Raw genomic sequence first — 144,179 nt, 5'->3', positions numbered from 1 at the left:
GATGCAGCATGGCTAAGTGCAATGCGTAATGCCAGCTACTACAGTATGTCAGGGTGTGTATGGGCAGCAGATTATTATTTTTAATAATCTGCTCATTAAAGTAAAGGTACAGCAGTTGGAGGCGATTCACCGCTGTGAACTTGCACAATGGTTCTCTTCATCAATATTCATAGATCTGCTGACTGTCTGAAGAAAAGAAAGATAGCAGTAGCACTGTCATACACTCAAGGGAATAAAAGGAAAGGGGGGAAATTGTTTTGGATTTCAGTACTTTAATGCAGAGACGAGGTTGAACACTGTAATATCTTTGCTGAAATGCCATTACTTTTAGGAACCAAACTCCCATGCACTATCAGCAGCATTACACTTTGAAAACTCATTACTTTGGTCCCATGATCCAAATATTGACTTACATCTATTCTCTCTATGGGCTAATCCCTCATCATTTTTTAATCCTCATTCACATATCAGGTAGACATGAATCATGCTCTTTGTGTGGAAGTATATTAAAAAATATGTCAAGTCAAGATAGTTTGCAGTCTTGTTGTAGCCATGTTGGTCCCAGGATATGAGAGAGATAAGGTGGGTGAAGTAATATCTTTTATTGGACCAATTTCGGTTGGTGAAGGACACATGACCTGAAGAAGAGCTCTCTGGAGCTTGAAAGTTGTCTCTTTCACCAGCTTAAATTGGTCCAATAAAAGATATTACCTCATCCATCTTGTCTCTCTCAAGTCAAGATAGATAAGCCTTTCTGACAGCTGGAAACCTCTGTCACCTTGTCTGGAGCGGTTCATGACTATGAATGCCTACTTCAGAGCAGACTGTCAAAAACAGAGCAGACCCCCCAATCTGGTGATATGTTCTATAACTAGATCCCACCAACCCAGTAACAGATGTGAACTCCTGGATCCCGGTAACAGTCTTACCATGGAGTCATAGACAGTCCCCTTGGATTTAGTCATAAATGGTAACTTACACCCAAAAAATTTAGGTTTCTCCCAGGCCCAAGAGACCAATCATAGAATATCAGGGTTGGAAGGGACCTCAGGAGGTCATCTAGTCCAACCCCCTGCTCAAAGCAGGACCAACCCCAACTAAACCCCTAAATTGCCCCCTCAATGATTGAACTCATAACCCTGGGTTTAGCAGGCCAGTGCTCAAACCATTGAGCTATCCCTCCCCCCAATCACTTACCCCAGATCAATTTGTGCCTTAAAACTTACACCAAAGACAACGTTGGTAGTCAATCCTACAGTAAACTAACCAAGGATTTGTTAAATGGGCAAAAGAAATGAAAGTGATTTACAAGTTAAAGCAGGCAAAATACAGTCACAAATTAATTACAATATATGGTTCCAAAAGGTGACACAGATGTTGTAATTTGCCCACTAAATTAATTTTTAGGGCTAACCCAGGTTGACGCTGGGGATCACTGTTTTTGTTTCTTATCTCCAGTTCTTGAGAGAGTCCAAACAGCAAAGAAATAATCATTTCTTCTTGTAAGCATCTTTATATGCCCTTCCCACAAAATTTAAGCCAATGGGACGGGCCCTCTGGCATGTAACTTCTTCATGGGTGGATGGGGCAATCAACAAAGTTTTTGTCCTATAATGGCCCATTTAGTCTTGATAGTCCTTCTTGATTGATGGGGGAACCACACTTGCTTAGGTTCACAAGTTCAGAGCAGGCATTTTCACAATTATAAAGAAAAAGTTTCATAATACATTATTGCATAAGACATAACAACTAAGATTAATGCATGCAGCAACTTACAAGCATTTTATAGTCTAAACACATCCTTACAAGTCTATCACCCATCTTGAACCCATGGTTTCCAGCTATGAATTTGTCAATGCTCAGCTAATGCCTACAGCCTTGGCAAGAGCTGGCAGCTGATTTACCAGCATCAGAACCTGTTGCCTCAGAACATAAGCATATTTCAAATTGGCCAGCTGTCTATCAAAAAAAACCCCGAAATCCAGTGATAAGCTTTATCTTTATTCTGAGTTTCTTAGATTGTTTCACTTCTTAAAAGAACAATTGCAACACCCCATGTACAAAAACATATCATAGCTGTTATATGGTCAGCCCTGGATTGCTATCAATTAATGTCAATATACATTACATAAGGCCATAAAGACAAATGTTAACACATGTTGGGAAGACTCCTGCCTTTGCCTCAGTTGTGTGAACTATTTAGTTTGGAGTGCAAGCAACATATATAGTTAAGGCTATCTAAGGGTTTCCATTCTAACCTCATTCTGTTTTGCTCATAACTTTCTGAAATTTTCAGCTGTCAAGTCTTGTGTCTGCCCCAAAAGTGATTTGATTTTTTTGTAAATGTGAGCAAGATTAGTTCAACTAATATTGAATGTGTGTTTAAACTAAATCTCGCAACATTTTTTTAAAGTTTGAAAGCCATAACTGCCATGGATGGAAAGCTGAAAGCTGAGGAAAAGTGCCTTTATTATGTGCTTTGGCAGAAGCTGTTTTGGAATAGGCTAAGTTATGAGCTGTTGAAAATCACATTTCATGAATGCACAAAACACCTTTTTAATGGATAACATTTTATGAATCAGAGTATGTCAAGCTAAGAGCACTATGAGCACTGATGAAGGAGGGTTAGAGCTCGTCAGGAATTTTTTGACAAAACTTTTTTGTCGTTGAAAAATGCTTGAAACCTAAACTTTTCACAGTAATGTATTGTTTTGACAAAACTTGCATTGGGAATGGTATCTCAGGTCCAGGATGGGATTTCTGGTCAAAACAATAGAGAGAAACCCACCCCAGAATAGCCAATATCCCATGTTCAAGTTCCCACTCGGCCTTATTCACACCGGGACTTGAACCTATGTTTCCAATATAAGTGCCCTAACCACCAGACTATTTGATTTTTATTTTTTTCTCACTCTTATATCTCTTTTTTGTCCCAGTAGAGAATGGGAACATTCTTGAAGTCATGAAAAGTTACCCAGCTCTAGGCAGGAACTCCTAGGTTTCCTGCCTTATTCCATGCAAACTCTAAAGCTCACACTGAATGCTGAGCCTTGCTTCATTTAAATGTGCATCTGGTAAACTGTATATGAGGGTACAATCTAACACCCACTGAAATCAATGAAAATCCCCCTTTAACCCTCCCTCCCCGAAGTGAGGTCAATGGGGATTGGATCAGGTCCTGAATGAAGCAGTATTCCATTTAGTCCTTGACTAATGTGATCTTCTAAGCTAAGACATGCTCTGAATAGGGCAGGGTTACTTAGGCTTGTGGGATCTTTATATGTAATTAAGGACTCTGTGACACTGCGTCCCATATTCTTCATAGAGATATTATGATATGATTATGGCATAACTATGATGTATTTTATATAAGATAGGCCATGTGAGATATCATTGAAAAGGTTATGATTTACTGAATATGATTATCCTATATGTATAGTTGTATCATTTTTGTATCTGAAGTTAGGAATATTGACTATATACGGTATCTGTATTACAAATGTGTTTACACCTGGGGAATGTCCAATAGGCAGAATGCAATCATTCTAGGTGGCTGGCTGGGAAGGGACATTAGGAGAAAACAGTAGGCCTTAGAAGAAGTTTATCTCCCACCGGGGTGCCTTCCTGAGGATGCTACAAACAGCCTCTGAGTCATGGCTGCTATGACATAACAGGTGCATGTGACCTGGTACTGTACTCCATCTTTGAATACCAGTGTTTTTCCACTGAAAGGCATGGGAACCAATCTTGGAGACAAAGGGTCCCTGACATATGCAAAAGCTATTTAAGGAAGGGGCGTAACATCATTGTGGCTCTTCACTGACTCCCTGCCCAAAAGGAGACTCCTGTAAATACCTGAAGAACAAGGACTGAACTGGGGAGAAGTGCTGGACCCAGGCTAAAGGGGTTTCTAGCCTGTGAAAGGAACATCTGGGGGTTTTAAGCTGCAAGCAAGGGCAGCTGGCCCCTAAGAATCTCTGCAACCAGCTTAAATCATCATTTAGGGTGAGAAGTTGCTACTCATATCCAATCTCTTTAGTATATTATACTTAGATTGCATTTTTGTTTATTTGCTAGGTAATATGATTTGATCTGTTTGCTAGCGCTTATAATCACTTAAAATCTATCTTTTGTAGTTAATACACTGTTTTTTGGTTTGTCTAAAACCAGTGTGTGTGTGAGTTATAACTTGAGGCAGAAAGCTGTTGTATATTCCTCTCCACATTGGGGGAGGGGGCGAATTTCATGAACTTATGCTTTACAGTTCTCTGTGCAGTGCAAGATGGTATAATTTTGGGTTTTCTCTCCAGAGGAGGGTGTGCACTTGAGTAGCTAGTCAGTTCCTTAGCTGAAGTCTTCCCATGCAGAGATGATCTCAGTGTTTGTATATAGCTGCAGCTGAATGTGTGCTGGAGGGGGCTTGAGGACCTGACACAGCAGTACAGCATAAAGGGAACTTAGGCTGGTGGGTCAGGCGGTATCAATGGTACCCAGTTCCAGTCGGCACCCCGGGGGGAACCCATCACAGACTCAGTTAAATGTGCATACATAAGGAGTTAGAGTGAAGGTTGCATTGCAACTTCAACTCTGTGGCAGTTCCTGACTTGAATGCTGAACTACTCAGTCTTAAATTTTCTTATCATACATGTTTGGATCCTCAGCTAGTGTACGTCAGCATAGCACCATTTATGGTTTTGTAAAGGGACTGCTTAATGCACAAGAAACACTGTTTACTTACAGCACTGAACATGCTGCTTCATTCAATAATATACAAAGAGTGCATGGGGGAAACATACACTAACTAACAAGGAAGTATGGAAAGGGTGAAACATGACTCCAACTCATAATACTCTGAGTAACCTAGTTAACCCCTTGATGACCACTTTATTGCAGATGCAGTTACACCAATTTACACCAGCTGAGGCCGTAGCCTACTGAAGATGCTTCTTGTTAGGGTTTTTTGGTGTTATTTGAGCAATGCTCATATATACTGTAATGCAGGAACAATTTGTATAGTGGGGGTACTGAGAGCCATTGAACCAAACTGTAAGCCCTGTATATGATGGAAACCACTTCAAGGCAGGGGGTGTGGCAGCACCTCAGCACCCCTAGTTCTAGCACCTATGCTGTAATGAGAGATGTTACTGAAATTATCGATACTATATTCACATTCTCATAGAGATTATTAAAGTTCTCCCTAGTGAGAAAATGCCTAAAGGACATATTTTGGTTTCATCTGAACCTTGCAAGAAGGATGCTGGGCCAAATTCTCTGCTAGTCTGAATAGATGCAGTTCTGCTGAAGTCAACAGAACTGCACTGATTTACAACAGCAGAGAATTTGGCCTGTTAAAGGCAAACCACTGCCAGTAGTGTGGGAGTGTACACTAACCCTTTGTCTTATTATGTCAAATAATCCACAAACAGCCACAACATAAAATAATGGCCTGAAGTTTTGTCTTTGAAACAAAGCAGGGACTTTAAATCTTGCATCTTAAAACAAACAAACAAACAAACAAATAATAAAAAGAATTAATGCTGGGACTGAGCTATGTGATCTTGGTGTGACACACCCTTGGGATGAGAGGAGTGGAAATTCTACTAGAATGGCTCCAAAAGCATCAGATGGAAGAAAGCAGAATCAATGCCACATAGTCATCCCCTCCCCCTGAAAACCATGGAAGTCCTCCATGCAAATGTAATATGGGAAGGATATTGTTACTTAACCTAATAGTGCTGGATAAAAGGATTATGGCACATCATCTGATGCAATACTTACACTGCTTGCTCCATAACTCCAGTACTTCTGACTTAGATCAACTGGAGCAACTCAAACGAAGAAGTGGCTACTACCTTTGTAGCTGGAAAGCACCAATACTCAAGTATTGTATTTCAGAACAGCACTGGAAAAAGACTTTATTGGTTAGGTCAGACTGGAGGGATTGGAGATAGGGGGATGCTGTTCTCTGTCAATTTCACAGCTGGAGTTAATGCTACTCATTACAGCTTTAAGTCCTGCTGTATTCATTCTTCCTGGGGAGGGATTTTGTGTAACTGCAAGCCATTGGCAGGAGGGCTCTTCAGTAACTGTCCTACCATGGACAAGGGGGCCAGGGAGTAGGATAGAAGGACTGTCTCTTCAGAGAACTTCCCCAGATCTGGGGGACAGGATTCTCTGCAGGTTCCTTTGAACTGTGCCATAGTGAGGCCATTCCACTCCATCCCCTCCATGGTCTCATCAAGTGGCTGATAGCCACGTGAAGTTTTACACTCATTTCATCCACAAGATGGGATGATCAGACCCACTGTCTTAAACCTACTATATTGTAGGTACATATTCCAAGGCTTTCCAAACTACCCAAGTCACTGCAGTAATTTGCTCTTGTCTGTAATTAACATACCATATATTCTGCACCAAGATAGAAGAGAGTTAGGTTCTGTGTTTCCTTTGTTTTTCTTGGTGCAAGGAACACCATTAACATTGTCACCTTTGTCATCTTCATCCAGCTTGTCCTCGTCCATTCCTCCATGAATGCAAGTCAATGCCACACCATTCTATTTTGTTGTGAGCATGTTCTTTCCATTTCTGGCCAAAAAGTTTTGTCATGGGATCGGCCTAGTGCGTTTTTGGTCTGTCCAGTGATTGCTTGTGGTCTCTGGGGATCCAGTCACTGATGTGGGTTGTCCACCTATTGTCTTGCCTGTAGACTACATGACCCACCCATCTTTGCTTTGCATCATACATCACCTGCACTACATCGGTCACCTCTATACGCCTTCTGATCTCCTTATTCAGTATATGATCACGGAGCAATATCTTACACATTCGCCTTTCCATTGCTATCTGGGTGACAGCAAATTTTTCTTCCTCCACTTTTGTTGTTGACCAGCTTTCTGCTCCCTATATCATTGCTGGCAGAACAGTGGAGTTAAACATTTCTTTCCTTTTCTTCCTGGGTAGTTCATCATCCATTAGAGACATCTTTATTTTGTTGAAACTTGCCCACCTGGCCTTTCACCTCCTATGGCATTCCCCTTCGAATGAGTTGTCTCTGATCAACTGCTGACCCAGGTAAATATATTTGTCGACCTCCTCAATTTCTTTCCCATTTACAGTGATGATTCCTTCTGCACAATGCTCATTCCACATCCACTTCATCTTCAACATGTTCACTTCCAACCCAATATCATGAGAAAGTGTTTGAAGTTGCTGCAATTTGTTTTCCAGTTTTGCTGTGTCCTTTGCCAGTATTACACAGTCATCAGCAAAGAGAAGATGCATTAACTGTTCTCTGTCAGTTCTGATTCCTTCTGCCCAGTTCAATTTCTTGAACAGCAACTCCAGTGTTGCTGCAAACAGCTTCACTGAGATTGTGTTGCCCGGTCTGACTCCTCTGCGTATAGTAATAATGCAGGGGACATTGAATAATGTTATCTCTGTCGAGCAATTGTGGTTAATTTTTTCCAGCAGGTTGATGTACCTAGGGTCGATTCCGATTTCATTGAGCATGTTGAGTACAGCGTTAATCTCTACCGAGTCAAATGCCTTTTTGTAGTCGACAAATGCAATACGCAGTGGTACTTTGTATTCCTTGCATTTTCTGATGAGCTGCTGAACTGAGTGGATGTGATCAGTTGTTGAATACTCTGAGTGAAAACCAGCTTGTTCTCTGCTTTCATGCATTTCAAGATCCTTCTTAATCCAATTGAGTCTGATGTGGGTGAAGACTTTATACACTTGTGAGAGGAGTGTGATCAGACAGTAGTTGCTCAGTTCTTCTGGATCGCCTTTCTGCATCAATAGTATTGTTCTTGATTTCTTCCATGCATCTGGAACACGCTTGTTATTGATGTAGATGGTGAACTGTTGTACAAATGCTTTGAAGAGAGTGTCTTCCCCTACTTTGAGATATTCCTGCCAAACATCATCAACTCCCGGACTCTTCCCTCTCTTTATGTTATGAACTGCATATTCAATTTCTTCCCACATAACGTCGGGAACTTCTTCAGTAACCTGCTGCCTCGATGGTGTTTGCTGTACATTGACATGCGAGGAATAGAGGTCATTGTAGAATTTTGTACATATTTCATTCATCTTGCTCCTTTCCGATGTCCTTTCACCATTTTCATTTTTCAGCACTGCCGGGATAATCTGTTTTAGCCTAACAACTCTTTCTACCTTCTTCAGACTCTCGTTCTTTTCAGCCGCCTATCTCAATTTCTTCTTTCTAAAGTCCATTAACATTATCTCAAGATATTGCTGATCAAATTGACATTCAATAAATTGGAAGCAAGCAGTGCTACATAAGTCCCCGATGATTTTGTCCCTTTAACTTTATGGTAAGCACCTCATGAAAATAAAAAATTGCTATATATTAGCAATTTTCTCCTCTTAAAATCTTCTGATATTATTAGTTACTTTGGCTCCATTCCTTCACCTCCTGAAAAGCTAGACCTACTCAGCAATCTCCAGAAAATTTGCCACTGTTAACTCACTTTGATCTGTTTATGTCTTTGTATTCAGTACTCACATTGCAACACTGTGAGACTGTTTAAGTAATTCATGTATGGATTAATGAACACTAACATAACCAAAGCTTCTGAAGTTACCAAACTGCATGTGAGGACTGGCTTCTGTCCTATTAATAAAATGCTGGAACAGCTATTTTCAAAGTTTTTTCCTTTCCAGCCCCTTGAAATGTAAAAAAGAGATTCATACTGCTAGTGTCTTACAGAAGGAGAGTTTCCCTAGCAGTGCCTTAAATTTTGTTATAGTGAAACACGTGATATTGATGGTGTCATTCAGGCCTGGTCTACACTACCCGCCGGAATCGGCGGGTAGAAATCGACCTCTCGGGGATCGATTTATCGCGTCCCGTCAGGACGCGACAATCGATCCCCGAATCGACGCTCTTACTCCACCAGCGAAGGTGGTAGTAAGAGCCGTCGATGGGAAGCCGCGGAGGCCGATTTTGCCGCCGTCCTCACAGCGGGGTAAGTCGGCTGCGATACGCCGAATTCAGCTACGCTATTCGCGTAGCTGAATTTGCGTATCTAAAATCGACCCCCCCCTGTAGTGTAGATGTAGCCTCAGATTGTTGTCATTATTCAAAGGCTTTGTACCACTAAAGTGAGTATTGTATTTTACATGCAGGTACAGTATAGAGGTTTTCTTCCTCCCACTAAAGTCAATTTAGCGTTCAATAAAGTTCCCTGATTGACAGTCATGGAGTCCATCCATCCACAAAACACATACAGCAAAAGCAGCAGCAATGCAAGCCCCCTTCATGCTGTCCTGTCAAGTACATAGTTAAGCCTTAGGCAAGTTCATATCTCAAATTCCTTTCACCATAGGCTCTATATAGCATAGTTCAGATGAAGGGCCTGATTCTCATATCTCATACACTGGTGTAACTCCATTGACTTCATTGTAATTATTCCTGTCAGTAAAAGGAGAAACAAAACTCAAATATTCATAGATATTAATACTAGCAAATTGGTGCACAGAGCACCACAGTTACTTTGTTTCATTTCCTAGCGTTAGAATTTTACCTAAAGCATAACCAATGATTTCAGTCTATTTAATCAAAACTAAGTCTAACCTTTAAGCTCCTTTAATGTATACACATCTTAGTCAGAAAATACAGGAGTTCATTTGCAAGAGCTAACATTCAATCCCGGGAAGGAAAAAGGAAGCCAATTTGTTCTCTCATCATCTGCTTACAGAGCAGGACAATAAATTACCCACATTTAATTACTTTCATAAAGCTACTGGCTAAGCTTTATATTTGGATGTAACTAATAAATAGCTGACACTGTGGCTGTCACCGAAGTACTAACATTTCAAAACCATTTTCAAAGGTAATAAAAAAAAATCCTTTGACTAACCTCTAATTACGAAAAGTCAAGTTATTTTGAATAACTGTGGCCAAATCTCTGCACAGGTCCACTGAACTTTTAAATTTTATAAAGATTAGTCCAGGGTTGAAATGCATTTTCTTCTTTTGCTCGCACCAAGGTTTTTTACATGATGCAGTTGAGGAATTTGAAGCTGATGCCTATGTGCTGGCCTTGAGTTGAAATAATTTGTTTCAGGCTTAAGAAAGACTAGCTGAACCAATGTAGCTATTTAGGGTCCTCTACATGTCAATGGGACTAGAGGTTCATAGGAGACACATACGCATAAAGTCAGGCTAGCTAATTTAAATACATTTTCAGTTACTCAGCTTTGCATTTCAAATTTGTCAGATATATACAATGCAATGACTTCTGTGTGCACTCCTTTTAGGCCAAAATGAATTTATTGTTTCAGTATCAGCCATTCTCACCGTGATACTTCACCTTGTTATGTGAGCCCACATTTAAATTATGAAGTTATTTCACAATTCAAAGGTAAGTGCCTAGAGCTAGTTTGTGCTTTTGAAAGCTACACTGTGATTTTAATGTGGGATAATGCCTGTATTGTTTTCAGAGCATGGTTATAGACAGTTGTGCTCACTACCACCTGCAGGCTGTGAAAATTAGAAGTAGTACATACTTAATCATTTACTAGGGAAATGGAATTGCTATAAAAAGGGTTTTCATCAGATTAAAATGATGCTATGAATAATGCAATAACGCAATGCTACAACAAAGTCAAACAACAGTGCCCTCTGACCAAACTCATCCCAAGCAATCACCCAAACAACCCCCCCTCATTCATTAGCAGAGACTTCTTTGCATCCTGTGTGCTCTTACAAGCAGCTGAGAACATTTAGAGTGCAAATCGAATTTCACTGGAAACTCCACTTTCACAAGTATAATTTAAATGAATTTTGTTTAGGGTAGTGTGCTCACTTATGGTGTTTTTTCTATATGAAAGTGGTAGGTAATTATTTTGCTTTGATTTAGTAGAGTGATTGAACTGGTTAAGTATAATAGATGAGATACACCAACACCAGTTGTACCCCATTCATTACTTGTTGCCTAGTAATGTCCAGCGAGGGTCCTTCTGATCCTGGTTGCAAATGCTTGCAGTGACGGCCTGTTTTATTCTATGGTATATGTCTGTTGCTTCATACAACTGCTGGCTGAAAATAATAGTACATGGAGAGGGAGATCAGAACATGACTAAAGTTTTCTTTTTGAGGACTTTTGGCATAGATAAGATTAGGGGTAAGAGCTGAATAGAACTTGTGAAAACCCATATGACTGATGATGAGCAAGTTTGGTGGATTAAAAATGTCTCAAACATTACCCTGTGTGTGGGCCTGTGGGCTGAGATATTAATTAAAAGCAACAGAAACTTAAAATGAAGAATAAACAAACAATTAAAAATACGACTGTGAATATATACTGTGAGTTTATTTGCTCCGTCTCCCAATTCTCCTTAAGTAACTGAAACATGACATGTATCTGACGTTTTCGGTATATAGGTCACTCGTGACATATATATAAATTGCTGTGCTTATACTGCCAACCACAGTGAGGGAGAGTTTTTTCAGCTAAACATAATTTTGGGACATGGCCAGTGGTCCCTCTAATTTTTCCCACCTATGGGTGGAATGAATTTTGTTATGTGCACCAATATGTGGGTGATATGTGACACATCACTTTCATATTGGTGCACATAACAAAATTAATGTGGTGGGGCTGGGGCCAAGGGGTTCGGAGTGTGGGAGGGGGCTGAGGGCTGGGGGTGCAGGCTCTGGGGTGGGGCCGGTGATGAGGGCTCAGGGCTGAGGCAGAGGGTTAGGGTGCAGGGGTGTGAGGGCTCTGGCTGGGGGTGTGCGCTCTGGGGTGGGGCTGGGCATGAGGGGTTTGGGGTGCAGGAGGGTGCTCCAGGGCTACGGCGGGGAGAGAGGACTGCCCCCAGCTCTCTCTCCCCACAGCAGCACCTGGGCTGGGGGAGAGAGGCACCTCTCCCTGCTGCAGCAGGTCCAGGCCAGGGCTGGGGGAGGAGTGCCGTGGCAGGCCTAGGCCAGGGCTGGGTTCAGTTTGGTTTTGGGCTGGGCTGCTCCTGCCGCAGCTGGGTTCGGGCTGGGGTAGGGGCGTTCAGGCCGTGACAGGCTGGGGGCTGGGCTAGGTTGGGGCTGGGGTAGGAGTGCACCTCCCCTGGCCATGGCAGGTCCCCGGGCAGGTTCCCTGAGCACCTGCACGACGCTACATGCAGCTTATAGGAAACTTAGGACATGGCCTCCACCTTCCTTTTTCTTAGCAGATTAATGTGTGCAGTGTGTGCCATTAGAAACACAGTATGACTACCCAACTGTAATTATGGAATCAGGTAGCCCCTATTCTAGGAATAGGAAGGCATAGATGTTCTTGCACTACCTGGGACATTGAATGTTTGGTTTTTAATGTTACCCACATTAGCTTCAGAAGCTGTTATTCCTCCAAGACTTCCTTGAATGTGTGTGCATTGTTTCTCATTGCTGTGGTCCATTCCTCTTTAAATTAGGGTCTCTGTCCTATGTGCAGTACATCTCATTGCTCCATACGTGAGTGTGGGAAACTGTACCTTTAAAAGGCTCTGTAAAGAGCTAGCTGGAACTGTTTTTTATGTTATGCAGAGGCTCATGTTATGCAATGCTGATCAGTTAGAACTCAGACACTGAATGAAGCAGCGCTCTGTCAGACTCGTTGGCCCAGTGATTATTGAATACCACAATGATCTTCTTAGGAGCAGTCAAAACTAATGATGACTAATGATTGTAACACCCTGAACATACTAGGTAAAATTCACCCTAGTGTAGAAGGGTGATGCAAGCCCAACTCAACAGAAAACTGTCTTTGGGTTGGGCATGGACAATCACCTACATGCTACAGAGGGTTTCTCTGCACAGGCCCTAAATTGAGAGTGCCATTGAGAACATAAGAATGGCCATACTGAGCCAGACCAATGGTCTACCTAGCTCAGTATCCTGTCTTCCGAGAGTGGCCAATGCCATACACATCAAAGAGAATGAACAGAACAGGGCAATTATCAAGTGTTTCATCCCCTGTCCACTCCCAGCTTAGGGACACCTACACCACGGGGTAGAATCCCTGACTACCTTGGCTAATAGCCATTGATGGTCCTAACCTCTGTGGAAGCAGAAAAAGAACTGTCAGAAAAGAACTCCATGGAGTTATCTAGTTCTTTTTTGAACCCAGTTATACTTTTGGCCTTCACAAAATCCCCTGGCAAAGAGTTCCACTGATTGACTGTGTGTTCTATGAAGAATTACTTCCTTATGTTTGTTTTAAACCTGCTGCCTATTAATTTCATTGGGTGATCCCTTGTTCTTGTGTTATGTGAAGGGGTAAATAGCACTTCCTTATTTACTTTCTCCATACCATTTATAATTTTATAAACCTCTATCATATCCCCCCTTAGTCATCCCTTTTCCAAGATGAACAGTCCCATTCTTTTAAATTTCTCCTCATGTGGAAGCAGTTCCATACCCTTAATCATTTTTGTTGCCCATTGCTGTACTTTTTCCAATTCTAATATATCGTTTTTGAGATGGGGCAACCAGAACTGCATGCATAACTATCTTGAGTAATTTTGTATCATCTGCAATCTTTGCTACCTTACTGTTTATCCCTTTTTCCAGAGCATTTATGAATATGTTGAACAGCATTGGTCCCAGTACAGATCCCTGGGGGACACCACTATTTATCTCTCTCTATTGTTGAAACCGATAATTTATTCCTACCCTTTGCTTCCTATCTTTTAACCAATTACAGACCCATGAGAGGACCTTCCCTCTTATCCCATGACAGTTTACTTTGCTTAAGAGACTTTGGTGTGGGACCTTTCGGAAAGTCCAAGTACCTATATCCACTGGTTAACCCTTGTCCACATGCCTTTTGACCTTCCCAAAGAATGCTAATAGATTGGTGGAGTATGATTTCCCTTTACAAAATCTGTCTTGATTCTTCCCCAACAAACCATGTTCATCTATGTATCTGATAATTCTGTTTATTACTATAGTTTCAATCAATTTGCTTGGTACTGAAGTTAAGCTTACTGGCCTGAAATTGCCAGGATTGTCACTAGAGCCTTTTTAAAAAATTGGCATCACATTAGCTGTCTTTCAGTCATCTGGTACAGAAGCTGATTTAAGTGATAGGTACATACCGCAGGCAGAGGCCAAGTTAAGGGAGGGGCTACTAACTCAGCACTTACACAGATCCTGTGACTCAACCCCCTGAGAGGATAAATGGAAAACACACTTTTCAACATTTTTTTCAACAAATATCATCTCACCAGCCTCATCCTGGGTCAGCAATGGCCATGAATTAGATAAATAACAAAGTAAGATTAGTCTTAGTGAATTAGGGTCATTTGCATACATTATATACCTGTCAAGTTTATGGGGCTAGCTGCACCTCTGTCCCCCTTCTGGTCCCTCTGAGAGCACCCATCTCAGGTCTTGACACTACCTTTCTCAGGGTGCAATCTCATTCTTGGACCAGGAGCTGGTTACAATGCCCTGTGTGTATCAACTGCTTATCATCCTGCAGGCCTGACTGGGTTTTGGGTACCTGTGTTTCCTCGCTTTGGGAACCTGTGACCAGTGATATTAGTGACCAACACATACTTCTTGGAACCAAGCATTCAAGAAAACAACAACCATCCTACACATATATTTGCCTCATCTAAGCTTACATGTCACTACAAGGTAAGTTAGACAGTTGTCCTCTTAAATGGCAGGAATACAACAGAAACTGCAAAGTGTCTGAAAGAAACTGAATGTCTGTGGGTCTCTCAGTTTGGTTCCCTCTGACTCACCCTGAAAAAACTGGTTTCCATGCTCCCTAGTACAGAAGGCTAATGCTATCAAGGCTACTTGCTCTGGTACCTCTCTTTACAATCCATAGGTGTAAGCTGTTAGGAGACTAAGAAAGGGCCTCCTCCCTCTTGCCCTGTGCTCTGCAGTCAGACCCCCATATAGTACAGACACACCATATTAATGACAGACTCAGATTCAGTATCAATTATAATTAAACCCCCATATTTTTCCTAATACCTTTACGAACAGGTTTTTATTACTTAGGTAAAGGAATCAACATTTCAGCCCAATGGCCTTTTTAATCATACTAATAATTGCATTGTTGCTCACTCTGTTGCGTCCATAGGATGAGTGCATTGCACACACACCAATGGCTCCTTCCATTCCTCCATTTCCCCTCCAAGCTCCCTGCATGCCACCCTCCCATCCCTCTCTTTATCAGGGACTCCCTGCAACTCTCCCATCCCTACCTTCATACCAGGAGCTCTCGGTGTCCCCCATTCCAGAGGCTCTGAGCCTCCCATTCACTCCTATCACATGCCAGGTGCTCAGGTGCATCCCCAGGCTTCCCATTCCCCACACATATCAGGTTCTGTGTGTCGCCATGCCTTTGCTTCCCTCCACCCAAGAGTCCTCCATACCTTCCATACAAGGATCCCCCATTCTCCCAACCAGGGTTCTGTGCCCCTCTTTTACCCCCCCCCCCATTATTCTCCATCCCTTGCCCCTTTCTTTCTTCCTTCATGGTGTCAATATTTCAAACACCATCAGGAGGATCTGCAGAGCTGAGATGGGGGCGGGGATATTGTTATGCTAGAAAGTGTTAATGGCTGCCATCAACTAGTACTTTGATCTATAAATAATTACAGAGATGACTGAAGCTGCTGGCTCTGCTAACCAGATGCAAGCAGTACCGGATTTACCATGGGTCCTGCACCCCCCACTTCCTGCGATTCACCATGACTCTCAGCCAGCCAGTAAAACAGAAGGTTTATTAGACGACAGGAACACAGTTAAAGAAGAGCTTGTAGATATGGAAAACAGGACCCCCTCAGTCTTGTGGGGTAGGGAGCCCAGACACCAGTGCTGGAGCTCCCTCCGCTTCTCCAGCCAGCTCCAAACTGCAACCCCCTCCAGCCCCTCCTCTGTCCTTTGTCTCTTTCCCCAGTCCAGGAGGTCACCTGATCTCTTTGTTCTCCAACACCTTAGTTGGCACCTTGCAGGGGAGGGGCCCAGGCCATCAGTTGCCAGGAGACAGTGTGTTAGCCATTCTCTGTGCAGACAGCATCACACCTGCCCTCTAGGGCTCTGCAACAATCACACACCCTTATCCCACCACTGAGATACTTAAGAAATGTATAGGGGAAACTGAGGCACTCACACCGTATTCAGAGAAAACATTAAGAACATTCCCACTTTGTCACACTGGAGGAGGGGCAGCTCAGTGCAGAGAGAGACGAAGAGAATGGGCTAGAACCAGGGAGAAGGTAGGTACCCGCTATATGTGGGCGGGGCGGGGGGGGGAATCTTGTTTGCTCCCTCCCCAGCCCTGCTGCACTTGCAGTTTACCCCTGGCCCCTCCCTTGCTCCAGGGACCAACCCTAGCTCCCGCCCCACTGTGCTTTTGCCCCCGGCCCCTTTTACAATCATTCCCCGGGGGGGGGCACAAATATGTTTGGAGCCAGGCCCACAAAAAGTTAATCCAGCCCTGGATGCAAGAGGCTCGTTTATCCCCCATTTCCTCATTCTTGTTTTCCAATTTTCACCAAAGTCAATAGGGCTCCACCCACTCATGCCTAGAACAGTCCCTGAAATTTTGAAATTGAGCAGATGCAGCATTCTAAAATTAACATGTTACCGTCAAACGTGTTACAGACAGACAAATGCCATTGAGTGGAGTGTAAGGTCTTGCAGACAACTATCAGCATTCACCCAAAATGAATCCCAGAGTCCATGCCAGATATTGACTGTGCATTCTCCTAGCTTACCGTCTTGTAAGTTAAGGTGAGTGCCCTTAACTTCCACTGAACTCAATGGGCCTAGCACCTCAGCATCAGGAACTCTTCCACTTCTGCAACATTTACTCCGCTAGAACTATTTGAATTGGTTTTGAAAAATATGATTTTGCTATTTTGCATCACAAATGTACCTCATGAATACTTTTCTTGTGGCATTTACCAGCTATGTAGTTGGTTGAACACTCTCATATAAACTAGTTAATGTATAGTGGTAATATTAGTTGAATAATTTATTAGAAACATGTTTTTTTGGTTTATTCAGGATAATTGTGTAATAACCTGCAGTGCAAAAGCAGTTTGACGTTTTGTTTGTTTGTTTTGTTTTTAAATTTTGAAGAAAAATTCTCCTTGGCCTTCAGAGTAACTAAATCTGGCAATTTTTAGAACAGAGCTATTTTGCTAGCCAACGTAATAGGAGAGCCAGAAACAGGGCTTACAAAATCTTGCAAGGTGTACAAGATTTTAAACACATTTCATCACAAATTTTGGGTGCCTAACACAATACAAGTTAAAGGGGCCTGGTTTTAGAGGATGTGTGCTCAGCGTAATATTTAATGTGTGTATGTATGTGTGGGCATCCTCTAAAAACAGGCCAGTTTAAATTGTCTTATGTTAGGCACCCAAAAATTGTGCTACCCAAAGTCACTAGTGACTTTGGAAAATCTTGTACACGTTCACACAATCGGGCATACATGTACATAATTGATACATATTGCCTAGGGCAGTGTTTTTCAACCTTTTTTTGGGCAAAGGCACACTTGTTTCATGAAAAAAATCACGAGGCACACCACCATTAGAAAATGTTAAAAAATTTAACTCTGTGCCTATATTGACTATATATAAAGTAATTCTCTTGAATAGGAATCAAATAAACACAAAGAAAGTATTTTATAATTACTTTATTATGAAATAGTAAGTAAACAGAAATATGAAAAATTATAAAATACTTTATTCAGTGCGCAACCTGGGCCTGTTTGGCTGAACACAAAGCTGATATTCTGGCTGGAATCGAAGAAAGACACACACGTAGCTCTTTGTCAACAGCTCTCAGTCTCTCTCTGTATTTAGTTTTTATAGCAATCATGCTTGAAAAGCTCATCTCACACAGATATGTAGTGGAAAATGGGAGCAATGTCAAAATAGCTTTGTTTGCCAGAAGGGGGAACTCCTTGGCAGTATCCAACCAAAAACTGTCCAAAGGTAGATCAGCAAATCTTAGCTTGAAACCACGATTTTGTCTCAGTTCAGTTAGTTCCTCCTGCTCCTGTAAAGTCATGTCCTTTCCACCAACTGATGCTGAGCTATAAGGGTCCCTAACCCAGTCAAGGCATTCAGTGGAGACTGGAGAGAAATAAAATGACAACTTCTCCTCGAGAGTTTTTAAATGTTTAACTATTATCTCACACAGTGCAGCAGTGTGAACACCTTGCCATTGCTTGGTGAGTGTGAACATTTCAAGATTGCCACTTTCCACGTGTTGATGCCAGAGTTGCACCTTTGAACGGAATCCATTTATTTTATCTGTACTTGTAAGCAGGTTTTCATTTCGGCCTTGCATTCGTGTGTTCAGTTCATTCAGATGATGAAATATATCTGCCAGGTATGCCAGCCTTGCACACCACTCATCACTTGCAAGCAGCTTTGCGTAATCTGACCTCTCATTTGTCAGAAATACTTTAAGTTCCTCCCGCAGCTCATACACACGAACCAAGACCTTGCCACGCGACAACCACCGGACCTCCGTATGAAACAGCAAGGTTTTATGCTTCGCTCCCATCTCCTCACACAAAGCTGCAAATATGCGACTTTTCACGGGTCGTGACTTTACAAAGTTTACCATGCGCACAACATCATCCAACACATGAACTAGGTCTGCTGGTAAAGTCTTGGCTACGAGGGCCTCACGGTGTAAAAAACAATGCGTAACAATCACATCTGGATTTCTTTCCTTCACTCTGCTTACAAAGCCTTTGGTGCGCCCGACCATGGCTGCAGCTCCATTGGTGCAGACACTTGTGCAGTTTTCCCACTTAAGTCCTCCTTGTTCAAGGTATTCTGATGTGACCCGAAAAATTTCTTCTCCTGTTGTTTTTTCTGGCAATGCCTTGCAAAAAAAGAAGTTTTCTCTAATTGCATCACCATCAACAAAACGCACATTGGCCAAGAGTTGAGCATGTCCACTGATATCAGTAGACTCGTCAAGTCGCAATGCAAATTTCTCACTGATACGGATCTTTTCCAAAACCACACTTTCGATGTCTGCAGACATGTCATTAATACGTCTGGAAATTGTGTTGTCTGAGAGAGGGACTTTGGCTATTTCCTTAGCTGCTTCAGGTCCGAGCATCTCCTCTACAATAGCTTTGCAGGCGGGAAGTATTAATGTCTCTGCCACAGTGTGCGACTTTTTTGACTTGGCTATAAGTTCAGCAACTTGATAGCTAGCTTTAAGAGCTCTTTCATTTACCTTTGTGGTTTTTCTCATGAAAGTTGCCTGTTTCTCCGTGTTTTCACACAGGCGAACAAAATAGTCTGCATTCTTGTTTTGAAGCGAAGGGTGTTTCGTTTGGAGATGGCGTTTAAGTTTGCTCGGGACCATAGCACTGTTAGCTAGCTTTTCACCACACACCACGCACAGTGGAGTTGGTTTGTTTGCATCTCCGGTGAAAGTAAATCCAAATGAAATATAGCTTTCGCTATATTGCCTTGTGCCAGAGAATTTGCTTGAGCTAACCATCTTTGCTTTCTTTTGATCCCCACTCATACTTGGGCTCTCATCTGGCTCCAAATTTTGTTCAGAGTCCAGTTCTTTCCTTTTCAAAAACTTGTCCATCACTGCAGTATCTCACTGTCACTCAGTACTTACTGCGCTTGTCTCCTCCAGATAGCCGCTGTCCGTCACACTCAGCACTCTTCTGCGCATGTCTCCATCCAGATCCATCAGTCAGCGCTCTTCTGCTCATGTTTCCTCCAAATCCAGATCCATTGGCGCTCTTCTGCTCATCGGCGATCTACTGCGATGTCTCCTCCTGTCCTCCTCCTGTTAGTGTAACAGTGACACCGGAGCTATTTATAGTCCTTAACATCAGTGGTGGGATTCAAAAATTTTAGTAACCAGTTCCGACATTCAAGCATGGTTTAATATTTTTTTCCCACGGCACACCAGGCAACATCTCGCGGCACACTAGTGTGCCGCGGAACAGTGGTTGAAAAACACTGGCCTAGGGCATGCATTTTTAGCTATTCATATTTTGCCATTGGGTAGCAGCATCAGGTTGGTGATCAGAGGTATCCACAGCACTTGACCCAGTTTAGAAAGTTGATGCTACAATTGTAAAAGAAAAAAACTGCTCAGGAGAGACCAGATTTTTTTCTCTCCTTGGATCAGGTGGGTTCACTGGGATAGAGTTTTGTACATCAGGTTTTCACCCCTTGTTTGCTCTGTGGCCAACTGATGTGCACAATAAAAAGGAGAGAAAAGGCTTTTGAAATCCAGCAAAATTTGTGTTGATGAATGGGTCATCTGGGTACCATCAAGATCTGTGACCTGTTTCTGCAGCTTCTACAGATTTTGAGAACTTTAAAAAGTAATAGAGCCAACTAAAGGCCACTTTTAAGAGCTTTATTATTTGGTGTGAGGAAGTAACACATTACAGAGGTAGAAATAAATTAGTAGGTAAAAATTAATAGCTTTTTTTATTCTAACTTGTACATATATCACCTAAAGCTAGACAAGCTGCTCTGAAGAAAAAAAAAACCCATGATGTTTTGTTTCTGGGTAGCTGGGAATACTAATGCATGAGCTGAAGGCAAATACATTCATTGCCCCCAGCTATGAAGAAATAAAATGTAATGTGTAGCATTGTTTCTTCATTGCTATTCTAATAAGTAGGTTTTCCACTGGCTTCCTCTCAACAATAAAAGTGAAAATAAATTACATTTAAATGTGAAATGAAAAGACAAGAAGGAGCTGGACATTAGCAGTATGAAAGCTACAGCAGGAAAGCATTCAAGGCTTTGCTTTGAGACAGATTAACATTCTTCACAATCCAAAATACAGATTATTTTTCCTCCTTGTAAATGGCCAGCTAGATGTTTAGAATTCAATGATGTTGAAATGGACTTAGCTAGGGATCCATAAATAGGAATGCCTATACACATCCAGAATGCAGAGTACACCTCAGCAACACGAAAATAAACTCACATGTGCCCAGGTACAGACAATGCTGGTCTATCAGTGGGGCAATAGTAAATAAATTTACTGAAGGGCAATTACACTGTCTGGTGACAATCTCATGATTATATGTAGCAGGATCCCTTTAATTGGCAACCTGATAAATTAAAAGTATGCTTAAAAATGACCCACAAATGGAGAGGGGAAAGATAGGGTTGGAAGCAATTAAGAAAACAATTAAGTTTTGTTTTGGGGGGGGGGGAGGTAAGTGTTTTATTTTCTCTCCTTTTGGAAAGATCAATTCTGGTGTTCTCCAGATTTTGCTTGAGGACTTCAAAGTCTCCAGTGTGGATGGTGAATGTTCTTAGCTCTTAATTGAAGGTTGAAGTGATCCTTAACAAAGAAAGGTTTCTCCCAAGTGTTTCTCAGGTATAATAATTTAGTGTAATTAATCCTAGCAGTTCACTAAACATCCATAGTCTCTTTTGGGACAAACAGGGTAGATGATACCGGAACTGGTAATATAACAAAAGCAGGAACATATCCCAAACTTAAAAATAAAAAACCCAAACCCTTTCATGCCTTCTTAATACACCAGAAAGAAAGAGAGCAGAAACCCAGTTTTTTCACTCTCTTTCTAGGTCACCTTAAATTGGGACTACGTCCAAGGAACAGATTTGTTTCAATTTGTTTCAGTGGCTCGAAACAATGGAAGAATGACACACCTGCTCTGTTTAAACCCAGTTTTGTCTACAAGCCTATTCACAATTACAAACAAGTGTGAACTGGGTGCAGTCCCACCCCAGGTAAGTAGGGGGAGGCAGTGAAAACCAGCTGGCCAAGGGGAGCCACAACAGGGAAATGGTGCGTGGAAGCCCGCTGAGCTCTAGCAGGGTGAGTTGGGGGGGCAGATGCTGCATGCAAATCCCACTCCCTGACCCCTTTTAGTTCTAGTTCTAGTTTTGCTGCTTACAACACTGTTACACATTAAAATTATTAAAATAATACATGTGTGTGTATTTACATTATTGCTAAAAATAATTATGAAATTTGTATAAACACCCCCACTGCCCACCCTCTGAAATGGGTTGGGCTTGTTTTGAAAGGCAGTGCCACTTTTTTTTTTTTGTGAGACTTGGCAACACTGACTTCAGAGGTCCACACCACTCACCTTGTCCCTGCAGGTGGTGGGGGTCTCACGGAAGTGGGGGGTGGAGGAGAGAAGGGATGCAGCGAGCGGCATGGGGGCCAAGCGGGGAGGGGACCTGGGGCAGAGCGGGGGTGGAGTGTGGGCGGAAGAGGTGGGACAGGGAGCTAGCCTCACCCAGGGGAAACTTCACCCACCGCCCATGGCTGTTGGAAGAGCTCTCTCCCATTGGGTTAGAGAGGCTACATTAGAGAGCATACAGTGGCACAGTTACATCGGTGCAGCTGCGTTGCTGTAAACTCTGTAGTGAAGTCGTGCCCACAGTTCCTTATTGACAGAGTTTGCAATCAACCATATACACAGGAGTGCAAGGACGGCAGTACCCTCTGGTACCCTGTACCTTCAAGAGATTTCTAGCTGGTATGGGGTACCGGAAAGACGTGGGGCCACCGGACAGCCCCACAATGGCAGCTCGCCCTCCCCCCCGCCGCCAAGGAGCTGCGTAGCCCCGCTTGAGGACATGGCTGGGGGGCGGGGCTGTACTCTGCTCCTTTCCCCGCTGCTGCTAGGGCATTCATTCTTAACAGTACAATACATATGCTAACAAACTTAAACAAAGGCTTTGTTTAAGTTTGGTAGCATATTTATTGCTGGTTTTTTACTTTGGTCAGGAGGCACAGGAGTTGGTCATTAGTGTCCTCCACCCACAACAGAGCAGCCCTGTCAGTGTGATTTAACAATGGCAGAAGATACACATCAAACATTAGAGACCACATTTTCCAGATTTTCTTTTGAAAATCTGGCCCTTATCTAGGTGCCTAAATGAGAGTTGAGCTCTCTTGAAACTCTACCCTGGTGAGTGCTGACCACTTGAAAAATCAGGCTCTGAGCTCTGAAAATCTAGCCTTATGTGAGCTGTGTTTTTTTATTTAATTAAGCTCACTGGGGGCTTGAGAGGTAACTGAGAATGGTTCCTAGAGCTGGGAGAATATAAAAAAAAGAAAAGTATTTATGAGCATTTATTTGAATGAAAACCACAGATTCACCTTGACAATGTTCATATCCCTTTTAATTCATGTCTCACAACATTTGTACAAGTAACATTTTAATCTGCAAGAATGTTCTTAGACAGTGAAGTTCTCTTGGATACTTGAGGAAATGCCTTTTCATGTGTCGGAAACATCTATTCGTCTCAGGTTCTGAACACCTTTTCCTCCTGTTTATGAATGCTTGTCATCAAGTCAGGGAGCAGAAATGATAATAGCTGGGCCCAGATCTTCAAAGGTATTTAGGCACCCAATGCCCATTCATTTTAATGGGAATTAGGTGACTAAATACCTTTGAGGATCTGGGCTCATGTAACTAAGTCATGGGCCCATGTCAGAACAGTCATGACATGAATGAGGAATAGATTTCATTACTATTTCGTTTAACAATTTTAAATGATGAGCAAGTCTGTAATAAATAAAATCAAAATCTGTTCATGGATAATTCTCAAACAGGGGTAAAAGGGATGACCTATGTGCTGTAAGTAGCTAACCAGGCTCTAATGGTGACTAAACAGTGCTATGAATTAGCTGACTGAAATCAGTATGGGCACAGAACTAAAGGACCTAAGTGGCCTGGTTGACTGGATAAATGAAAGATGCACTTTTGGGCAGCAGCTCTTGTGGTTTTGTAGGCTGAGCAGCCTCTGTCCCGCCATATCTGGCTACATGCCCTTGGGCTGTATTGTTTTCTATTCTGCATGTGACACCTCTGCTGCTATTGTTTCCAAATGTGACCTTCATGTTCTGGAAAAATGTCTGATGGTGAACCTGGCATTACAAGATGAATCTAATACAAACAATAAAACAGAGAAAAGATGTAGGTCTCTGTCTAGGATAATATACAAGGGATTTCAATCTAACTATGCAACAAGAAAACTCAGCTAACCAGTAGTGAAAGAAAAAAAATTCCCCTTGTAACACTGGGAGCTATGTTAGACCAAATATAGGACTGAAACACTGGGGGAATTATTATTGTATAAAAGCCACTGTGTAGGAACAATGCACTATACCTGACTGAATGAGAGAACTCAAAGATCAAGGGAGATTCTCCCATATATCTTTCCTCTTTACATTTCCTCTCCTTTTCTCCATTCATATCTTCCTTCCCTCTCTGCTCCTTCCCTTTTCTGTATCCCTGTGTGTGGTAGATGTGATGGTTTTATGTTTTGTGTGTTTTGCATCTTAACATTTCTAGGAATTTTTCACATCTGCAGAGCTTGTTGCCTGTTTTGTTCCCAGAGTTGCTTGGTGTCTGAAGGGAAAGTGGGATGATTGTCCTTCCTATCCATCTTTCATTTAAGAAGTTTTCAATTTGGGATGCTGCTGGATCTTCAATGAGACCTGGAAGTACAGGTGGCACCATGGGCCCAAAGCATCATTTTACAACTGCATCTGTTTAACAGATCCAGTTGTAAAATTTTAGACAGGTAAGGGGGGTGTCAGAGGGGCCAGGCGAGAGTGTTGGGGCCCCAGGCTGGGGGCAGGGCAGAGTCACATGGAGGGTCACGTGGAGAAGTCACGTGCCCCCCATCCCCCCGCCTCCCCGTTGCATCCCTCCCATGAGTGCAGTACGGGCAAGAAATGATTTTTACTTGCACCACTGCATATACATATATGCAGTAACTATCCAGCCTAGTAAAGGATTTGTTCATAAAGGGATCACTTCAAATGGAAGTGCAACAGTTCTGGAAAATCCCTGATTTGCCATTGGAAAGGTCCTGTAAAAATTATTCTACTTTTACAATGGACAAAATAAATGCAATACTAAACACTGGGTTAAAGTCAGTGATGAGACAAACTGGATCAGAAGTGTACTGTAACTTGTTTAGATGTATTGTATGTATGTGTATTGTAACTTGCTTTTATTAGTGCAGTTTGCTTTTAGCTTCTTAATCATTTCATTCAGAGATAATGTTTTAAACAGAAAAATTAAGATCCTGTGAATTGCCAATCTCTTCGGCTGACAAATATGTCAGCTTTGATCTGCTGAGTCCAATTTACACTGTGCAGATGGACAGCTAACCATCTCTCAGAGGTAAACTTTTCCCTTATCTAAAGTTTCCTCTTACCTCCGGTGGGTCTCAAAGCAGCTGTTGCTACCATGTAGGGCAGCGAGAAGGGTCTCATTTTTCCACATGGATAGTTGATTCAGACTCTTGGTCCAATTCACTCTATGGGTTCCACTGGTGCAAGTCAATGGAGCTCAGGGACCTTGGTGACTGAATAGCTATTAGAAGAGGGGTAGCAGTGATTCAGATTGCACACAACCACTGCTCTGCTGGAGGGCCTGGAAATGGTTGGCACGTCTCCAAAAGCTGGCAAGGTCAACCTAGGAGAGTATGGGGCAAGTTGCCCGGAAGGACTATCATCTCAGCACTCCGTATGGGCAGTGTCAGCAGAAGGAGCTCTTCTTGAGTCTCAAGAGAAAACTTTAAATTGCCCTCCCAGTATCACTGTCTCTTGCTGGTGAATCCCCCATGGTTGCAACAGTCTCCAGATGAGTGCCAGGGGGCACAGTTTGCATTTCCCGAAACTAGCAGACTGCAGCATTAAGGTGTTACTGTTAGAGCCATAGCAGTGCTATGGTGCCCTAGTTACATCAGTGAGATTGTTGTCATTGAAGAACCACAAAACATTTAGCAATTGAACCGAGTGGAATTTGCTTTTTTGTTCTGTTCTCTCTCTCTCTCTCTCTCTCTCTCTCTCTCTGCTGTTCTAACAATAAGTGGAAAAATCAGGTTTTTATACCAGGCAGTTGCAGCCGTTATGCCATCAACTATAGTAATTTTCATAGTGAAACCATAACATTTATTTCCTGAAGCCATAAAATGTGCTGCATGTCAAAAATGGTGATGGATCTGGAAGTCAAAGGGTGAGCTATAGCTAGCTGCATCATTTTATGTCTGGTTCTTTAGTTCTTTGACCTAAGTGTGTCACTGTCAGTCACTGAGTAGAGCAAATTAGAAAATGACATTTTGTGTGCATGAGGGTGCAGGAATGTTGAAAGGTTTAGCTGAAACAGTGCTAAGTAACAAGCTAAATCAATACCTGGGCATGGTGCTAGGGGGCGCTCTGTCACTGGAAGAGTCATAAACCTGTGGTTCTGATCGCTTGTAGTACTAAATATCCCACGGCACTTTTTGAAAGGGAGAGAGAGTGTTAGTCCTGGATAAATTCCAGTTACAGTGCAACGCCATATTTTCAACTAGATGAAAGTCTTACTTCCAGCCTACCATGTGCTGTTTAAAGTTTGCCGCCTTCCACCCTGGCAATGGACCCATTTCAGTGATGTATCCCATGATCCTTGTGTATACAGGGCCAGACTTTGACTTTGGATGCCCCTGCATATCTCCACCATGAATGGAAGGGATAAGAGCACTGGTGGTAGAGTGTGGATGGCGTATGCTTTCCTACCTTTTTGTACCTCCACTGGAGACAGCCAGAATCCCAGTGTTTGCACCCATGGTGCACAAGGTGCAGGAAACGTCACTTTCCTTAAAGGGATGGGCACAGATGGGACCAAAGACAGACCTGGTAGGACCACTTGTGCACCTGCAAAGAGATTTAAGAGCTGCAAAGTGCCCCCAGAGCATTCCTGGCTGGTGTAGTGCACCTGTGTACTATGCAATAGATTGCCCTTACATGCCAGAGATTAACCCATGGGTTGTAATCCATTAGTACTACTCATTAAATGAAGTGGGATGTTTGAATGAAAGTTGTCATCTGACAGTTTCTTACTTTCTTTTCTTACTGCGGTTAGTTCCAGGTACTATATGTATCTGTTTCGGTGATTCTTTTTTGGTCCAGTGTTTTCCCAGACGGGAAATTGCCTTGAAAAAAGCACATTCATACCCACCTCCCCCATGCACAATGTCATATAAACCCCTTTGGTGGGCTGTTTTTCTTCAGATATCAGAGCAGGAGCAGTGCTAATTCAGAAATGCAGTCACAGAGCTTCCCTTAGAGCTGGTAGGAATTTTCTGATGGATTTTTTTTTCTGTAGGAAAATATCAATTTGTTGAAAGGAAAACAATTTGCAAAAATGTGTTGATTTTGACAACATTTTATTGAGAAAGAATTGAAAAAAATCATTTAGATAGCAGTGTTTCAACCTTTTTGGTTGAATCATTTGAATGGAATGGAACATTTAGATTTTCCATTTTGGAATGACTTTGTATCAGTTTTTTAAATTCCATGTTATAAAATATAAAATTGCTAAAAAGAGTCAAAATCTGAAAATAAAACTTTCCAATTGACCAAAAATATTTTTTTCAGAATTTGGTTTTGCAGGAAATCTCAAAAATAAAAGCAGTTCCTGCCCAGCTCTATTCCCAGGCTAGGGGGTCCTCCGTCAGGGATAGGATGATGTTTACTGGTCATGTTGCTGCATCGTATGGAGAACGAGCTAGTTCATGCTGACAGAACTCTGTAATGTTAGTAAATTGAGCCCCATAAAAATAAATAAGGGTTTCCCCATCTATTGCTGCCCTGGCTGGGACACATCACTAGAATTTGCAGAGGGTCCCAGATTTGTTTGAACCTACCTTGACTTGAAGTATGGTACTATCCGGATTGTGGCACTGCCTCCAGTAGTCTGTCTCTCCAGGAGGGTGACTCTATGAATGTATATCAATTTGTTTTAACATGCAGCTGGTACAAATGTAATATTGTCACATCCCCAAATGATTACTTATGTTAAACATAAGGTGACAGCATTAACCAATGCGGTATAGCTAAGAAAATATGCCAGGTGCTTACACCAGTGGCAGCCAGAGCTGAAAGCCAGCATACACCTTAATACTCAGACTTGTCAATGATGTATTCATATTGAATTATGTGGTAGCCAGGGGTGGCAAAAAAGCCAGAGCCAGCCCTGCCCCTGACTGTAGCCCCACTGGGGGTGAGGGATGGGGCTGCCTCCTTGCCCAACATGGGGCAGGAGCAGTGATTGTGGGCTGGGGGGGAGAGGGGGCTGTGCTGCTGGAGGGTCCCGCCGGAAAAGGGAAGGGTTTGAGGGGGAAGGGCAGGCTCAGAGTCAGTCTGCCCTGGCAGTGGAGAAGGGGGGCACTAGGACCCTGCGGCAGCAGTTGCTGCAGGGAAGCAGCATGGAGGAGACAAAGACAGAGACGCTGTCCAGGGACAGAGATGCTCTGCTCTGGAGCCGGGAAGGTGGGGGGGCAGCAAGTCGGGGCCACGGGACACTCGGGGGAGGCACAGGGGGGACCCGGGGGGGAGACCCGGCCCCAAATATTGGTGGAGCTGGGCCCCTGACTCTGAATATTGCTGGTGCCCGAGCACCACGTGGGTATGGAACTCGCTGCCTATGGTGGTAGCCACACAGAATTGTGTAGTAAATCGCAAACAAGTGTTGGGAAATGTAGTGACAAGTGATCTACACTTTATGCACAAACTGGTGTAAAAACTTTGTACATAAAATACAACTTCCTGGAAAGGTGAGCAGGAAAGAAAAGCCCATTTCATCAGGGCAGGTCTACTAATCTGAACTAAGAATGAAAGCTAAATCAGGTTTTGCTAGTGAAGCGGGAGGAGGGGACCTGAGGATCAGTGTGCAGAGAATTAATGCTAATTGAGGTGGTGGATCTATGCATCAAGGACATATAAACTACAAAGTATCCTAATCAGCAAGTTTCCACTAATCCTGCTAAAACATCAGCTTCTCATATTAACCATGGTAGATTGGCTGTAAACTTCGAGGCTATCATTTACCTTCAGTTTTTCTGCAGAACTTCTATTGACACAAAAATACTCTATTACTGTGTGTTTATTCAGGTTGGTCTAAACCTAACACGTACCTACCACAGTATCACAAAAGCAAGAAAGTTAAGAATGAAGGAATCTAACAGTACATACCCAGTACTACTCTACCAAGAGAGGCAGTTTCACCACTAGGACAATCACCATATATCAGAGACTATACACCCACAACCTTAATTCTGCTCTAGATCTATTCATAAATTTTAAGACCAAAACAGACCACTGTGATCATTTAGTCTGATGTCCTGCATAACATGGGCCATAGAATTTCACTCAGTATTTCCTGCAACATGCCCAACAACTGTGGTTGAGTTAGAGCAACTCTTTAGAAAGACATCCAGTCTTGATTTAAAGATTGCCACACCTCTAGGCAGATTACCCTAGCTATTAAAAACATGTGCCTTATTTCCAGAGTGAATAGTCTAGTAAAGAAGTCAGCCTTCCCCTTATTATCCTTTCTACACAGTTCTGGAAATCACACTCACTCAAGTTTGAATTAATAAATGAACCCTACATTGTATCCTTAATATCAATAAACCTGGTGAATCAACAAAAGAAGCAATTCCCGGAGTTGTGGAACAACTGTGACCAGCTTATTCCCAGTCACTGAAAGCCTTACAGACACATCAAACAGGAATGGTGACATCATAGAGCCATGTAAAAACTCACACAAATACAACCTAGTGGAATAGGTTTTGCAACTATAGTCCTACTGCCTTAATATAACATCTGTCCTGCTGGAAAGGAGTGTCTTCTTTACAGGACGCAATGAAAGACTTTTTTATAGACTATAGACTATAAAGTAGATGAAATTAAGACTCCAAGACTGTATCAGAACATTTCTTTTTAAAATTAGCAACAAGAAATCAACATAATACACTGCAAGAGAGTAAAGGCAGGTTATGGTAGACATAGGCACATAGTCAAAGAAATTGCAATACACAATTAAAGATGCACTCTTATCTTCACTACCTTTTAATACATACACATTATGTAGGTTTCATTTTGCTTGGAAAGTGAAATGACAGAATTTATTGTTTATTACCACCGATAGTAGATTTTCATTGGTACCTATTGCTATTTAATGACCTACATATGTTATACATTTTGATAAGTTAAATTAGGCATATTGATCCTTTTGTTTTCCACACACAAGGGGTTCAGAATAAGCAGTAGCTCAGCTATTCTGTACAGTCCACTTCTTATAACATCAGAATATGCTGCTACAAAGTGGTGAGAAATCAAAGTAGCTCTTTTACTTGACAGAGTTGTTGTTGGCCAATTAAGTTTGATAAGATTTGGTGGATTAAAAAATTATTTCAAAGATTAAACTTTGGGCTCTAGGAAGCAGCTGATCCTATGGATCAAAAACCTCCGTTTTCTCCGTCTTGGAGTGGCTTCTAAAAGTCTCAGTATTAGGTGCTTCCTCAATTTCTTTAGGTCTAAAGTGGCTGTAAAACTGTAAGGGCTACATTTTAAAAAAATTCTGGGCCAGATCCTCAGCTGGTGTAAGTCAGAGTAGCTCCATTGAAGCTGATGGGGCTATGCCCATTTACAGCAGCTGAGGTTCTCCCTTTAAGCTGCAGCCACAATAAATGTACACACATATGTAAACAGGTGACCAAAACATGCATCTGTGAACGTTAAGGGCCAGCAGGGAGTGGCAGGTCACTGCATGGAAGTACAAAGGAAGGGGAGGTGCAAGGCTCCTTCCCCCCTTAGGACTTGCCTACATTCGCACTAGCATAGACAAGACTACAGGCTACTACGATCATTTTTAAAATTAAGTTGTTTACAGCTGCTCTTCGCTCTACATAACAGTAATTAAAAAGTCAACGGAACCTCCAGGGACAAGAGCCTGTTTAAATCAGATTTCTTCTGTCTCTGAGATGTGTCCTGCATTGAGAAGGAGCACTCTTCTACAAGCCAAAGATGGCTTCAGCACAGTTCTTGGAGCAGATGTCTTTGGTGCCATAGAGGCCATGGTGACAGTCAAAGACTTAGGCAATACAGCCACAGATCCTAGCCCCTCTGGAATCTATTTATTTTGGTGCCAATGTCATTCTTGACTTCTCTGGATTTAAAGTAGAGGCCGATCTACTCTTCATGGGACAGACAGGGTTTGTAATGTCTCCTTGATAGGGAAGGCTCAGCGCCTCCCTTTCCTACTAGTGCAGTCACTGTACACCAAGCAGTGACCTCAGGAATGGGTTTCCCCATACAAAATAAAGAGTGTCTGTATGTGTCTTCTGAAAACATGGAGCAGTATGACACATACTGATACTCTGCCTGTAGCGAGGCGGTGTGGCTCCCTGCTGCCCCGGAAGGGGAAGAGCCCATCTGGAGGCCGGAGTGGGTGGAGCTAGGGAGCTCTGAGCCCGCCCCTCAGAGGGTCAGGCGGCGACCCGGAAGTATAAAGGCTCAGCCTCAGAGCTCAGTCAGGCCCCAGCCTCTGGAGAGACCAGACATCTCCAGCCTAGCTCGTGACTGGAAAGACCCCACGGCCCAAGGCGGCAGCCAGGACTGGCCGGGCCTGCCCTGTGCCCGCTACCTGGAGGAGCTGCCAGGCCTGCCCTGCGCCCGCTACCCGGAGGAACCCATGGTACTGGACCCCCGGGAGGACAACACCCAGATCCAGGTACTACCTGAGGGGGAGTGTGGAAGTAGCCCGGGGGCAGCCGACCCCAGTTTGGCTGTAGCACTGCCAGAGCCTATGTCGGTGTGTTGCGGCCAGGATCCCCACTGACAGCAGCGGGTCTTCTGCCGCTGCTAGGGCCCCGGGCTGGGACGCAGTGGAGTGGGAGGGCCTGCATCCCCCCTGCTACCCAACTCGTGGGTGGCAGACTCCCCCTCTCTCTGGCCTGAGGAGGCTGGGACCTGTTGTTACTGCTCAGCCCTGACTGAGGGCCTGAGCTCCTGACTCAGCGTTTGCTGCCCTGCCCTGACCTAGGGCCTGGGCTTTTGTACGTGTTGCTCAGCCCTGACTGAGGGCCTGAGCTCTTGACTCAGCGTTTGTTGCCCTGCCCTGACCTAGGGCCTGGGCTTACCGTGTTTCTTCTGGTACAGCAAGAGGTGCCGAGGGAGACCCCATGGCCGGACGAATCCCCCCAAGCTCAATGGGGTGTAGTGAGCCGGTGTGGCTCCCCACCGCCCCGGAGAGGGTCGAGCCCCGGCAGACTCTTGTACGCTGCCCCTTGTCATGCCCATCCTTAGAAGACATGTCTGTTATAATTAATTGGTTTAAGGACGTGGAGTCTAGTGTGAAAGCTGCATGCACAAGAGTGCAGAACACTAACCATACAAACAAAAATCAAGGATAATTTTAAGGCATCTAATCTAGTTGTTGCTTTGAGCAAAGAGACAAGGTCACAATCCACAGCTAGTTACAAAAGGAAGTAACTAGGATGGATGGGGCCTCATAGCTCTTTTAGACCTTGAGTGTGAACATTTGGTGCCATGAAAAAGTGTTTGCAATGAAAGCTGCTTTATTGGAAGTTGCCAGAGCTGAGCAGCACAGGGGCATATTCCACAAGTGGGAATATACAGGAGACACCTCTAAGAAGAAAAATATCTTTACATTAACTTCCCTGCAATTTGGTGGAATCAGCACATCCATATTTGAATTAGAAGCAGCAGTGAAACCCATCTGCAATTCCAGCTCTAGCTCTCAGCAATACTGCCCTGAAGAGAGCCTACCAAAGCACTAGAATGTAGGCCACTGCAGTTTGGTACTGATCGTTTGTGTGTGAACCTGTTCAGCGAAATGGACCAAAGTATGGTCTTGTGGTCAAGGCAGTGAACTAGGAAATGAGCAGGCTGTTCATCGTTCTATTACTGACTTCCTGTGTGATCTTGCCCAAATCATTTAATCTCTCTAAGCATCATTTTGACTATCTGGATTTAAGACTTCCTTCCCTCTAGGGTATATACATTAATGCTTTAAGTATCTAAGCACCTACATTGTTGGGCACAGAGGCCCAGCTATAAAAATCATTTATTTTGAGTAAACCAGGTAGGTTTTGTTTTCCAAAGCAAGTGAAAGACTTGAGTTACATGCCAATTCTCGAGAAGCTTTTCTGTATGTTTGTTGCAGAGTGGCACAAAGGAATATACTAGCAAGTAGTGTGTTTGATTTATTTCCAGACAGATGAGTGATATAACTTGGCTATTTTACATATACTTGTTAAAGAGAATATCTTTTATGTATCAGCTGCTTGAGGAGATCCAATTGAAACAATTAACACCATGCCAATATTATTTTCCTTATCAGAGCTTTACAAAAACAACCAAGTTTATAAAGAGGTCTCCAGGGAGAGAGACAATGCTGTATGCAGAAAGAATGTTAATGGATTTTTGTCATTTATAAACTTAACTATGGCTGAATAATAGCCTTGATTTTTTTTTTTGCATGTTTCCTTTTCTTAGGCATGCAAATTTGAGATCTCTATGTCCTGCTGGTTTCAAGTGGATGAAAATTAATATTTAGTCATGTGCAACTGAAAAACACACACAAATGTAAATTTAAACCAAAACCTTCAATGACCAAACACAAAGAAATTCAAATCATAAAGCAATGCAAAAAGGACAGGTCAGCAAGATGGCTCAGAGAATGTCTTTTTCCCATGAGCTGTGAAGATTTTTTTTGAGCACCTCATTATAGGGAAGCATAAGTTGCAACTTCCTACTGATTATTAGAGAAGGGCAGGGAAGGGCTTAGCAGTTCTTCTTTGTTCAATGATCTGTGCAACCAGAGCAATATCCATTGTAGGCAAATTCAAGGCAGGGATAAGTTGAGAACTAACAACATGGCAGGCATCTTAAATTAATTTAGTTAGGGTTAAATTGAGGTGATCTGTGAAAATGTGCTGCAGAAAATATTTCTCTTCAGAATCAGAAACACACTTTTAAAAAAAATAATGTAAAGCTTTTAGTAAAAAAATTTACTCTAGGAAGACTTGGGATATACTGAGTTTATACAAGTTGGGAGCCACTAAAATGCTATTTAATATTCTTTATCGTGTTGCTGAAACCAGAAAAGGTCTGTAATTCTGCATTTCCTCTTGTTGCTGCTTGCATACATTTGTAAAAAGATCACATTTGTTGGGCATTATGAAGAAAATATGTCAATACTAGATGTTAGGACTGATTGCTCTCAGTGTAGAAGACGTATGGCATTTGAAACAAATGAATGAATCATAGTATTATAGAATATCAGGAGGTCATCAATCCAACCCCCTGCTCAAAGCAGGACCAATCCCCAACTAAATAATCCCAGCCAGTGCTTTGTCAAGCCTGACCTTAAAAACCTCTAAGGAAGGAGATTCCACCACCTCCCTAGGTAACCCATTCCACTGTTTCACCACTCTCCTAGTTAAAAAGTTGTTCCTAATATCCAACCTAAACCTTCCCCACTGCAACTTGAGACCATTACTCCTTGTTCTGTCATCTGCTACCACTAAGAACAGTCTAGATCCATCCTCTTTGGAACCCCCTTTCAGGTAGTTGAAAGCAGCTATCAACTCCCCCCTCATTCTTCTCTTCTGCAGACTAAAAAACCCCAGTTCCCTCATTCTCTCCTTATAAGTCATGTGCTTCAGCCCCCTAATCATTTTTGTTGCCCTCCGCTGGACTCTTTCCAATTTTCCCACATCCTTCTTGTAGTGTGGGGCCCAAAACTGGACACAGTACTCCAGATGAGGCCTCACCAATGTCGAATACAGGGGAATGATCACGTCCCTCAATCTGCTGGCAATGCCCCTACTTATACAGCCCAAAATGCTGTTAGCCTTCTTGGCAACAAGGGCACACTGTTGACTCATATCCAGCATCTCATCCACTGTAACCCCTAGGTCCTTTTCTGCAGAACTGTTGCCTAGCCATTCAGTCCCTAGTCTGTAGCAGTGCATGGGATTCTTCCGTCCTAAGTGCAGAACTCTGCACTTGTCCTTGTTGAACCTCATCAGATTTCTTTTGCCCCAATCCTCTAATTTGTCTAGGTCCCTCTGTATCCTATCCCTACCCTCCAGCATATCTACCACTCCTCCTAGTTTAGTGTCATCTGCAAACTTGCTGAGGGTGCAGTCCACGCCATCCTCCAGATCATTAATGAAGATATTGAAGAAAACTGGCCCCAGGACTGACCCTTGGGGCACTCTGCTTGATACCGGCTGCCAACTAGACATGGAGTCATTGACCACTACCCGTTGAGCCTGATGATCTAGCCAGCTTTCTATTCACCTTATAGTCCATATTAATTCTGTCATTGCTGGAGATTTTTAGCAGTAAATTTTCAAATTTGAGGCTGCATGCCCAGTTTCCAGACACATTCTGGAAAATATACTCCTGCAAGGGCCACCTTGAATCTCCTCTGTATTAGCAGATCCCGATTAGCTACGGAGGTATAGAATTCCTTGTTTGCTCTTGTGGTGACCTGAAGATTGTTGGCTTGTCTGGAAAGCAGTGCTGAGTGCCTTCAGGTGTGGAAGCTCTAGGGCAAGGAATGCAGTTGATGCCACTCCTCTGGCACAATGGAGCTGTCCATAGGCGCAGGAACTAAGGGGGTGGGGGGTGCTGCAGCACCCCCAGGTTTTATGCGGGGCCCGGCTACAGGTCCCTGCGCCTGGAGCCCCAGCTGCTGGCCCCCATCCACGGGGCCCCAGCTGCCAGTCCCCATGCCTGGGACCCCAGCTACTGGCCCCCACCCCCAGGGCCCCAGCTGCCGGCCCCCATGCACGAGGCCCTGGCTGCCGACCCCCACCTTGGCTCCCTTACCCTGTCCGGGTCCCCCCTCCCAAAGACACAGCCCTGTTCCTGCCCCAGCTCTGTTGAGGGGACACAGACCGGGATAAGGAGACTGGCTTTCAGCACCCCCAATATCAAAAGTGTTATAGTGCCACTGGAGCTGTCTGCAGTAAGGGTAAATCTGATCCATGCAGTAGGAGGGCTTTCTTGAGGGCCAGCACAGTATTGTGGAACAAAGCCCCACAGCATCTAAGAACCACCTCATCGCTTTCTACTCCAAGTCCAAAGCCTATTTCAACCTGCCCTCATTAATGAAAACACATTGTACACCATACAGTAATTTAATAAAAAAATCCATGCTGGGGAAAGAGAAAGAAAGAATCACTTCTGATGGCTGTTAGTCATGCGTCTTATTGCACTACTGGAAGGCGCTCAGATACCCTGGTGATGGGCATAATATAGGAACCTGAACGGAATTGAAGTCAGTGAAAGATGAGGAGGTTCACTGGATCTGAGCAATCCATGCCTCATGAGATGGACAACTTATTTTATTTCTTCCAACGGAGTCAGAGACTAGCAAAATTCATCTGAATCTCTTCAGTCTGGAAACGCCACAAGAAGAGGGTTTTTGTGAGCTTATTGTCAGGTAGGTCAGAAATACTATAAAAACCTGGTGCTGGCTAAAACCAGGACGTGCAGCAGGACATAGCAAAAACAGTAACGTCATTTTTTTTTCCAGACTTCCAGTGTTTTGGTTCAAGTTTGGGGTTGGATCTTTTATGATCCCCACTAGTTTGCTCATCCTTACAGAAGGCTGCAATGGGGCAGAAATGAAGTAGAACTAGGATGGAGTGTATATAATTTAGAAAGGCTGACCTTGCACCTTTCCCATCCACAGGTCCTCGCAATAATATATTCTGCACAGAATAGAGATGTGTGAAATGGATGCGGAAGGACAGTGGTAGCACGCACATTGCACACATTGCTGGATGTTCGAAGACTCCACATATGCAAGCATCAATGGGGTGAATGTACAGCCACCTTGGATACCTGTAACATGCTTACCTAGTTGGTGGGGGTGGATAGAGAAGAGTGATTGGTCAAACCCTAGGAAGAGAGGGGCATGTCCATGTGACCATGGCTCATGCTACATCTGTTCCCCCTAGGAACATCCACATAGAGGACACTCTAGCAGTATGCAAACTACAGCAGTCCCAAGGCTGCTTTAAATACATCTCATAGCAATAGGAAAGAGGGGAGCATGCAGACAGACAAATGAGAATGACCATGACAGAGCAAGCACCAGCTGCAGACTCTATAGCCCAGTGGTTAGAACACTCATCTGGGCTGTGGGCAGAGCAGACACTTGAACCTGGGTTTCCACTACCCAGCTCAATGACCTGATCACCAGGCTATTGGGGCTGCATTCTCAGCTTTAATGAAAATTTTCAAATGGCTTCAGTTTCATTCCACATCAGAATCTTGAGATTTTCTATGAAATGGTCAGCCCTACTTAGGAGCACAAGTTTCACTGAGAGCAAATGGAACCTGTACTCCTTAGTCACATTGGTTCATGTGAAAATCCCACCTTGCATCTCTCTCTCCAACTCTGAGCACTGCCCTTAGTGTTCCTGGTCACATATGCTTACAAGGGGATCGTGTGATGGGGTTCCCTCACGGCACCTCCTCCTGGGGATCAGGTCTGCCAGGTGCTTCGCCCTCCTCAAGGGTCTCTCTACCCATCTTTTCCTGGTTTGTGGTTTGGCCACTACGTTCCTTTCCTTCCAGGGAAATCACAGTCCTCCCAGACCAGCTGTCCAGCTGACATCTCCAGCACCCTGTGCCACTCCCTAGTAGCTGGTAGGGGAACCCAGGCCTGCCCTCTACACTGGGTTCCAGCCTAGGGACCCTATAACATGCAGCCAACATGTCTTAGCCCTCGCTGCTGTTTCCCTGGGCTTCTTCGTACATCACTAGCTCCTACCCTCTCTGGGTACACCAGCCTCCCAACTCCCTCCTCTCAGGGAATAACTGCAGCCAGCCTTTCCTGCAACCCCCCCTTGCAACTTGCAGCACCTGGACTTTTTACAGGCCCCTCTTGTTCCTGCCCAGTGTGCGTGCCTGACTGCCTCTAATTAATGGCCTCCTTGTGGCCTCTATCTCTCCCCTACTGTCTGCTTAATTAGTCACTTAGGCTCACCTGGCCTAATTTACCCTCTCACCGGCCAAAGTTGGGAATACACCTCTTCACAGATGGATATACCAGGAAGCGGTGGGGCTGCTGCTGCTATCCCTGCAGTGTTTACTCTGCCCCTTGCAGAACCAAAAGGATTTGTGGCTTTTGCAGCCTGATGTACTTCCCCAGTGCTACCTGGAACTGAAGTACTTCTGAGCCCTCTGGTATGCCAATCTAGGCCCCCTCTCACACTGTGAGGCTGTGACAAGGTGCAATCTTCTCCAGGACTTGCACTTACACAGCAATATGCAAGCAGAGACACATCTAGCTTCAGTTACATGAATGCTTTTGCTAGCCATTCATGAACCAACAATAGAGAGGTTTCAGCCTGTTCCCCCCAGCTCCCCAGCCTAGGACCCCAGAGCTGTACCATCTTGCCCTGGTCAAAAGCCTGACCAGTGTAAGTTTATTACCCTGTCCACCCCTCCCTCAATATGGAGAGGACAATGCACCAGTCCCTGTTCCTGAGCAGATTTCCCTTTGCACTTCAAACAGCACACTGCTTTAGGTAAAAAATATAAAACAGATTTAACTACAGAAAGATAAATTTTAAGTGATTGTAAGCAATAGCATACAGATCAAAGTTGGTTACCTAAGAAATAAAACAAAATCACAATCTATGTTCTATATGATGAAATCCAATGTTGAAAAATGCAAAGTAATGCACATTGGAAAACATAATCCCAACTATACATATAAAATGATGGGGTCTAAATTACCTGTTATCACTCAAGAAAGAGATCTTGGAGTCATTGTGGATAGTTCTCTGAAAACATCCACTCAATGTGCAGAGGCAGTCAAAAAAGCTAACAGAATGTTCAGAAGCATTAAGAAAGGGATAGATAAGAAAACAGAACATAACATATATTGCCTCTATATAAATACATTGTATGCCCACATTTTGAATACTGCATGCAGATGTGTTTGCCCCAGCTCAAAAAATATATTTTGGAATTGGAAAATGTTCAGAATCGGGCAACAAAAATGATTAGGGGTATGGAACAGCTGCCATATGAGCAGAGATTACTAAGACTGGGACTTTTCAGCTTGGAAAATAGATGACTAAGTGGGGATATGATAGAGGTCTATAAAATCATGACTGGTGTGGAGAAAGTAAAGAAGGAAGTGTTATTTACTCCTTCTCATAACATTAGAACTAGGGGTCACCAAATGAATTAATAGGCAGCAGGTTTAAAATAAACAAAAGGAAGTATTTTTTCACACAACGCACAGTCAACCTGTGGAACTCTTTGCCAGAGGATGTTGAGAAGGCCAAGACTATAACAAGGTTCAAAAAAGAACTAGATAAGGATGCTAGGAGGATAGGTCCATCAATGGCTATTAGCCAGGATAGACAGGGATGGTGTCCCTAGCCACTATTTGCCAGAAACTGGGAATGGGTGACAGGGGATGGATCAGTTGATGAATACCTATTCTGTTCATTCCCTCTGAAGCACCTGGCATTGGCCACTGCTGGAAGACCGCATACTGGCTAGATGGACCTTTGATCTGACCCAGTATGGCCATTGTTATGTTCTTATACACTAGACAGGTTTTGAATCAAGCAGTGTCTCACCGTGATGGTACGAACAGTCTGCCAATCTTCCATACACAGGCAAGAAATCCCTTCAGCTTAGAACCACCTCCCCAGTCCAGTATTTGTTCCTGAGGTGTTGAGTTATGGGGGGAGTGAGGCCAAGTGATGATGCCACTTCCACCTTTTATAGCTTCTTCCATGTGGAGGGAATTTCATTGTGTCAAGCAAAGTCTCCAGCACAGTTTGTGGAAAAATACAGGCACAAGATGGAGTCCAGTATCTCATGATCTAGTCACATGGCCTTGCATGCTTCGTTGAGTCATAGCAGCCATTATCCATATACTGGCTGAAGCATCCACAGAAAAATCCATCAGGTAAGGATAAGCTTCTTCCATGGCCTATTGTGTTTCTTAATGGGCCATTACCTTGAATGGTTCATCCATAATGTGCTGATTAGACTGGATGTAAACTACCTTGTGAGTGTCACCCAAGAGAAAACACATTTGACATTCTGGTACATAGTCAATATTCATAACTTCAGATACAGCGACAGCACATACAATCAAAAGGATGTTAATGTTCAACAGATCCAGATCAAGACATTTAGAATGATGTCTTTCAAGACATATTTTGCACAAAACATATCATAATTATATCACCATTGTAAAAATGGGGGTGCCAGGGTGTTGGTTTGGGGTGCAGAGTGTCACGGATGGTCTCTTCCCCATCTGCTCTCAGCCTTTGTGTACAGGACTCCATTGAGCAGGCTGTCATATGTGCCAATGGCAGCACACACATGTATCACTGGTTTCACTCTGCTGCTACATACCTGGTGTGTGGCCATATGGTTTTCTCTTTTATTATTGCTGGATAGCACTTGCTGATTCTCCCTTGGTTATTGCTTTCAGCTGTATGTGGGTGCCTTGAATGACAACACCTGGAGCCTTCTTTCTTTCTGAGTTACTCTAGTCTTTGCCCATCCTTACTATCTCCAGTGTCTCCAGGCACTTTCTAGGGGATAGCCTGATACTTTTTACCTCCTTGCATGCAAAGGAGCATGGCATTTTGCTTCTTTCTCACTTTGGGGACAGATGAGCTCCCTGTTTTCATCATTAAATGCTCAAATGCTCATTTCCCCCCCCATTATGCCACTTGGTTCTCTGGAAAGCTTGGTCTCTGGAACATCTAAACCAGTGTTTCCCAACCCTTTTAATATCAGGGACTGGCTTGTGCCTTCCTAAATTGTGTCAGAGAGATCTCAGGGATCCATGGACCGGTCATTGAGATATACTAATCTAAACTATTGAGTTCAGACACCACCAAGGCATGTCTGAAGTCAGCACTGGAAAGGCAGAGGATAAACCGCAAGAACAAGGGCCATTGGACTTGCAAAAGCATGGACATTGGTTAAACAGAGAACCATAATTAGTGATGGAGAGCAAGAGTAGGGGTGATGTGACCTGAAAATCACAGACATTGGTAAAAACTGAGAGAGCCATAATTTTCCAATGACCTCGATTATAACCATCTGTATTCTTCCACTAATGCATTCCAATGTAAAATAGCCTCCTTTTGTTTATTTTGGAACACAGCTGTTGTTTTTAATTGAGCTTAACAGATAATGTGATCATGGTTGCTTGCTTTAGCTGGAGGTCTATGAAGCAGGGGGAAATGAATGACTGATCAGTTAGACTGTATACATTTGTTTTTTTTCCTTTCTAAAATGGTTGAGATATAGTCCTGGCTATTTTGTTAGCTAGATGAAAAGGTTTTCCTGTGATCAGCTTATGAAATCCACTTCTAGCTAAAAAAACAATTCTGCACCATCACAAAGCACTCCCAGGGGAACTGTCTTTTTTGGCAAGTAGGGCTTTGTGGAGAAAGGATGGGGTGGGGCAGAGTAACACAGTCAGTCTTGCCCCACCCTTCCCAAGTTACAATAGGTTAGATGCACACCAACATATGTTAAATATGGTACCAAGGTTGCAGTTAACACTAAAAGTTAACACTCTCCTACTCCCCTCCCCCCTGGATCTACATGATGGGATGCTGCTACTGTATACCACTCCCAACACCTGGGCATAAATCACAGCGTCTGATCTTGAAAGCAGATGTAGAGATATGGAATAGAGAAAACACACAAAGTGAAGGAGCAAGAGATAAGAAAGCAGAACCATCCAGATGGAGAAGTCTGATCATTAATGGAGCTAAAACAATGTCAGTGATGCTTATCAGTAACATGGTACTTTACAACTAACCTTGTTTCTTGGCTTTTATTTAGGGCTGTCAAGCAATTAAAAAATTAATCATGATTAATCGCACTGTTAATAATAGAATACCATTTATTTAAATATTTTTGATGTTTTCTACATTTTCAAATATATTGATTTCAATTACAACACAGAATACAAAGTGTACTGTGCTCTTTCTATATTATTTTTTATTACAAATATTTGCACTGTAAAAATAAGAAAATAAATAGTATTTTCAATTCACCATAAGTACTGTATTGCAATCTCTTTATCATGAAAGTTGAACTTACAAATGTAAAATTATGTAGAAAATATAACTGCATTCAAAAATAAAACAATGTAAAAGTTTAGAGCCTACAAGTCCACTCAATCCTACTTCTTGTTCAGTCAGTTGCTCAAACAAACAAGTTTGTTTACATTTACCGAAGATAATGCTGTCTGCTTCTTGTTTACAGTATCACCTGAAAGTGCGAACAGGCATTCTCATGGCACTGTTGTAGCCGGCATTGCAAGATATCTATGTGCCAGATGCACTAAAGATTCATATATCCCTTCATGTTTCAACCACCGTTCCAGAGGACATGCATCCATGCTGATAACGGGTTCTCCTCGATAACCATCCAAAGCAGTGTGGACCGAAGCAAGGTCATTTTCATCTTCTCAATCAGACACCACAAGCAGAAGGTTGATTTTCTATTTGGGTAGTTCGGGTTCTGTAGTTTCCGCTTCGGACTGTTGCTCTTTTAAGACATCTGAAAGCATGCTCTACACCTAGTCCCTCTCAGATTTTGGAAGGCACTTCAGATTCTTAAACCTTGGGTCGAGTGCTATAGCTATCTTTAGAAATTTCACATTGGTACCTTCTTTGTGTTTTGTCAAATCTGCAGTGAAAGTGTTTTTAAAATGAACAACATGTGCTGGGTCATCATCGGATACAGCTATAACATGAAATATATCACAGAATGCTGGTAAAACAGAGCAGGAGACATACAATTCTCCCCCCAGGAGTTCAGTCACAAATTTAATTAATGCATTATTTTTTTAACGAGCATCATCGGCATGGAAGCATGTCCTCTGGAATGATGGCTGAGGCATGAAGGGACATACGAATGTTTAGCATAACTGGAATGTAAATACCTTGCAATATCAGCTACAAAAATGCCATGCGAACAGCTGTTCTCATTTTCAAGTGACATTGTAAATAAGAAGCGGGTAGCATTATCTTCAATAAATGTAAACAAACTTGTTTGTCTTAGCGATTGACTGAACAAGAAGTAGGACTCAGTGGGCTTTTAGGCTCTAAAGTTTTACATTGTTTTGTTTTTGAGTGCAGTTATGTAACAAAAAAAAATCTACATTTGTAAGTTGCACTTACACGATAAAGGGTACTTGTATGAGGTGAATTGAAAAATACTATTTCTTTTGTTTGCCATTTTTACAGTGCAAATATTTGTAATAAAAATAATAATACAAAGTGAGAAGTGTCAACTTTGTATACTATGTTGTAATTGAAATCAATATATTTGAAAATGTAGAAAAACATCCAAAAAATTCAATTGGTATTCTATTTAACAGCATGATTAAAACTGCAATTAATCACGATTAATTTTTGAGTTAACTGCCATTAATCGACAGCCCTACTTTTATTTAAATAGTAATAGTTTTCCATTTTCCATATTAGTAGGCATTTCCTGGGGTTAGGGCAAAGAGTTTATTAGCCTAGAAAATTGTTGTTACTGAGTTAAAATGACTATATTATCCTGAAACTAACCTCCCATCTGAGATCTAACTAGCTACTTTCTTCAGAACACCTCATACATAAACCCCCAACAAAAATGGCTGAATCTGACACCCACCACTATCACTACATTAGGTTGCATGAGGCATGGCTAGTCCTCTTAGAACAAACATATTTCCTTTGTCTTACACAGCGACTGTCTATTCTGTAAGAAACTATTGGAATCACACAAATGAAAACACTCAGAGGAACACTAAGAAGTGGTAACTACCATATGTGCCTGGAAAAAATGCCCCTGTATAATGCGTATTTTTTAGACAAAGCTGTGTTATGATGTGCAAGTAGATAATGTAACTCAAGTAATATGAATCACTCATGATGTAGCCTGGCTTCGGAATCTTCCAAGATCATCCAAGATGATGGGGGCTAATTTAGCTACAAAAAAATCAGGAAAAAGAACTTGGAGTCATCATGGATAGTTCTCTGAAGATGTCCACGCAGTGTGCAGAGGCGGTCAAAAAAGCAAACAGGATGTTAGGAATCATTAAAAAGGGGATAGAGAATAAGACGGAGAATATATTATTGCCCTTATATAAATCAATGGTACGCCCACATCTTGAATAATGCGTACAGATGTGGTCTCCTCATCTCAAAAAAGATATACTGGCACTAGAAAAGGTTCAGAGAAGGGCAACTAAAATGATTAGGGGTTTGGAGAGGGTCCCATATGAGGAGAGATTAAAGAGGCTAGGACTTTTCAGCTTGGAAAAGAGGAGATTAAGGGAGGATATGATAGAGGTATATAAAATTGAGTGATGTGGAGAAAGTGGATAAGGAATATTGGATATTATTCCCATAATACAAGAACTAGGGGTCACCAAATGAAATTAATAGGCAGCAGGTTTAAAACAAATAAAAGGAAGTTCTTCTTCACACAGCACACAGTCAACTTGTGGAACTCCTTACCTGAGGAGGTTGTGAAGGCTAGGACTATAAGGGCGTATAAAAGAGAACTGGATAAATTCATGGAGGTTAAGTCCATTAATGGCTATTAGCCACGATGGGTAAGGAATGGTGTCCCTAGACTCTGTTTGTCAGAGGGTGGAGATGGATGGCAGGAGAGAGATCACTTGATCATTACCTGTTAGGTTCACTCCCTCTGGGGCACCTGGCATTGGCCACTGTCGGTAGACAGGATACTGGGCTAGATGGACCTTTGGTCTGACCCAGTACGGCTGTTTTTATGTTCTTATGTTCTTAAGATCATCCACCCCTGGTTATGCAAACAGGAAACACAACTACTTCTAAAAGCTTCCAACAAAATTTTAAAACCATTTTTTTGTCATAACACTCCAGTCTATTCATTTCATTTAGTTAACTACACTCTGTTAATTTAAGCTCTTACAGGTAGGTAAGACTAGTGGAGACCAGGTAGATTAGAAAAATATTTTAAATCATTTGGCTGCAAGTTTCATTTGAATTGTTATCCACATGGACTACTACTGTTTGTCTGGTCTGAAACGCTGACCCTTCCTAACTGGTCAAATATATCAGGAAAAGGAACGACTAAAGAAGAGAACATTTACTGCCAGTACTTTTCAGATCCTGGCTGGAACTTTGGATCTTTGACTTCCGTACAAGAAAAGCATTAGCCAAAATTCAGAGAGATCTATGATACGGAATAGGATAATGAGATAAAGTGGCATCAAGGGAGATGGGTGCATATGTGCATTTATTTATAACAATGTTGCAAAGTGTTCAACTTATTTAAATCAATGATGCATGCGCTCACCATATAATTCAGTTAGCACTTATGGCACATACAATAAACACATCTAATAAACATTTTCCATTTTATACAATTATAAATAATGTATGTGTGTGTTTATGACAGTATGCTGACCAGAAGATGGCCCCATGCTGAACACAACAGTGTAACTCATAACTCACTTAAGGGAGGAGATTGATGTCAAAAAGTGTAAGTTTTATTTATCAGTCCTGAAAAGTGCATTATATGGATCTGTCTCAAAGGACAGAGTATTTATGATTGTAATACTTCATATTATTTTAATATGCATAATGCAACCAACTGAGTATACACAGTTAATCATCAATCTATTCAAATTGCTTAATTTTAAATTAAAGTGCACATTGCCAGTGAACAGCCAAAGTCTACCAAGTGTTTTCTACTGATGACAGTTCTTTGGGGAAAAAAAACAACCGCTCCACAAAAACAGAATTTGAGGATCTGATCCAAAGCTTACTGATGAAACCCAGAGAACGATTCCTGTTGACCTCAGTGGGCTTTGCTTCATGTCTTTATTTGGGTAAACTCCACAGGCAAACAGAATAGTAGCGTGTCCTGATTAAGGGGTTCTCTACTTGCTGTTTAAAGCATGGCTTTTGGGGCATGTCTACACTACAGACTTACATTGACTTAATGTAAGTTGACATCTGCAGTAATTAAGTCGGTTGTGCAACTCATTGTGTCATTGGAGTGTGTCCTCACTAGCAGTGCTTGCATTGATGCACAGAACAGTGCACTGTGGGTAACTATCCCACAGTGCAACTAGCCACAAGGTGTTTTGGGAGGGGCTTGCAATGCCTAATGGTAACAAAACATTGTTGTAAGGGAGAATGGGAACATGGCTTCAACCTACCATGATGCAGTTTCTTCCCTCTGTCCCTCCTTCCCCTGATATCAACGGCAAACAACCCATACTTTGTCATGTCTTTTTTTGAAATCCTGGTTTAGCTTCACATACGCCATAGCCCGAGAATCATGGGCCTGGCTCAGCTGTTCACTCTTGTTGTGAGCATTACAGATACCTCGGGACTTATCCTGCAGTATTTTCAGAGCTGAAACAGGAGCCACTGCATGGAACATTATGATGTCATGCAAGCAGCCCTGCTGCAAGCTATAGAACAAAAAAATTCCCAGTTGCTGCTGGCAGTTGCACAGCAGTTGAACATGGTAGAGCGCCATTTCTGGTCCCAGGAACAGGGCTGGCTCCAGCATTTCTGCCGCCCCGAGCAAAAAAAAAAAAAAAAAAAAAGCCGCGATCGGCGGCGGCAGTTCAGCGGCAGGTCCTTCGCTCCTACAGGGAGTGAGGGACCTGCCGCCCCCGAATTGCCGCAGGTGCCGCCCCTCTCCCTTGGCCGCCCCAAGCACCTGCTTGTTAAGCTGGTGCCTGGAGCCGGCCCTGCCCAGGAAACAAGAAATGACCGGTGGGATCACATTGCTATGCAATTGTGGGATGACTAGCAGTGGCTGCAGAACTTTCAAATGCAGAAGGCCACTTTCCAGGAACTTTGTGCAGAGCTTTCCCTAGCCCTGAAGCACAGCAACACCAATATGAGACCTGCTCTAACAGTGGAGAAATGAGTGGCAATTGCTATATGGAAGCTTGCAGTGCCAGACTGCTACTGGTCAGTGGGGAATTAATTTGGAGTTGGTAAATCCACTGTTGGAGCTGCTGTGATTCAAGTGTGCAGGGCCATTAATCAACTTCTGCTATGAAGGGTAGTGACTCTGGGCAACGTGCAGGACATAGTGGATTGTTTTGTCATGATGGGGTTCCCGAACTTCAGTGGGGCGATAGATGGAATGCATATCCCTATCTTGGCACCAGACCACCTTGCCAAAGAATGCATAAACCATAAGGGATACTTTTCAAAGTTGTTGCAAGTGCTGGTGGATTACAGTGGGCATTTCACCAACATCAATGTGGGAGGGTCAGGAAAGGCGCATGACGCATGCATCATTAGGAACACAGGTCTGTTCAGAAAGCTGCGAGCAGGGACTTTCTTTACAGACCACAAAATACCCATTGATGATGTTGAAATGCCAATCGTGATTCTGGGAGACCAGCCTACCCCTTCATCCCGTGGCTTATGAAGCTGTATACTGGCCACCTGGAGAGCAATTAGGAGCAGTTCAACAATAGGCTGAACAAGTACAGAATTGTGGTGGAATGTGCCTTTGGACATTTAAAGGGTCACTGGCACAGTTTGCTTACTAGGTTAGACCTCAGTGAAAGCAAATCCCCAGTGGTGGTGTTGTATGCTGTGTGATCCATAACGTATGTGAGGCAAAGGGAGAGAAGTCTCCATAGCGGTGGGGTGTGGAGGTAGATAGATTGGAAGCGAATTTTGAGCAGCCAGATACAAGGGCAATAAGAAGAGCCCAGCAAGGAGCTCTGCATCTCTGGGAGGCTTTGAAAACACATTTCAGTAATGACCTGTAGCAGGGGTGGGCAAACTTTTTGGCCCAAGGGCCACATCTGGGAATAGAAATTATATGGCGGGCCATGAATGCTCACAAAATTGGTGTTGGTGTGTGGGAGGGGGTGAGGGCTCTGGTTGGGGGTGTGGACTCCAGGGTGGGGCCAGAAATTAGGAGTTCAGGGTGCAGGAGGGGGCTGAGGAGTGGGGTGCAGGGGGGTGAGGGCTCCGGCTGGAGGTGCAGGCTCTGGGGTGGGGCTGGGGATGAGGAATTTGGGGTGTAGGAGGGTGCTCCAGGCTGGGACTGAGGGGTTTGGAGGGCAGGAGGGGGATCAGGCCTCGGGCAGGGGGTTGGGGTGCAGGAAGGGGTGCAGGCTCTGGCTGGGAGTGCGGGTTCTGGGGTGGGGATGAGGAGTTTGGCGTGCAGGAGGGTGTTTCGGGCTGGGATCGAGAGGTTCAGAGGGCGGGAGAGGGATCAGGGCTGGGGCAGGGGGTTGGGGTGCAGGGAGAGGCTCAGGGGTGCAGGCTCCAGGCAGTGCTTACCTCAAGCGGCTCCCAGAAGCAGCAACATGTCCCTTCTCTGGCGTGCCCCACAGGCAGTGCCTCTGCAGCTCCCATTAACTGCGGTTCCCAGCCAATGGGAGCTGCGGCGGCAGCGCTTGGGGTGGGGGAAGCGTTCAGAGTGGAGCCCCCTGGCTGCTCCTATGCCTAGGAGCCAGAGGGGGGTCAAGCCGTTGCTTTTGGGAGCCACGTGGAGCGCCCCCCGACCCTGCTCCCCAACTGTAGCACCAGAGCGGGGCAAGCCCCAGACTCCACTCCCCAGCGAGAGCTCAAAGGCTGGATCTGGCCCATGGGCCGTAGTTTGCCCACCCCTGACCTATAGTAATGTGTGCCAAATATCTGCGTTGTCCCTTCCCATACCATCCCCTCTGGTGAATCAAATTCCCTGTGCATCCTCCACCCCCATGATTGGAATAAATAAAGAGCCTCTCATTCTCAAAACATTTACTTTTATTGCACACATAAACAGAAAATGAAAGAGCAGGAAAATAATTGAACCTTGGACAAACTGTGATAGAATTGGGAGGGGTGAAGCCAAGTCATCTTGTCTAGGAAAGCACAGTAGCCTTGACCATTAAAGGTCTTTGAATGGCTGCCTTTTGTTCTTGGTACCCTCTCCCACTGCTGAGTGGAAGGGATACTTCACCTTCCCCACCCCCACCTCCTGGAATGTTTAGGGGAGGGGGATTGGCAAGAGGGTAATGCTTGCAGGAAGTTCTGCAGGGGCTGCAATGGGAATCTACCCTCCAGCTGCTTTTTCTTGAAACTCAAGCAGATGCCTCAACATGTTTGATTGGTCCTTCATAGTCCATAGCATCTCATCCTGCATGGCATGCTCCTGCTCCTGGGATGCTCTCCTGCTCTCAGATCCATGTTTAGTTTCTCAGACAATTAAATACCCCAGTTTCTGACCTCTGTCTCAGCTGTCCTGGAGGCATTCATTATCTCGCTGAACATGTCATCACACGTCCTCTTTTTCCAACTTCTAATCTGCGAAAGCCTCTCTGACAGTGTGGAGGGTGTGCTGAAGACAAGCTTTCCACTGTAAGGCATGCAAAACACAAGGCAAACATTGTCAGCACATACCATGGATCTAGTGCAAGGTTGCTATTTAAAAAAAAAATTCCCCTTATTACACTCAAGTGCAAGCCAGAACATAATCAGAATCCCTAGCTGTTCAATGAACCGGTTTGCTGTTCCAGCCATGGTGAGTATGGCCCCGCGGCATGGGTGACAGGCCTTATGCTGAAACTTGTGGGAAACCTTTTTCAGGAGCACAGATGGACAATGCCCCCTCCTCCTAGCAACATGGATGTTGCTGTGAGAACAGGAACCATTGTTAAGCCTCCCAAAGTGCTGTCTTTGTCCCTGACGGCTCTGGGGATGGGGGTGGGGGTTGCGGCCGGCCCTGAGAAAACACAGAAAACCCACCCCCTCTTCCCTTAACACTGCTGGTAGTAATCACCCTGGACTTGCAGAATTTGAGGTCAATGCCGATCCCTGCCATCCAAGCCACCAGCATGTTAGGAAAAGCGTGGTTGAGGGACCTGGATCCCCTATGAGTGGTGGATCACATGCTCTATTTTTTGCAGTTCGAGCGTTTGTAATGAAAACTTCCCCTGTTTCTCCTAGGTTACCCTATGTGATATCAGTCTCCTGAAGAGAGTATCTGGATTAAGTTTAGAAGTGTGAGCAACAAGGCTGATATCATGGTGGGAGTCTGCTATAGACCACCAGACCAGGGGGATGAGGTGGACAAGGCTTTCTTCAGGCAACTAGAAGAAGTTACTAGATCACAGGCCCTGGTTCTCATGGGGGACTGCGGCATGTGGAGCTGTGGGGGAGGGGTCAGCCCCAGTGGTGGATTTAGAGTTAGTGGGGCCCTGTCCTCAGCTTCATTTTTGGGGCCCCTCCTTGGGACCCAGCCAAGAAAAAGAACATTCTCTCATCTCCCCTCCGCCCCCATTTTTCATTATTTTTTTCTTCATCCTCCTCCTATAAGTAATAGGAAGTAAATGAAAATAAAGTGAGGTACCTTGATTATTTGTGTAGTCTAACTTATTTTTCCACAGACCACTTGAAAATCGCTGAGGGTCTCAGCAGACCACTTAATGATCTTTCCAAATATTGTTTGTACCGTTAGCTAACTATTGTAAAGCACTTTGGCTAAGAGCACTTTATTAAAAAAAAGTAAAAAAATGTTGGGGTGCAGAGTCTGGCCAGGAGTTAGGGTGAAGGACGGAGCTCAGGGTTGGGGCAGGAGATTGGGGTGTGGCGTGCTTACCTGGGGCAGCTCCCATTTGGTGTGAGGGGTGCAGGTGGGGATGTGTGTGTGGGGGTGCAGGAGTCAGGGAGGGCAGGGGGCTGGGGGGTGTGATGGGGTGCACGAGTCAGGGCTGGGGGTGCAGGAGGGGGCTCAGGGCTGGGGCAGCTCCTGTTTGCTGCAAGGGGTGCAAGTGGGAATGTGGGGGGGGGGGTGCAGGAGCTCCCGTTTGGTGCTCAGGGTGCAGGTGGGGATGTGGGGGGGTGCAGGAGTCAGGGCTTGGGGTGTGGGGGGGCTGGGTATGTGGGGGGTGCAAGAGTTGGCTGGGGTTGTGGGGGTTTGTGAGGGGGGTGCAGGAGTCAGGGCAGAGGGCTGGGGGTGTGGGCTGGGGTCATGGGGGTGCTCCCAGCCCGCCACCCCCTGCCCTGAGTGGCTCATGGCAGCATAGGCGCCGACTCCATGGGTGCTCCGGGGCTGGAGCACTGGCAGCTCCCCAACCCGCCCCCAAGGTCCCAGCTCACCTCTGCCTCCACTCCGCCTCCTCTACTGAGCGGGCTGCTGTGTCCTGCTTCTCTCACCTCCCTCCCAGCGCTTGCGCCGTGAAACAGCTGATTCGCGTGGCAAGCCTGGGAGGGAGGGGAGAGGAAGAGGAACTCGGTGCACTTGGGGAAGAGGCGGGGCCAGGGCGGGGATTTGGGGAGGGATCCAATGGGGTGGGGCCGGGGGAGGCGCGAGTTCCCACCGGCGCCAACAAAAGTTGGCGCCTGTGCACGGCAGGGGTGTATAGGTAGGGGGAATGCAGGGGCCCGCCTTTGCTCCCCCTTGCCCCGATTCCACCCCTTGCCCCAAGGCCCCCCTCCTCTTCTCCGCCTCCTCCCCTGAGTGCGCTGCAACCCCACTCCTCCCCCTCCCTCCAGAAACTCCAGCAAACAGCTGTTCGGCAGTGGAGGAAGCGCTGGGAGGAAGGGGGAGGGGCGGGAATGTGGCACGCTCGGGGGAGGAGGTGGAGAAGAGGCGGGGAGAGGGGAGCTTGGCTGCTGGTGGGTGCGGGACAGAGGCAGGGGGCGGAGAAGAGCTGTCAGGGCCTTGGACTGCAGCCCAAGCAGAGCGGGCCGGGCCAGAGCCCCGTTGGAGCCTGGGCCCGGTGCCATGGCGCCAGTGTAAACCTGATACTGAGGAGGAGTATAAAAATATTGCTCAGGCATGCAGGAGTGAAATCAGGAAGGCCAAATCACACGTGGAGTTACAGCTAGCATGAGATGTTAAGAGTAATAAGAATGGTTTCTTCAGGTATGTCAGCAACAAGAAGAAGGCCAGGGAAAGTGTGAGCCCCTTACTGAATGAGGGAGGCAACCCAGTGACAGAGGATGTGGAAAAAGCTAATGTACTAAATGTTTTTTTTGCCTCTGTCTTCACGAACAAGATCAGCTCCCAGGCTTCTGCACTGGACAGCACAGCAAGGGGAGGAGGTGACCAGCTCTCTGTGGAGAAAGAAGTGGTTCAAACTATTTAGAAAAGCTGTAAAAGCACAAATCCATGGGGCCAGAAACGCAACATCCGAGGGTGCAAAAGGAGCTAGCGGATGTGATTGCAGAGCCATTGGCCATTATCTTTGAAAACTCATGGTGATTGGGGGAGGTCCCGGATGACTGGAAAAAGGCTAATGTAGTGCCCATCTTTAATAAAGGGAAGGAGGAGGATCCGGAGAACTACAGGCCAGTCAGCCTCACCTCAATCCCTGGAAAAATCATGGAGCAGGTCCTCTAGGAATCAATTCTGATGCACTTAGAGGAGAGGAAAGTGATCAGGAACAGTCAGCATGGATTCACCAAGGGCAAGTCATGCCTGACTAACCTAATTGTCTTCTATGATGAGATAACTGGCTCTGTGGATGAGTGGACGTGTTATTCCTTGACTTTAACAAAGCTTTTGATACGGTCTCCCACAGTATTCTTGCCGCCAAGTTAAAGAAGTATGGGCTGGATGAATGGACTGTAAGGTGGATAGAAAGCTGGCTAGATCGTCGGGCTCAATGGGTAGTGATCAATGGCTCCATGTCTAGTTGGCAGCCGGTTTCAAGTGGAGTGCCTCATGGGTCGGTCCTGGGGCCGGTTTTGTTTAATATCTTTATTAATGATCTGGAGGATAGCGTGGACTGCACCCTCAGCAAGTTTGCAGATGACACTAAACTGGGAGGCGTGGTAGATACGCTAGAGGGTAGGGATCGGATACAGAGGAACCTAGACAAATTAGAGGATTGGGCCAGAAAAAACCTGATGAGGTTCAACAAGGACAAGTGCAGAGTCCTGCACTTAGGACGGAAGAATCCCATGCACTGCTACAGACTAGGGACAGAGTGACTAGGCAGCAGTTCTGGAGTAAAGTACCTAGGGGTTACAGTGGACGAGAACCTGGATATGAGTCAACAGTGTGCCTTTGTTGCCAAGAAGGCTAACGGCATTTTGGGCTGTATAAGTAGGGGCATTGCCTGCAGTTCGAGCGGTGTGATCATTCCCCTCTATTTGGCACTGGTGAGGCCTCATCTGGAGTACTGTGTCCAGTTTTGGGCCCCACACTACGCTTTCCTGCGTCTGACAAAGAGGGCATTCACGCACGAAAGCTTATGCTCCAATACATCTGTTAGTCTATACGGTGCCACAGGACTCTTTGTTGCTTTTTACAGATCCAGAATAGCATGGCTACCTCTCTGATACAAAAAGGATGTGGACAAATTGGAGAGAGTCCAGTGGAGGGCAACAAAAATGATTAGGGGGTTGGAGCACATAACTTAGGGGGAGAGGCTGAGGGAACTGGGATTGTTTAGTCTGCAGAAGAGAAGAATGAGGGGGGATTTGATAGCTGCTTTCAACTACCTGAAAGGGGGTTCCAAAGAGGATGGATCTAGACTGTTCTCAGTGGTACCAGATGACAGAACAAGGACTAATGGTCTCAAGTTGCAGTGGTGGAAGTCCCTTCCAACCCTGATATTCTATGGTTCTATGATTCTATGAAAGAAGCAGACACTGCAAGCGTCTGGGTACAGAGGTGGTCCTTATGCTGCTATGCTGTGTAAACAATGATGCTATCAGAGTTAATATTGGAGTGGTGTGGGAAAATGTCCTATCATGGTGGAAGAAATAAGAGCCCTCTCCAGAAATCTGCAAAGTGTTGCAGAGTAACTCCATGAAAGTTTTGTGGAGATCTCCATGGAGGATTCCCAGGCCATCCTTGTGAATATAAACACTTTTCCGGGGGGCACCCCCTGCATAGCTGGAGCAGCCACTGGGAAGCAGATACCCATTGCACCTCATTTTTGTTCAGATTATACATAAAATATAAGAGCATGTAACTCCTACAGGTTGATTAGAATTGCATAGTTACCAGAGGTGCCTTCCCTGGCATCACACTTGGCCACCATGCTATCTTGTGACTGGCTGAGCTCTGGGGTTAGATACAGCTACTGGCTCTGGAGGAGAATGGATCCACCGCTTGCCTGTCTCCCATTCTCCTCCTCTTCCTTGTCCTGAATGTTGTCCTCATTGTTGCCTAAGGTGGCCTAGGAGTGACTCCTGCGAGGTGTCCATGCTTTGTTCCAGGTGGGCCTTGAGTGGGCCTGACTGGTATATAAGGGCAATCAGCAGCGAACCAGCTGAGCGGCCAACAGCAGAGGCTAACAGAGGGAGTTTGCCTGGGAGTTCGCCCAGGGAGAGCTCACTGAGGCTTTCATCTGTGGGTTTCTCTGAGTAGTTACTGCAACAGCTGAGGAAGCTCTTAAGAGGAAGGTGATATGGAAGGTGAGCGATCAGCTTCTTGTAACCTGCACAGGTTGTGCCATGTTTGTCTTTCTTCCACAGGACAGAAGCGACTTTGTCTGTACAAAGTGCAAGCTGGTCTCCATATTGGAAGAGAAGGTTCGAGGTCTGGAGAAACAAGTATCGGCTCTGTGTTGCATAAGGGAAAATGAAGATTTCCTGGACAGACATCAGGAGATGCTTCTACGGCCACAACGTTCTGAAGATTCAGAGCAGGCACCGCAGGGACAGAAGGATGGTGAAGAAGTTTGGCAGCATGTGACCTCCAGAAGGAGAAAGAGGAGCGTCCATGTACCAGCAATGGAGATACAGGTGAGCAATCGTTTCCATGTTCTCTCTACAGGTACTAGTGCGGAGAGTGGACTAGATGACCCATCTGAGGGAAGGGAGCAGAAGGAGGCTCCACCAATTGGAAGACAAAAGATGCACTGTCCTAGGGATGGGGGTTCCACAACCACCACTCCCAAGAGGAGGAGGAGGTTGGTGGTGGTCGGGGACTCCCTCCTCAGGGGGACTGAGTCATCTATCTGCCGCCCCGACCGGGAAAACTGAGAGGTCTGCTGCTTGCCAGGAGCTAGGATACACGATGTGATGGAGAGACTGCCGAGACTCATCAAGCCCTCGGATCGCTACCCCTTCCTGCTTCTCCACATGGGCACCAATGATACTGCCAAGAATGACCTTGAGCGGATCACTGCAGACTACGTGGCTCTGGGAAGAAGGATAAAGGAGTTTGAGGCGCAAGTTGTGTTCTCGTCCATCCTCCCTGTGCAAGGAAAATGCCTGGGTAGAGACCGTCTAATCGTGGAAGTCAACGAATGGCTACGCAGGTGGTGTCGGAGAGAAGGCTTTGGATTCTTCGACCATGGGATGGTGTTCCAAGAAGGAGGAGTGCTAGGCAGAGACGGGCTCCACCTAACGAAGAGAGGGAAGAGCAGCTTCGCAAGCAGGCTGGCTAACCTAGTGAGGAGGGCTTTAAACTAGGTTCACCGGGGGAAGGAGACCAAAGCCCTGAGGTAAGTGGGGAAATGGGATCCTGGGAGGAAGCACGAGCAGGAGAGCGCAAGAGGGGAGGACTCCTGTCTCATACCGAGAAAGAGGGACGATCGATGAGTTATCTTAAGTGCCTATACACAAATGCAAGAAGCCTGGGAAACAAGCAGGGAGAACTGGAAGTCCTGGCAGTCAGGGAACTATGATGCGATTGGAATAACAGAGACTTGGTGGGATAACTTACATGACTGGAGTGCTGTCATGGATGGATATAAACTGTTCAGGAAGGACAGGCAGGGCAGAAAAGGTGGGGGAGTTGCATTGTATGTAAGAGAGGAGTATGACTGCTCAGAGCTCCGGTATGAAAGTGCAGAAAAACCTGAGAGTCTCTGGATAAAGTTGAGAAGTGTGAGCAACAAGGGTGATGTCGTGGTCGGAGTCTGCTATAGACCACCAGACCAGGGGGATGAGGTGGACGAGGCTTTCTTCTGGCAACTAGCAGAAGTTGCTAGATCGCAGGCACTGGTTCTCATGGGAGACTTTAATCACCCTGATATCTGCTGGGAGAGCAATACAGCGGTGCACAGACAATCCAGGAAGTTTTTGGAAAGTGTAGGGGACAATTTCCTGGTGCAAGTGCTGGAGGAACCAACTAGGGGCAGAGCTTTTCTTGACCGGCTGCTCACAAACAGGGAAGAATTAGTAGGGGAAGCAAAAGTGGATGGGAACCTGGGAGGCAGTGACCATGAGATGGTCGAGTTCAGGATCCTGACACAAGGAAGAAAGGAGAGCAGCAGAATATGGACCCTGGACTTCAGAAAAGCAGACTTTGACTCCCTCGGGAACGGATGGGCAGGATCCCCTGGGAGAATAACATGAAGGGCAAAGGGGTCCAGGAGAGCTGGCTGTATTTTAAAGAATCCTTATTGCGGTTGCAGGAACAAACCATCCCGATGTGTAGAAAGAATAGTAAATATGGCAGGCAACCAACTTGGCTAAACAGTGAAATCTTTGCTGATCTTAAACACAAAAAAGAAACTTACAAGAAGTGGAAGATTGGACAAATGACCAGGGAGGAGTATAAAAATACTGCTCAGGCATGCAGGAGTGAAATCAGGAAGGCCAAATCACACTTGGAGTTGCAGCTAGCAAGAGATGTTAAGAGTAACAAGAAGGGTTTCTTCAGGTATATTAGCAACAAGAAGAAAGTCAAGGAAAGTGTGGGCCCCTTACTGAATGAGGGAGGCAACCTAGTGACTGAGGATGTGGAAAAAGCTAATGTACTCAATGATTTATTTGCCTCTGTCTTCACGAACAAGGTCAGCTCCCAGACTGCTGCACTGGGAAGCACAGTATGGGGAGAAGGTGACCAGCCCTCTGTGGAGAAAGAAGTGGTTCGGGACTATTTAGAAAAACTGGATGTGCACAAGTCCATGGGGCCGGATGCGCTACATCCGAGGGTGCTAAAGGAGTTGGCGGATGAGATTGCAGAGCCATTGGCCATTATTTTTGAAAACTCATGGCGATCGGGGGAGGTCCCGGATGACTGGAAAAAGGCTAATGTAGTGCCCATCTTTAAAAAAGGGAAGAAGGAGGATCCGGGAAACTACAGGCCAGTCAGCCTCACCTCAGTCCCCGGAAAAATCATGGAGCAGGTCCTCAAGGAATCAATTCTGAAGCACTTGGAGGAGAGGAAAGTGATCAGGAACAGTCAGCATGGATTCACCAAGGGGAAGTCGTGCCTGACTAACCTAATTGCCTTCTATGATGAGATGAGGGGAAAGCAGTGGGTGTGTTATTTCTTGACTTTAGCAAAGCTTTTGATACAGTCTCCCACAGTATTCTTGCCGCCAAGTTAAAGAAGTATGGGCTGGATGAATGGACTGTAAGGTGGGTAGAAAGCTGGCTTGATTGTCGGGCTCAACGGGTAGTGATCAATGGCTCCATGTCTAGTTGGCAGCCGGTTTCAAGCGGAGTGCCCCAAGGGTCGGTCCTGCGGCCCGTTTTGTTTAATATCTTTATTAATGATCTGGAGGATGGTGTGGACTGCACTCAGTAAGTTTGCAGATGACACTAAACTGGGAGGCGTGGTAGATACACTAGAGGGTAGGGATCGGATACAGAGGGACCTAGACAAATTAGAGGATTGGGCCAGAAAAAACCTGATGAGGTTCAACAAGGACAAGTGCAGAGTCCTGCACTTAGGACAGAAGAATCCCATGCACTGCTACAGACTAGGGACCGAATGGCTAGGTAGCAGTTCTGCAGAAAAGGACCTAGGGGTCACAGTGGACGAGAAGCTGGATATAAGTCAACAGTGTGCTCTTGTTGCCAAGAAGGCTAACGGCAATTTGGGCTGTATAAGTAGGGGCATTGCCAGCAGATCGAGGAACGTGATCGTTCCCCTTTATTCGACATTGGTGAGGCCTCATCTGGAGTACTGTGTCCAGTTTTGGGCCCCACACTACAAGAAGGATGTGAAAAAATTGGAAAGAGTCTTGCGGAGGGCAACAAAAATGATTAGGGGTCTGGAGCACATGACTTATGAGGAGAGGCTGAGGGAACTGGGATTGTTTAGTCTCCAGAAGAGAAGAATGAGGGGGGATTTGATAGCTGCTTTCAACTACCTGAAGGGGGGTTCCAAAGAGGATGGAGCTCGGCTGTTCTCAGTGGTGGCAGATGACAGAACAAGGAGCAATGGTCTCAAGTTGCAGTGGGAGAGGTCTAGGTTGGATATTAGGAAACACTATTTCACTAGGAGGGTGGTGAAGCACTGGAATGCGTTACCTAGGGAGGTGGTGGAATCTCCTTCCTTGGAGGTTTTTAAGGCCCGGCTTGACAAAGCCCTGGCTGGGATGATTTAGTTGGGAATTGGTCCTGCTTTGAGCAGGCGGTTGGACTAGATGACCTCCTGAGGTCCCTTCCAACCCTGATATTCTATGATTCTATGATTTTATGTGTTTGGGGGAAGTGGTGAGGTCACCGCCAAGAATTTCATGCAGCTCATTGTAAAAGTGCAGAACCAGAATAACTATTCACCTCCCTTGTCTTCTGGTATGCGTGCTGAAGTTCTTTGATTTTCAAATGGTATTGCTGTGTGTCCCTGGTGTAGTCCTTTTCCCCCATGTCCCGTGCGATCTACATTTCTTCTGCTGGACCGGAGCTGTGCCTGCACAGACTCTTCTCCCTGCAGACCAACAATATCCACCACCTCCTGCGTACTCCAGGGTGGCTGAGTTGGCCACGATCAGCTGGGCTGGCGAGCTGTCCACACTGATCAAACAGAAAATGGGAATTAAAAAGTTCCCAGGACTTAAACAGGGGAGGGGCTGTTTCCTGTGTACCTGGCTGCTGTGCAGTGCAGTTGAAAATTATCTCCAGAGCAGTCACAGCGAAGCTTTGTGGGATGCCTCTAGGAGGCCAATTTAGTTGATTTACACAATGCTGCATCTACACTGCCTCTCTGTCAGTTCATCGACATTGAGGTAGGTGCTACGCCTCTCGCAGAAGTGGCGTAATTAAGTCGATGTTACAGGTGAGTTAGGTCGGCGGAAGGTACCTGGCAGTGCAGAGACATACATAATTAGGCAGCTTCTGTTGACCTAAGTTTGTAGCTAGGTGATGCAGGACCATGGAAATTCTATTCTCCATGTCTCACATATGCTATTTCACTGATCACCATAGTGTCTGTGTCTGTACTGTATTTTGCCATTAATCATCACAGTTGTCCAGGAAAACAGCAAAACTTTCTGGATGTCCTGATATCTAGTAGCAGTGCTCCCGGGAATCTATGTTCGAGTAGGTGAAATTGCTGACTACAGCAGCAGCAATGTGGGATTTTCCAAAAGTGGAATGTTTGATAATCAACATATGAGTAATATCTTACTGTTTGCTTAAGGTGTGGGAAGTTGCAAAGTGATGGTTTAAAGTGACTGAAAACGGAAAGGGGGAAATGGACATTGTATTGTCACACTTGCAATGACTAGAGAGAAAACCCCTTCACAGAGATTTCACACTCAATGGCTAGTGTTGTACCTTGAATAAAGAGGTGGCACAATAATATCCAAGATACCTTTGTAACAGATCACAACTTATGATACTTCAGTGATGTATCGCAAGGAACTATATCTTGACATCATAAAGTAACTTCATTTTCCTAATGGGATAAATGGTGCTATACATCACAATAAAGTGTGATGTACAATAAGGTACAATATAGTTGCAACAAAGATAGCTTGTTTTACTAATATACTATTGATTATAGCTGCTGTTCAATCTCTTTCCCTGCTAGGTTTGTTGATATTTCATATTTGTGGGTTAGCAAACACCTGGTCACATCCTTAATTCCATGAAGTATCCCCTTAAATTAGATGAGGGCAATAAAGTTCACCACATTTAGGCGAACAGGAGAGCATACAGAACTGGAGACTTTCTTAGTTGCATGATGCATTCCTGAGAGAGGTTCAAACATATTGGTGTCTACAGCAGCTTGTTACAGAGTCTGTCATACAGTCAGAGATGAGAAGGAGGCATGGTGGTGACTTTGCAAGAAACTAACAAATGGGTGAATGAGGCTGAAGGCATTAGCAGAGTGGTGGAGCAATGCAAAGCTCAACAAGGGAGAAGAAAAAAAGAAGAGTTTTGAAGGTAGTGGCAAGGAATTTAAACCGGATGTGAAAGCAGATGGTGAGCCACTGGAGGTATTTGAAGAGGGAAAACAGATGATTAAGTCAACAGATAAGAATAAGGATGTTAGTGGCTGCATTTTGTTTGGACTGAAGGGGGTCAACGTATATGTTTTGGAAGCCAGCAAGGGGGATGTTGCAGCAGTAGAGGCAGGTTATAATGAGACCTGAATAAGAGATCTGATTATGGGGAGAGAAAGGAGAATACAGATTTGTGAGATGTTGAGGTCCAGCAGCAGCAGGATTTGGATATGTCCAGGATGTGTTGGCCAGGGTAAAGAGTCAAAAATAACCTCTAAATTGCAGGCCTGCATTATGGGGGAAATGGTGGTGGTGTAAACAATGGTGAGGAAGGAGGAGGGTGGTACCCATCTGTTGCTTGTGTCCTCATCTCATATCTTTTTATTATCTCCATCCATAGCCTGACTCTCCCACTCACCCAGATGGCCATTTGATATTATTTTCACACTGCTTTTCTCTTGAATTCCCTTTGTGGCCACAACCTAATCTCATTCATCAGCACCCCCTAGGCCCTGCCTCTTACCCCTCCACTTGGACCTCCCCCAACCCCCAGACTATCCACATCCATGACTTCTCTGTCCTCCACAACCTCTCCTCCCTCTCTCTCATCCCAGAGTTGATTCAAACTTTCTTACGGTGTTTCAACTTTTTCCAGTTGGAAAACAATAAAAAAGTGTGAAATGTGGTTCTCCCCATGCACTTTTTAATTTTTCACCCCATTTTCCAGTGAAAAATATATTGGGGTAAGGGAGGAATACAAAAGGGATAGAAGGGGGCGGGAGGGAGAACAAAAAATCCCCAAACTTAAACTGACCCAAAGAGAGATTTTAAGGCAAAATGAGATGAAAATGTTTGTTTTGCTACAAAATGTTAGTTTGAGACAAAAATTTTCATATAGGATTTTCCAGTGAGAGAACTGAAAAATATCATAAAAACAGATGATTTCTCTTGTGTTGTGTCTTTTGCTTTTTATACATACATAATATGATGGAACTATACAGGCATGGTCCAGATAACCATGTTGATTAACTATACAACACACTGTGTGGCCTAGTTACATAAACACACTGATGTCCTGGATGGCTTCTAAAACACAGTGAGTGTCTCCAGAGGGCTCACAACCTATTTCAAGTGATACTGACAATTCCTATACACTACATAATCTGGCTGATACCACCTCCACTGAAGTCAATGGCCAAACTCCGATTGACCCCAGTGGTATACACAAAAGAAGAGAAAAGCTTTCTGCGACTGGCAAAACCAACCACTTTCCATTCAGAAGCAGGGTTCTTTCCATCAGCTGAAGTTCAAAGGAGAATCCGAGAAATCAAAAACAAATGATGGGAGGACAAAGCAAAAGAAATCCAAACATTTGCTGACAGACATAATATGTGGAGCTTTTTTTGTGAGACAAAGACCCTGTACAGACCAAGCTCATATGGCCTCACACCTCTGAGATCCAAAGATGGTAGTGCCCTTCTTAAAGATAACAAATCCATCAAAGAGTGCTGGAAGGAACAGTACCAAAACCTTCTACATCGAGAATCAACAGTGACTGACGAAACCATAGACTCCATCTCTCAGCACCCAATCTGGGAAACATGCCAACCCACCAATGCCTGAGGAGGTCTGAAAAGCAATTAAACAAATGAAGAACAATTAAGCACCTGGTCCTGATGGCATACCAGCTGAAGTACCGAAAGTGGGGGGAGAAACACTGACAAACAAACTTCACTTGCTATTCCTCATAATCCGGTGCACCGAAGAAATCCCTGCCGACTTACATAATGCTAACATCATCACCATTTTCAAAAAGGAAAACAGGGCCAACAGTGGCAACTATTGAGGCATTTCCCTCCTCTTCATCGCTGGGAAGATTCTTGCTAGAATCTTCCTGAATCACCTGCTCCCTCTTGCAGAGGAAGTACTTCCAGAGTCCCAGGGTGGCTTCAGAACATCACAAAGCACAACAGACATGAAGAGAGGAAGGTGATCAGAATAGTTAACATGGATTCACCAAGGGCAAGTCATGCCTGACCAACCTGATTGCCTTCTATGACGAGATAACTGGATCTGTGGATATGGGGAAAGCAGTGGAAGTGATATATCTTGACTTTAGCAAAGCTTTTGGTACGGTCTCCCACAGTATTCTTGCCAGTAAGTTAAAAATGTATGGATTGGATGAATGGACTATAAGGTGGCTAGAAAGCTGGCTAGATTGTTGGACTCAATGGGTAGTGATCAACGACTTGATGTCTAGTTGGCAGCCGGTAACAAGTGGAGTGCCCCAGGGGTTGGTCCTGGGGACGGTTTTGTTCAACATCTTTATTAATGATCTGGACGGTGGGATAGATTGCACCCTCAGCAAGTTCGCAGATGACACTGAGCTGGGGGGAGAGGTAGATATGCTGGAGGGTAGGGATAGGGTCCAGAATGACCTAGACAAATTAGAGGATTCGGCCAAAAGAAATCTGATGAGGTTCAACAAGGCAAGTGCAGAGTCCTGCACTTAGGAAGGAAGAATCCCATGCACCACTACAGGCTGGAGACTGACTGGGCAGGCAGCAGTTCTGCAGAAAAGGACCTGGGGATTACAGTGGACAAGAAGTTGGATATGAGTCGACAGTGTGCCCTTGTTGCCAAGAAGGTTAACGGCATATTGGGCTGCATTAGTAGGAGCATTGCCAGCAGATCGAGGGAAGTGATTATTCCCCTCTATTCGGCACTGGTGAGGCCACACCTGGAGTATTGTGTCCAGTTTTGGTCCCCCCACTACAGAAGGGATGTGGACAAATTGGAGAGAGTCCAGCGGAAGGCAACAAAAATGATTAGGGGGCGGGGGCACATGACTTAGAGGAGAGGCTGAGGGAACTGGGATTGTTTAGTCTGCAGAAGAGAAGAGTGAGGGGGGATTTGATAGCAGCTTTCAACTACCTAAAGGGGGGTTCCAAAGAGGATGGAGCTTGGCTGTTCTCAGTGGTGGCAGATGACAGAACAAGGAGCAATGGTCTCAAGTTGCAGGGGGGGAGGTCTAGGTTGGATATTAGGAAACACTATTTCACTAGGAGGGTGGTGAAGCACTGGAATGGATTACCTAGGGAGGTGTTGGAATCCCCAATCCTTGGAGGTTTTTAAGGCCCAGCTTGACAAAGCCCTGGGTTGGGATTATTTAGTTGGTGTTGGTCCTGCTTTGAGCAGGGGGTTTTACTAGATGACCTCCTGAGGTCTCTTCCAACCCTAATTTTCTATTATTCTGATTTTCGCAGCCAGGTAGATCCAGGAAAAATGTCAAGAACAACACCAGGAGCTGTATGTGGCCTTTATCGCTCTGACCAAAGTCTTTGACTCTGTCAACCCTGAGGCTCTATGGAAAATCATGTCAAAGTTTGGCTGCCCAAGCAAATTTATGAGCATTGTAAGAGTGCTATTGCATTCCAACATCGCCTCTCCCCTGGCACTGGGTCTCACCTCAGTGGTAATTCTTTTTGAAGGAGGGGATCAGTTTTCAGATTTTGCCTTGCCCCCCACAAAAAACCTCTGTGTGACTCTGACAAACATATATTAGCTCCCTCTCACATATGTGTTTCAACTGAACTGATTTTAGCAAGATTTAAAGGGGGAGTGGATGTTTATATAGATAGGGATATCAAGTTATAAGAATTAAAGCTGAAAAAAAGGATTTGGAGGGAGATGATACCTCTTTTTTTCAGGGGTTAAACTAATTAACTATTAAGAATTAGGAAGAGACCTGCATGGGGGACACATTATTCCACATCTGTCTACTGTGCAGTTGTTTGCACCTTCTTCTGAAGCCTCTGGTGGTGGCCATTGCTGGTAATGGGACATTGAATTAGATGGACCACAGGTCGGATCTAGCCTGGCAATTCCCATGTTCCTATTCTTTGGTTACTACAGCAACTGCTCATTTATGGTAGGGAACAGCCATGTTTGTTCATGTCTTCACGCTCAAGCAAAGTGGCATATTTTGAAAGATATGTCTTTATTCAGAAAGATTCCATAGCATTCATCTCCACTATATTCTGTCAGTCTCAACAGGCAAACCAATTACCCAGGCCCTTCTCACTGGCTAGAGCAAGTAAACCGTAAATTCCAGTTGGGAGAAGTGATGTTTAGGCCAAGGCAAAAGTGTAATCCTCATCCCACTGGGATCAAGTTTTAATTCTGAAACAAGATCCAGAACATGCCCTCCTCGATCTGTTGAATCTGTATCCACCTAATTCAAGCCCAAAGGTTACATGGTAGTCATGAGGTCCTGAGTCAACCCCCAAACCCCCCCGTAATCAGCGCTGATATTGAAGTCACCCAGGAAAATATCACTAAAATAACATGAAGGACATGTTTAAAATACACAGATTAGAGAAATTAGATAGGTTAATCTACATGATTCCTGTAAGAAGCCAGCTAAAACCTTAGTCAAATCAGCCAGGAAATGAAGTGAAACAGTACACTACTAGATCGGGACTCTTACACAAAGGAAACATTGATATGAATCTGGGTTTGGAGAGAGGAATGTCCTAAATAAATACATTGCAATAATGGGTTAGATTTTCTAAAGTACCTAAATAAATTAGGTACATAAGTCCCACTGAAAGCTATTTAGTCACTTAATCTGATCTTCTTTGAAATTGGCACCCAAACTCTTTAATATTGTGAGGTGCTCAGTCAGTAAAAATATAAATAAAAACCACCAACACAATCTTAGTTCATGTTAAATATTGCATCCTTCCAGAAAAAGCTAAGCTAAGAGCCCTTCTGATTAAGCTAGCCAGAACTTGGGTCAGATTCGTAGCTAAAGTAAATCAGCAGAGCTCCATTGATTTCAATGGGGCTATGTCAATGCATACCTGCTGGAAATCTAGCCTCTTGATTTTACAAGCAAAGCCAGGAGCCTTATGATTGTTTCTTTAATGTCCATTTGCTCCCGATACATAAGTCTCCATTTGTGATGTCATACATAGTTCTTGTGGAAACAGGGCCGGCTCCAGCATTTCTGCCGCCCCAAGCAAAAAAAAAAAAAAAAAAAAAAAAGCCGCGATCGGCGGCGGCAATTGGAAAAAAAAAAAAAAAAAAGCTGCGATCGGTGGCGGCAGGTCCTTCGCTCCTACAGGGAGTGAGGGACCTGCCGCCCCCGAATTGCCGCAGGTGCCGCCCCTCTCCCTTGGCCGCCCCAAGCACCTGCTTATTAAGCTGGTGCCTGGAGCCGGCCCTGTGTGGAAATGTATGATGTCATAAAGACAGGAATATGACTTCTGCTGAAGAATATGCAGCTGGAACAGTGGCACTCCCAAGGAATAAAGATCCTATTTTCATACAAACATCCCTTGTAAAATAAAAACAGGAACAATCCCTTCAGGTAATAGGATCTCTCAGCAGTAGTTTCTTGCAAAAAAAAAATGTTTTTAAGAGTTTCCCCATAAGGCATCATCACAGCTGCTCTTTAATCTCTTCACTTCTTAAATCATCAGTTAAGTAAGCATTCATCAGTATAAGTACAGAAATCTGAGAAGAATTCTACTGATTGAGTTTCAAAAGCAGTCATTCAACCATACTACTATAACTTTTTAAATTAAGTATTGAACACTAGGTAGTTTACAAGAAAATGGCAGAAGAAATAAAGGAGGGTATTTGAAATGCAAAGAGAAACTTTGAAAATAGATATTGAAAGCCATGCTAAATACAACTCATTTTTTTTCAGTACTACAAATCAAAAGATGAGGGAAGGAGAAAATTAGAATATTATGAGCCAGAATGAGAAACTGATTCACTTATGAGGGCAAAATGGCTGAACTGTTTCATTATTACATTTTCATTGTATGTACAAGAAAGAATGATAAAAATGTGCTGTTTAACCTGGCAAAAGATCTGTAGTTATGTAAGCCCTTAAGAACAAGCAGGCAGAGGTTTACTGAGAACAAATCAAAATTAAATATGTGCCAGAAGCCAAACACATGCTACCTGCCTTTAATCAGAGGCAGCAGGAAAGGACTCATGTTTTGTGCATAATTACCCCTTATTAAGTGATATTTCTATAAATCACTGATGTAAGGAGACACATGCATTGTGCTATATCTGGTCATGTCAAGTTACATCATGTCATGTGATATAACAGTCTGATGTAATCTGACATGGGACATATTAGTGCCAATGGAAAAGCCTAAATGCCAAGCCATTTTCATAAATATGCCCTGTGCACTGGTATATAACAAAAAACATGGGGATTTATCCTAGAGCTTTACAAAAATATCAGACAGCCATGGAGAACTCTGTTCCAGAGAGACAGACATGATATTAAGGAGCAGATATACAGAAACAGAAGTATACGTTGGTATTCATGTGATGTGATCTCTCAACCAAACCTGTCCCTGTGGGTTCCTCAGAAAACCCAGGCTGGAAGTCTCATACTGACCGTCTGTTTTGCATACTTCTGCACTTAAATTTCTGAGAGCTACCCATCTTATTGTGTGACCACACTGCCAGCCTTACCTAGAACCAGGGAGTAGAACGGTACACAAAGAGAAAAAACATGTACATTAACATCTGTCAACCTGAAAAAGGGTTGGGCTCATTGGACCTAGCAGGAAAAGATATAATATGATCCAATGGGATGAAGCTGAGGTTAGACAATTCAGAATGGAAATAAGGCATGTATTTTTAACAGTGAGAGTAATTAACCATTGGAACAATTTATCAAGGGTTATTGTGGATTCTCCATCACTGACCTTTTTAAATCAAGACTGGATGTTTTTCTAAAAGTTCTGCTTTAGGAATTACTTTGGGGGAATTCTATGGACTGTGTTATACAGCAGGTCTGACTGCATGATCATAATGGTCCCTTCTGGCCTTGGAATCTATCAATCTATGATCTCATTCACCATTAGCCTTGCACCATGTATAGGTGTTTACCCTGTTCAATGTGGGGGAGAAAGATTACTGATTTGGGATGGTAGGATTTTACACCCACTTTGCATTGATGACTGCACAAACTGCAGGACAATGATGAATCAGAAACACTGCGTCTTGGACAGAGATTTTCTTCAGTTCTTATTTTAGTATAGATTGGAAAATAAAGGGCTTGATTCTCTCTTGCACCAGAGTGCCACTCTGCCTCGGAGATAGGTGGGGGTGTCAGGGTGTTCCCTGATTCTGGGCTACCAGCCCCAGCCACAAGGAGAGCAGAGCTTACTGCCTACTGGCAGCTCTAACTTGTGTCACTGATGCAGGATCCTCAATGAATCATAGTGGGGCATGGATAAGTGTTCACGTTGCATTCCCCATCAGTACCTGGCCCAAGGTGGGGAAGTTAATGATTCAATCAGTGGACCAAATGCAATGATGAATCCTGGTCATGTAGCACCTGAGGTACATTGCACATAGGCTAAGAAGAATAAATTGTACACCACATGCACTCCCTGCCTGCTTTATGCCTGGGGAATGAAATGGCAGGCAGAAGGCCACAGCTGGCACACATGCACCAACAGAGGAATTTTCTACTGGCCAACTGCAGCCAGTTTCCCACTCCTTTGTGCATTCTGAGAGGCACAAAGGGGCTGGAGGTTCTGATTAGAGAATTCAGCCCATGTTCTAGAAATAAAGATTTTGCAGGTATGTAGTTAAGTATCAAGAATGTCTTCCCATTTAAGTGTTTCATCTGAATGTACTTGGAATAAGAGATACACCTAGGAAATGAAGGGACCAGTCCTGCAATCTCTAATCAGGCAAAATGTCGATGACAAGTCACTTGTGTAAAACTGCAGGATTGGGCCTAAAGGATTAGAAATTGTTGACTTTATTTCAAAGCGTGCACCTTAGCATTCGTATGGCAAATTGTAAATATGTGGAAAGGCCTGGCATGCATAAAATTTGGTCCTTTGAGAGACAGCTAGCAGCCTTTGGAGAGACTGGGGGAAGGAAAGCTAGAAAGATATATCCTAAATGTTCCATGAATTGTACTCTTCCCCCAGATATTTTTTAAATCAGCATGTTTTTATTACTTAAACTACTTTTTATGGAATATTAAAAGAGGAGAGAAATTCCTTTGAATTCAGTTGCTACCAAAGCTGAGGACAACCAATTCATTAAAGCTTTAATTTCTTGGGACTTATTGCTTAAATAACCTTTCCAGGGAAGATTCGGAAGAGGATGAAAGTCTGCTACATCAAGTTGCTTGCTGCTTAAGCAAACATCATTGCCAACCACTGTTTAGAAGTCAGCTGAAAAGGGCCAAAGGTGAATTTTGGCATCGACAGTGATTTATTCCAGCAAGAGAGTTTAAACACAGGCAATATATTCCTGTCACCCTGTCAATTGTCAAAATGTCAGTAGACTTTTATAATCAATTGTTTTTGTACCTAATGTCAGCTGTCATCAATCTTTGAAATAATCACTATAAATAAAATGGGATAAGCAAATGGCTACCCAATAAATCAATTTTTCATATGGTACAATTTGGTGCCATTGGTTATTTGTAGGGCTGTCAAGTGATTAAAAAAATTTATCGTGATTAATTGCACTGTTAAACAATAATAGAATACCATTCGTTTAAATATTTTGGAAGTTTTCTACATTTTTCAAATATATTGATTTCAATTACAACACAGAATACGAAGTGTACAGTGCTCACTTTATATTTATTTTTGATTTGCGCTCAAAAAAAACAAAAGAAATAGTATTTTTCAATTCACCTAATACAAGTACTGTAGTGCAATCTCTTTATCATGAAAGTTGAACTTACAAATGTAGAATTATGTACAAAAAAACCTGCATTCAAAAATAAAACAATGTACAATTTTAGAGCCTGCAAGTCCACTCAGTCCTACTTCTTGTTCAGCCAATCGCTCAAACAGGTTTGTTTACATTTTCAGGAGATCATGCTGCCTGCTTCTTGTTTACAATGTCACCTGAAAGTGAGAACAGGCGTTCTCATGGCACTGTTATAGCCAGCATCACAAGATATTTATGTGCCAGATGCACTAAAGATTCTTATGTTCCTTCATGCTTCAACCACCATTCCAGGGGACATGCATCCATGCTGATGATGGGTTCTGCTTGATAACAATCCAAAGCAGTGCGGACTGACACATGTTCATTTTCATTATCTAATCAGATGGTTCAGGTTCTGTAGTTTCCGCATTGGAGTGTTGCTCTTTTAAGACTTCTGAAAGCATGCTCCACACCTTGTCCCTCTCAGATTTTTGGAAGGCACTTCAGATTCTTAAACCATGGGTCAAGTGATGTAGCAACTTTAGAAATCTCACATTGTTACCTTCTTTGCTTTTTTTGAACTCTGCAGTGAAAGTGTTCTTAAAATGAACAACGTGCTGGATCATCATCCGAGACTGCTATAACATTAAATAAATGGCAGAATGCAGGTAAAACAGAGCAGGAGACATACAATTCTCCCCCAAGGAGTTCAGTCACAAATTTAATTAACACATTAACACATTTTTTTTAACAATCATCATCAGCATGGAAGCATGTCCTCTGGAATGGTGGCCGAAGCATGAATGGGCAGCGGGTACAGAAGGACGGTGAAGGACATGTGACCTCCAGAAGAAGAAAGAGGATCGTCCATGTACCAGCAATGCAGATACAGGTGAGCAACTGTTTTCATGTTCTCTCCACAGGTACTAATGCGGAGAGTGACTAGATGGTACATCTGAGGGAAGGGAGCAGAAGGAGACTCCATCGATTGGGAGGCATGAGATGCACTGTTCTAGGGATGGGGGTTCCACGACCACCGCTCCCAAGAGAAGGAGGTGGGTAGTGCTGGTCGGGGACTCCCTCCTCAGGGGGACTGAGTCATCTATCTGCCGTCCCGACCGGGAAAACCGAGAAGTGTGCTGCTTGCCAGGAGCTAGGATTCATGATGTGATGGAGAGACTGCCAAGACTCATCAAGCCCTTGGATCACTACCCCTTCCTGCTTCTCCACATGGGCATCAATGATACTGCCAAGAATGACTACGTGGCTCTGGGAAGAAGGATAAAGGAGTTTGAGGCTCAAGTGGTGTTCTCATCCATCCTCCCTGTGAAAGGAAAAGGCCCGGGTAGAGACCGTCGAATTGTGGAAGTCAACGAATGGCTACGCAGGTGGTGTCGGAGAGAAGGCTTTGGATTCTTTGACCATGGGATGGTGTTCCAAGAAGGAGGACTGCTAGGCAGAGGTGGGCTCCACCTAACGAAGAGAGGGAAGAGCAGCTTCGCAAGCAGGCTGGCTAACCTAGTGAGGAGGGCTTTAAACTAGGTTCACTGGGGGAAGGAGACCAAAGCCCTGAGGTAAGTGGGGAAGTGGGATACCGGGAGGAAGCACGAGCAAGAGAGCGCAAGAGGGGAGGACTCCTGCCGCATATTGAGAAAGCAGAACGATCAGTGAATTATCTTAAGTGTCTATACACAAATGCAAGAAGCCTGGGAAACAAGCAGGGAGAACTGGAAGTCCTGGCACAATCAAGGAATTATGATGTGATTCGAATAACAGACTTGGTGGGATAACTCACGTGACTGGAGTACTGTCATGGATGGATATAAACTGTTCAGGAAGGACAGGCAGGGCAGAAAAGTGGGGGGAGTTGCATTGTATGTAAGAGAGCAGTATGACTGCTCTGAGCTCCGGTATGAAACTGCAGAAAAAAGTGAGAGTCTCTGGATTAAGTTTAGAAGTGTGAGCAACAAGGGTGATGTCATGGTGGGAGTCTGCTATAGACCACCAGACCAGGGGGATGAGGTGGACGCGGTATTCTTCCGGCAACTAACAGAAGTTACTATATCACAGGCCCTGCGGTCTCATGGGAGACTTCAATCACCCTGATATCTGCTGGGATAGCAATACAGCAGTACACAGACAATCCAGGAAGTTCTTGGAAAGTGTAGGGGACAATTTCTTGGTGCAAGTGCTGGAGGAACCAACTAGAGGCAGAGCCCTTCTTGGCCTGCTGCTCACAAACAGGGAAGAATTAGTAGGGGAAGCAAAAGTGGATGGGAACCTGGGAGGCAGTGAACATCAGACCATCACGTTCAGCATCCTGACACAAGGAAGAAAGGAGAGCAGCAGAATATGGACCCTGGACTTCAGAAAAGCAGACTTTGGCTCCCTCAGGGAACTGATGGGCAGGATCCCCTCGGAGAATAACATGAGGGGGAAAGGAGTCCAGGAGAGCTGGCTGTATTTTAAAGAATCCTTATTGAGGTTGCAGGAAAAAACCATCCTGATGTGTAGAAAGAATAGTAAATATGGCAGGCGACCAGCTTGGCTTAACAGTGAAATCCTTGCTGATCTTAAACACAGAAAAGAAGCTTAGAAGAAGTGGAAGATTAGACAAATGACCACGGAGGATTATAAAAATATTGCTCAGGCATGCAGGAGTGAAATCAGGAAGGCCAAATCACACTTGCAGTTGCAGCTAGCAAGAGATGTTAAGAGTAACAAGAAGGGTTTCTTCAGGTATGTTAGCAACAAGAAGGTGCTCAAGGAAAGTGTGGGCCCCTTACTGAATGAGGAAGGCAACCTAGTCACAGAGGATGTGGAAAAACCTAATGTACTCAATTCTTTTTTTGCCTCTGACTTAGAATCATAGAATATCAGGGTTGGAAGGGACCTCAGAAGGTCATCTAGTCCAATCCCCTCCTCAAAGCAGGACCAATTCCCAACTAAATCATCCCAGCCAGGGCTATGTCAAGCCTGACCTTAAATATCTCTAAGGAAGGAGATTCCACCACCTCCCTACGTAACCCATTCCAGTGCTTCACCACCCTCCTAGTCAAAAAGTTTTTCCTAATATCCAACCTAAACCTCCACCACTGCAACTTGAGACCATTATTCCTTGTTCTGTCATCTGGTACCACTGAGAACAGTCTAAATCCATCCTCTTTGGAACCCCCTTTCAGGTAGTTGAAAGCAGCTATCAAATCCCCAGTCATTCTTCTCTTCTGCAGACTAAACAATCCCAGTTCCCTCAGCTTCTCCTCATAAGTCATGTGCTCCAGCCCCCTAACCATTTTTGTTGCCCTCTGCTGGACTCTTTCCAATTTTTCCACATTCTTCTTGTAGTGTGGGGCCCAAAACTGGACACAGTACTCCAGATGAGGCCTCACCAATGTCGAATAGAGGGGAATGATCACGTCCCTCGATCTGCTGCCAATGCCCTTACTTATATAGCCCAAAATGCCATTAGCCTTCTTCGCAACAAGGGCACACTGTTGACTCATATCCAGCTTCTCGTCCACTATAATCCCCAGGTCCTTTTCTGCAGAACTGCTGCCTAGCCATTCAGTCCCTAGTCTGTAGCAGTGCATGGGATTCTTCCATCCTAAGTGCAGGACTCTGCACTTGTCCTTGTTGAACCTCATCAGATTTCTTTTGGCCCAATCCTCTAATTTGTCTAGGTCCCTCTGTATCCTATCCCCACCCTCCAGCATGTCTACCACTCCTCCCAGTTTAGTGTCATCTGCAAACTTGCTGAGAGTGCAGTCCACACCATCCTCCAGATCATTAATAAAGATATTGAACAAAACCGGCCCCATGACCGACCCTTGGGGCACTCCGCTTGATACCGGCTGCCAACTAGACATGGAGCCATTGATCACTACCCGTTGAGTCTGATGATCTAGCCAGCTTTCTATCCACCTTATAATCCATTCATCCAGGCCATACTTCTTTAACTTGCCGGCAAGAATACTGTGGTTACCCGGATTCTCCTTCCCTTTATTAAAGATGGGCACTACATTAGCCTTTTTCCAGTCATCCGGGACCTCCCCCAGTCACCATGAGTTTTCAAAGATAATGGCCAATGGCTCTGCAATCACATCCGCCAACTCCTTTAGCACCCTCGGATTCAGTGCATCCGGCCCAATGGACTTGTGCTTTTCCAGCTTTTCTAAATAGTCCTGAACCACTTCTTTCTCCACAGAGGGCTGGTCACTTCCTCCCCATGCTGTGCTGCCCAGTGCAGTAGTCTGGGAGCTGACCATGTTCATGCATGGGGGAGGGATATCTCAGTGGTTTGAGCATTGTCCTGCTAAACCCAGGGTTGTGAGTTCAATCCTTGAGGGGGCCTTTTAAGACTGTGGGGCAAAAATCTGTCTGGGGATTGGTCTTGTTTTGAGCAGGGGGTTGGGCTAGATGACCTCCCGAGGTCCCTTCCAACCCTGATATTCTATTATTCTAATGAGCATACAAATGTTTAGCATATCTGGCACATAAATACCTTGCAATGCCAGCTACAAAAGTGCCATGCAAATGCCTATTCTTACTTTCTAGTGACATTGTAAATAAGAATGTAAATGTAAACAAACTTGTTTGTCTTAGCGATTGGCTGAAGAAGTAGTAGTACTAATCAGACTTGTAGGCACTGAAGTTTTACATTGTTTTTGTTTTGAGTGCAGTTATGTAATAAAAAAAATCTACATTTGTAAGTTCCACTTTCATGACAAAGAGATTGCACTACAGTATTTGTATGAGGTGAACTGAAAATACTATTTATTTTGTTTATCATTTTTACAGTGCATATATTTGTAATCAGAAATAATGTACACTTTGATTTCAATTACAACACAGAACACAATTACAGTAACTCCTCACTTAACGTTGTAGTTATGTTCCTGAAAAATGCTACTTCAAGTGAAATGATGTTTAGCGAATCCAATTTCCCCATAAGAATTAATGTAAATAGGGGGGGTTAGGTTTCAGGGAATTATATATATATAATATATATCTGTATATATACTTATACAGATACATACACAGTATAAGTTTTAACAATTTAATACCATGCACAGCAATGATGATTGTGAAGCTTGGTTGAGGTGGTGGAGTGGTAGAGTGGAAGCTTGAGGAGGTGGTGGAAGAGGGTGGGATATTTCCCAGGGAATGCCTTGCTGCTAAATGATGAACTAGCACTAATCTGAGCCCTCAAGGGTTAACACATTGTTGTTAACTGTTAACATAGCCTCACACTCTACAAGGCAGCACAAATGGAGGGAGGAGGCACAATAGACACATGGTAGTGGCTGCAAACATTCCCTGCGGAAATTGAACGTGATGATGAACCCACGCTATTGCACTGGAGCGCACCACTCCCTCCACTTTCCAAAGTGCTGGGGAGGCGCATGTGTGTGTGACACAGAGACACACACACTGTGTGTGTGTGTGTGTGTGTGTGTGTGTGTGTGTGAGAGAGAGAGAGAGAGAGACCTCCCCTACCTCCCTGCAGAGCAAGCAGGAGGCTCCCGGGAGTGGTGGCAAACATATGGAGGCCTTATTTTTTGGTTCTGCCTAGCAGCAGTGCATCCCCAGCGTCCCTATCGGCATCTGGTTGACTGCCCTCACTTGGCCCTACAGTGCCCCCATAGTTCTGTATGTGAATAGTATAGCAAAACTCACTTCAGTCTTGAGCTAATCGAGCAGAGAATAGTAGTGGTGAGCAATGCATATATCAGAAATGAGTGGAAGACAGTAGGCAAGGACAAACAGACCAGCAGGTAACTTTACTTAGATTGTAAACTCCTTGGGGCTGCTCCTCTTATTCTCCAGGGACAATTCTCATCACAGGAAAAATATTCTTCTCCCCCTTCCCCCATCTATATGTTGCTACATCTGCCATTTTTCCAGATATCCTTACCCCACCCGTTCCTACAAAACAAGTGCAACAAATAAAATGATGGAACTGTCGCCTACATTCCAGAGCCAAGTGTACATTCGAATGCATAAAATACAGAGATAGATTTAAAATCTGTGTGGAAAGAAAATCTTGATTTTAGATTACAACCTCTTTCCCCTTTGTTTCAAACCTTGCTCACATCCTGTTTCCACCTTGCAAGATAACATTTAGTCTATTGCCTCAGTTGCCAATTGTCTCTTAAAACCTTACAGATATCATTGCACAGCTCCCAGTCTAAATAATAAAAGTATCCTTCAGGGCATGACAAGGATTTATTGTTATTGAGGGGGTTGGTGTAGTAGTGCAGGAAACCTATGATAAAATAGTCTTAATATCCAATTTAATATTATAAAGGATTACCAAAATATACTGAATTACAAGTTATTTCTTCTTTTGAGACTTGCCATTGTATCTTTTCAAAAACCGTTTAAATGACAATGGACTTAGATTTCAAAGTGGCACCGCATTATGTTGTGACTCTAGCAGCAGACTACAAGATGTAAAATTGCCTCTTTGTGATATGCCTAAAGGAACAGTTATATGATGATTTTTTTTTCTTGGAATGATTAGCCCTGAAATATTGGGCAGGCTGGAATTTTCCATAGTTCTTCTGTGCCTCCAAATTGGATTTAGAGTATTTCCCTTTTCATGAGATTTTCAGAAGAGCTTGTTGGTCATGCCCAAAGTGTCTGCATGCTCTTGAGGGTGAATGCTCCCACAAGCAGGGGATATGGGGGAGTAGACACTCAATTGGGATTTTTTTCTAAATGTTCTGAGGCCCTAGCATGCTTAGCATATACTTTGTGTTACTCATGTCAGGGCTAGCAGGCAAACACCACTCTTTGAATGCTCCACTCACCACACATCCAGTGAGCCCACTCCAAACACAAAAGAGAATGCTGGTGACAGAGAAGGGAAAAGACAGACAAACAGAATGACTGGGATAGTTAGAGAAACAGAGATCATGTGCTATGGGTCTTGTGGGCTTCGGCGAGGAAAGAACCAAAGAAGAGTGGAAGGACAGTTACAGGGGACAGGATTGGTGTCATGTGGGTCAGTGGGATGGTGCTTCAAAGACTTGGCTCTACAGGGTGGCTGCAGTACAATATCTACAGTAGTAGCAGTATCTTTTGAAGCAAATGAGGGGGAAAACGGGTGCCTTGACTCAGAGATGGGGGAAGGCATTGTTATACTTAGTACAGTCTATGAACCAAGGAAGACTTTCCTCAGTCTCCCTGAAGGGCAGGTTATCTGGCAACTGTCTGAGTTCAGGGGTGATGTGGTGAGGGTGACAAACAAAAGCCATGTCCATCTCAATCCCACTATGGTCATGATTGCCCTTGGATATTCTAGCTGCTGGGTTCTCCTGAAGGACCCCACAGGCATCCGCCAATCTGCTGCCTCTAGGACTTTCTGAATGCTGTGGAAAGAAAGGCCACACAAATACACCACCTTCTCCATGGACAAAAATGTCCACATGCAAATAATGCCAGACATATAGAGACCCCACTTTCCTCCAGTGTTGGACACAGTGGATGGGGTACACATCCCCCTGGGGCCTTGCAGCCAGGACAATGCCCCATAAATATGATATGTCTTGGAATCCTCACTGTGAACATGAGCATATTACTCATGAGACAATCAGTTATCCAGATCTTTCCATTCAGTGGATAGAGCTTGCTTTTCTCTGCCATCACTGAAACTGGCATTCTGCTGGACTTCCTTCATGATGTGGGTCAATTGGATTGCAAATTCAATAGGGAATAGTTGGCACATGGAATTGGTTGATTTCAGGTGGCCTGGGGAACACAGGCCTTGTCTACACTGGGGGTGGGGTGGGGAGGGGAGTACGCAACTTCAGCTGTCTTCACTGCGGTGAGTCGACTGCTGCCGCTCCCCATTGACTCTGCCTGCGCTTCTCACGGCGCTGGAGTACAGGAGTCGATGGGAGAGCGCTTGGGGGTCGATCTGGCGGGTAGTGTGGACATACCCATAGAGTACCATTCTCTGTAGGTGGCACCCCTGACTGTTATCTTTGATTTGTCTCCTGTCTGAGAAAATATTAAGTGTGAAATCCTCGTACCATTGAAATCAATGGTGAAACTGCCACTGATTTCAATGGGGCCAAGATTTCACCTAGCAGAGTACCCTAATTTCTTCTTGACCACTTTGCTGTCTCCCTCCTTGTGTGCCATTGATAGATCACCGAACAGGGCGTATTGTATTGTAGCATATTGTACCATAACCCTATTGCAGGATGATGCTCAGAGTTCTGAGATACTGGAATCAAAGGATGTTTCCTGAACTGTTTTTACATTTTCTAACTGTAACAATTCTGAGTCAGAGTTTGCTGCAGGTGGCTCTTATCTGGAAGTACATTTCTTTTCTGATTTTTCCTGCAAGCAGCTTAGACAGGTAAAATAAAACTGAAGAGAGGGGTTTCCCCACATTTATCTGGGCCAATTGTGCTTTTGAGATGCTTTGCCTGGTTCCTGCTCTTTGTGAGTTCTTCCTATTACCCAGTATTTATCACAGAGCCCCAATATGGCTTGCTGCTGAGTGTTGGGAGCCAGGGTAGTGGAGGAAACATCTGGCATTTGGCAACTAGTCGGCACAGCAGTGCTAGATGCCATAGTCTTCAGCCTTCTGAAAATCTAAAAAGAAGAGAAATTAGCTGGCGCTAGAGCACCAAGCAGGCATGGGAGCCCGCAGAGGAAACTATATGTTCAGAAATCTGGTACATACCTACAATTTCCACAATAGCCAGAGGGGAGTACGTTACTTTCTGCTGTGTGCCCCAAATTCACCCTTTGAAAATTTCCCTTTACAAGTACACACAAAACCCTTCCCCCCTAAAAAACAATACCTCATGTTAGAGGTACAATGCCATTTGCTGTATTTACAATATATATCATGTCTATAGGGAATGAAGAGGTGAATGTAATCTTATCCTTTCTTTTTCATATGAATTACCATCAAGTTCAGAGTGTGTTCAAGAGAGAGAACTGGAATCTCCAAAATAAGGCATTCTAATTTCATGATTACAGTCACATTAGAGCCATCAAAAAATGAAATATTTTCATTTGGTTCATATGCTAAATGCCAGTGAGATTTTCAATAGCTATCCTGAAATTACTCAGTGTAAGGTATTTCCTACCGAATATTTCCTTCATACTGTTTTCACAGTATGAAGGAAATATTCGGTAGGAAATACCTTACACTGATATACATTAAAAAGGTTAATTATTCACCTAACATATAATTTTAAGATTAGAAAGTTGACATTTTTTTATTCAAAAAGGGAAAATGCATAACAGATAATTTAATCATGATTTTTTTTTCTTGGAATGATATGATCTTTTTCTCCCCTCCACAGGTAATTAAGCTCCATAAAATTCAGAACTGAATCCAATAGTTAAATAATTCATTGTATATTTAACAGACAAGCTGTATTTTTACTTATTGAAGGTACAATTAAAAATACATAAAATTTTCATTCATATTGCATTTAATTGGAAAGTTCTATGCCAATTATAGTACAAAAGTACTCTTGCCCTCATTTAAAGTTTTTTTTAACTCCTACTTTATTTTTCATTAAAATGTTAAATTAAAAGAAATCATCATTAAGCAACAGAAGAAGTTGTCAGTAAACCTAGCAGGCAGTGTCTGTTAGCATTGTTAAGTGCACTTTAGGGAAATGGTTCCCATGGATTCATTTTTGAAAACAACCATCATGGAAAAAACCTTGAAAAATTCTATACAAAAGTTAATGCATATGTCTTACCCTATATCTGTTTTAACAAATAAACCCATTCTGACCTTCAAGACAACAAAATTGGTGATCTTAAAGAATAGGGAAAATGTGTACCTGACATTATAGAGTGTGACAGTTTTAAACTATGATTTTTGTTTCTTCAAGAGGTATTTCATTTATAAGTAAAAATGTTAATGGTGGTTTCATTTGGAGGCTTCGATGGCTCAGAGAAATGTTCGCATGGCAGCAAGGCACAGAGCTCTGGAACTATATGTCACTAGCTTGACTCCAGTGTGGCCCAATACTGACCTAAAGTCATAAACATGTCAAGCAGGATGTTACGTTCCAGGATAAAAGGTCAGTATGTACATCTATGGATATACAAACGGTCTGTTTAAAGAAAGAGTGGGAGTGGGACCTGAAGCAAGACTGAGCTTTGTGGAACCAGGTCTTCTGGGTTCTGTTTTGGATCAGTTACCACTGATTCAGTGAATAAAGCTCTGAAAATCACTGAACCTCTCTGTGCTTTGGTTTACCCAGCCATATAATGGGTTTACTCCTACTTACCTACAGTATCTCCCCAGTCTCATTTCATTAATATTCCTACATGCTTTGAGATCTTCAGACTTGCTAACTGGACCCTCTTCATGAGGAACACTAAGCTTTGGGACTCACTCCCCTGTCAGGGCCTGATAAAGGCATAGGCACTCTAGACTTGTGCTTAGGGTCTCAGATATGGAGGTCATATGATGAGGGGCATAATCTCAGTATTCATTAAAAAGTTTTCTAAACTATGGTTTCAAAGAAAAGCATGACAACATGACTGGAGGGTAACCGATGCAATAATGTCTGCCTGAGTCTGCAAACAGCCTGAAACAATAGCTCCAAGAGGGGAGAACTGTGTCCAGTTAATAGTGCACATATGCCCAATCAGCACAAAACCTCCCATCTTAACTGCCTTTATTAAAATGTAGCCCAGTATTCTAGAGTCATTACTCCAAATGCTGCAGTGTCTCTATAATAAGAGTTTGTGTTTTGCACCGTGGACATAGAACAGTGATTCCCAAACTGTGGTTCTCTAAGCATTTCCTTGTGGTATGCAGAGAAGAAGACTGTTACATGGCACATTCTCACCCGTTTCCAGAGTCTTCTAAAGGTATCCAGGCTCTTCCTTGAAAAGAAGAACCTGTAGACCTTTAAAAACAATTGAATGAGAGGAGGAGCAGCAGCCTAACTGCATTTGCTAGGAGATGCTTCTATACAGAATGAGGAAGAGAAGAAACTGGAATAATCCACGCTGTTCACAGCCACTACTGGAAGTACAGCTGCCAGGCACCTGTACACAGGAATGTTCAGGCAAGCATGGAACAAGGTAACCATGCAATTCAAGATGTCTAAGGGAGCAGGAAAAGAAGAGAACCAGGTGTCTGGACAGCATGTCCAGGGGAGAAGGGAATTAAATGACTGGGAAGCATGTGCAGAAAGAAAGGAGATCAAACCGGGGAGCAGAGTGGGGAGAAGAAAAGGATAGATAAGACAGCGTCAGTGGAACAAAAAGCAAAACTAGACAGAACAATTAACTTAAACAAACCTAAAATGCAACATTAAATGCAGCTAAAATGCTTTCCTAATATTTCTTCTCCATGTAAATAATCACTGTAAATGCCATAGGGTTCTTGTCTGACCATTGTTGGGAAGCTAAGAGAGGCCACAAAAGACAGGAGAGGTGTCCACAAGACAATCTGTCCATTAAAATGTGACTCATACTATGAAAACTCCCCTACTACAGAACGCTATGATATTGTTATGGCAAGTATCACCAGGTGACACTTTTACACATAACCTTCAAAGCTCTTTCAGAAGGTATGTCTACACAGCAAAGAAAACATTGTGGCTGGCCTGTGCCACCCAACTCAGGCTCACAGGGCTCAGGCTGAGCAGGCTGTTTCAAGAATAACCTGACTAGCTCAGTGGGTAGAGCATGTGACTCTTAATCTCAGGGCTGTGGGTTTGAGCCCCACGTTGGGTGTTTGAGCTTGTAGCCTTAGATCTCCTGAGGTCCCTTCCAACCCTGACATTCTATGATTGCAGTGTAGACTTCTGGGCTCAGGCTTGAACCTGAGCTCTGAGACCCTTTCACCTTGGAGGGTACTAAAGCCTGGGCGCCAGCCCGAGCCCAGACTTCTACATAGCTGTGAAACAGCCCCACAGCTGGAGCCCTATGAACCCAAGTCGGCTGATGCAGGCATGTAGTTGCTGTGTAGACATACCCTTAGTGTGCTTCTTGGAAGACATGCAGACTCCAGATGGGGGTATGGACTCTGGGCTGGGGTTGGTATGTTGGGGGAGTGTGGGCTATGGGAGGGGACTCTGGGTTGGGGCACAGGGTTGGGGTTCAGGAGGGGGTGTGGGGTTCCAGTGGTGGTTACTGTGGCTCCTGGAAGAGTCTGCCAGGTCCCCGCAAGCCCTAGACACATGGGAAGCCAGGGAGGCTCCATGCACTGCCCATAGGCACAGGAACTAGGGGTGCAGGGAATGCTGCAGCACCCCCAGGGTCCAAGCTGCCAACATGTGCCCTGGGCTTTGCTCCCGGCCTTGGGGTGGGGATGACAGGGGTAAGGGAGCTGGCTTTTAGCACCCCCACTATTAAAAATGTTTCAGCACCACAGTAGGCACTGCCACTGCAGCTCCTATTTGTCATGGTTCCCAGCCAATGGTAGCTCCGGAGCCAGCCCTTGGGGCAGGAACAGTGCACAGACCCTCCCTGGCTGCTCATGCATGTATGTACTGCAGGGACCTGGCAGAGGCTTCCGGGAGCTGCAAACAGCTAGGGCAGGCAGGGAGCCTGCCTTAGCCTTGGGCCCCTGCTGCACCACCTACTAGTCTTTTAATGGCCTGGTCGGCAGTGCCGACTGGAGCCGCTAGGGTCCCTTTTTGACCGGGCGTTCAGGTCAAAAACCAGATGCCTGGTGACCCTAGTCTTATGTCACGGGCTCTACATGGGCTTTGTGTGGTCCATAGAACCTGCTATGGGCCCTTTGGCCTTGGGTCAGTTTCATCCTACCACAGTCTTATTTGCTATCTATTGCATCTGCTGGACATGTCTAGAGGACAACTCTCAACAGAAAGGCAAGCACTAAATGGGTACTTAGACTAAACTGCCCTCAGGCCTAGCTATGGCCATCTTGGTGCAGGATAACATAAACTTGCATTGTTGCTACCTATGTTGTACTTGTACTGTGGATAAACAAAGCACTTTAGACTTCAGGGCCGCCAATCTGACATGTTTTATGAGTATTAAATTAACATAAAATATATACATAGATAATTGTATAAAGGGATAGGTTTTTTCTACATCTCAATTTTGTAAGTACATCAGAAGCATGAAGCCTCCTGAACAATCAGTGGGCCCACTAGATGATCGAGATACTAAGGGAGCACTCACGGAAGATGAGGCCATTGCAGAGAAACTAAATGAATTTTTTGCATTCGTCTTCACTGATGAGCATGGGTGGCAGGTATAATAAGCCAGGGGACCCAGGTGCAGCAGCTGCCGATCCACTGCTGGACACCTGGGCGGTGGCCCCGCCTCTTCCCCTCCCTGCTCCACCCTTTCCCCGAGGCCCCCACCGCCTCCTGCTGCTGCCTGGTGAGTCTTCCCCCATCCTCCATCCCCACCCCTTATATTCCCTACTACTCGCAGTGTCCCTCCTCTCCTCCACCCCTCTGCCCCCTATGGGGCAGAGGGGTGAGGAGGCGAGAGGCAGGTGGGGGAGTGAGAAGGGACACTGTGAGCGGCAGGCAGGGGTGTCTTGCAGCAGGTGATGGGGTGAGGAATGTCATGGCGAGCCAGTGGCGGGTGGGAGGGAGGCTCACAGTGGGCGTGGTGGGGTGAGGAGGGCTGTGGTGAGCTAGTGGTGGGTGTGGGGGGGTATTGCAGCAGGTGTGGGAGTGAGGAGTACGTGATGGGGGAGTGAGGAGGACAGCGGCAGGTGGGGGAGTGAGGAGGGCTGTGGTCTTGCGGTGGGCGGATGGGTGAGAAGGGACACGGCGGGGGGGGGGGGGTGAGGAGGCGAGCAGCAGCCAGGGAAGTCTTGTGGTGGGTGAGGCATTGAGGAGGGTCATGGCGAGTCAGCAGTGGGGGGGGGGGGGTTGCGGTGAGTGGGTGGGTGAGGAGGACTGTGGTGAGCTAGTGGCGGGAGGGAGGGGTGTCTTGCGCCAGGCAGGAAAGTGAGGAGGGACACGGTGCGGGGGAGGGGGGTGAGGAGGTGAGCAGCAGGATGGAGGTCTCACAGAGAGTGGGGGAGTGAGGAAGTCCATGCTGAGCCAGTGGCGGGCGGGGGGAGGGGTGTCTTGTGGCAGGCAGGGGGAAGTGAGTAGGGATGCAACGGGTGGGGAAGTGAGGAGGGATGTGGTGAGCTGCGGGTGGGAGTGTTTCGCTGTGGGCAGGTGAGTAAGGAAGGACATGGCGAGTGGTGAATGGGGGGTATTGTAGCAGGCAGGGGGTATTGCAGCAGGCAGGGGGAGTGAGGAGGGATGCGGTGATCAGCGGGGGTGAGGAGGAACGCAGTGAGCGGGCAGGTGGGGTGATCTCGCAGTGGGCAGGTGAGGAGGGAAGCAATGGGGGGGATGAGGAGGCGAGCAACAGGTGGGGAGGTCTTGTGGCAAGTGTGGGGATGAAGAGGGATGCAATGGGCGGGGGGGTTGCAGTGGCGGGTGAGTGAAGAAGGATGCGGTGGGTGGGGGGTGAGATGGAGAACAGCAAGTGAGGGTGACAAGATGAGTGGCAGGCAGGGGGTCTCACGGCGGGCTGGGAAGTAAGCAGGGATGTGGTGAGTGGCGGGCAAGGGGGTGGGGAAGGATGTGGTGAGCTTCAGGTTGGGTGGATCTCATGGCGGACAGGGGGATGAGGAGGGATGCGGCAGCTAGGGGTGTCTTGCAGCAGGCGGGGGATGAGGAGGGATGCTGCAGGCGGGGGGGTCATGCAGGAGGGGGGAGTGAGGAGTAATGAGGCAGGCAGAGGGATGAGGGGGCAGGTGTGTGTGGGTCTTGTGGTGGGTGGGGGGGTGAGGAAGGACACAGCGGTGGTGGGGAAGAGTGGGGAGGGGAGCCTGGAGCAGGGCTGGACCTGGGGTGGAGCAGGGGTGGATTCTGGGCAGGGCTGCAGACGGAAGAGGCGGGACAGGGAGCTAGCCTCCCCCAGGGGAAGCTTCACCCACTCACCCACCATGTGGATTAGGCTGTGAGGGAGATTCCCAAAACTGAGCCATTCTTTTTAGGTGACAAATCTGAGGAACTGTCCCAGACTGAGTTGTCATAAAAGGGGGTTTTGGAACAAATAGATAAATAATACGCCAGGAGCAGATGGCATTCACCCAAGAGTTCCGAAGGAACTCAAATGTGAAATTTCAAAACTACTAACTGTGGTATGTAACCTATCATCTTCTGTACCAGATGACTGTAGGATAGCTAATGTGACACTGATATTTTAAAAAGGCTCCAGAGGCGAACCCAGCAATCACAGGACAGTAAACCTAACTTCGGTACCAGGCAAACTGGTTGAAGCTATAGTAAAGAACAGAATTATCAGACACATAGATGAACACGATTTGTTGGGGAAGAGTTAACATGGTTTTGTAAAGGAAAATCATGCCTCACCAATCTACTAGAATTCTTTGAGGGGGTCAATAAGCATGTGGACAAGGGGGATCCAGTGAATCATAGAATAGAATCATAGAATATCAGGGTTGGAAGGGACCTCAGGAGGTCATCTAGTCCAACCCCCTGCTCAAAGAGGGACCAATTCCCAACTAAATCATCCTAGCCAGGGCTTTGTCTAGCCTGACCTTAAAAACCTCTAAGGAAGGAATAGATGTGGATATAGTGTACTTAGATTTTCAGAAAGCCTTTGACAAGGTTCCTCACCAAAGGCTCTTAAGCAAAGTAAGCTGTCATGGGACAAGAGGGAAGGTCCTCTCATGGATCCGTAACTGGTTAAAAGATAGGAAACAAATGGCAGAATAAATGACCAGTTTTCAGAATGGAAAGAGGTAAATAGAGAGGTGTCCGCCAGGGGCCTTTACTGGGACCAGTTCTGTTCAACATATTCATAAATGATCTGGAAAAAGTGGTAAAGAGTGAGGTGGCAAAATTTGCAAATGATGCAAAGTTACTCAAGATAGTTAAGCCTAAAGAAGAGTGCGAAGAGTTACAAAGGGATCTTACAAAACTGGGTAACTGGGCAACAAAATGGCAGATGAAATTCAGTGTTGATAAATGCAAAGTAATGCATATTGAAAAATATAATCCCTACTATACATATAAAATGATGGGGTCTAAATTAGCTGTTACCACTCAAGAAAGATCTTGGAGTCATTGTGGAAAGTTCTCTGAAAAATCCACTCAATGTGAAGCAGCAGTCAAAAAAGTGACCAGAATGTTGGGAATCATTAGGAAAGGGATAGCTAACAAGACAGAAAATATCATATTGACTCTCTATAAATCCATGGTACGCCCACATCTTGAATACTGAGTGCAGATCTGATCACTCCATCTCAAAAAATACATTTTGGAATTGTAAAAGGTACAGAAAAGGGAAACAAAAAATTACTAGGGGGAAGGAATAACTTTCATATGAGGAGAGATTAATAAGACTGGCACATTTCAACTTGGAAAAGAGTTGACTAAAGAGGCTATGATAGAGGTCTATAAAATCATGACTGGTGTGGAGAAAATAAATAAGGAAGTGTTATTTACTTCTTCTCATAACATAAGAACTAGGGGTCACCAAATGAAATTAATAGGCAGCAGGTTTAAAACAAAAGGAAGTATTTCTTCACACAACACACAATCTATCTGTGGAACTCTTTGCCAGAGGACATTGTGAAGGCCAAGACTATAACAGGGTTCAAAAAAGAACTAGACAAGTTCATGGAGGATAGGCCCATCAATGGCTATTAGCCAGGATGGCCAGGGATGCAAAATCATGCTCTGAACTGTCCCTAGGCTCTGTTGCCAGAAGCTGGGGATGGGTGACAGGGGATGGATCACTTGATGATTACCTATTCTGTTCATTCCTTTGGAAGCACCTGGCATTGGCCACTGTTGGAAGGCAGGATCATAGGTCTGACCCAGCATGGCCATTCTTATGTAATTTCTTAATATGTTGTAGATTATTATAATATAATGTTCAATTTTTAGGACATAAAGTTGGGATAAATGGGAAGGCAATAGCCAGGAATAATGAAGCCAACACATATTTTGAAAAGCGTAATTTGCTGTGTACACTAACAGACATCTTTTTTTTATCAAAGTGCAGTAGAGGTGCCAAGTCCCCTAAAGTATTTCTAACATGCTAACAGGTATTTTTGTGCATTGACACCAAGAGCAGGGTATGAAGGTTTCTAAAGAACAATTTGCTGAATGGGCTCAGAAAAGTACTGTACTTTCTAATTAGGTTGAATCTTTGTGGAAAAAGTTCTTCTCAGTCTTGTTTTAAGAGGAAGACTTTTGATTTTCTAACAAAAGGTAGTCATACTTTTTATTACTGGAACATTTATAAATAGTTGATATGGGATTATTCATAAATGCTTTATTAAGTGATTTATCAATTGTTATAGATTGTTAAGAGTCCAGGAGTTAACTAGGTTGCTTAAAACCATTGCTTAAAAACATCTATAACACTTTCAACCAATGTATTGTAACCATCTATAACACATAATACTTATGTCTGTAACATGCTAATAACATTAATTATTTATTAATGCTTTATAAAGTATTTATAAATATATTCTTTATATAAAATGTGACCATCAGGACTATCATACTGGACATGAGTCAACCTGACAATGCCTGGACTGGAAGGACTCAGTAGCTTTGGTGGTAGACAAAATGCCTAATTTTAAAGAGCTTAACCAGGGTTTTCCTCTCACAGCACTTGATCTATGAAATATTTATTACTACAGACCTTTAGCAATGTGGTTTTTCACCACTGAACCCAAAAATTCCTATCCAAAGAGCATTCCTCTCTAAACTGAACCAGTGTTTCTGATTTACACTTGTCCAACCCCATTTTAGTGCAGGAGGATATATGGGTAGAACTGAAGACAAAATTTGGCCCATGCTCTGGTGTTTTACTGATGCCTTACACTGTTAAACCAATAAGGGCACCTGAAGCAGAGGATCTACAGGGAAAGAGCTGTCAAGTATCAGGGGGTAGCCGTGTTAGTCTGTATCCACAAAAACAACAAGGAGTCTGGTGGCACAGGGAAAGAGCTGACAGTTTTTAGCAGCAAATATTGGAAATTTCACAAGAAAGCCTCACAAGCTGTGCAGCCTCATAATTTTTCAGATGCAAGAACCTCAAACAGTTCAGAGTAACATCTCATAAGTAGAACTGGACAAATAACTGATTTTTTGGTTCACTGGCAGTTCTGAACATTTAAAAAAAATAATTTGGATTGAAACAAATTTGAGAATTACAAAAACATTTAGAGAATCAAAAAGGTCCATTTCAGGATGAATAAAACATTTTGTTTGATCCAAAACATTGAGAGTCTGGGTATTTTTAAAGGGCTAGATTAGAAGGAGGAGGAGGTGGTGCTGCTGTCAATCTCTTTCTTATAAGAGTTAGCTCCCCAGTTAAGGCACACTCCTAGGACATAGAAGATGTAGTCTCAATTTCCCACTCTACCTGATGTGGAGAAGGGATTTTAATTTAGATCTCTTACTTTGCAGGAGAGCATCCTCCTTCCAGAAGAGATGCTGATTGTGACAAGCCTTCCTGGGGTTATAGCTATTTTGGGATTAAACTTCAGCAGTGACTGGGTAGCTGAGTTGAACTGGGAGAAATGGTTTGCTTCCTGCCAGGTTAAGGTGATGAGGTGGAAGAGAGGGACCCTGACATTGGGAGAAAGGGTGATGTTAATTAAAACATTCCTGTTACATCTTTGCATTTATGTGGCATATATATATATATATATATATATATATACACACACTCCCCCGGGGAAAGTGTTGATCAGATGCTCTGAGGCAGTAAATGTAACCTAGCAAAGAGAAGTATGGTTTATCTGCCAGTTAAAGAAGGGAGTTTGGGAATGGTATCCCCTAAAGCTTTCTTGATGGTGTTTTTGGTTTTCAATTTTTATAGGATTCGTGCTGCTGATGGTAGGGGATGACCTCTTATTTTCCATTTATGCTGGGAAATGTCATCAGATTAGAAATGGGATAGCTGGTGGGAAAAGGGAGATGCAGTGCTTAAAAGTTTTTGTTTTTTTCCCCTGCGATAGCCAGCAGTCTCCCTCTTAGATATAACTTGCTTTAAGATGTATCTCCTACTGGCAAATTCAGGCAACAGCATTCCAGCCCGGTGGGTTAACAGTTTAGGAGAGTGCTATACCAGAGGGCGATTAAGGAATTTTTTTCAGAATGCCATTTAGCAGTACTGAATTATCCAGAAAATTGTCTCAGTGGGACATTGTTATTTCAAAGATTCATCAGAGTTCTCTTCAGGTGCAGGGATATACCATGGTGATTATTTAATGGTAAATTGTATGTCAGAAGTAATCTATGAAAGAAGCACATAGTTAGATAATGGCTGCCCTCAGGAAGCCTGCTCTGGAGCAGAGGAGACTGGAGCACTTTTTACTATTCTGCTCCTTTGACATTCACATTTGGGGTTTGTTGGCCTCAAAACTGAGTCCCCCTGTAGCATGGCCAGACTTATAGACAGCAGGCTTTCAGACTTTTTCAGACACCAAAAGATTCAAGATCTATTTTGATAAGGAAGGTCAGACATTGGCCATATATTTTTTTGAGACTTGCAGTTTTTAATGCAATGCTTTTATGCTACCTATAGCAGAACTGCTGTTTGGCCTGTTTTCAGGAGCAGAACATCTAACCTGAAACTCTAGTTCACACTATTTGTGCAGTCATTCGGTCCCTGGTGTTAGCTAACACATAAATGTGAGGTGTAGCATATACTATGTTAATGGGTACCATGCCATTTCATTTTGTGTCCTAGTATACCAAATATGCTTTAGAAAAGGAATATTAAGTTAAAAACTGGAGCATGAATAAGTGGAACATTATAAAACAGAATTCTACAAATTTACTGAGATCAGACCTTTATTATCCTCTGCTTTTTCTTAAGTTTAACCTAATAAGCTGTGTTGAAAAGGATTCTCATTATACATAGCTGGAGCCTAGGTCCCATGTACTACATATGTACTGCAATACATGGGGGCCAGGCTCCACAGGTCTGCCCATAGGTGCAGGAACTAGGGGTTTGGGGGGCGCTGCACTTCCCCCAACCCAACCCAACTCAACTCCCCACCCCTTCCCCGCAGAGGATTTAATGCTAATTTGACTCAAGGGGGAACAAATAAAAGGAAGTCTTTTTTATAACACCTTTACACTTTTGAAGGCAACAGATGCAGGGCTCCCAGCTTGCCTTCTTGCTTCACAAGAATACACAGAGTGGCCTTCTATTACCTAGTGAGAGCTCACTTCATATACTTCATCGTTAGTAACAAAGTTGTAATGCACCATTAATCATATTTCCAGTGTATAGAGACCAGAAATTTACCCAATAAGGGTGCCTCATCTATATGGCTTAAATATGGGCACTGGGGGCACTTACTCTCACAATATACTGAATTCTTTCTTTTACACTGCATCTTTAACACTGTGAGTTGCTTTAGATCAAACTGACTCTAAAAACAGATAATTTTCTATGCTGATACCAAAAGTGAAAATATAGAGGGTGCAGTTGACAATGTGTAAGAAGAAAAATCTATAACTGAATACCAATCCTGAATCTTTGTCTGGCTAAATGAATTTAAATGGCAGAGGACTGAAAAGGTACCATATAAAATACACTAGTTGGCACTATATTGCTGGAATCTTAATGTATTGTTTTGCATTTATGTAAATTCTTCAAAGATTTATTCTCTCAATTACCAATCAAAAGAACTCATAAAGGTAAAGCCAGTGGACCAGGAAATATTATGGTTGTCTGTGAAGACAGATGAACACACAGCAGCTTCTGTGCATTAAACAACTTCATTCGGAAACCATTCTTGGCCCAAATGACGGTTGACAAACTGAATTGCTTATAATGAACCATTTAGATAAAAAAAGCACAACCCAGGCTTTAGTTAAGATTGAGACTGCAAGAACTGGTTCTTAAATCTTGTTTATGACAAACCAGGCCAATGAAAAATAAAAAGCCAAAAGCTACTTATATTTATTTTCTTTTTAGGAAAAAGGAATACTATTTATAGTAGCTGCTGTGTGATCTGAGTTGGGTATCTTCTTAAGTATATATTCAAGCAATGCTTAATACACATATTTAGTATATGAGAAATTGTACCTTCTTTCCCAGGTGTGAATCCATTGAAAGATCCTGAATTTCTTTCTGGATAATTACTCCTAGTGAAGCATTCAGAACACTTAAGTCCTATTTGCTACTAATGAGACTACTCATTGGGCTTAACAGGAAACATAAATTCAGCTGTTTTTCAAACTAGGGATGAATATACATGCTTAAAGTTAAGCATGAGCTTAAGTGCTTTGTTGAATCAGAGCCTATGCCAGAAAGGTGTCTGTGGAGAATTTTTCTTTCTTTCTAGAGGATGGATGCTCTTCTCTAAAACTTCTGCTTCCTTTCTTAGAATCTTGGAAACTTTGCCCTTACAGAATGTTCCCTGCTTTCCGGGAGATGTGCACATGCTCATTAACATAACACAACAACAACAGCTTTCTTTATATTATCTGAAAGATGTATCAAATGAGGTTGGCTGACTGTGGTATGAGTATATTTACTCATTATTTGTTTAACTAACGTATTGATGGCAGTTTGGGATTTTAGTGAATATTGATAAACTAGAGTTTGCTATGGATTTTTTAAAATAAAAATTGTAAATATACCTAGAACTTGAGAGATACATTTAATAAATCAAAACATACATGCACACTATCACTGAAATGCAGCCACCTTTAATGTAGGATTCAGCACCTATTTAACCGGTCACAACATTACTCCATTTAGGAAGGAACAATCAGTTGCACACATACAAAATGGTAAATGACTGCCTAGGAAGGAGTACTGCGGAAAGGGATCTGGGGGTCATAGTGGACCACAAGCTAAATGTGAGTCAACAGTATAACACTGTTGCAAAAACACCGAACATCATTCTGGGATGTATTAGCAGGAGTATTGTAAGCAAGACACAAAAAGTAATTCTTCTACTCTACTCCACCCTGATTAGGACTCAGCTGGAGTATTGTGTCCAGTTCTGGGTGCCACATTTCAGGAAGGACGTGGACAAACTGGAGAGAGTCCAGACAAGAGAAACAAAAAGGATTAAAGGTCTAGAAAACATGACCTATGAGGGAAGATTGAAAAAATTGTGTTTGTTTACTCTGGAAAAGAGAAGACCGAGAGGGGACATGATAACAGTTTTCAAGTTTGTAAAAGATTGTTACAAGGAGGAGGAAGAAAAATTGTTTTTCTTAAACTCTGAGGATAGGACAAGAAGCAATGAGCTGAAATTGCAGCAAGGGAGGTTTAGGTTGGACATTAGGAAAAACTTCCTAACTGTCAGGATGGTTAAGCATTGGGATACATTGCCTAGGGAGGTTGTGGAATCTCCATCATTGGAGATTTTTAAGAGTAGGTTAGACAAAAACCTGTCAACTAGATAATTAGTCTTGCCATGAGTGCAGGGGATCAGACTAGATGACCCCTCGAAGTCCCTTCCAGTTCTATGATTCTATGATTATTATTATACAATGTTGAGGTAAGAAGTGAAGAGAAGTATTGTATCCAATTGAAACTGCAGGTGAACTATAAAGGTAGGATATTGTTATGACAAAACTGTAATTTGGCTAGCACACAAGGGCTAACATCCTTTTACTCATGAAAAATGCCACAGAATCTATAAAAGTCCAAGGTGATCATAACCTCACTTTCATGTCCCATCAGACAGACAGCTCCTTCAGACACAGAGTATCCCCACATCACACCGGGACACTGAGTTAACAGTGAATCAAATGGAAAGTATCTCCTCTTGAATCATGAAGCTGACTTCCTGCACTAGGGTTGCCAGGTGTCTGGTTTTTGACTGGGATGTCTCCGCTCTGGCTCCGCATGCTGCTCCCGCCCCAATCGCCAGATCTGCAGCTCCCATTGGCTAGGAACCATGGCCAATGAGAGCTGCGTGGGTGGCATCTGCGGACGGGGCAGTGTGCAGAGCTGTCTGGGTGCGCGTCTGCATAGGAGCCAGAGGAGGGACATGCCACTGCTTCCAGGAGCTGCCTGAGGTAAGCCTGCACCCTTCACACGCCCCATGCCCCAACCCCGTGGCCCAGCCCTGATCCCTCTCCCATCCTCCAAACCCTTCAGTCCCAGCCCAGAGCACCCGCCTGCACCCCAAACCCCTCATCCCCAGTCCCACCCCAGAACCCACGCCCCCAGCTGGAGCCCTCACCCCCCCACACCCTAACCCCCTACCCCAGCCCCGATCCCCCTCCCACCCTCCAACCCCTCGGTCCCAGCCCGGAACACCCTCCTACACCCCAAACCCCTCACCCCCATCCCCACCCTAGAGTCTGCACCCCCAGCCAGAGCCCTAACATACCACACACACACCCCAACCCCCTGCCCTAGCCCAGATCCCCCTCCCGCATTCTGAACCCCTTGGCCCCAACCCAGAGCCCCCTCCTGCACCCCAAATTCCTCACCCCCAGCCCCACACCAGAGCCTGCACCCCCAGCCGGAACCGTCATCCCCTCCTGCACCTTAGCCCCCTGAGCCAGCCCAGTGAAAATGAGCACGTGAGTAAGGGTGGGGAGAGTGAGTGACAGAGGGAGGGGGGATGGAGTGAGCAAGGGTGGGGCCTCAGAGGAGGGGCTGGGCAAGGGTGTTCAGTTTTGTATGAGTAGAAAGTTAGCAACCCTATCCTGAACTAACCTCTAGGGATTTCCCTAGAGGTCTCCAATCCCATGAACTGGCCTGCCCATCATACTTTTCTGAAAACTCAACCTCTGAATTAATTTGACTGATTTCTGAACATGTTTCTGAAAAAGACTTTTGGCTCCTTCAGAGGGTGTGGATTCCTATAGGCACTTGCACCTCCCCCTTTGTAATGATATCCATGTAATATCTTGTGCCAGATCTATTGACTCCCCCAACTCCTTGTCTCTTTTCACTTATCACCTTTGCTGTGCCCCTAGCTGTGCTAGCCATGACACTGGCAAGTCACTTCCCCTCTCTGTGCCTACTTCCCCTTTGTCTTGTCTATTTAGCTTGTGAGCTCTTCAGGGCACTCTTACTATTTGTATGTACACTGCCTAGAACTATAGGGCCCAACCTTGATTTAGGTATCTGACCACTACTTTAATACAAACTACATAATAATTTTGTCAAAGACCAACACCAGTCATTAACATGATACAGCACAATTGGAAGTAACATTGTAAAATAGAAAATGTCAAGAAAAAAAAAAACAATTTTACCATAGAACCTTCTCATACAAAACTTTTTGTTGGTAACTGATGCTAAAAGTGTCATGATATCTCCCTTGTCTAATGAAGGGTTCATTGCTAGGTTTAAAAGGACCCTGTCCATATTTATGTTGTTGTCTTCTTCTTTTTGCCAAAGAGCTCTTTTAAAAAATATTTTTTGTGGAAAAAATAGTGGAAAGTAGTACTTTAACTATTTCATCTCATTATGTAGTGTTCTAAAGTAATATAATTTTTAAGGTAATGGAAGCTGTTTGCTTTTCCAGGAAAAATAATGGAATGAATCTGAGTGTGATTTTTTTTTTTAATGCTAGCTCTCTCCCTCCCTGCCCCTTTTGGAAGATTGTTACTGACAATATGGCAGGAAACATATTGCTGTATTAACAAGGTCACTCAGTCACAAAATCCCATTAATGCTGAAAATGATAGAACTGAGCTGTGTAGTGACAAATAAGGCAAGTTCTCACCTTGTATATGAAAGGTCCCAGGTTCAAACTGACATGATGGTGAAGTAGCAGAGAATGAATCCATGGCACACTTCCACTTTGAATACATAATCCATACAATGTCATCTTCAGAATTCTTGTTTAAACAAGGCACCTATAGTGAAGGAGTTAGCTTTTTTTAAGCTTTCCATTTATGCCTAAAGAATTGAAGTCTTTCCATATATACCAAGCAAGAGTTGAACAGAAAGGAATACATTGATATTTATTCATGATTTCACTGCTGTCACACATTGTATGACAAGGAGTATATTGTGCAACAGAAGTGTGATTCCATGAAAAGGAATGATAAATACAAGCTTTCAAATGTAACAGGGCTAGCCTGTGACTTCAGGCAGAGCCCTGTTCAAGGGGTAAGGTGTAAGTTGCCTGCCTCCCAGGAGGCATCCTACCTCATAGACAGCCTTCTGAGGCATAATTCCTCCCCTGCTTCTTCGTGGCTCAATAATTAGATGCTGGCCTTTGCCCCCATGGCAGTTCACCTGCACTGACCAATGAGTAGGGAGATGGAGTCAAGGCTTGACCCTCTCTATCCATCTACTTTGGGGGGTACCAAGAGGGCTGATTATTTCTATATGCCTGGAACCAAGGCCCAGGTAGTCTGTGCAGGAAGGTTCTGAGGGGAGTATTATTGCTCTCTTACTCAGGTGTGTAATCTAAATCACAGTCTAGCACACATAGAAGATAGGAGTTGTGGGTGACAAATTGATACTAATTGGACAGCAAACATTAAAAGAGAAAAATTAGGGGAAAAAGTGATGCTTTGATAATGCTCTGAGGCTACTTTGTTTTATTCTTTGAGAATTGACAGTTCTACAGAACAAACAAACCTTAAAACTCAAATTATGAATCTTGTTTTTATGAGATTGTGAATAGTTGAAAATGCCAATTTTCCCTCTTAGGACATTTAAAAATTTCCTGTACAAATTTCTCAGACTGATGACAAACCAACACATTTTGGGGTTTCTAAAACTGTTTTTAGTTAACATTTTATCCTTTACTTTTTGCCGTTGAAGAACGTGAAAATTTCTAGTACAATGAAAATTTTCTTCAATGTATATCACAAAAACATTTTTTGTTGAAAAAGACGTTTCAAAGAAAATATTTTGACTAGCTTTAAGGTAAAACTTTACAGAGGTGAAAGAAGAACTAGTGTCATTTTACCCTTAAGAATGAGCCCTATCTTCAGAGGTGCTAAGTGACTTCAACTCCCATATAATTTACTGGAAAAACTCAGTACCTCTCTCTCAGGGGATGCTATTTGACACCTCACAGGTTTGAGCCTCAAAGGAAACCTCTAAATGTAGAAACCTAACTTAAAAACAATCTCCTCTTTCACTGTGTTTATTCCTGTAGTATGAACAAGACAGGCTACTTATTCCAAGATTTATAGTTAATATACTGTGTAATTCTATAGCATGTTCCACCCAGGATTTCATTGCACTTAGACATTAATGAATTAAGTTTGACAACATCCATGCAAAATAGGGAAATAGTAATAGGCCCATTTCACAGAGGAAGAAACTAAAGCCCAGGGAGATTAAGAGACCTTAGCTCCCATTGAAAATGCTCAGCACTTTGCAGGGTTGAGTCCTAAGAGATAAAGGAACTGATTCTGCCTCTTTCACTCACACCAATTAATACCTTACTCTATAAGTAGCCCTATAAGTACCCAAAGTACGGTACTATTCAACAGAATCAAGCCAAAAGGCTCCCGTCCTTCAAACACTTACACATGTTCTAACTTTACTCATCGGAATAGCCTCACTGAAGTCACTTGCAGGATCAGGGCCTAAATTTGTACTGGAGTTGGAAATAAAATCCAGACATACCAACTCCCAGACCTTTGCTTCAGCCACAAAACCACCCATGCTCCCCTTAACTGACTGGAGGTCCATGTACTGAGGCAGATATTTTGTATAGGTTGACTATAATAGCAAATAATATAGACAATATACTGAGCCACAGAAAGTTCATTCCCTTTATTCATACTCTACTGAAGAATGTCACCATCCCACATATAAAACTTCCTAGGCACAGTTGCTTTTTCTGAGAATAGAAGAAGCTAAAGAATATTTGTGTTCCTCAAGGCCTCTGTGTCATTATAAAACATTCCGAAGACTGAAGAACTTTTAAAAACATACACTTGTTTCTAGGAGAGTTGAACAAAAACATAACACCTCATTTTTCTAAATGAAGTGATCATTTTACAACTTTTGGGATGAAAATAGTGCATATGAGTCTCCCTTCCACTGTAAGCTCTGTGGGATCAGGGCTGTCTTTAACATGTGTTTGTACAATGCCTAGCATAATGAAAGCCTAGTCTGTGACCTGGGCTCCTAGTTGGTACCAAATGTAAACAAACAGCATCAACTGCCAGGCTCCTAATGCTCCTGTGGCTGCTAGCTTTTTCAGTCCTACTTTCCCCAAGTAACCAGTTATTAATCATATCTGTTTTTCCTAGTACTGGGTAATACAATTATTCTCAGGTCCCAATTTATTTCCTTCTAGAGGAGGCCCTCACACCTGTCCCTTCCACTGTTTGATCAGCTCAGCTTGCTGCTCTCTGGTGGTCAGTTTGGAAGCCAGCAACTGCTGCAGTTTGCAGCTTTTCCTTTACATGGCAAAATATTTCAAATGTTCCCTTTAAGCCCTTTTCAAGGACTACTTAAGACATGGAAGGGAGGGCAGGGGTAAAGTTTTTAGGCTACATTTTAGCCATTTTTGCTAGATTTACCAGGATAAAACTGTATTTGTTGGACAACAAAGCTCCAGCCATTTGTTTGCACTCAAAGTTCGACTGTAAGAGAGATATTGCCAGCCTTTGAAAACTACTTATCTGATATTAGCAAGTGAAGCAACAGGCAATGCATAGTCAATCATTTCAAAGCAATGGGCAACATAGTAAAAGGTTGAAGACTCAACAGGATGATCATATGATCAGGGCACTGAGCTGGGATGCAAAATATGGATTCAATTACTGGCTCTGCTACTGACTTCCTGTGTGACTATGGACAAGTCACTTAATCTGTCAGTGCCCCAGATCTGTCTGTAAAATGGAAATAATTATACAGCCTTTGTCTTTCAAGTGTTTGGGGGAAAGGGTGAACTCTTATTGTGTGTATCTACAGCACCTAGCATAATAGCTCTGATGTTATTTGGGATTTCTATGTACTACCATAATAGAAATATTAGTGAATAATAAAATACAGCAAAGGAGAGTATCAGGCATATTGCCAGCCATTCACACAAGTAGGTACCTACAGAAATGCCTGTACCCAGGAACTAATACAATTAATCAGATGGGTGTGACAGTAACACAACTACACAGATACTCAAAATCCTGAGAAAAGGGAGCTTCCGACCTTTCGACTTCAAAAGGAGCTGGATATCTGGTAAAAGGCACTTGATTGAATCTGAGTGCAGTGCCCCAGGGGTCGGTCCTGGGGCTGGTTTGGTTCAACATCTTTATTAATGATCTGGATGATGGGACGAATTGCACCCTCAGCAAGTTCGCAGATGACACTAAACTGGAGGGAGAGGTAGATATGCTGGAGGGTAGGGATAGGGTCCAGAGTGACCTAGACAAATTGGAGGATTGTGCCAAAAGAAATCTCATGAGGTTCAACAAGGACAAGTGCAGAGTCCTGCACTTAGGAAGGAAGAATCCCATTCACCTCTACAGGCTGGGGACTGACTGGCTAAGCAGCAGTTCTGCATAAAAGGACCTGGGGATTTCAGTGAACGAGAAGCTGGATATGAGTCAGCAGTGTGCCCTCATTACCAAGAAGGCCAACAGCATATTGGGCTGTATTAGTAGGAGCATTGCCAGCAGATCGAGGGAAGTATTTATTCCCCTCTATTTGGCACTGGTGAGGCCACACCTGGAGTATTGTTTCCAGTTTTGGTCCCCCCACTACAGAAGGGATGTGGACAAATTGGATTGCGTCCAGTGGAGGGCAACAAAAATTATTAGGGGACTGGGGCACATGATTTTACAAGGGGAGGATGAGGGAACTGGGGTTATTTAGTCTGAAGAAGAGAAAAGTGAGGGGGGATTTGATAGCAGCCATCAACTACCTGAAGGAGGGTTCCAAAGAGGATGGAGCTTGGCTGTTCTCAGTGGTGGCAGATGACAGAACAAGGAGCAATGGTCTCAAGTTGCAGTGGGGGAGGTCTAGGTTGGATATTAGGAAACACTATTTCACTAGGAGGGTGGTGAAGCACTGGAACGGGTTACCTAGGGAGGTGGTGGAATCTCCATCCTTAGAGGTTTTTAAGGACTGGCTTGACAAAGCCCTGGCTGGGATGATTTAGTTGGGGTTGGTCCTGCTTTGAGCAGGTGGTTGGACTAGATGACCTCCTGATGTCTCTTCCAACCCTAATATTCTATGCTTCTATGATTCTATGACTGTTTATGTTAAAAGTCATGACCCCCTACTGGTTCCCTTTTGAATTGAGCAGACTCAGTGCATAATACAGAGATACAAACACACTAGGAATGGGTACTTAGCCGGGTGAGTCACTCTAAGGGGCTAATTTCTACTTTCCTAAGCAAAGCTTGCAAAAGGAGCCAATATATTTAGGTAAACAGCACATTGTACCTAACTGATACCATTCTTTACCAATTGTACTTAATTGGTACCAATTTCAGGCTACCATTTTTTTTGGCTGAGCTTACCAAAAACAAAAATAATGCCAATGATAAAGTAGATTTTGTTAAAAAATGCCCTATCCCTTTCTAATAGTTACTTGTCTTGGCATTAGAATATATTTTATTGCAACTGTGTTTACAAAACATTTGATTGTGGGATCTCTCTTTTTTGCCCACAGCCTGTCATTGCTAATGAGCAAAGAATGCATGAAAGAAGTTACAGTTCTTTTCTTTCTCATCATTCTTCAAGGTGAAATGTGGGTTTTTTTCAAGAGCTTTGCTTGCAGAAAAGTAAAGGTTTTGTGAAAGGCACAGAGGTAAAAATATTAATTGCTTTTCCCACTTTACTGACAGTTCCAATAGAAGCAAATGTTATCACAAAGGGGGGAAAAAACTTAACTGCAAAATCAAATCAGTCCTGAAGCTGACTCAACCATTGTTGTCCACTCCGCTTCCTCCCCCACCAATAAAGCCCTGAGAGAAACAACATACATCTTCTCTTACAGGGCTATGAAGGAAAAAAGGTCAAGATCCTTAGCCAGATTAAATGAAGCCGTGAATGTGATTCCTGCAGAAATGGAATGCTTAGGAATCTGAAAGATGGAACAATGGGAAGATCAGGAGGGACCCTTTTATTTCTTTCATAATATATCAACTTTCCTCCCACACTTTTGATTTCAAGACTGAGAGCTTTCACTATGAACTGCTTGTTTCGTGCCTGAGAAATAATGGAGGAGGAAAAACATCCAACATCTGCAGTCTATAATAAAACCTTAATATTTATATCCAGTCTTCTACTTGAATGAGATCCTCCAAACAAACCCTGAGTGAAGGCAGACTTAGTGGCAGATATAGGTCACCACAATCCTCCGTAGCAATTCTCCTTGTAAAAAGTCATGATATGAAAGTGACTTTTGTTCTCCTTAATTATATCAATTATTGCACCCCTTTTCCTCCCTGCCCCCCACAGTGTCCCCATGCATAGACGATTAATAACACAGACCTGGGCTGAGGCATCCACCATCATGGCCTGAACTTTCAGGCATACTGAGGTCCCTTTTAGAATCATAGAATCATAGAAGGCAATAAAGAAACTGTCTTTTGGAAGGGATCTCAGGAGGTCATCTAGTACAACCCCCGGCTCAAAGCAGGACCAATCCCCAATTAAATCATCCCAGCAAGGGCTTCGTCAAGACTGACCTTAAAACCTCTAAGGAAGGAGATTCCACCACCTTCCTAGGTAACCCATTCCAGTGCTTCACCACCCTCCTAGTCAAAAAGTTTTTCCTAATATCCAACCTAAACGTCCCCCTCTGCAACTTGAGACCATTACTCCTCGTTCTGTCATCTGGTACCACTGAGAACAGTCTAGATGCATCCTCTTTGGAACCCCCTTTCAGGTAGTTGAAAGCAGCTATCAAATCCCCCCTCATTCTTCTCTTCTGCAGACTAAATAATGCCAGTTCCCTCAGCCTCTCCTCATAAGTCATGTGCTCCAGCCCCCTAATCATTTTTGTTGCCCTCTGCTGGACTCTTTCCAAATTTTCCATATCCTTCTTGTACTGTGGGGCCCAAAACTGGACACAGTATTCCAGATGAGGCCTCACCAATGCTGAAAAAGGGGAATGATCACGTCCCTCGATCTGCTGGCAATGCTCCTACTTATACAGCCCAAAATGTTGTTAGCCTTTTTGGCAACAGGGGCACACTGTTGACTCATATCCAGCTTCTTTTCCACTGTAACCCCGAGGTCCTTTTCTGCAGAACTGCTGCCTAGCCACTCGGTTCCTAGTCTGTAGCAGTGCATGGGATTCTTCCATCCTAAGTGCAGGACTCTGCATTTATCCTTGTTGAACCTCATCAGGTTTCTTTTGGCCCAATCCTCTAATTTGTCTAGGTCCCTCTGTATCCTATCCCTACCCTCCAGCGTATCTACCACTCCTCCCAGTTTAGTGTCATCTGCAAACTTGCTGAGAGTGCAGTCCATGCCATCCTCCAGATCATTAATGAAGATATTGAACAAAACCGGCCCCAGGACCGACCCTTGGGGCACTCCACTTGATACTGGCTGCCAACTAGACATGGAGCCATTGATCACTACCCGCTGAGCCCGACAATCTAGCCAGCTTTCTATTCACCTTATAGTCTATTCATCCAGCTCATACTTCTTTAACTTGCTGGCAAGAATACTGTGGGACACCGTATCAAAAGTTTTGCTAAAGTCAAGGAATAACACGTCCACTGCTTTCCCCTCATCCACAGAGTCAGTTATCTCATCATAGAACCAATTCGGATAGTCAGGCATGATTTGCCCTTGGTGAATCTATGCTGACTGTTCCCGATCATTTTCCTCTCCTCTAAGTGCATCAGAATTGATTCCTTGAGGACCTGCTCCATGATTTTTCCAGGGACTGAGGTGAGGCTGACTGGTCTGTAGTTCCCCGGATCCTCCTTCTTCCCTTTTTTAAAGGCACTACATTAGCCTTTTTCTAGTCATCCGGGACCTTCCCTGATCACCATGAGTTTTCAAAGATAATGGCCAATGGCTCTGCAATCATATCCGCTAAGTCCTTTAGCATCCTCGGATGCAGCACATCCAGCCCCATGGACTTGTACTCGTCCAGCTTTTCTAAATAGTTCTGAACCACTTCTTTCTCCACAGAGGGTTGGTCATCTCCTCCCCATGCTGTGCTGCCGAGTGCAGTAGTCTGGGAGCTGACCTTGTTCGTGAAGACCGAGGCAAAAAAAGCATTGAGTACATTAGGATTTTCCACATCCTCTGTCAATAGGTTGCCTCCCTCATTCAGTAAGTGTCCCACACTTTCCTTGACTTTCTTCTTGTTGCTAACATACCTGAAGAAACCCTTCTTGTTACTCTTAACATCTCTTGCTAGCTGCAACTCCAAGTGTGATTTGGCCTTCCTGATTTCACTCCTGCATGCCTGAGCAATATTTTTATACTCCTCCCTGGTCATTTGTTCAATCTTCCTCTTCTTGTAAGCTTCTTTTTTGTGTTTAAGATCAGCAAGGATTTCACTGTTAAGCCAAGCTGGTCGCCTGCCATATTTACAATTCTTTCTACACATCAGGTTGGTTTGTTCCTGCAACCTCAATAAGGATCACCATGGCAGTATAAAGGGGACTTAAAGTAACTTTAAGGCCTCTTAACACTGCCAGAGCCATGTAAAGGGTCCTTATTATAAATGAGAAGCAGACTCCATGACTTTATCAAAGGGTCATTTACTATCACTAAACAGCCACAAAGAATAGGTCCAGACTCTGCATGTAGTCTCATTGGTTTCAATGGAACGAACTGCAGTCAGGCACTACTCAATTTATCAAGGGCAGCAGAACTAGCCCTTAGCAACTGTTTAACCATGTGCTGCTGAGAGTGAATGTTACATGGAGAACAAATATGAACTGGGATCTGCCACTTATACCAAATATGCAAGTTGTGAATTAATGAAATTCTTTTGGAAGTCTGATGCATTTTAATGCAGCACAGAGGAGAGTAGGTAGAGACAAGTCTGGGACTCCAGATGAAGAGACAGCACAGAACTATGGTGGGGGAGTAGACACTACTTTCAGCATAACAAAGAATGGGTTGTCCAGACAATTCCCACAGAGCCTCCCATGTAGGACAATTTTAGGTGCACCAATGAATGCCGCTAGTGTTGCTGCTAGATTGATAGGACATACGCATCAGCCATTTTTTACCATAGTTTTAAATGAAGTATCTATTCAAATATGTTGAGGTTATACTGAAGAAGTGAGTTGTATTTCCTGGAAATACCTGGCTCACCTGGTAGAGCGTTAATGACGCTACTGCTTGGAAAAAAAGAAAGCCATATGTCACTTGACCGTTAGAAAAACCCACCCATGTAAGGACTGAGTTGATGAGAATCCAGAAATTTGTGGGTAGGGGAGTGGAGAAACAACACTCAGCAGCAATTACTGTAACTGTAGTATGGTGAGAGGGATTCAATTTTGTGGTTGATATTTTGTTTTTTTTTACAACAATTTGTAAAATGTGCTGTTATAAAGAAATCTGAAAATATTTAATAACATGGGATCCTCTGTGGCAAAATCTGGATGAATGGTGACATGGTGGGTTACTTCCTAATGAACCATTTCCTTGGTTATAGACAACACATAACAAAAGCAATTACCACTCTTATAAAATAGTTACAGAGCATCCATCAATTCTAAGATGCTGACGATGAGCCTGGGAGCAAGTGACCACAGTCTTATATGAACTCCATTGGAAACTTTCAGAACAAAATCAGGGAGAAATGTTTTAATTCAGAAAATCCAAAGCAGTACAAAAACTGGTGTTTGTGCTACCCAGTATTTGCCAGCCATCTGATCCTGGGGGACATGTGTTACAGCAGGTTTTGGAGAGCATCACACGCCCACAGAAACTTCGGATACAATCATCCAATAGTCAGGTTCCGATTCTGTCAGTGAGTATTGCAATATTTTCCATCTGGCAGCATTTGGCGGGGGATTTACTCTGCTCTGAATCACAACTTCACAATTATAAGCTATGAGGATGGAGTAACTAAAGCTGTATTCTGGAAGATAGCATGGGCTAAATTACAAGGAGATACTCGTTCCTTGCAGCTGTCACTGGGAAATTGGTAGCCATTCCTGTTTTGATCATAAAATGGAGCAACCTGACCCAAGACCTTGGAAGAAATAACAACCCCCCCTCATCTCTCAACATTACAAATATCAGAAGAGGGAAATTTTTCAAAATTTTTAGGTTATTTATTGGAAATTTTAAATATCAGGAATTTACTTGGTAGAGGGTTCTAAAAAGAGGTTAGATTCAGAAAAAACATAAAAAGGTTGTTTTATGATTGTAACTCAAACTAATTGACCTGAAATTTTGTACTGTGCCAAAAAGAAGAGATGTAGGTTTAGGGAGGATAAACTACATTATTCATACAGAACAAAGAGGTTTATTCCTTATGTGAATGCAGCATTAACTAGAGACTCCATAATAAAATTGAATACATATGTGTTCACATGCATATGCGCAAAATTGTATTTAACAATATATACACAGTACAAGATTCTACCGAGAGAAGGTAAGAGGAGAACAAGCTATTTGCTTAAGAAAAATATATTAAGTGCTTGATTATGCCCCCAACAAAGTCAAAATCAAAACTCCCAGGGATGAAATCTCTTTCCCATTGAAGTTAATGGCAAAACTCCCATTGACTTCAATTAGACCAGGATTTTGTCCTCCAGTGAAAACGGGATCAGGCCCCAGAGCTGTTAAGCAGATCACTGGAGTCCTTAAAGACAGCTATTTCTGAGGCTTTGTCTTCACTACCCGCCGATCCGGCGGGTAGCAATCGGTTTTTCGGGGATCGACTTACCGCGTCTAGTCAGGACGCGGTAAAATCGATCCCTGATCGCTCTGCCGTCGACTCCGGAAATCCACCTCGGCAGGAGGCGGCAGCGGAGTCGGCGGCAGCGCGGCAGCGGTCGACTTTCCCGCGTCCTCACCGCTAGGTAAGCCGACCTAAAATACGCAACTTCAGCTACGGTATTCACGTAGCTGAAGTTGCGTATCTTAGGTCGGAACCCCGCTGCAGTGTAGACCTAGCCTTAGGCTCTGATGTCTGTCTGCATCTGCACAATGAAGTATGCTCCACAAACAGTGGAACGCAAGAAATCCTCTAGTGCAGGTTCTCTTCTCTCTCTGTGTAATATCCCATTATCTGGAAATAATAACAAATGTTTTCAAGACCATTGTCTTGAGTAAAATTCAGGAGTAGGCACAGTCCAGCCATCTCAATGTGCTTTCCCTTTTTGGTTTATTTTTTTCTTTTTCGCGGTACCTTTTACCCTCTGCTTCATATCCCTCCCAGTCAGTGAAGATGTGCAGCTATAGCATAACCTATATGGTATACCTTGGAATGAAAACCTTCTTTCAAAGATGCTTCTGTTCTTTTTTTTCACATGTGGTTTTGTTAAGTACATACTGTATTTCTGAAATCCAGCTAGGAAAACCTAGAAAAGTCATCCAATTATAATCCTTGATATTTCCCCTAAAGCTAAACCAAAGCCACTTTGAACGAGAAAAATGTCTTTAAAAAATGAGAAGAGTAAGACCTGAACTTTCCTATCTGCAGTCTTCTGGTCCAGGACTAGTTTCTTCACACTTTCCCTCAGCAAAAAAAAACAAAACACTAATTTTTTTTCCTGTGACTATTTTTAGCTAATTTGACTGTCCTCCTTGATATATGTCTCAGCCAATGCTTGTGTTAGTCACATGAGCATTATTTACATTATGTGTATACATCAACAGTAGCAGCTTCCCTGGTGTATATTTGAAAGTAGTACAGGAGAGGTAAATGAGACTTTATAGTGCTCTTTGTCAAAAATCCATAGAGACAGGCAAGTTTATTGATCAGTTTTTCCAACAATGAGGTTTACAGATTAGCCTATGTTCATGTTAAAAGATAGTTTCCATTAGAAAGCCAGTGCCTCCATAAGATACAGATGGATTTAGTGTATAAATGCAAAGCTATTTTGAATGGCCCCACCGTGAAGTTACTGAGTGATTTCAAGGAAGAAAGAATTCATCATACTCATGTCCATCTTAGCTAATGTTTTTTTCCCCCGTGGATCCTTTGTGTAGCAAGGCTTTAAAAATCTATGCGCTTTGTTTGTTAGCATAACTACTCCAATGCAGGTGGTTTAGAAAACATATCGGTAACATTAATGTGAACCTTGTAGTTAAGAATAACAAGGTCCAGTAAGGGTGTAATGAACAGAAAGGGCATAAGACCAATTTTTCTAATGGGCTTTGAGTCCGCATATGAAGAAAGGCAGTTTAGCTTCTTAAATGATTGAAAGTAGCACCCTTTACTTAAAACTTATTACTTTTGTGCTTGATCTAAATTTTGAACATAATATTATGCCCAGAATCTGAACTAAAAAGGCAATAAAGAAACTGTCTTTTGGGACCAGGACAGCAATGAAACTTCCATTTTCATGGAGTGAATGTTACATGGAGAACACGGAGTGCAGTGGATCAAATTTGTTCTCATAGAATGTTTAACAACTAAACAGTGAAACATATTCAAGCGAAACAATGTTCAGTATTTCAACTCAAGGTCTATATGAGGGCAAGTAATCATCCATTTTGGTTAATTGCTTCACACATATTCCTGTTTTTTAACACCTCCCTGGCAAATTAGACAAGACTCCTCAATGTGTTATTGGAGCTGTGTCAAAGATCCTCCTCGTACATTTTATCCAGAAAAGTAAAAGTCCAGGAGTTAGGCAGAGGACAAAATGGACCATATTGAAGCAAAATCGCTGCAGAGTCATTTGGCCACAAAAGAGAAAGAGCGAGGACCCAAGCATATGACTCTATAGCTTGGTGATTAGAACACTCACCTAGGATATAGGAGACCCAGGATTCAGTCCCCCTGCTCCAGTGACTTTCATTATGTATCCAGAGTGCAACAGTATCACCATGAAAGATTGAGGGAGTTCCCCCACCAGCATAGTTCAGTGATTAGAGAACTCACCTGAGACATGGCAGATACCTGCTCAGCCCTCTTATCCCTCTCAGGTAGAGGGGGATTTGAACCAGAGGTCTCCCACATCCCAGTGAGTACCTTAACCACTGGGCTAAAAGTTATGAGGGAGGAGCTGCTCCATCTCCTCATAAGAGGGTTCCCATCTATGAATTGCTAGCAGAGATAGGCACTTATCTGCTTGAGACACATGGGGTTTAGCATATATCCCTCTCATTGGCATCTCCCATTGGCTAGTGTAGACAACTCCCTGCCTAGCGTGCTGGCTTCTGTGAATTGCAATCTAAGGTACCTATCTCGCCACATTCATTGTAGAGGAAACCTAACTCCTAACTGCAGCTTTATGAATCACAGTGATTTAGAAAATCACCTAAAAGATAGGCACTGTGATGTTGAACCACAGCAACCTTCTGTGCTGCTTCAGGGTATTGGAGTGAAGGCCCCTAATGGACTTTTATAAGGAAAATACATGTCTTCTGGAGTTGATGGGTGTGGGAGTCTCTCCTCTTAGCCTGAATTGCCATAGTGGAGGGAGACTGGTTCTTGCTAAGCTGACAGTGCAATTGGGAGCTGTCAGCCTCCGAGTTCTCTGGGTGACCCATATCAGTCTAACGTCACTCAGCTGGAGCAACCTACCCACATACTTCATTGGGGATATTCCTCGTGGCAATGCTAATATATGCAGCTTGAAGGTGGGAGGGAGTCATGGTAAAGGCTCTACCCTGGGCAGGGATGTAACCATCCTTGAGGTGAGAGAAAGGTCTCCACTCAGGATCTGAATTGGCTGTGGAGGCGCAAACCAGGGTGGGCTAGAGCACACAAGAAATCATTGCAACATCAGGGCATTTATAAACTAGGGCAATTTCCTATACTTAGAAGACAGTATCTCAGTGAGTGGTTTATATCACTGTCTCCTCTCCAGGCTGCATATTGTGCAGTACATACTTCAATAGAATGTGTATTTAAGCAAATACAAACTAAAATATGGACTCCATTTTTGTGAAGAAAACTGAGAGGGGAAAAGGATAGCTGGCATTCAGAAACACAATCTACTAATTATAATTGATTGATTTATTAGCTATATAGAAACGCTATCAAGGGGGCACCTATCCATATGCATCACTGACATAACTTACAAATGCATCCTAAGTGCAGCAGCACAATTCACGATATCTCACTACCAGCAGTAAGCCAAGTCCCCCTATCCTGTAAATAGTTCCTTACACTTTTAAGTCCCATCTCCCTGCTGCCCAACTAATTTCAAGGGCCTAGAAAAAAAAAGAGTTTTGCAAAGTGCCCTGAAAGTCAGACCAAGGGGATGGGAACAAATTTCAGAGCAATGGGGCACTCTCATAGAATATCATTCTCGAAACACCCTCATTTAAATCAACAGGGCTCTGGCTTAGATCAGCTGCTGATCACTTCTGGGGTTTACTACGATTAGGTCATTAGTATTTTATGCATGTATGTACAGAGGAACTACGTGTTCATAGGCATGTTTTAAGAGTATCAATTTGGGATGGCCCCATTACTCCTGAATGGCACGTGCATGTGTGCACACATACATGCAGAGTTAAATCACTATGGTCCATTTGTGTGTTACCAACCTAGCCAAAACATCTATTGAACGTTACCAGGAATTTCGTTTGGCTCAAGAGAGCAAGATTAAGAACATAAGAATGGCTATACTAGGTCAGACCAATAGTCCATATCATCATCATCCCCTGTCATCCAGCCCCCACTTCTGGCAGTCAGAGGTTTAGGGACACCAGAACATGGGGTTGCATCTCTGACCATCTTGACTAATAGCTACTGGTGGACCTATCCTCCATGAACTTATCTAATATATTTTTGAACCTACTTATAGTTTTGGCCTTCACAACATCCCATAGGAGAGAGTTCCACAGGTTGATTGTGCATTGTGTGAAGAAGTACTTCTTTTTGTTTGATTTAAACCTGCTGCCTATTAACTTTATTGGGTTACCCCTGGTTCTTGTGTTACATAACACTTTCCTCTCTTTCTCCACACCATTCATGATTTTATAGACCTCTATCATATCCCCCCTTTAGTCTTCTCTTTTCTAAGATTAAAAAGACTGGGACAGTTTCTCTCTCCTCATATGGAAGCTGTTCCACAACAATAATATTCTTTGTTAACCTACTCTGTACTTTTGCCCTGTTCTAATATATATATTGTGATAAAGTTCCTCCTCTATCTTGATGGGTCCTGCGCTTATTGGCAGATTTTCTTGCCTCAGAGATTCACCATGTGGGTTGGGGAACAGCCCAGAGACCTTCCCCTCTAGAAGAACTCACAGTCCAGGTCAATTGGGAGGATTGGGGGGAACCCGGGCCCACCCTCTACTTCGGGTTCCAGCCCAGGGCCCTGTGGACTGCAGCTGTCTATAGTGCCTCCTGTAACAGCTGCATGACAGCTACAACTCCCTGGGCTACTTCCCCATGGCTTCCTCCAAACACCTTCCTTTGGGTACGTCTACACTTACCTCCGGGTCCGACGGCAGGCAATCGATGTTCTGGGATCGATCCCGGAAGTGCTCGCCATCGACGCCGGTACTCCAGCTCGGCGAGAGGAGTACGCGGCATCGACGGGGGAGCCTGCCTGCAGGTCTGGACCCACGGTAAGTTCGGACTAAGGTACTTCGAATTCAGCTACGTTATTAACGTAGCTGAATTTGCGTACCTTAGTCCGAAGTGGGGGGGTAGTGTGGACCAGGCCTTAGTCTCACCACAGGACCTTCCTCCTGGTGTCTGATAACGCTTGTGCTCCTCAGTCCTCCAGCAGCACACCCTCTCACTCTCAGCTCCTTGCGCCTCTTGCTCCCAGCTCCTCACACTCCCACCACAAACTGAAGTGAGCTCCTTTTTTAAAACCCAGGTGCCCTGATTAGCCTGCCTTAATTGATTCTAGCAACTTCTTCTTAATTGGCTCCAGGTGTTCTAATTAGCCTGCCTGCCTTAACTGGTTCTAGCAGGTTCCTGATTACTCTAGTGCAGCCCCTGCTCTGGTCACTCAGGGAACAGAAAACTACTCATCCAGTGACCAGTATATTTGCCCTCTACCAGACTCCTGTACCCCACTGGTCTGGGTCTGTCACAATATATATTTAGATGGGGCAACCAGAACTGTATGCAGTATTCAAGGTGTGGGCATACCATGGATTTATATAGTGACATTATGATATTTTCTGTCATATTATCTGTCCCTTTCTTTGGTTGCTAACATTCTGTTAGCTTTTTTGACTGCCACTGCACATTGAGCAGATGTTTTCAGAGAACTATCCACAATGACTCCAAGATCTCTTTCTTGAGTGGTAACAGCTAATTTTGTATGTATAGTTGGGATTATGTTTAACAATGTGCATTATTTTGTACTTATCAACACTGAATTTCACCTGCCACTTTGTTGCTGAGTGACCCAGTTGTGAGATCCATTTGTAACTCTTTGCAGTCAGCTTTGGACTTAACTATCCCAAGTAATTTTGTATCATCTGCAGACTTTGCCACCTCACTGTTTACCCCCTTTTCCAGATCATTTATGAATATGTTGAACAGTGCTGGTCCCAGTAAAGATCCCTGGGGGGTCCCAGTATTTACCTCTCCCCTCCCTGAAAACTGACCATTTATCCCTACCCTTTGTTTCTTATTTTTTAACCAGCTACTGGTCTATGGGAGGACCCTCCTTTTTATCCCACAACTGCCTACTTTGCTTAAAAGCCTTTCTGAAAGTCCAAGTACACTATATCCACTAGATCATCCTTGTCCACATGCTTGTTGACTCCCTCAAAGAATATTACTAGATTGGTGAGGCATAATTTCCCTTTACAAAAGCCATGTTGACTCTTCCCCAACATATCGTGTTCATCTACATGTCTGATAATTCTGTTCTTTATTATAGTTTCAACCAATTTGCCTGGTACTGGAGTTAGGTTTGCCATCCTATAATTGCCATGATTGCCTTGACAGCCTTTTTAAAAAAGAGGCATTACATTAGCTACCCTCCATTCAGCTGGCACAGAGGCTGATTTAAGCGATAACTTACATACTACAGGTAGTAGTTCTACAATTTCATATTTGTGTTCCTTCAGAACTCTTGGGTGAATACCCTCTGGTCCCGGTGACTTATTGCTGTTTAATTTATCAAGTTGTTCCAAAACTCTTCTACTGATACCTCAGTCTGGGACAGTTCCTCAGATTTGTCACCTAAAAAAGAATGCCTCAGATGTGGGAATCTCCCTCAGATGCTCTGTAGTGAAGACCGACATCAAGAATTCATTTAGCTTCTCTGCAATGGCTTAGTCTTCCTTGAGTCCTCCTTTAGCGCCTTGAGCATCTAGTGGCCCCACTGACTGTTTGGCAGGCTTCCTGTTTCTGACTGTTAGAAGGCTTTCCCTTTACCCTCTTCCTCATTCTTGTCATGCAGACAGAAAGCAGAAGAACAGAAGTCCAAAGTGCAGCCAATGTGATGTTTATTGGGGTTAGTTCCAAGCAAACATATCCATAGCGCTACATGCCAGCAGAGTGTTTCCCAGTGTTTGGTTCCCAGCTCTGACAGCACAGAGCCTTTATCCCATATGTCCCTTCCCAGCTCTGACACCACAGAGCCTTGTCTGTGTACCCCATTTCCCAATTCCCACCTCCTCCTCCTTAGCAGGCCCAAATATACCTGCAGTGCACGCCACTAGTCACACCCCTTACAACTTATGGTCATGTTCCATTCTGGAGGGTCATGAGTCTAGGGTCTTCTTCCCACCTCTTTTGTATCCCATGGTAAGGAGTGAGGTTGTGTTCTGGCCAAGGCCAGGCTTTGCTTTGGCTTTTAGTGTTTCTTATGCCACCCCTCCATCCCTCCTTGCCCCTCCTAAATGGTTGCTTGACCTTGGCTTGAGAGAAGAGCCAGACAGCCTTCTAATGTATACCCTGTAACACTTTAATTGCTCTATCCCTTATCTCTTCCCATTGTATTAACAAAACCATCTGGCTAGGGAGAAGCAACACACAGTGTCTTTTGTTCTTTCTTCACACATATTAGTATAAGATATAAGAGTATCAAAAAGTCAACCCCAAAATTCTATCTCAGGCTGACAAACAAGCCTATATGCTAACACTCCACCCCTCTTTTCTTTTCTTCTGGGATCCGCCTGGCCAGGTATCCCGGGAAAAGCATCAGACATATGGCAGCACATTTCCTGATAGGGCCATGTAGCAGTGCGGGACTCACCCCTGCGGCACCTCCTGCTGGTCTCTTCTGGGAATTAGCTCTTCCAGCGTCCTGGAGCACCCCCTACAGGCTGGTGGTCCATCTTGCCACTGGCCCCGTGTCCCTCCCAGGACCCCGGTGCCCCTTTCTTTGGGTGCTGCCCCTCTAGCAGTAACCCCCAATCTCAGGATCTCCCCTCCCAGGGGAACCCCCACCCACTATCCCCACCTCACCTCAGTATATGGCTACTGCCAGTCATTGTCTAGCCCCCGTGCCCTGGGGCAGACTGCAATATCAGCCTACTCATCACTGACAAGGTTGGGTTTGGGCCTGCTGCCTTTGCCTACCCCTGGGCTGTCCTCGGCAACCCCCAGTACCTATTGCCTTATGCTAGGCTGCAGCCTGGGGCTTTCCACGCTGGAGCTCCCCGGCTCCTCTGCCTTTCCCCAGCCCTGCTCCACTCAGGTACCCTGTCTCTAGCTCCCTACAGCCAGGCCCATCTCCCTCTACAGCTAGAGAGAGACTGCTGAGCTCCTGGCTCCCAGCCTTTTTATACAGGCCAGCTGTGGCCTGATTGGGATGTGGCCCAGCTGTGGCCACTTCCCCAATCAGCCTAGCTTTTAGAGCTGCAGCCCTCTCCAGGGCTGTTTTCAAGCCCTTCCAGGCAGGAGCAGGTGTCCACCCCGCTACAGGCCAGCTATCAATATGGAATGTGTCGGTACTCCATTTGCCCCACTGCCCCCTATGCAGTACAGTGCCCTGCACCTTCCCTCATAAGTACATACTGCACATATATTCCAATTAGTGTGTCAAACTCCCCATAGTGACAGGCCTGAGAAGGTTGGGTTTGGGTATCTGTTACACTTTGGTGGAGGGCCTATTACATTACTCATATGTTAGCCACCGCAGTATACACTACAGGATTAGTATATTTAGTAATAGGTTAATAGCCATAATAATCCACAGTAACATTGGGAGCCCTGACCATTGTAATTTAGTCCAACATTTGGGCCATTACCAAAAACACTGCTTCTCCTCTTTTGACAGGGTTAAAATCCTGTAACACCATTCTGGAGTGTATATTTTAAATGTGTCCAGTTGTTGGCAGTTGCAGTGAGCTGCTTTTGCAGTGTTCATGTACATTTGTCCATATCATAAGTCCACTGGATATTCACAGAAAGATAGGGTATTGTCCAAACCAGCTTGACCATTTGGTACGGAATTGGGTAGTATGCACTGGTTCCATTATTCACAGCAATGAGTTCCACAGATCCATTTGTGCATCAAAGTCCCGATGGCAGCGTGTAAATGTGTGTAACTGTGCCAGATGCTGGTGCACTTGTACTCCCAAGTGTTATATTACAGAATTATGTACTTTCCCAGCAGATCACTCCATATCCCATATACATAACACCCAATCATCCATCCCTGGCAACAGGCCATTGGGTCTGCTCCTCCATGGCCATCGGGGAGGGGCACATCCAAATATTTTCTCTGGACAATTACTTAACTGAATTATTGTCCAATTTACACCATTTCATCCTCCCCATCTATCCCCCAATGGGTCCCAGTGAGCTCCTCCCTTTCTCATTACTCCCACAGGGCTCATGGGGACCACCTTAATTGCCATCCCATTCCAAGGTACCACATAACTATTACACAGGTGCTAGCCCCCTAGTTGAACATTTTGCATTCCCACACACACCTTCTCCCCCCCCCCCCAAGTTAGCCTTTTGAAGCCATCCCCGAGCCATGTCATAAGGTTTCCTGTCCATTGAGCTAGGCTCAGGTTTACCTGTGCGGTCCTTTTCCATCCCATTGCAATTGCAGATGTTTGCTGTGCCAGTAGTTCATTGATTTGCTGCTACAATTTCACATTTCAGCTTATCAATTGCTTGGTTACCCAACTGCCCCCCAGATTCCATACACCCAGCCCTGTGTTTCCTGCTGCCAATAAATCCCTTTTCCGGTGATGATTCCATGTGTGTCCCCTCACCCACCAATTAATTTTTTGTTTCAGCCCTTCTATGTATGTGCTGCAATTGGGGTGTACCACCCATGTAATGGACTGGAAAGACATGTTGAAAAGCATTGGTTGCACCCGCTCCCACTGTAGCTCCCACATGTTCGCCCATCAGGAAGTATTTCCGGCTCCAGGCTGCAACCAGCTTAAATCAGGATTTTCCCAGTTTGGCATCCATATTACCTGTAGGGTTACATTCTGCAAAGTGGTTAAATTGTGATATAGTCAACATCCCAGGGGAGACTTTATGCCCAATGTGATGTGTACATAACTGCATGCCCAGAGATTGTCTTCTATGGAGGTACCATTATGATTACCCATGGTACTATCACACCCCAATTGTGGGACCCCCTAACCCAAACACCCCAGAAGGCCAGAGGGTTATATTTTTGGGCCCTCCATGATAAACCACATGTCTGGATGACTGTTTCCCACTGTCATTCATTATGGCATATCCTAGGGAATACCATGAAATGTTTACTGATAAATTTGATATTCTCCACCAGGTTAGGATCCCCCTCTTCCAATCAGTATACCACATACCAACACTGCCAAATTCCCATGGGGGGATCAGAGGTACAATTTTCTACAGGTAGATCCTTAAAGTCCTCATCTGCATTATTTCCACAACTTGGGGGTGTAGCAGTCCACGTATTTCCTCCCTTTGCCATCTCACATCGCTGTATTTGGGTAGGGCTTACAATAACGACAATTGTGATTAGCAGCAGTGATTGTTCTCTTCTGGGCCAAAGGGGTCCTTGTTTTCCCCTTGTGGGTTCACCTGTAAGATGCATTCAACAATTTATCCATCCTCCTCCTTAATCCCCATTCTGTGCCTTTTTATTTGCATGTAATGAACCCATTTCCACCGTTTATTCTTTGATTCCAATAGCAGCAGGCTGGGCCCCAATCGGTTAAAGACTAGGTAAGGGCCCCTCCATTTAGGAACTGGGAATGGGAATAAATGGTGTTCTTCTGGAATGCAGTACATCATTTGATTTCCCCCTCTTGGATAGGCTGTGCTCGCCAAGGAGGCCATACCATGCGTTGAACTTTGCTGCTATATGTGCTAAACCTCCTTGTACAATATCCACCAAAATAACAGTAATAACAAGACAAACAACACAAAACACACAACACAATCTTCGTCGCAACAGTAGACACATAGTGTTCTGGGTTGTTCTTCCACTGGCGCCAGCTTGACTATAGAGTGTCTGAAAAACAAAAGAAACATTTCCCAGCCCCTTGGTGGGGACAGATTATTGTTTAAAAATACCCCTTCCTTTTACAAATCTCCTTGCTGACTGCAGGAAAAACAGAAGAATTACCTCCATACTTTCCTTGTTTCGTTCTATAGACAGGCCAGGTTTCTACCCTTAAAGGAAAGGGTGAATTATCCCACTGTTCATTTATGAAATTCATGAGGTGGTGTACCTCAGTTTCCCCTCTTGTACAACAGACTGGGTTTGTATTGGTTTTTCTGCTGTGCCAAGCTTTAACGTTATTTACAAGTAATAGCTGAGAGGCAGTATTACCATGAGATCTTTGACATGAGATTTGCTTTCAATTACCATTTTTAGCATGCTTAAAATTCCCCCCCAAAACCATACACATTATTAATTGTTATGGGATTACTCGCTAGCATTTATCCCAATGTTTAACACTATGATAGTTTGATTACTCAGAGCCACCTCAAGGCTCAGTGTTTCTGACATTGCTTCTTTTGTGCATTCCACCCCTGCCTTTGCTTCAGAGGTACACTGTCTTTTAACTTTTTGTTCCCCTCCTGCTATTTATTACCAAAAAAGGATCCAGAATCTCTCCTGATTCTTCCAGTTTTGGCTGCCCCAGCCAGGGCCACATTCTCTGGTCCTTATTTAAAAAGATATTAAACTTTATAAAAACATGGAAGTACCCAGAGGGTTACGTGCTAAATACCAAAGCCACATCACACTAGCTGCCCATGTCTGGCACAACGTCAGTGTTGCAACTTTGAATGAGAGATTCAAACGGAGTTTTAGTGGCATTGTTCTTTTTATTTAAAAAACAAAAACAACCCAATTTAACTTAAACCTACAAACAGGACTTTGCAAACCATGAGTGTTGGTTTAAGCCCTTAAAATCTTACATAATTACACACACACACAAATTCTCTTTTGCCCAACACCCCTCGCACTGCTTTAATTATTTTTACACAACTGTACCCAAATTACATTCCCATCTTGTACAATCAGAGACAGTCAAGTTACGTTCCAATAGAAACCCCTTATATTTCTTTAGTGAATTTGTTTAAATCATATTTACAAACCATTCCTGTGGGGAAAAGAGCCCATTTTCCTTCAGAATAGCTGTAAAGTCTCCTGGGGACAAAAACATAGTGGTGGTAGAAGCCACCTGACCCCCTTGTATAATTTGTTTAACTAACAGGTTTCCACCTAATCTGACTGCACCGAGTGCCACATATAATTACATTTACATAACTGGATTTTTTTTATCAAACCAAAAACTTCCTTTTTATAACACCACAACTGTTATTCTTTAACATCTTCACTGCGTAGACTGTCGGTCCTTCATCAGTTGAGACTGAGCTGATCACGACACATCTTCCAATCTTCTCTCGCTCTGGCCATACTTGCCATGTTTGTCCATATCTCCTTGTTAGGAAATCATCCCACCTCTTTGGAGGCTGACCGCACGGCCATTTCTGTTCTTGTGGATACCACTCGGATATAGCTGCGATCCACCTGTTGTCGCTGAATCGGGCCACATGTTCCACCCACCGCATTTTGCTGAGCCTGCTTTCAACAACAACGTCTTGCACTCCAGACTGCTGCCTGATTAGTTCATTGGGGATGTGATCGCAGAGCAAAATGCCCAAAAATGTTCGTTCCATCGCCCTCTGTGTGACAGACAGTTGATGTTCTTCAATCTTTGTCAGTGACCATGTTTTGCTGCCATATAACCTTGTGGAAACACGGTCGAGTTGAAAAGATTTGCACGAGTTGTTTTGCTGATCTTTCCTTGGAGGATGTCCTTGATGTCATTGAATGCGCATCATCCAGCTTTTTTTCTGCCTTTCTGATCATGGTGCATGTTGAATTCCTGGCCCAAATAAACGTATTTATCAACCTCTTGGATCTCCTCTCCTCCAAGAGTTATTTGGGTTCTTGGCAGAACATCTGATCTCATGTATTTCATTTTTGACCGATTCATTTTTAATCCGACTTGACTACTTTTCACATTCAGTTCTTTAAGCATTCTCTCAAGCTGGGCTGTATTTTCGGCTATCAGCACTATATCAGCTGTGAACCTGAGATGGTTTAGCCACTCGCCGTTGATATTAATCCCACCTTTCAAGTCTGCTCATTGAAAAACCGATTCAAGACAGGCTGTGAATAATTTTGGTGAAACTGTATCTCCTTGTTTCACACCTTTCTCAATGGGGATTCGGAGGGGAGTATCAAACAGAAATATGTCCATGCTGCAGCCAGAGTTTGCTTCCTTTAGTAATGTGATATATTTCGCGCTGATGCCCTGTTCAGAAAGAGCTTCAAGAATGGTGTTTGTCGCTACACTGTCGAACGCCTTCTTGTAGTCCGTGAAGGCAATGCACAAAGGGAACTTATATTCCCTTGAATGCTCTAGTAGTTGGTTTAGAGTCAAGAGGTGGTCTATCATGCTATAATTCCTTTGAAAGCCGGCCTGCTCTCTAGGTTGCTGTTCATCCAGGTTTTGCGACAGTCAATTTGTTATTATTTTAGTGAACAATTTATAGATATGCGAAAGCAGGCAGATCGGGTGATAGTTCTTTAGATTTTCTCGATCGCCTTTCTTATGCAGCAAGATGGTATTGGACTCTTTCCAACTGGACGGTATTGTCTGGATTTCTAAGTAGCAGCTGAACCTTTGGGCGAGAGCTTTCCAAAGTTCCTGACCCCCCACCTTAAGCACTTCTGCTGTCAGACCATCCTTACCTGGAGCCTTCCCCTCTTTCATTTGATGGATTGCGTGACGGACTTCACTAATGAGAACTGGGAATATGTGTTCATCGGTTTGTTGAAGTGATGGCATTGGGACGTCAATACAAGATGCAAACAGCTGGGTATAGAAATCCCTGCAGATTGCCTCCATCTCTATTCGATCGGTTACTGATTCTCCATCCCTGTTCTTCAAAGCCGATAATGATGACCTGTACAACGCCAGTTCCCATTTGCATTTTTTGAGACTTTTACGGTCTTTAGCAGCCTTTAGGAGCTTTTTGGTTCAAAATTTCTCAAAGTCTTCCTTCAACTTCATTCATATGAGCTTACAGAGAAGGGAGTGCTCGAGTCTGTTGCTACCATTTCTTTTCATTTTCCTTCTCTTCTCTAATAAAGTCTTTGTATTCTCTGAGATTCTTCCGCTAGATCTTCTTGGTCTTTCACGTTCAGCTGATTTCACACACTATTTCAGTCTCTTACTGAAGTTCTCATAATTGTCATCGCAGTCATCCAGGAGGCTCCAATCTTCCCTAGAAATGTTTTCCTTCAGGATTGCCTCATTGAAAGCTACCTGGTGGTGCCTTCTGTTTGCCATACACAGCGCCTTTTTCTCCACCTTCACAGTGAACATGAGCCTGTCTCTCAGTAGGCGATGATCGCTACCGATACTGAATGATGGCACTACTGAAATATCCTGCACGATGCATCGTCTATCGATCAGAAAGTAATCGATTTCATTTTTTGTCTTTGCATTTGGTGCGATCCAGGTCCATCTTCTGTTGGCCTTCTTTCGGAACCAGGTGTTACCAACGAACTCCCTCCAAACTCTATAGTATTAATTTCTGCAAAAGCTACTTGTAACTCTTCACTCAGTTTAAATCACTTGCTTCTGCATTCAATTCTTTAAGGTATTTTGCCTATAGTGACTTAGCTACCAAATACAATCTGTGCAGCACAGCTGCCTTACCCTGTGCTGTTTTAACCTTGGGATTGTTTAAAAAGACAGTAAAGCATTCGTATCCATGGTCACCCATGGGTCTTTTACTCCAAAAATTTCAATGGAACCCAGCAGACTTCTGTCATGCTTTGTCCAAACAAACTTTTCACTAAGTATCCAAAGTACCCTCCATTAAAACTTCAGAAGAACAAAAGTGCAAGGGTGTGTGTGGAAAGCAACCATTTAACTCTATGAGGTTAGTTTAAACTAAAGGCTGACAGCAGCAAATTAAGCAAACTGGGAAGCAGGAGGAGGAGGAGAAGAAGAAGAAAGGGATATAGTTAGCTCTGAGCAAAGGGAAGGGCTCCCTAGGTTTAAACAGTTGGGGACCACTTACCCCTAGGTTTTTATCCTGGATCTGGGAGAAGAGTGGAGATTATTGCCTGCTTCTACAAACCCTGCATTTGTTCCACCTGTGTCTGTTTCTTTTGTTTACACTCCAAGTGAATTACAGGAGTGCTCTTCTCTGTTGCAGTTAACTGTTTCCAGGCAACTCCATGGGTTAACCCCCTCACTCTCCGCTTTTCATTTTGAAACTTTTTTTTTCACTCCCCTAGGACCAAGTCTCAGTTCCCATCTCTTAATGTGGTCTGTTAACTCTGCTTCTGACTCCAAACCCTGCTTTGCCAAGTTATCTTTAGCCACTCCTAACTCTAATTTACAATCCTCCAGTTGTCTTTGGTGGAGTAGCACTAAACATTGATTTATTTTTTTAAAAATGTTAGTTTTTGTGTCTTTTGCTAATTAGTCTAGAAATTATTTTTTGGCTGACCTAATTATACTTTTACATTTGACTTGCCAGAGTTTATACTCCTTTCTATTTTCCTCAGAGGGATTTGACTTCCAATTTTTAAAGGATGTCTTTTTGCCTCTAACCACCTCTGTTACTCTGTTGTTTAGCTATTTTGGCTTTTCTTTTCTTTTTTTTTGGTCTTGTTATTTTTTTTAATTTGGGTATACATTTAGTTTGAGCCTCTATTATGGTGTTTTTAAATAGTTTCCATGCAGCTTGCAGGCATTTCTCTCTTGTGACTGTTCCCTTTAATTTCCATTTACCTAGCTTCCTCATTTTTGTATAGTTTCCCCTTTTTGAATTTAAATGCTACCATGGTGGGTTCTTTGGTATTTCCCTCCTACAACAATGTTAAATTTATTTACACTGTGGTGCTATTACTGAGCGGTTCAGTTATATTCACCTCTTGGCCCAGTCCCTTTAACTTAGGACTAAATGAAGAATTGCCTCTCCCCTTGTTGGCTCTAGGACTATCTGCTCCAAGAAGCAGTCATTAATGGTGCCTAGAAATTTTATCTCTTCATCCTAGCCTGAGGTGACATATACCCAGTCAATAAGGGGATGGTTGCAATTCCCCATTATTATTGGGTTTTCCAGTTCTAATAAACCTAAATATGTTCTCTGAACACCATTGTCTCATCCATACACTGAGACCTTGCAATTTTGCCTGTCTAACTGGCCCTCTGAGTGGAACTAGAAGATTTCAGAGAATGCTACCATGGAGGTTCTGAACTTTAATATTTTACCTAGCAGTCTATATTTGGCCTTCAGGACCTTTCTCCTAACTCTCCCTATGTCATTGGTAACTACTTGTATCACAACCACTGTGACACACCATACCTCAAAGTAGCACCCTGTAACCCACATATTAATTATTCATATATGGTTGTGATATTTCATACAAAGCATGCCAAGTAAGATATCATATGAAAGGTCATGATCTGCTGAAAATGTCAGAATATGTGTTTGGTTAGTGTGTATGAAGTTATAAGCTTTTGCTGCATGGTTGTTATTGAAATATGTTGTTAAGTCTGGGAGTTGTCAAATGCTAGTTCTCCGGTGACAAGAAAGGAGGTGATCCACACTTAGGTGGGTGTTACGTGACCATTAATCAACAGGGGAGTTGTAAACAAGAGATTTACAATTCTGTAAAAGAGTTGCGCAAGCACCACAAAATTGGGATTGCCTAAGTCTGGGACACAGCAAAGCCCATCAGGACATGTCTGGGCTAGTAATTTCCATTTTCCAGGCACATGAACTGTGGGCATAAAATAAAGGACAGTGGCATCATACAATTACCTTTTTCCTCCCCCACATATTCTGGAAGGAACAAGAATGCTGGAAAGACAAAGATTTGAACTGAGGAGACTGGTCCCAGACTTAAAGGGAAAGTCTGTGTATTAAGGACTGTAACCTATCTGTAACATCCAGTGTGGTGAAAAAAACCTGCTTGAGCCAAATATTGCTCAGTCTAATAATGTCTAGGATTTAGAGTGCATGATTACTTTTTATTTTCTTTGGTAACTATCTCTGACCTTTTATGCCTACCACTTATAATCACTTAAAATCTATCTTTCTGTAGTTAATAAATCTGTTTTATATTTTACCTAAAAAAGTGTGTTATGATTGAAGTGCTTGGGAAATCTCAGTTTAGTTTACAAAGGCTAGTGTGTGTCCTCTCCACTTCGAGGGAGGGGAGGACTGGGTAATGAACTTACACTGGTCAGGCTTCTGACCGGGGCAAAATGGTACAGTTCTGGGGTGCAAGGCAGGGGTTTGGGAGATTTGCTGGTGCCTTTCTTTGTGTGATTCATGAGTGGCTCAGGGATCACTAATGCATTTTAGCTGGTTGTGGAGCACCACATGCTGTTGTATTGAGTGATAACAGTGCCCGGAGGGGGTTGCTGCTTGTCACTAGCAAAGCATTGTGAGAGACAGTCCAGGCTGGAGAGTTAAGGGGGCACAGAGGTACAGGGTAAAGCTACAGTTTGTACCCCAGGGAACCCATCACAACCACTGGCTCCTCTCCAGAACTGCTCATAAGTCTATCTAGATGTCTCAAGAGGTCCACATCCTTTGTACCCAGCAGGCAATTCACCATGCGGTTTTCCCAGTCATCACAAACCCAACTATCTATTTCTAATAATTAAATCCCTCTTTAATATTACCTGTCTTTTCCTAATAACTGGTGTCTCCTATGTCCATTCAGCAATGGATTTTGAAATGAATCCATACTAATAAGGCCATTCGAGCTAAGCTCTTCTGAGAATTACTCACTTCAGTTGGAATGTTGCTTGTTTAAACCCTTGGGCTGGCTAGGTTAAAGTTGGATCTTAAGAGTCCGCCCCCTCCCCCATTATGCAGTATTAGTCCCCAGCTGGGAGACTTAGCAAGACAATTCACTGACCTCTTCATCAACTTAACACTTCATAGCATAAAGAGGATGCAAGCTTGTCAACCTGACACTCATATTGCCATGTCTTTCGAAATTGACCCTCAGAGAGCATTACAATATGGCTGAAAGCTCTTTATTACAGATGTATAAATAGGATACATCAGACTCAGCTATTATAGAAAAGTCAAAGGGTGCTAATCAGAGTCCCTTCACCCAGATTAACATTGTCACCTTTTTTTTTTACTAGTACTACATGCTATTGATTAAAAGTCTTTACCATCTGTTTTGGTTCATATCTACTTTATTAGAATTTTTTTTCCTGAACTCCATTCAAGCCCTCCTTAAATTAAAGTAGCATTTCTATCTATTGTGCCAGGTAGTTGGGGTTTTCATTAAGTTAAAAATGTGTGTCATGCCAGTGACCAAGCCTTAAGAAATTTGATCACCTCATTAAACTCAAAAGGAAATTCATCCATAGTTAATTGTTATGGCAGCACAAAAACTGTAATTAAAAACAGAATACATCTAAAAAATTAAAAGAAAAAATGAATTATAAGTGGATATTTAAAATATATTTGACAGCATTTTAAGGATGATCAGAAAGGCTGGCTGTCTCCTCCTACTCACATACTCCATGTGGCTATGTAAATGATCAAAGATAAACTAAAAAGAACAAGAATTTGGCACAATACTTTTAAAAAATTCAGAGCATACATTTGAAGTCTTTTATTAAAATAATATTTTTAAGTCACAGCCTTTATATTAATTGGTCTGTTAAAGCCTATTGTCAGCAATCTACATTTTAAGTTGGCTTTTCTGGGGGCTTTCTGTATCAACATTTCCCTGGGAAAAATCTTTGATAAAACAGAGTAAGTCTTGAAGAGCACCCAATTCAGGATTTAGTGGACTAAAAGGGCTATGTTCTAGAACCAAAGACCACTTACCAACAACCTCTTGCCAACATACCTCTCCCGTTCACAGCAGGGTACTATAAACTTGAGCACCTCAGACGATCACAATGCCTGCAGTGTCACATATGGAGAGAGAATATCTTGCTACCAAACCTTTTATAGCTTTACAGGTCAATACCAGCACTTCAACACTACCCAGCCATCCACAGATAGCCAGTGCTAATCAAGGTTCATAGGTGTAATTAGCTATATGTGAGAAGGCAACCAATAACATTCTGCTCCCGCTGCTGTTTTTCATAAGGGATTATTTTGTTGTTGTTGTTGTAAGCGAAAGCAATGGTTTAGAAGAACAGTGTGATCTCTGGCTGTGGAAAGCAGGGAAGGTCAGCGCAGTCCAAGTCTCATTCTTCTCATGATGGTTTGCTGTTCCCCTTGGGCTGTGTGCACCCAATGCTGCACAAAGAGAACTATGTACAGCAAGTAGGAGCCAGAGCCCCAGTTTATTTGGCTGCAGTGATAGAATGTCTGACAGCTGAAATACTAGAGTTGACTGGTAACATGGCTCGGGGTAACAAGAAAACACAGATTATCCCCAAGCACTTGCAGCTAACTGTTTGTAATGATGAGGAGTTGAACAAGCTACTCGGGGTGGTGAGGGGAAGAGGGGGAGGGGAGGGGTTACTACCACTCAGGGCATCCATGCTGTACTGCTGCCCAGGAAAACAGAGAGCCACAAAGCCAAGGACAAGTGAGACTGTGTGAATGAAAGCATCCTTAAAACCACTGTTTCAGAATGGTTTTAAGATGCAGTCTAATATAGGAACCTACAAGATCAAAGAGGAAAGGATGCAACCTTCATGTGAAAAACAAACTTAGAAAGCACCCATAGGCAACCACTAATCCCTGAACATCCAAAAGCATCTGGAGACCCCAAAAGAGCCCCAGGTTGTGAAGCTGAAATCAATATCAGGCACCCAAACCATCATTTCATCTGGTCATTTCTCCATCCCATGAGCACTCTCTTAATCTTTTCTGTATTGAGAGTTTCAATCTCTGTTAAACACCGTATAAATCATTCCATTACATGCAAAGAACCTGTAGCCATGGAAATGTTTACCCATGAAAGAATACCCATATGCCTGGAAAAATTTAAAATCCTCACTAGGATATCAATGGAAATGTTGGGTGCAAGGATGAAGCATTAAGCCCTAAAAACAGGACCACAGTGTGTGATTTACACACAGGGAAACAATTGGGGTGGAGGTGGGGGAATGGGGATTATCATAGCCCCAGGGATTATGCTTTAAGGATACATACACTGGCCTCCCTAGGCATACATAGGGAGTGTATACCACACTGCCTTGGAATGGTGTGTGCTCCCCTCTCTGGAGCTGGCAATCTCTGTGGGATGGTGCAAAGTGGGGAACTGCATGGCATGTTTCTACCTCCTCCTTTTCCCCTTTGGGGTGGTTTGCACCCCAAGGAGTATTAAGTGGGTGCAACCTTTGCATTCCCTTGAGGTCCAAGGAATCTCATCATAACAAAGGAACACAAGCAGGATGGGAACGTTTCTTACAGTCTCCATACAAGGATTAGGGACAACATAGATTTCTCAACATTTAGGCAGCTCAAATTGGGCACCTCATATTAATGGACTCTTGGAAATTAAGGTTTTATAATCGTACATCTCAGTTTTACTAGCTATAAAATAGGAGCTAATGACACTTACTTTCCTTTGTCAAGTGCTTTGAGATATATAGATAAAAGCACTGTATACATGCTAAATATTATATGCCCTTGAAATCAATGAGGTTTGATCCTTGGTTTTCACTGGGGCAATAAAACAATGCAATGATATCCCTTGCTATTTTGCCTAAATGTCTTCAAAAGCATTCTTCATGCAAGTGTCACTACTAGGTTTCTAAGTGGGAATGAGAACTGCACTGCTGCTGGAACAACGACATGCTCTAGACTTTCAAGTAATCCTAAACACTGTCAAATTTTGCTGTGTTGCTTCTATCACTGTAGGATTTTCACATGCTCACAGTGATAAATTTATGAAACCAGTGATTTGTGATTTATCATCCTCAAAGCTCTTTCTTCATTGCAGACAAAAAAATGATGAAGTCACAGTTGTCTGCTATAATTGTATCGCAGTGAAGTGCCACCTCAGGTTGAGCTCAGGTGTGTTAAAGTTTCTCCTAAAGGCAATGCAGTGTTTCAGCTTTAAAGAGTTAGGGCTTGCCACAAACCCTGAACAAGGGGCAATTCAGAGTGGTGCTGCTCTAGAAATAGACCAGTGTGACCCAGGGAGCCCCCTCAATGCCAAGTGGCAGAGAGCACATCATACCATAACTCACATCTGGCCTGACACACTCATTGCCTGAACACACTGTTCTCATAATCTGTATCTAAAAGGTGTCATGCAAGATATCATATGCAAACTGGTAACACCCTGGTCATTAATATTATTGCATGGTGTGTGTACAGGTGGTGTTTAAAGAATTATAGATGGGAGCTGGAAATATGTTCTTAAAAGATGTTTTGCAATCAGTGGACAAGCCCAGTCTGTCCTAGACAAAGGATTGTTATTTCACCTATTTTACTGTGCCTCCAGTGTAAATAGAGCCCAGAAATACCTCAGAGGACAAGGAAAAGTACATCTTCCTATAAGGTAAACAAAGCCATCATGCTAAACAAGTGGGAGTGAGGAAGAACATTTAACAATCACAATGGGGGATGGAGTCTGCACCTCCAGGAAGCCTTCCTGACTCTTGAAACAGAGACAATAAATTTTGGGGAAATATAAGCAGAAAGAGAGACCCATTTTGGCATATATCATGTAAGGGACAAAGAGAGAGCAGCACCATTTGAGATCATGCAAAGTGGATCCTCTTGGCCTGAAAATCAAGAGTAGCTGGAACTGACTAGGGGAGAATCCTGCTTAGGAAAAGATCATAACTTGCTGAAGTTATTTAGTCACTGGAAAGCGTGGTTATTTTTATTTCCCCTGTAACCATATCTCTGTCTCCTATTCTTACATATTATCCCATAAATACCTATTCTTTGTTAGTAAAGGTATTCTTGTTTTATTTCCAAACCATGTCAGTGTTGTGTATTAAACTGAAGGGTGAAGTCTGCAGCTAAACTAACAGGCTGGCGTGTGCTCTGTCTCTTTGTAGGCAACAAACTTAATAACTTCTGGGAGTATCGAGTCAGAGGGACTGGACACTGCTGAGGAGACAGTTTTGGGGCATCTCAGCACTGGAACAGATGTTGGTGTCTCCCTGCAAGGAGTAACCAGGCTGGTGGAAGCCAGGGTGAGCCCATTGTGCTGTGAGCTGGCTACTCGTGTCACGGGTCTGAGCCAAAGTTGTGCAGCACAGGGTTACAAGGCAGGAGGTGACAGAGCACCTTACTGTCTGGGTGAACCCCCATAGCATCACAACCAGGAACAAAAACGGAGACTCAGAGGAATAACAATCTGATTTCCAGTTACTCTCTTGCTCCCAGGTGAGTAATCTTCACCAAACCTGGTGAGCTACAGTAGCCGGTGTGTTGGGGTGAGTGGTAGACATAAAGCTCTGCCCACTTCCTTCCCTGCCCACCCACCTGCATGGGATGGGATGCAATGGCTATGTAGATGCTGTCTCCCCCCTGCACTGCTACTGTCAATCAGTGGTGCAAGTGGAATCCATTTTTTACCAGTACGGGGGGGCCACGAGGGGCACGTGACTCCTCCCCACCCTGCCCCCAGACTGGGGCCCCCACTCTCTCCCCATCCCCTTCTCTTGATCCACCCCACCTTACCTCACCCCCGCAGCTCCTCCGGCATGGATCTACCCCCCAGCCCTTCCACGCAGGGTCTCCTCCGTCTTTACAGCAGCCAGTCCCGCTGGAGCACAGGGCTTGGGGGTGGGGCTGGGAGCGGTACAGCAGTTGTGTTGGAGGAGCTGCCGGCTTGGGGCTGCCCAGTGGCCCCACGTTCTGCTCCTTTCCCTGCTGCAGTTTCCGGGAGAGCCCTGCAATTCAGGGCTCTCGTGGGAACTGCAGCAGGGAAAGTAGCAGAACACTGACAGCTCCTCCAGTGGCTGTATTGCCTCCAGCCCCACGCTCCCAGCCCTGTCCTCTGGCAGGGCTGCTGCTGGGAGTCGGAGGCGATACAGCTCCGTGGAAGGGCAGGAGGTGGGGTTGGGGGTTCTGCTCCTTTCCCCACTGTGGTTCCCGGCAGAGCCCTGAACCACAGTGCTCTCCTGGGAACTGCAGTGGAAAAGGAGCAGAACATGGGGCCACCAGGTGGCCCCATGCCCGCAGCTCCTCCAGCATGGCTGTACCACCCCCAGCCCTGTCCTCTGGTGGGGTTGGCTGCTGTACAGATGGAGGAGACCCTGCGTGGAAGGTCTGATGGTGGTACAGCTGTGCCAGAGGAACTGTCGGTGTGGGGCTGCTCAGCGGCCCCACATTCTGCTGCTCCTGTTCCCGGTACACCATACCATCTAGAAATATCTTGCTGGAACAGCACCAGACTGTACCACCCTACTTGCACCACTGCTGGCAATGTGGGTAGGAAGTACAGGGGAAAAAGAGAGAATCTCACTTCCCTGCATGGGTGTGCCATCAGGGTCACAATATAGCTAGTGAGAAATTCTAACCTCTGCTCTGACTCAGGATGCATCATGGATCTGCCTACTGGGTCCTGCAATGATGCCTTGCCCAATTTGGGAGACATAAATGTAAAGGAAAATATCGGCTTTCACTGAAAAAAAAAGGTTCCTGGCCCTGGCTGATTGCGCAGATAGCCTTGAAAACAGAAACCAATGTTATCCACTCACTAGGCTTGAGAGGAACACACAGCTTGGCTTGACTTCTGCAGGACAGCGGTCCAGGTTAAGTGTACCTAAAGAGCCCCTCCCACAAGCTTTTTGTTGTGAAGTGAGTCAGGTAACTATGGGGGGCACTCCAAAGAATTTTCCCACTGACTTGCTCCAAAGACCTCAGACTGGCAATGAAGTGTAATCAGGGGATAGGAATCAGTTATTTTGGTGAAGGGGCTGGCAAAATAATGTTTTGCAGGCCCACACACAAATTCTAAGGCTGTTGCCACACTGATAGTTTAAGTGTTTGCAATGGCCTAAAGCTTAATTTATCAATTTCTTATTAAAAGCAAGAATGTATCCCCTACACTTAGTTACATGGTAAAATCAGTTAGCCAGACAGGAATGTCATGCTCAAACATACTAATTATACAGCTGCTGCTTTTTAAATACTGGACAGAAGATCTGACAAAATGTTTGGCAGGCAACATGCATTTCCTTTTGGCATCATTCTCCCTGTAACAGCTGTAACCTCACACACAGCCAGAGGGGGAGCCTGATGCAAAAGGGAAACAATACTGCTTCTTTAAGGGGATGTAGTGAGAGGATGCGGGGAGAGGAATGGCTACTCCTCCCAACAGTGCCTGTGCACAGTGTGTTCATGCTCCCTTAGAGAGGAGGCAGAGGAGAGCTGATCAAGAGCCCAGTCAGGGCTTACTTTGTGAATTTCCAGTCGTGACCCTTCTGCTGTCTCAGTCCTCTGGTACTCAGACTACTCCAGCTTCCCAGTCTCCCCACTACTCCTGCTCCATGCTGACTCCCTGGACCACCTCCTTCCCCTACCGTTTCTGCCACTGCCTCCCATTGCTGGTCTCAGTTCTCTCAAGGACATTCACCTATCGGTCTTCTGAGCAGGGCCTAGTGGCTTTTAGCCCCTCACCATTGCCTTCTGGTTTACCAGCTGGCCTGCCTTCATCTTCTTTAGAGGTGATGCTCCCCCTGCCCTTCCACCAATAGATAGAGGACACCATTATCTTTGGAGAGGGCTCCTGTTCCTTCCCCACCTATATATTCTACACTGAGGGAGGTAGGGGGTGTCTCTCCTGTGCAGGAAATACCACCAAACATGGGCAGGCTCTACTGCAGGGCCCTGCTTAATCAAGTCAGGTCCCAACTCAAGCAAATCCAAAGCGCCAAGCAGATATTTGCAACAAACAGATCTTGAGGAATCCATATGCAGAATTTGTTTGCATAAATTGTTTACTGAATGAACGAGAAAAGCAAACAAATAGGTAACACTTGTGTATTTGCAAAGAGAAAAAAAGGGCTACATTTGAGAGATGTTGTTTGTTGTAAATAGCTCAAGCAGCTGTACCAGAATGCATGCTTTTCTACATTTCAAGCACAGAGATAATAATGAAGCTAGTAGTGATGAAGAACCATAGTGAGCACAGGTGGATGCAGTACTCTCCCAACTGAAATAAGCACATGCTAAGTAGTCACTTTCATGGAAGGGTACCAATAGATTAGTTAAAAGCTTAGACTTGGCACATGGGTTGGGCAGGTGCTCTGCTCTGTGCATCACTTCTCCAGTAAAGATCTTGGTGACAGGGATGGTCAGTGTGCCAAAGAGTGGTTTGTTACTTTTCCTGATGTACTTTCAGTTCAGAGTTTTTACCCAGGGGACACAATGCTAGACTTAGGACTTGTGTAGCCTCGGTGGTTCAGAAGCCCTGCCCACACTCACTCATGACTCCAGATTGCCCCTCTTTGCACCCAAGGAGCTGAAACACTCTCCCCACCAACTTTTGGGCACTCAGCCAGCAATACAGAATTGCAATCTTATCTCCACAGGGCTATCCAGAGATGAAGGGAGGTCACAGTTCATAGGTGGGGACAGAGCTGAACAGGGTGCTCCAGATACTTCCATAGCCTTGCCCTGCCCCCTGACTGAAAGCTAGCCCTGAGTGTACATGATTACAACAGTCTCTTTCCTCATGGCATTTCTTCTGTAGTCTTTTGTTGTATTGCTGGCATTGCATAATATCCCAGGATCTGATGGCTTACTGATAAGCTATCCCAGCACTGTATGATTATAACTAAACTTTGTGGATTTTATTTTATTGTTTTTGAACTTTCATTATTTTTCCTGTTTGTTTTTGTTTGCTGCAATTATAATTATTTATTATACTGATTTTGTATTGCATTAGCTATAATTTACCAGGCACAACTTTGAGATCTGATACAGCTCTTAAATGCAAGAAAAAATTTAAAAGAATCAGAATTAGGCTTGGTGGCAGCTGAGCTGTGGAAACCCACTGAGCCTTCATGTCTAGAACCCTGAAACTTGAAATGTTGATGAATAAAGGGCCATTATGAATTTCTGGCTATGAGCATATGGCAGCAGTCTCTGTATGGCCAGGAAAACAATGTTTGCTATATGCACTTATTTTAATGTTAATCAGAAAAGCTTTGCCTGCATGTTTTACACAAAAGCATAAGAGGACATTTTATTGACTCAGGATAGTCCTAAAAGCTTGGTGAAAACTGTGGTGCATTGAAAACTGTGTTAAAATTGTGATCTATCACTTTAAATTCAGGGTTATTCCTGTTTGTGCTTGTAGGCTAGGAGGCTCTGAAGTGAAGCCTGCGCTGCGACAAGCAGAGTCAATCAGCAGACAGACAGTGTATAGTAAGGTGGGGTGAGCTGTGCCTCAGTTTTAAGGAGCAGCCTGCTTTGTCTCCCTGTTTTGGGGTTCTTACATATTATCTTCTAAATTTAAAGGAATAAAACAGTGCTATGTTGCAACCTCCCAGCAAAAGTATTTATGTTTTTATCTACTTCTCTGTGTTTATGCCATGAACATAACAAAAACAAAGCACCAAAATGTGTACCAAAACTAGTCTTGTAGGGTAATTGCTCCGCTGGTTTCCATAAGAGGTGAGAGAGCCTGGTGATAGCATAGTTATTAACTACTACTGAATAGGCTGAATTTGGTGCTGGAAATTGTCCTTTCAGAGGTCTTTTTATTCTTGGACAAATGCTCAACTTCAGGCAAACCAGATCAAGTGATTTGCACTAGAGTAGTCCACAGGAATCAGAGATGGAACTGCACTGCTATCAGAGATATAATCTAATATCTAGCATCTCCTTGTTCCTCTTCCTCCATAAGGGATTTCCTCCTCTACTAGGCCTTGCAAAGCTCCACAACCTCCTTCTGATTTTAATGCAGTTGCTCTAGATATACCCAAGTGTAAACTGTGAGAAGAATTTAACCCATAGTTTATAACAGTAAAATTTGGAAAACTAACATCAGAAATTACACTTGTGGCCTTTTTTATTTTCTGTTTTTCAGAGAACACTGTGTGGTTTATTTTTAGTTTTCCAGGCTGCTGACATGACAGCCATCTCTGTACCGTCATGTTCAGAAATGCTGAATTATTTAGCACATACGTGTTCTACAAGTACTGTAATAAGACTACATTCCTTGAAGAAATCTATGCAAGTCTTCTATAGCAATGATCCAACCTTTACTAGTGTTACTGCTGTGTGTTGGACCATTGCTATGGTATACATTAATCAGGGCCGGCTCTAACTTTTTTGCTGCCCCAAGCAGCAAAAAAAAGCGCCGCCCCCCGCCGAGCACCGCGCCCGCCCCCCCGCCAAGCTGCCGGAGCCCGCCCCCCCGCCGAGCGCCGCCGGAACCCCCCCCCCGAGCGCCGCGCCCTGCGCTGCCCCCCTGCCGAGCGCCGCGCCGCCAGAGCCCGCCCCCCCACCGAGCGCCGCGCCGCCGGAGCCGGCCCCCCCCCACCGAGCGCCGCCAGAAAACCCCCCCCCGAGCGCCGTGCCCCGCGCCGCCCCCCACCGAGCGCCACGCCGCCGGAGCCCGCCCCCCCTGCCGAGCGCCGCCGGAACCCCCCCCCGAGCGCCGAGCCCCGAGCCCCGCGCCGCACCCCCACCAAGTGCCGCGCCGCCGGAGCCCGCCCCCGCCCCCCGCCAAGCGCCGCCGCAACCCCCCCCAGCGCCGCGCCCGCGCCGCCGGAGCCCGCCCCCCCCCCCGCCGAGCGCCGCGCCGCCGCCCCTTACCAGGTGCTGCCCCAAGCATGTGCTTGGTTGCCTGGTGCCTGGAGCCGGCCCTGACATTAATATATAATTGTATAAGGGTTTATATAGCACCTCTCATCCCAAAGGGTTCATGTAACACTTTACAAACTGATATACCAATTATGGAGCTAGATCATATCACCATTAAATGCACCCACTTTTTAACACCATACTACATCACTGAGAATAGTGGCTATTCAGGTATACAGGCTTGTCAGAGATACCAGTTTTAACACCTCTGCTCCTACGAATGGTCAGGACCTTGGTTTTATGTCTCATGGGTAAGAGACAGCAATTCCAGAGCACACTACCTCCTAAAACTATCTTGGGGCATTGGTTCAGTACTGACTCAGTGGGAAGAGTGCCACTTGCTGACTCACCACCACTTCCTCCAGCACCTACTTATCACTTAGAGTTCTTCTGTCCAATTACTGACTCAGCTTAACCTGTCTTCGTTTGTGAGAGCTCATGGGCAAACAGTGCAAGGAGGGAATTTATCAGTTATGTTATAATCACATTAAGAGCCCATAGAGGTAATTACTAGTAATATTAGTGTTCAGATTAGAACTTCATGCCATTTTAGTTAGGTATTGGTGCAACTCCTATGGGATTTCATGACATTTCCTATTAGATTTGTTGACCGAAGATCATATGCTCTGCAATAAAGAGACAATGTGAGTCTTAGATGCAAGTGAGATACTAAGCATTGCCTTTCCTGCTCTGTCAGTTAATACTAGACATAACTTTCATGTAGGATTCTTGCCTGTGAATTATGCAGTTGACAATATTTTTGGATGTTAGAAAAAAAATGGAAAAGGTGTAAATTTTAGCTACAGAAGCACATTAGAACAGACTGTGACAAAGTCAGACCAGACAGCTGCAAGAGGGTCCTCCTATTGGGTTCCGGCACCTGCCCATGGCTAAAGGACTCTCCCCTAGGCTATGGGGAGGATCCACTGAGCCCGGGACTCAAATAATTACAGGGGACAACATAAAAAATAATACTGACAGGTGTGAGGGTCAAAGGGTCAAAAAATAGGAAATCTGAAGGGGATACCGAGCAGAGAAACCCGGACAGCACCCACTGCTCCTCAAAGATGTCAAGGGAGCCAGCGGACACCACCAAAGGAACTCTGCCCAGATAGGTGAGCGGAGAGAGGAATGGAAATAGGCCCCTTAGTCGCAGAGAACCCCCTCAGCCAACATCCTCTCCCTGGAGTTATAGATAGCCACTTTGGCCATATCAAGTGGAAGGTTGACAAGGAGGTCCCGCAACTTTGTGGGGCCATGGATAAGGTGGACATATATAAAAAGGTGGGGGGAGAAGTGCAGCCAAAAATTTAAAAGAAGATCCAGGGGGAGCCGGAATAGGGGCTGCAACCTGGCTCACTCAAGATAGGCATGCACCAGGGTCTCCCTCATGCCGCAAAATGGACAGGCATCGGGGACAGGGGTGAACCATGCCAGGTACACACTCGTGCTCATGGCTCCTTGAAGGAGCCACTAGCTGATATCCCCGGCGGGCTGTGGAACACCAGGGTTCCTCACCCTTAATAGGTCCCACCGCTTAGTGTCAGGGCAGGACACAAGGATGAGAAGATGGAGAGTATGGAGCATGAGCATGTACAGATGTGCCCTTGGCGTGGTTCAGAAGCGAACTGGCTAAAGGTTGCGCAGCTGGCTCGAGGCGGATGGGTGGGTGCACAGGGCGGGGCCCAATGAAAAGGTCCGGAGGGCTTGTGCTGTAGGGTGGGCGGGGATGACCCACTCAAGGTAAGCCCGAGAGGTGGGCGGCAAGGCTGCCCTCATCTCCTGAAGTACGCACCGGGGAGTAGAAAGGGTGGAGTGCCCCCATGCACTGAGTGAGCATCAGGGGGTACACCCAGACTCCCTGGTTGTAGTCCAGGAGGTCTCAGATCCTGGTGACTCCAGCAAGGACCAACCTCTGGCACCTGAGGGGGACTCCGCCACCTGCACACTGAGTTGGGGATTGTGTAGCAGGGGCTCCGCAAGATCTACCCCCTCAGTAGCTGCCATGGACCTGATTGTCAAAACCAGCTTCCAAGTCCGGAGGAGGTCCTTGTAGGAGATGGGCCACTCAGAGAGGTCTCACAGAAGACCTCTCAGATGTAGATAAAAGAGCTGCTGGTTGTATCGGAGCTCTCGGAAGTGGTGCAGGAAGGTGTGCACCAACATGCGCTATGCCAGACTACCTGCACTATAAAGAAGCCTCTGCAGGGCCTGGAGGCAGAAGACATGGACCTGAGTGTGAAGGCAGATCAAGCCCTGTCCTCCCTCCTCCTGCCAGTGCAGTCCTGGCCAAAAGAACTCTAGAACTAGCATCTGGAGATGGTCCAGGAAACCTGGAGCCGGGATCAGGGTGTTGAGCTGGTGCCAGAGCATGGACAGGACTAGCTGATTCAGCACCAGTGCCCTCCCCGCCCAGGGAAAGGCACTGGAGCAGTCCTGTCCACCTATGCAGGTGCTCAGCCATCCTGCCCTCCAAACCTTGCCAGTTCTCTGGCAAAGGAAGATGCGCGGCAGAAAGGAAAATGCCAAGATAGAGCAGCGGAGCCATGCTCCACTGTCTGACCTGAAGCGCAGGTGGGAGGAAGCTTGCCTGCCACCCATCCCCAACCACCAGGCCAAAGCTCTTGACCCAGTTGACCCGGGCGGAGGAGGCTGCCAAGTAGATGGCCTGGCAGGCCTCCACCCACACCAGGTCACCTGGGTCCTGGACCATGAGGAGCAAGTCGTTGGCGTATGCTGAAAGGACCAGCCACAACTCTGGCTCACGGAGCACCAACCCCGTCAACCTCCTACAGAGGAGATGGAGGAAGGGCTCGATGGCTAGAGTGTGTGCAGCTGGCCTGACAGCGGACACTCCTGATGTACCCTTCGCCCGAAGCTGACCGGTTCAGTCAGGGTCAAGTTGAGCTTGACCAAACACTCTGTGGAGGCATACAGCACCTGGAGAAAACCCCCAAACTTGGGCCCAAAGCCAAATGCTCTCACAATAACCAGGAAATACCCTTTGTCCACCCTACCAAATGCCTTCTCCTGGTCCAGGGACAGGAGGGCAAATGACAGACTGTCCCTACACCTGATTCTGACGTTATTGACATGAACTGTGACCATATAGATAATTGTTGCAACCAGGGTCCTATGGTTGCACCAGGTCTTGTACAGAGGAGGTCAAGTGGGGTGTCTATGGAAAGGTTGTAGTTTGCTGGTTATGATTATACTGTCTGCGTGTGTGTATCATTTTTGTATTTGAAGTTATGAATATTGGCTATGTACTTGTATCTCAATGTGTTTGATTCTAAGTAGCCTCAGTGACGCATTTGGTCAGCTTCTTGAGAAAGGATTATTCTCAGTAAGTGCCCAATCAAGAAACACTTAACTGACCATGGACTTTGGGAGATGCCAATCCACATCTGAGCTTTCCTGGGAATGTTCAAACTAACATGTAAACAATGGCGTCGCCCTGCAAAAAGCTGAATCATTCATGGACATGTGACTTGCCCAGGTGGCTACAAACGCCATCTTGTTGCTGTGATTTTGCACAGGAGAACAAAGGGGGTTTCGCTCACAAGAGAAAGAATATAAAAGGTCCTGGAAACCCCTCCATTTTGTCTTCAGCTGGCTCAAGAGATGGCCTCTCCATCCCCAAGAGATGCCTGAAAGAAACTGAAACAAAGGACAGTAACTACGGGGGTGTGAGTGATTGCTGGACCCAGACTAGGAAGGAGTCCAGTCTGTGAAATAAGCTTATTGGAACATCTCTGGGGGTGAGATTTCATCTGTAATCAGCAACAGAGGGTCCTGTGGCACCTTTAAGACTAACAGAAGTATTGGAGCATAAGCTTTTGTGGGTGAATGCCCACTTCATCAGATGCGTCCAATACTTCTGTTAGTCTTAAAGGTGCCACAGGACCCTCTGTTGCTTTTTACAGATTCAGACTAACACAGCTACCCCTCTGATACTTGACATGTGTAATCAGTTTCTTAATGTATTAGGCTTAGACTTGCATGTTTCATTTTATTTTGCTTGGTAACTTACTTTGTTCTGTCTGTTATTACTTGGAACCACTTAAATCCTACTTTTTATACTTAATAAAATCACTGTTGTTTATTATTGAACCTAGAGTAAGTAATTAATACCTGGGGGAGCAAACAGCTGTGCATATCTCTCTATCAGTGTTATAGAGGGTGGACAATTTATGAGTTTACCCTGTATAAGCTTTATACAGTGTAAAATGGATTTATCTGGGGTTTAGGCTCCCAGAGAGACTGAATACTGGGTGCTGGGAAAGTCTCTGTTAACTAAGAAGCCCCTGAGCTGAGTGGATCTCAGTTTCAGTGAACTGCAGGGGGCGTGGCCCAACCTCTTGTCCTGTGCTGTAGTTACTGGAGTATATTACTATGCAAGACAGGAGTGGAGGGAAGCCTTCTCTGGCAGGGGGGTTTGTTCTCAGCATAGGCGCCGACGTCGTGGATGCTCCGGGGCTGGAGCACCCACGGGGAAAAATTAGTGGGTGCTTAGCACCCACCGGCAGCTCCCTGCCCCGCCCCCCCCCCCAGCTCACCTCCACCTCCACTCTGCCTCTGCCTCCTCCCCTGGGTGCACCATGTGCCCGCTTTTCCCCCCTGGCTCCCAGTGCTTGTGCCGCAAAACAGCTGATTCGTGCGGCAAGCACTGAGAGGGAGGGGGAAGAAGGGGAACGTGGCACACTCAGGGAAGAGGCAGGGCCGGGGCAGGGATTTGGGGAAGGGGACAATAGGGGCAAGGAGGGGGCAGAGTTGGGGCAGGGACTTTGGGGAAGGGGTTGGAATGGGGCGGGGCAGGGGCGGGGAAAGGGTGGGGTCAGGGTGGGGCCAGGGGTGGAGGGGCGCGAGCTCCCACTGGCGCCGGGGAAGTTGGCACCTATAGTTCTCAGTGGTATCCAAGCACATCTAGTGACAGTCTTAAGGGGGTTTCTGTGACTGAACCCATCACACCAATCTCTAAGAGGTTCTGGACCAAATACAAATTGTCAGAGATGGTACAGCCTGGGACAGTATAGTCGGTACGGCCCAGGACAGTGTAGACAGTGGTTGGGGTGGACCACGTCTGCCAGCACAGACCCCAGCCACAATGAGATGGCCTTCGCTACGACCTTGTAGTCCGTGCTGAGGAGCGAGATGGAACGTAAATTCCGAAGGTCGCGGAGGTCCCCCTTCTTCGGAAGCAAAGCCCACCTGCACGACATAGGGAGGACCCCGCTCCCCAAGGACTCAGCCCTGACAGCGACAAGGCCCAGGATGATGACATCCCAGAACATGCAGTAGAACTCCACGGTCAGCCCGTACATGACCGGAGATTTATTAATGGGCATGAGACGGGGGGCTTTCGAGAACTCGGCCAGAATGAGAGGTAGCTCCAGCCGGTCCTGGTCATCCACACTGACCATTGGGAGTTCGTCCCAGAGCACTCCGCAGGCATCGGTGTCAGTCGAATCTGGGAAGAAAAGGGCAGCGTAGAAGGAAGTGATTGTCTATGATCTCTTGGAAGACGTCCGCAGCAGCCAGGCACAGCTCAGTTTGTGAGTGGTCCTGCTCTTTGAGGGTGGTGTTGAAGTCTGCACCCAGGACCAGGCACTTGCGAGGATCCAAGGAGTCAAGGAAGGCAGACGCCTGCTGAAAAAAACACACCCACTCCAGGCCCAAGGTTGGGGCATAGACATTGACAACGTTTAACGTCAGCCCCGCCACACGAGCCCGGAGGTGCAGCAGGCGACCTGACACAACCTCGTCAACCCTCAGCACCTTGGACTGCAGATCACGGGAGAACATGGTGGCCACTCCAGCCTTGGCAGCTGGATCTGTGTGGGTCTCCTGTAGGAAAACCACAGAGTACCCCCTGTCCCGAAGGAAAGAGAGCACCTGGCACCTGCGGAGACCCACCTTACAGCCTCGGCTGTTCAGTGTGGTGAAGATGATCGTTGCCATAGAGAGTGCTGGGGAGAATCCTTGCAGGCAGGGTGGTTAACATCCCCCATTGGACCCTGCAGCAATCTGTGACTGACCCTTAAAGCCATCAGGGAATCACAGAAGCAACGAGCCTTTACCTTTCCCCAAAATGGCCCTTAAGGCCTGGAGGACACAGTGGAAATCCCCCCAGTGCTGGAGAGCGAGCTGCACCTTATTTTGGGAAGTCCACAAGTGCCCAGGAAAAAGGCACGCAGCTCGTTTCACAGCACATCAGGGGCCGGGGTCACAGAGCCCCGGGCATCCTCCCACAACAGCCCCAGGGCCTATTGAGATGGGCAGGCAGGGAGAAGACCCTTGATGTAGCGCTCATTCTGCCAATGCTGTACAGCCCATCTCAGACTCTGGCACGGGAGGAGGCGGCGGAGGGAAAACAGCAGCCTCTAAAGGGTCAGTAGAGGGTAACATGAAAACCGCCTCCCAAGGGCTCTCCAGACATGTTCTGTTGCTCAGCAGAGATAATACCTAGCCTCCCCCTAAGAATAATATACCCTGTAACAGGCCCCCTGGTGGGGCACCAGAAAGGGCCCCTCTAATGACTCTCTGCCACGCGTTGGATCTGGACCTGCCAGTGGAAGGACAGTACATGAGGGAGGGAGGGGTCCTTACAGCATAGTGGGAGAGGCCTGATCACTGACAGAGGCTTCCCCAGGGTGGAGAGGAAGGGCGGGATGGAGGTGAAAACCACCCACACTGGGAGCTGCGGGCAGCCGTGCAAATTTAAACAAACTGTCTCGTGGCCCCCCAGCGAATTACCCTGATGGGCCGCAGGTTGCCCATCACTGCCTTAGGCTGACCCTGGGGCCTACCCTGAAAACACAGCCAAAGGAGAACAGAAGGGGTATGGTAGACACTGCCCAGGGTGGGGCTAATTTACCCAAGGCCTGCCATTGCCAGGGGGAAAGTGTTAAGCCTGGCGAGATGAACAAGATGCCTTGCCACAAGACCCTGCAACTGTATAATACCTACCTAGTAAACTCTAATAGAGTTTGAAGATATTGACATTTCTTTTTCCAAAACATTTAGGTTATTCTTTTACTTTAGTATCACACTCCCATCTATGATTCATACTCTGTGGGTCTTTTCATTGCAGCTAATATTGTCCTATATCAGATGGTGCCATGCAATCCAGTGGGAGCTGTTGTGACACCTTTACATGGTGGCATGAGTAAAGGATAAAGTTCTTGGTTAAAGTGGACTAACATCTCCTTTGGAGCCACTACAGCTAAAGCTTCTAGGCTCAGGACTCAATTGGTATTACCTGTACCACTGGGGGACAGACGTTAATCTTCCCCATTGCCAGTAAATATTGGTTTATTCTGAACCATAAAAATGCCTCACTTATCTGAATCTCAGCATTCCCTTGTTTCTCTTCTTCTCTGGATTGGCCTAAAGTAATGGAAAGTCCCCTGAAAATATCACAGCGAAGCCCAGTGCACCCAATACAAAATACTGACAGAGCCTTCTAATGTGGCCCTCCTTCGATTGACCGGCCTTGTAAGTTCCATGGAGTCTCAGGATCCTGTATGACCAGCTTTGCTTAACCGCTCTGCCTCTCTTGTTAGCCTAGTGTTGCCTCACACATCTCAAATGAAAAAAATATAAGGCTTAGATGAGGCCTTATTAGCAGCAGTTCTATTAACTACTGGATTTAGTGCTTTTGAAGTGTTTGACTTGGTCAGCAGACAGATTTCATTGGGCTCTTCATCTCCAAGGCCCACTCCTGCAGTCTTTACCAAGGGCAAAATTCTACTCGGCCTGATTTTGACCATGGAAGGTAGCAGGGGTGGTGGCCATTCAATAGATGTATGAGTTTTATAGCTGGTGCAGGCAGGATGGCACATTCAGGCTGGGAAGGGGGATGCTCTGGTGAGCGTTCTCCTGAAACAGTGCACCCTCCCAATATCAGCATATTGTGTGTTTATGGCAAATTCTAACATACAGTGTGGGTCACAGCATCATTCTAGCGGACTTCAGGCCATGATGAAAAACCCAAGGGGATGTCAACCAAACCCACTTCCAGAACTCAAGGAGGAAAAGGAAAGTATCCTGTTCCTGTTACTATGCAGATGCATGAGATTCTCCTTTCACCTTCTTTGACTTGCAAATTTGTGCAACACAGGGCAGGAATTACAAAAGTTAAAATCCCAGTGAAGTTTTGCTTAAGTAAGAACTGCAGAATTGGATCCCATGGCTAACATTTCATCCACTGATTTTTGGGTGCCTAATGCCACACACCCAAGCCAGAATTAGCGGAGGTGCTGAGCACTAGCAGCTCCCCCTGACTTCAATTGGAACTGATGTTCAGCACCTCTGAAAATCAGGGCCTAGATGGGAAGTTAGATACTATAAATGAGGTATCCCAAATTAGAGGACTTTTAAAAAAAATAGCCAACATGCTTCCCTGGGAGCACTTCCCAGCATGTAATGCATAGCTAACATTGCTCTAACCTTGTTATTTCACTCACAAACCTCAGGCATATATTGGAAATTCCTGTGAACAGTTCACTACAACTCTACATATTAATTATATAAAACGTCATTGCTGATCAACATTTTTAAAAGGAACCAATAATTCTTACTTGGTTCTGAAAAATCCTAAGATCAGGTCTTGAACCTATCATCATCTATTTTAGAGGCTTGTATTTTTTGACTAAGGCATACTTCATTTTGACACATCCATCATTTTTCAATTGAATGCATACTGTTATCCAAAAACCCATTAAGTGTACCATAGATTGCATAATGCCCTCTTTTATTTAGTCACTTATGTGCAATATTAAAATCACATGTTTCTGAATTGTAAGTGCTGGCTTCATTTCCAGTTCCTGGCTGCCAAATTCATTAGCTTTTAACAAAGTACTGTGTCTGTAATACTAATACTCATATTGATGTGTTATTTAAATTTTAGTAGAGCAGGCAGGTGAACTGAAATTTAAAAAGGATGGCTTATTTTGGATTGGTCTTATTAGAAGGCTATGGATAGTTATTTAATGAATTATGAGTTTCTGAAGAAAAAAACTAATTTGTTTTTCTTTTAAAGGTTTGGTAAATTTACTACATTCAAACAGCTTGAATTTCTTCCAGTCAGTTTCTAAATTACAGAAGAAATCCATATCAGTATTAAAATTAAGGTTTTTTTCTTAGAGTGATCATTATCGAAGCATATTGTGCTGTAATAAATATTTGTGCTCATATATCAATGTATCAAATTATTCCACATATGTTGTGAAGGGCACAGTAACATTTGGAATTTCACTCCCCTCCCGCATTCACATGAATCCACTAGAGTGTTGTAAGACAAAGAGACGGAGAATGTGTCCGTTTCCTGTTATAACATGCTTGGACTTCGTTTCTTGTGAGAATCTATCCACCAACCTAAACTACTCCCTCCCCTCCCAAATATTACAAAAGCATTTCTGAAGCTGAATTTTGCAAAAGCTATAAAGTAGACTCAATTTCACTGAAGAGCAAATTATAGATATAGATATAGATATAGATATAGATATAGATATAGATAGATATAGATATAGATAGATAGCTTCCTCCTTTATTTATATATCTATATATATCTATATCTATGTGTAAGTTTGGAAAATATAGAGAGCAACATCGTACTATGCAGCCTGTCCCACCATGGGCTGCTGCTATTGGCTAAAGAATTATTACTCAATCATGGATTTATTCAAATTCATATTTTGAACAACATCTAAGCACATTTTATGAAATGCATCACCAAGAAGCCATCTGTGCATTTTTAACCACACCATTTATATTTCATTAAACCAAGCAGCTGTTTAGCAGTGATTTTTCTGATCTTTTAAAAGTGGCTTTCAAGACCCAAAAGCCATTGAGGTTACAGAACATAAACTGCAAATTGGCTTTTACTATGTATGCCTGGGGGGAGGAAACCCTTACAAGTTGTCTTAGAGAAATTCATAACACTGAAGATATTTTATATGAGACCTATAATGTCAATTAGAATGAGAAGTAATTGCTAAGATTATATTGACCTTCCAGCGTAATTGCCCAAACACACAGTTAGTTAAAAAAGTCTAATAATAAAGGCCAACGTGAACTACTTATATACCAATTAGCGTAAGTGCTAAGGGAAGAAAGTCTGGCAATTTGTTCTGAAATAGTTGTGTTAACTAATCCTTCTTCCAGATGTAGTGAAGAACTCATATAGCATATATCCAGTATATTGTGGGGTGTGCAACTACGTAACTGGAAGGCCTATCATTCTGTCCTCTGGACACTGCACTTAGAATGTAGAGGAGTCCTCATCTATTGCATGGGCAGCTGTGAGACAGCTGCCATTTTAACTTTGCCGTTTCAGTGGAAAGACATACACTGAGTCACTTTGTTCTCTTTCTGAGGCATTTCTGTTCTCTGTTGCTTTCCTTAATCTGATATAAAGTATCTTGGTTGAGAAATACTAGTTTTGCTCTTTCAGTAAGGCGAAATCATAGCACGTACCTTGTGCTGAAATACTACATTCTGTTATGATATATTAACTATTTCATTTATGCTAATACCATGCATGTTGTTATAATACAGGGTCATTAACAGGAGAGCTATGGTCTAAAGTTTTTATCAGATAAATTCACAAGATACCATGGGGATGGGCCTGTGAGAAATTAGATTGAGTAGGTAGATTAGAGGGGGATGAGAAGAAATCCACATATTGAAGTAGGCCCTACTGTACAGACAAGTTTTAATGAATATAAATTGAAGTTTAATTTTATTGGGAGCACTAGACCCAGGCAAGACCCTGTAGTTCTCTCTGGCTCACCAACTCCTGGACTAACTGAACCCCACTTGGGCTGCCTAGTGTCATAAACACAGTGTGAAATCCTGACTCCACTGGAGTGAATGGCAATACTCCTGTTTTCATCAATAGGACCAGGATTTCATCCAGGGTCTTTATAAATTTTGGCCTGATTAAATAGTCACGGCATGGATTACTGACTGCACTACATATAATTTGTGTGGCTAAATATCTTGACAAAGACAGGGAAAGATAAGTCTGCTATAAGTCAAATGACTCAGTGGAGTTCCACCACAGATGGATTTGGCCCAGGGCTCTTAGATGACCAAGGTCAATAATTAAAACTTTGAAGGCAAATAAATTATTAACTCTGTAGCTACTTACTGCACATCTAAGGTTTTACAAGTACTTAATTTATTTACTGTGCCTAAGACAGGAGTATCTAGCTGCCATACAATACTGTTTAAGGAATTAGGTTAACAAATTTACTGGTTTAATTATATGCCTCTTTTTTTTCCTTTTAAAGGAAAATTTTTGACTGTAGAAAACAGAATTTAATTTGAAGTGAACAGAACCTTACAAGATACCACTTATTTTTATATGATTTACGCTGTATGAAAGATGGTTATTTATGGACTATTAATATGACTTTGACCAATGAGATGTGTTTACATTTATGTCCTGCTTCAAATTTTCAATCAGTCTCTCCCATCTGTCAATTTTTTTAGTGCTGCTAAATGATAAAGCCTTGTTGCTATGGCAATTAGATCCATTACCTAGGTGACAGTGTTGCTGTGATGTCACTGCTAAAGTGATCTAACTCCTGAAACATTTTTAGTCTCAGTTGCAGATGGACCAGAGTCAAAACATCATTCATCAATAGCCCAGAGGTGAGGGGAGGCTGGGTATAACCTGAGTAGTCTCTTTACCACTTGAAGACGTGCACCTCAAGAGTTGAATACCTGAGCTGTATTTCTCAAAGCTGGCTGCCGAGTACCATCTCATCAGCATTCAGAAGCACTGCCACAGGATGAAGGAGAAGAATGAACAAATATGAGCAAAGCTAAAAGCAGAACAGTGAGGAAAGGAGGCAAAAACTGCCTTTTGCCTCTTCTGTGGTATTTGTGTTTTAAATGAGCCTGCCCCACACCAACCATAAGAATGTGAAGGCACGATCTGCAGATAAATGCACTGATCTATTTAACATCCATGCATATTTGGCATTATTACTTATATTTTATTTATTATTTGCATTTTAGTAACACTTAGGAACCTGAGTCAAGGATCAATGCACCAAAGTGCTAGGTTCTATACAGACAAGTAACAAAGATGACAATCCCTGCCCTTAAGAGCTTACAGCCTTGTGGGGACTTTAAGGTAGGAGGCTGGATAGTTGTGGACAGCCAGGAAAATGTGAGCAATAATAATACTAATAATCTTCCTTCTCCCCGAAGTGTGTCATCATCTCATATACAATTTAGTGATAGAACAACCGAAATCCATGGGGAGGAGGTTTGGCCACAATTAAATGGACCATGATGGTGGCACCTGTTATGTTTTTTCCTTGGCTCTACCTCAGATTTCTATGACACACACAAGTTTCAGCTCATATTTGTTAGTTAGTCAGCAGCCAGATTGTGTGCTTGTAGAGGGCATGGGTGGGAGGCAGAAGGTGATGGAGGGACAGCTATAGTTGCTGCATTAACAAAGATAGAAAATGCTTCATTAATTATCCTTAAATTCTCTATTTTCAAGGCAATTATTGCAAATGCCAGTTTAAAGATGTATAATCTGGACTCTTCGCCATTCCCAACCCCAATTTAATTTTTAAGGAACTGACTAGACATGAGTGAACAATTTGCATCGAATAATCTATTACATGAAACTTGCCTCCCTTTTCTGTTTGAAAATTTCTCATAAAGAAGCCAGTAATTTACCAGGTTTATCCATTATTAAAGGTTATCAGCAAATGTCTACAGAAAGTAATCCTTGCTCTGTTAATCAGCAGTAAACAATTCATTGCAAACACTCACTGTTTGGACTCTTTTGATTAGTCACATAGTCACATGGCATCCTGAATATGTGAATGGCAGTTCCTGAAGGTTGCAATTCTTTGCCTTTGTGCCACTTTCGTCAATATGACTTGATGCCAACAATGCTGTGTCCTACTACTAGTGCACCAGAAACCTTTCTTCATTCAAATCCCTTCTCTCAATCAGTGATCACATCTGCACCTACAGAATATACATTTATACTACTTTGTCTGCATGGTTCAGAATGTAGGTACCCAATAATTGGGGCCTGTGTCTTCCTTTATGTGTTATACAGAAGCAATCACTGTGATAGTACTGAATAAATAAATAAATATAATTCCACCATGGAAAACATTCTTCTGCTGATGTAGATATAAGTGGACTTTGATTGCATGGTACTACTCTACTCTGGGTTGATGACAAACAGTTCAAGCAATCCACATGCCTAATTC

The 144,179-nt window shown here is 44.2% G+C and overlaps 1 non-coding gene and 1 pseudogene across 1 annotated transcript; both read left to right on the top strand.

Moving 5' to 3' along the window:
* Positions 1 to 28,251: 28,251 nt before the first annotated feature.
* LOC135876309 (histone H2A type 2-C-like) lies at positions 28,252 to 122,726 on the top strand (annotated as a pseudogene).
* On the top strand, positions 80,369 to 80,441 carry TRNAK-CUU (transfer RNA lysine (anticodon CUU)). The gene has a single exon. It is a non-coding gene; the product is annotated as a tRNA-Lys (tRNA).
* Positions 122,727 to 144,179: the final 21,453 nt, after the last annotated feature.

This window comes from Emys orbicularis, chromosome 3 (genome assembly GCF_028017835.1).
Source record: "Emys orbicularis isolate rEmyOrb1 chromosome 3, rEmyOrb1.hap1, whole genome shotgun sequence".
NCBI lineage: Eukaryota > Metazoa > Chordata > Testudines > Emydidae > Emys > Emys orbicularis.
The sequence above is the reverse complement of the archived record's forward strand: the minus strand, read 5'-3'. Positions and strand labels throughout refer to the sequence as shown.